Source organism: Vigna angularis, chromosome 8 (assembly GCF_016808095.1).
Source record: "Vigna angularis cultivar LongXiaoDou No.4 chromosome 8, ASM1680809v1, whole genome shotgun sequence".
NCBI classification, from domain to species: Eukaryota; Viridiplantae; Streptophyta; class Magnoliopsida; order Fabales; family Fabaceae; genus Vigna; species Vigna angularis.
This window is the reverse complement of record NC_068977.1, coordinates 4,638,168-4,782,346: the sequence shown is the minus strand read 5'-3', so window position 1 is coordinate 4,782,346 and position 144,179 is coordinate 4,638,168. Positions and strand designations below refer to the sequence as shown.

General features: G+C 31.2%; 8 protein-coding genes and 1 long non-coding RNA gene across 11 annotated transcripts; 3 read left to right on the top strand and 6 right to left on the bottom strand.

The window, feature by feature from the left end:
• Positions 1–9,382: 9,382 nt before the first annotated feature.
• Positions 9,383–11,513, bottom strand: LOC108344768 (uncharacterized protein At3g28850). The gene is made up of 2 exons (XM_052867584.1): positions 9,599–11,513; positions 9,383–9,507 (listed from the first exon to the last, which is right to left on the bottom strand). The coding sequence occupies exon 1, from the start codon at positions 11,009–11,011 to the stop codon at positions 9,704–9,706; it is 1,308 nt and encodes a 435-aa protein (XP_052723544.1). The 5' UTR covers positions 11,012–11,513; the 3' UTR covers positions 9,383–9,507; positions 9,599–9,703.
• Positions 11,514–15,865: 4,352 nt separating this feature from the next.
• Positions 15,866–17,211, bottom strand: LOC128193598 (uncharacterized). Its single transcript, XR_008244944.1, has 3 exons — positions 16,987–17,211; positions 16,727–16,807; positions 15,866–16,646 (listed from the first exon to the last, which is right to left on the bottom strand). It is a non-coding gene; the product is annotated as an uncharacterized LOC128193598 (long non-coding RNA).
• Positions 17,212–42,565: 25,354 nt separating this feature from the next.
• Positions 42,566–45,574, top strand: LOC108343849 (homeobox-leucine zipper protein HAT7). The gene is made up of 3 exons (XM_017582259.2): positions 42,566–43,105; positions 43,616–44,004; positions 45,042–45,574. The coding sequence occupies exons 1-3, from the start codon at positions 42,976–42,978 to the stop codon at positions 45,369–45,371; spliced, it is 849 nt and encodes a 282-aa protein (XP_017437748.1). The 5' UTR covers positions 42,566–42,975; the 3' UTR covers positions 45,372–45,574.
• A 16,210-nt stretch (positions 45,575–61,784) lies between these two features.
• On the bottom strand, positions 61,785–77,989 carry LOC108344548 (serine/threonine-protein kinase PBL34). The gene is made up of 6 exons (XM_052867749.1): positions 77,794–77,989; positions 76,912–77,243; positions 76,432–76,567; positions 63,030–63,166; positions 62,844–62,949; positions 61,785–62,284 (listed from the first exon to the last, which is right to left on the bottom strand). Exons 1-6 carry the CDS (start codon positions 77,987–77,989, stop codon positions 61,785–61,787), a joined length of 1,407 nt encoding a protein of 468 aa, XP_052723709.1.
• Positions 77,990–94,928: 16,939 nt separating this feature from the next.
• Positions 94,929–98,460, top strand: LOC108345092 (probable serine/threonine-protein kinase PBL11). Its single transcript, XM_017583662.2, has 7 exons — positions 94,929–94,987; positions 95,085–95,236; positions 96,157–96,452; positions 96,690–96,825; positions 96,950–97,089; positions 97,564–97,687; positions 97,806–98,460. Exons 2-7 carry the CDS (start codon positions 95,101–95,103, stop codon positions 98,330–98,332), a joined length of 1,359 nt encoding a protein of 452 aa, XP_017439151.1. The 5' UTR covers positions 94,929–94,987; positions 95,085–95,100; the 3' UTR covers positions 98,333–98,460.
• A 4,146-nt stretch (positions 98,461–102,606) lies between these two features.
• Positions 102,607–113,308, top strand: LOC108344550 (probable serine/threonine-protein kinase PBL11). The gene is made up of 6 exons (XM_017582982.2): positions 102,607–102,808; positions 103,303–103,634; positions 104,020–104,155; positions 111,746–111,882; positions 111,972–112,092; positions 112,782–113,308. Exons 1-6 carry the CDS (start codon positions 102,607–102,609, stop codon positions 113,306–113,308), a joined length of 1,455 nt encoding a protein of 484 aa, XP_017438471.2.
• Positions 113,309–121,190: 7,882 nt separating this feature from the next.
• LOC108343902 (uncharacterized) lies at positions 121,191–127,007 on the bottom strand. Of its 3 annotated transcripts, none has more exons than XM_017582340.2 (10): positions 126,464–127,005; positions 125,580–125,746; positions 125,212–125,310; positions 125,038–125,106; positions 124,827–124,967; positions 124,649–124,738; positions 123,788–123,955; positions 122,000–122,075; positions 121,846–121,923; positions 121,191–121,731 (listed from the first exon to the last, which is right to left on the bottom strand). In XM_017582340.2, the coding sequence occupies exons 1-10, from the start codon at positions 126,843–126,845 to the stop codon at positions 121,715–121,717; spliced, it is 1,287 nt and encodes a 428-aa protein (XP_017437829.1). In that variant the 5' UTR covers positions 126,846–127,005; the 3' UTR covers positions 121,191–121,714. The 3 variants fall into 3 exon arrangements, 2 of the variants coding, with proteins under 2 accessions (XP_017437829.1, XP_017437828.1); XR_008245052.1 differs by lacking the exon at positions 121,191–121,731 and adding an exon at positions 122,464–122,529 and having other exon boundaries at positions 121,865–121,923; positions 126,464–127,007; XM_017582339.2 differs by having other exon boundaries at positions 121,191–121,923; positions 126,464–127,002.
• An 876-nt stretch (positions 127,008–127,883) lies between these two features.
• On the bottom strand, positions 127,884–130,906 carry LOC108344944 (uncharacterized). Its single transcript, XM_017583481.2, has 5 exons — positions 130,592–130,906; positions 130,440–130,489; positions 129,338–129,461; positions 129,085–129,192; positions 127,884–128,635 (listed from the first exon to the last, which is right to left on the bottom strand). Exons 1-5 carry the CDS (start codon positions 130,770–130,772, stop codon positions 127,989–127,991), a joined length of 1,110 nt encoding a protein of 369 aa, XP_017438970.1. The 5' UTR covers positions 130,773–130,906; the 3' UTR covers positions 127,884–127,988.
• Positions 130,907–138,508: 7,602 nt separating this feature from the next.
• LOC108345434 (uncharacterized) lies at positions 138,509–140,942 on the bottom strand. Its single transcript, XM_017584032.2, has 4 exons — positions 140,594–140,942; positions 139,074–139,206; positions 138,889–138,938; positions 138,509–138,719 (listed from the first exon to the last, which is right to left on the bottom strand). Exons 1-4 carry the CDS (start codon positions 140,908–140,910, stop codon positions 138,623–138,625), a joined length of 597 nt encoding a protein of 198 aa, XP_017439521.1. The 5' UTR covers positions 140,911–140,942; the 3' UTR covers positions 138,509–138,622.
• Between the last annotated feature and the right edge of the window lie 3,237 nt (positions 140,943–144,179).

Here is a 144,179-nt window from a genome sequence, read left to right as displayed (position 1 = left end):
TTCCAAAAACCAAATTCAAGTTACTTGTAAAATAAAGTATAAGTTAAAAAATCATAAATTTATAAATCAAAATTTAAATTATTATTTAATAGGTTATTTTTTCCATCAATAATTTTTTTTATTATCATTGATTTCGTTTAACAATTAAAAACACAAGAAAAAAAATGAAAGAAAATAATAAAATAATATTTCATAATGATATAATACATGTAATATACAAACAAAAAAAAATCAATATATAAAACAAAAGAATCTGAATATCAAAAAATCATTAAAACAAAACATCATTTGATACAGGTTATAAATAGATTAATAAAGACGGTATTGTTATAGGTTATTTAGTAGATTATTATCTGAATTAGACAAGTATAATTTAGAATCAATACATCACAATCATCTAATTTTAAAAAAAATAAAATACAAGTTACTAAAAATAGATAAATAGTTAATATTCACAAATTAGGTATAATAATAATAAGAATGAAAATATGGTAAATAAATGTGAGTTTCGTCTCCATCCCAAACAAATATAAAAACTTGTTTTATTTTTAGTTTTTCTCCATCAATATCCTTATATATATTGTAAGAATATAGAATATATAATATTAAAATAAATAAGTGTTTTAAAATAATGAGATCAAGTATTGTAAAATTAAAAAAATTTAATAATATAAATAGAATTTCATAAACTCGTTTCATTATCTAAAACATTAATCATTTTTTTAAAACTCTTTCTCTGAGTTCCCTTTCCATCCTTTTTAAGATTTCTTACTCCTCAATCATGTGTTTGACGATCAGAAAGCGTTTAGGAGATCACAACAGTGTAATGTCCATTTTTATCCGATTAGATTTCTTTCTAGAATAAGTAAGTTTCGGCTCCTTTTTCCTTTCGCTCTTAGTCTAACACCATGTTTAGAAATTTCTTCGCATGTGTCATTTTTGTTCTTTTACTAGTTCTTTGATAATCTGAGATCCTAAGAACTCACTCCGACTACAATTTAGTGATTTGTAGGCATTTCTAGAGTTCTTTGTGCTTAAAGCAACTAGTGTAAGTATTTAGAGCTTGATGTTATTTCTAATATTATCATGAGTTAAACCTGATTTGGTGCGTTTCATATTGAGTGGTATTGGTAGTTGGTAATGTTATATGCATATCTTGATGAATATGTGATAGTTGAATGTTGAAAATGATGTATTGATTTATATGTATTGATGAATTGAAGTATGTTGATGTGAGTGAATTTGATATGTTGCTGATTTATCCTTGGTTAGAGTTGGGTTGTGAAGTGGTATGGTGTAGAGGTATGATGTAGCATTGTTGAGTCGAGAACATGTTGTGTTCAGATTTGTTGTGGTATAAAATGGAGGTTGCAACAAGTGAAAAATTGGAATGGTCAAGTGAGGAAAACTAGAATTTAGGGTCCGTTATATGGATATTAGAAACTTGTGTAAGTTATGAGTTAGTAAATAGGTGATCCAAAATAGGGTGGTAGTTATATGTTTGGATGGTTTTAGGTACATTTTTGGAGGTTTGAAGTAGTGAATTTTAGAAGTAGAAGGTCCAAGGCAAAATGGAGAATTTGGGGTTGGATGTTGGGTCATTTTGGACTTGTCCAGATCCCCTAAGTGGTTTATTTATGAGCCAAAACTTGCATAATGGATTTACAATCTACATAGTGGAGATTGGTTGTTTTTTAGTGAAATTTCTTGATTCTTTGAGTTGAATTGAGTTTGGGTTGAGTTACATACTCTTGGGTAGGCCATTGATGGTTTAGAACACAAAGTAGAAGTAGTAGAAGTTGGTAGGAGTAACTAAGATAGGACATGTTAGGATATAGAGGGTGTAAATTCTGCAGAATTGATGTTCTGTAGAATTATGTAGTGGTGTTGGGCGAGCAGATGGCTCGCTGGATGAGTAAGTGAGTGTTTGAGTAGTGGGTTTCAGTGGCTGGGCGAGCTAGCTCGTTGAGCTAGTGGAAGTCACTGTCTCTGCTCTCGTTGGGCGAGTGAAGGGCTCGTTAACGAGTTTTAGGGGTCTTGAGCAGTGAATTTCAGGGGCTGGGAGAGCTCCATCGCTGGGCTGGAGAAGCCTCCAGTTCGGGCTCTGGCTTGGCGAGTAGTTTATGCTCATTAAGTGAGTGGGTTCGAGTTGTTTTGATTATTTTGTTTTCTCTTCTCTTTTGTGTTTGGTTTTAGATGGTGGAATGGTTATGTCTAATGCTTAGTGATATGATTTTAAATAATATGATGATATGAACAGTGTGATTGAACTTAGGAATGGTTTGGAAAAAAATTCTATGGTGAAATTCTTAGTGATGGTTTCAAGTAAATGATGTATTGATCTAGGGACTCACTATTGGAAGTTATCTTGACGCTTCAATGTGGTGAGGAGTAACAGGAGATCCTAGTCTATGGTCTGATGTTCTTTGTCCATACAGATGGGTTAACTTTTGTGCTTTTGTGGTAGCTTGGAGGGGACAGTTGTTTCACCATTATAAGTGCTACACTTGCCATAGTCTGACATTAATACATCTATTCGGATGAGTTACCTATGTCAATAACATGATTAGGATGATTGGTTTGCCTTAACAGGAATGAAATGTGTACTAAAAATTTTAACATGGATTAATTGTTTATTCTTTTATCATTAGTTTACCCTTCATTTGTATTTTTTTTTGTACGTATACGTTGTTTTATGTGACATTGATCAAATGTGAGAAGAGGGAAATATGTTTTAGTTGAGCATGCACTTAGGAGAAATAACGTAGATTGTAAACATTTTAGTTTATGTTTTTCTTTTTTGGTTGTATTAGGAAATCATAACTATAGTAAGACTTTATATATTTTTCTATTTAATAATTGTTCAATTTTATTGACTATTTAATAACCTATATATAATATTTATACTATTTTAAATGAGATGTCACATATATAATTAAAAAAAGTAATATTATAATACAGAAATTATTTATTAAAATGTGATAAGTTTGAAAATATTTAAAGAAATTGATTTATTTGTTATCCAAATGTTATGGAATAAATATTAATATATATGACATATTTTCCCACCAATTTGATTTTTTTTTATTTTTCATGAAGCACCGACTATGCTTTTATGTTTATGCTTTATAGAGATGAAGAAGCTATCTATGATAATTTCTTTAGAACCGAACAATATTCATTGTTGCCGGCCTAGGTTTCATAACAACACCAATGTCAATCATGTCACATCCTTTGTCCCTTTTTTCTCACATTCATTCTTCACACTCACCGCTGGAAAGATATCTATATAATAAATAAACCATCTTTTCTGCATTTTTCTTCTCTTGCTCACGTTACTGTTCTGCTCTTGCTTTGCTTAATTTATGCAAGAATAATAATATTTTAACAATATACTTTTATAATATTTTAATATTATTTATGTTTCATTGATTTAAAATTATTTTATAATTAATAATAATTATCATAAATATTAACCTGAACCAATGAGACACGTATATAATATTAAAAATATTACCAAAATATCTTATTCTTTCTGCAATGTCATTCTCTTTTCTTTCTCCACAACACCAATTGCAATCCATCTCGTTACTTACAAAGACCCCTCTATTTTTTTTTTCTTTTCGTTTTAGATCCAAAATTAATCAAGACAAAAAACTTTAGGTGAACAAGATTATGTTTAAAGATAATTATAATTGTCAAGAATCTATATGCAAATAATAATAAAAAATTTACAAAGTTAATTATATGGATTGTTCGGGTATTTCTAATGTAGTTCATTGTTTAGAATTCAATGGTTAAGCATGGTTGAAATATTATTAAGAAAAAATATTAATAATACACAAAATAGACAAGTTTTTGAATTAGGAGTTAATTAGATCATTGTACCTTCCATAATGGCAATAAAATATTTGAAGGTTTATATAATATTTTCACATGTACTACATCAAGAACAGTCTTTTAACAGCTATAGTTATCAAGCTTTTTCTCTGGAGTAAGAGGACAGGGATTCTTTTCTAAACATAAAGCTGACGAACTATTTTTTATTTTCAATACTAATATTCACTCTCTTTTGTCATGCATTCATTCATTGCTAAACTTCAAAGCTGCCCACATATATTTGGTAGGACCACTCACCCAAACCCAGATCTTATTAAGGGCACTTAGAGGGTCTTTCACCCACACTTTTTGTAATTTTTAAAATAAATAATTTAAAATATTATCATTATTTAAATTTAAGAATTAGTTAATATTAGTCTACTATTTTTTAGATAAATATTTCATTTCTCTTTTTGGAGAAATTTTTTATAGTGTTTTTATTTTATTGAATATTGTAAGACCTTGGAAAATGAACATCGTAACTCATCTGTCAAATCAAAATTAATGCACTAAAACCCTGCTCAGACCATTTAAAACGCACTCCCAAACTCTGCACACTGACGCCAGGTGTCAAGAATGGAACGTTCGAAAATCAGTGGTGGAAGACAGGTGTCCGTATGAGAGTGCGCGTTCGTTTTGCTTGGGAAAGAAAAATGATTTTTCTGAAACACTTCTTCTCACTCTCTGCATGCACCCTTCTTCCTCCTGAAACCTGACTTTTCATTTTTCTCATCCTTCTAGAAAGCTTCCATCTTCTCTCTACTGTAACTCACTACTCTTTTCTCCGATTCACATTCAGAAACCGTAGGATCGTTCCCTGAGTCGTGAGCTTCAATTTGGACCGAACAGTTTCAGAATCTGAAGCTGGTAAGTTTCTTCCCTTAGCTGTTCGTTCTTAGGTTCATGCAAAACCAAGTTTTGGCTGCATGCAAGGGTATAGTCTAAGTATTTCGATTTTCATGTGTTTAGATTAAGTTGGAATTGTTAAGTGATCGTGTGGATAGAAAGCTGTAAGCGGACGAACCAAGATCTTACATATAGAACGTTTCAGTCACGAATCCGGGTAAGGGAAGCTTATTTGATTTAATTTGTATGCTGTGCCTTGTATGAACGTTCGTTTAGGTGGATTGAATGAATATGATGCATGCTGGATGATATGTATGATGATGTTTGAAATGTATAAATGTGAATATGAGTTATCACTATGAAGTATGAATTATTAATGTTGAATTCTGTAAAGTATGTAAATTGATACTTGATATGAAGTTATAAGATATGAACTGTTTTGTTGAAATGTGAGTTGAAAGATAGATGAAAAATCTGAATATGACATTCTCACTATGACAATGTACATTCGTTATTGAACGGTCATTTACCGTTCGATTTTCTAGTAAACAGTTAAAAATGGAATTCTTTCATTTGGAAAGAACTCTAGTCGAGAACGAGTGTCCTCCTGTAAAATACTAGGTTTGAACGATCGGCTCAGCCTAGTGGTATCCGGATGTCTGAAATAAAATAATATTATATTTATACCCCCATACTTTAAAAGAAAAATTTGTAACGCTCGGTCTTATACTTAACGTTCGAAATAAGTAGCGCTCGGTCCTACACCTAGCGTTCGTCCTAAGTAGTGCTCGGTTTTATACCAAGCGCTCGTATTATTATATAATCAACCTTGATAAAATAGCGTTCGTTCAACTGTAATAATATTTTTCCATGTTCGGTCATTTACTGGCATCGGACTTCCGTATGTGAATTATTCCAAAGATAGTTCTCAACATTCTTGGTTATTCTCCTTACATTGGATCTGGTCTAAAATCTCCATAATGGAATTATTCTTTAAGTACCAGTGTGAGCTCAAACGAGTTAGTTCACTTAACTGACTCATGTGGAAATTAACGTTCGTCACAGATTTCCTTAGTTTATTCGGTCCTTTTTATCTACAAGTACTTCTCTTAGTCTTATTCTATTCTGAACAGGAAAATCATTGGTGTCATTCTTATCGTTCGTCCTCGTCCTTCAGAGGGCTGGACGTTCGTTATTTTATGTCCATGTAACTAATGAGGAAAATAATAATAAAGTAAAGGATTATAAAGGGTGAACCTTATATGGAATGAATATACGATTATGGAATTTGAGTGAGCGTTCCGGGGAGGAACGACTCATGTTTTGATTATTGGAATTGGTAAAGTATGACTGTGGTTATGCTAATGCTGGTTGTTCATCCTGATGTTCCGTGAGTACTCGTCCTCACGTAGAGGGGGTAGGTCATGTGTGGGAACGGCAGGAGGTCCTAATCCTTAGGGGTACTTTGGATAGGGCTAACCTCGGGTGGCAGCTGATGTGATTATTCCAGTTACTACATCACCCGGGTGCAAGGACGCCTGTAGCTACGCAGATTCATACAGTCCGGACGGTCCGTCTAGTGATAGATTTCGTATGATTATACATGTTAAACTATATGCTTGTGTGTTGTTTGGAATGTTTAATTTAAATGTTGATGTATGAATTAAATTATATAAGCTTACCCTTCGTTTTTCCTTGTGTTGTCTCTCGTCCTTGTACGTCCGTCCTGTCATTGCAATGATCATCCGTGTGGATGTGAGCAGAAGGCGAGGCATTGCTAGGAGACGTTATTGAAGAAGAAAATCTGGTAGAAGTGGAGGTCAAAGCCGAGCCCTAGAGTGTTCGTTTATTTTAGATATTAGCTGGATTAGTTTTTGTAACGTTCGGTTATTGTTTTGTAAAACCGTTCGTCCCTGACTCTTATTTCTGTAGTATTGTAGTAAATTCTGTACTTAATGCCTTTTGGTTTATGAATTCTAATTTTTAGTGTAAGACTGTATTGTTTTACTGTTAAATGTAATTAATTCTATTATATAGTAATTACTGTATTTTGGGATGTTACAAATATCAAAACTATTTTTTGTCTTTTATTTTATATAAATTTAATTATAAATTGTTTCTGAATGTAGTAAGCTAAATATTGAGCATTATACAGGTACTAATGGTTTGAAGATTAAGATACACATATTACTATATATTCTTCATAAGTTCCCATCTTTGTTTTTTCTTGTTTTTCTTTCCTACACCCTTGTTTCTAAGGCTCTGGCATGTTCCAAAGAAACAAGTTGAATACCATGCTACACTAAAGACTTATTGCGATTTGTTTCCGATACTTGATTTTGTCGTGACCCGATTTGAAAATTTTTTACTTAAATGAATAATAAAATCAACTTTCTTAGGTTATTAATTAACGGTTTTCAATATTAGGTAAGTATCACTTCACTCAATTTCTCATATTTTAATTTCCTCCATCAACACAAAATCATCTAAAACACTCAAATATTACATGACAATCATTAAAAACATATCAAATTCATTATAAACAATCAAATTTTCATCCCCAAAATGCATTAAAGCAACAACATGCAAACCATCAAATTTATCAATGCACACAAAAAACAACTAATTTCCTTTACTTGATTTTACAGCTCACAAGACCTGAACTAGCGAAACTTCTTCCAATTGTAAGATGCTCTATCTATACATAGAAATATCACAAAAATGATCACAACATAACACTATGATCACTAATAAGCAGAAACTCATAGATGACTAAAAAAACACATGCAAGTGAAATAAGACTTACATACAACAAATAACAAAAAAAAAACAAGAAAAAGACTAAAACTCAACTTACACAAATGAAAAAATTAATCGGTCCAAATTGAAGAATTTGCTGTCCAAATTAAAAAATTTATTGCAAGAATCAATTCTATAATCTCGGTTCTTCAATCAAATAAAGCGAAAGAAAGAATTATAAAGAGAAGTAAAGAACTCTAAATAAATAATTTTTAGTATATTTTAAAATAGTAATAAAACTTTTTATATTAAAATCTTTTAATATTAAAATAATATAATCTTATTATTTTTAACCTACTATAAATACTTTTACATTTTACTACAAAGTATAAAATAAAGTGAGAAGTAATCCTAGTAGGCATTAACCATTAGGTAGTGATGAAAACGTTGGTGTTTTCTTTGTAAATCGTACAAGTTCTAATATCCTTGTAGCATTATCATACTGAAAAATTTCCTAAATTTAACGTTGTTCACTTCCTGTCCATTATCCACAACATAAACATATGATCAACATTTCCTTCATTATTATCGTAATGGTCATCCTCCACTAATTTCTAAACTGATTATGATTTGATGGAATGACTATGACAGAGAAACTTACAACCTACTGGGATTTTCTTACCAATTGGCCCCCCATTTTCTGCATGAACACATGATGCATGATTGAAAAAGGAAGCTTAATAGGTTCAAGAAAAAGTTCACTTTTTTTTGGCACAGATCTTTTGTATCATTAGTTGTTCCATGCTGGTTCATCCTTTTCTAAATGGCACAACTAGATTTCCAACTTTTAATTTCATAAATTGATACTTTATTTTTATTTCACATAATCACTCATAATTAAGGCTCAATAAATTCAATTTAATGAATGTGCTTAAATTTGTAATAAGATAAATTTATCCTAACTGTAATATAACTGCAATTCTTATAAAGATTAACTATTTATTCTTATATATGTTAATAATTTATTTCTTTACGATAAAAAATTAAGTGGGGGCACCATCTGTATTATGATTATGGAAAGAAAAAGTGTAGCAACCATTTACAATGTGTTGGTATGATACCAAAGTCAAAATTGGTGAGTTTTCTTGCCTTCTATATTTATGTGCATCCACCTTTGACAGTGTATCTTTTTCTTGCTTGTAAGAAATTCAGTACAAAAGGTATAAATGGCAATAATTTAAAGCAAATGGTTGAGGACAACCATGAGAGAGAGAGAAAAACCGACACCCTTAAATAGGTAGCAAATAACTAGTTAAAGCTGTTACATTTAGAAACTTTCTTTCAACTTTAAAATTATTTATGTGAGGTTGAACGGTTCTGTTGGTTCCAGAAGAAACCGTGTATTTGGTTACTGCAGTCACAGATTCCTTGAGTCCAGAAAAACAACATATTTGACTTACCCACAAAGGTCACCCTAAGAAACTGTCTAATGTTACTGTAGGTTAGACCGGCCGGGTAAGGCATAATGAACCGGTCACAACAACAATTGAACACAACAGTAACTGTACAGAGTTAATGTGTAATCAATATGATAACGATTATTAATAACTTATTAAAACTGATATTAATGAGATAAATTAATTAATCATATTTTAGTAATGTTTACGCTTTTATAATCACATAAAAAAAATTCTGACTTAGGTGTGGGAAAGTATATTCTGCATGTCACTTCCTCAAACTGATTCAGGAATATAAAGAAAAGCATACATTCATCCAAACAGGAGAGTTGAACAGGAGTTATCCTCGTCCCGATCTAGCATAAACATGTAATATTGTTTTGGAAAATGTTTTATTAATAAAAGAAATAAAAAAAAGTGTTTATTAACTCTGCATTTCTTTTGTAAGAAAGGAAATTGTATACACCAAGCCTTTTTTGCTTTCTGAAATGGAAAATGAAGAAAAGTATACAGTATGCAGTAGATTGAACTGGTTCTGCATAATTAGAGCACGTTATTGTTCACTCTTGTATCTCCTTCCTCTTCCCTAATATGATCAACCACACCGAAAAAACCTCACTGTACAAAAGTATAAACAAAATACCACAATACACAACTCAAAAAATTTGTTCAATTACCTGTGTTAAATTAAATGTCATCATGATCATTCTCACTCACATTCATCCTACTCGGCTCAATCTGGATTTTCTTTTCTCTTGTGAATTTGATGCAGAAAGTGGGAACTAGTAGCAGCAGATGGGGCAGCGGATCAGTCCATTTTCATTGCAGTCAGGGCAACGATGAAATCCATACTCACCAACCTCACCATCATCTTCTTCTTCTTCATCATCATAACCTTCATAGTAGATTTTACAACTTCCATAGCAAGTTTCACATGGCACAAACCTTACATCCCCACAAGCCTCACATACTCCCTCATCATCAACATTGTCTTTAATCTTCTCACAACAATCAAGCAATTTCTCAAGTTTTCCATCCTCATGCAGTTGTTGAATGTCTTCTGCTCCACCAACGTAGTTCCTCCCAATAAACACCCTTGGCAATCCTAATCCTCCCTTGCCATATCCATGACCCAATAGCTCTTTGAGCTCCTCCTTGAACCCTGAATGCATCGACACATCTCTCTCATCCACCCTCACACCTAACCCCTTTAGAATTAGCCTCACGTGGCAGGAATCCTCATAAGTCTTTCTCACACCACGCAGGCTAGTGAAATACAACACCACCTTCTCCTTCTTAAATGGTGTAGCCTTCAAATCCACCACAACATCATCATCATTGCTGATCTTCTTCTCTTCCTCAGTAGAAAACGAAAACCCCTTTCTGGCCATGTTCCCTTGCAATGATTCATCTGATGAGGAAACAACAACCACTTGCGGATCATCAAAATTTGAAGCTGCAGCCTTGAGAACTGAACAACCATTTGATCCCTCCTCCTCCTCCTCCTCTTCACTCTTCTGATTGCATATTGATTTGGCTGAATCGTTGCCATTCTTAACGAACCCACAAGGCTTGGGTGGATCATGAACATGGCCTTTGAAATTAACATCAAAAGAGAAACTCTTGAGGTGCTTCGGTGATCTATAAGGGCTTGTGTCTTCAAGGCCTTCCATCAGTTCCCACGTGTTGATAGTCTCTGGCTCACAAGGCGGTGTTGAGATTGGAGTCTTCATAATTGCTTTTGGCAACATTTGCTCAATCATTTCAGACCATGTCTTTTCCTCTCTCTGTCTCTTTCCCTTTTCCTCTTCCTCTTCCTCTTCCTCCTCCTCCTCATTCCGTGGCCTGAAACTGTCACTGTCAATGACCTTGCCACTGGGAAACCTTAAACCATTGCCATGGTTGATGTGAGGCTCCTGGTCCAGAGAACCTAGAGTGGTTGATGTCAATGCCACAACATGGTAACTGTCTCCTTTGCTTTGAGGAGGGTGATGTACATGCACTGAGAAGCTTCTAGGCACAGAGGAATAGTAAGGGCCGTCGCAGTGACAATGTTGACACCCCTTTTGCTTGGAATTAGCACAACCCATAATTGTCACACAAAAACGCAAATCTGAGTTGGTAAATAATCAAACACACAGAAGGCAGAAAAGAAAAAAGATAACTTTGTTTGGGGAATCAAAAACACCCCACAAACAGCCACAAAAGGACTACCACAAACCCAGTCCACTCAAACCAAAAAGAAAAGTGAAAAATGGTAAAATGAAAAATCCTGCACAGAATTTGATGCGAAGGCTCATTCATATACCAGAAATGGAAATCTGAGATAAAGATTTTGAACGGTTAACTACAATTGAATGGAAGAAGAAGAAGAAAAAGAGAAAAAAAGAAGAAGCTCTCACACACACGCAGATGCCAGAATAGAAATGGTGAAGAAAGTGTGATTGAAACAGAAATGAATGGAAAGTCAAACAAAGAGGGCGAGAAATGAATCATTCAACCACCATTCATCATCCCCACACGCTTGCTCTCTCTTTCTAGAGTTTTAGAGAGAGAAAACAGAAACCATAAACTAGATTCTTATGACGTAACTTTTCTGACTAGAGAAGTTTTTAAGTATAGACACAGCACAACAACACAAATCACACAACTCAAACACAAACTGCTGTTTAAGGTATAATAATATTCCACTTCAATGAATCAGATTTTCAGTAATAGATCTTGTTTTAAGAATGTTTAACAAAAATTTACATTTATTCAATGTAAAAAATGAATTATGAACTAGGATGTGATTTCTATTTTTATCAAACATAAGATAATCCATCTTTTATTATTACAAGTGTAAAAAGTAAAGACATAAATATCTTACTCCCTTATGTTATTTCTGTTTTAATTTAACAAAACAACAAGTTAATTTAGTTTTACGGATTAAAACGATTTATAGAATTCAAGTAAAACTATTAGAATTTTTTCGAGAAGATAACTTAATTTAATGGTATTTAATTAAGACATTGAAAGATTAACAAAGTTATATGGTATTCAGTATTGTATAGATTTCAATGACTTATTTTATCGCGTAAATTTTTATGAAATTTTTGTTTCATTTTTTATTTGTATGAATAAATGTTATTTTCATGTGACAATTTCATCTAAATAGGTGGTTTTTCAAATTTGATTTAAACCTTTTCAATTCATAGTAAAATTCAATTTCAAACATTTTCATAATTAGGTAATTGTTTCATGTTATTATTCATATATTTTTCATAATTAATCTTAATCATTGTTATTGTTATTATCTTAGTTAAAACATATATGTGTACGTGTATTCACTTTTTTTACATGTTAAAAAAAGTTATAAAATTATAATTTTATTTACTAAATTTTAAAAAATAATTAAATTAAAAAAAAATCACATAAAATTGATAAACAAATAACAATTAAAGAATTATATATATATATATATATATATATATATATATATATATATATAAACTGAATCCTCTTTATATAATATTATAGGATAGTATAAATAATATTTTATCCCATGTCAAATCTTGTTTATTAATCATTGTTTTATTGATCTGTTTGAATTTGTTTTCAGAAAAATATTTGAAACCAATCCATCATAAGCCACCACGTCAGTGTTGTCAAAAAATTGTTAAAAAAAAGTTGTTAAAAAAGACATTTCCATCATGTTATTATCATGGTGTTTTTTTACTTATTTATTTATTATTGACGAGTTTAATATGATAAATTTTATGAAAAAATAATAGAAAAATATTGTTAGTGATTAATATTTTTATTCTAAAAATAAAGTCGATCAATAAATTTATTAAATGAGATTTTTTTTTTAAATTTTCAAGAAAGAGCAAAAGGATCGGAGTACTTAAAGCGTCAGTACTATAAACTTTTTATTAGATATTTGTATAACAATAATTCAAAAATATCAATAAAAAATATATATAACTATGCCTTTTTATGATAGAACTTATATAACTGTTGCTTATTTAATTTAATTGTCAATTTTATCATTTAAAAATAATTTTCAGTAATTTGTCTATTAAAGTTGTTCTTTTATTACCAAGTTTTAAAGTTGCAGTAAATTACATAAAATTTTAAAAAAACGATAGCAAAATATATAAAAGAGATTTGAGTAATAAAATTTACAAACAACAATAATTGTTTGGTAAACTATATAAAGGAGGACTTAACAATAAATAACAAACTACAATGGAAGCTACTTCCACTCACGTTCTCTTTGTTGTTGTCACGTTATGTTGTATGTGTCATGTTTTTATTTTTCTTTTCTTTTATTTATTTATTTATTTATTTATATAATTATTAAGTTAAGTGAATATAATTCTTTATAAGTATTTTTATATTGGTTTTAATAAATAATTTTACCTTTTATTAAATTAAAAGAATTTTATCACATTTAATAAAAATCATAAAATACAAATTTTACTATTTTCTTTAACAAGAAATAAATATATAACCCATCAACTAAAAATAATCAAATAATTTTTTAAATTTTATATTTACAAATGCTACCAAAAACTACTATACTTACCTAATATATATATATATATATATATATATATATATATATATATATATATATATATATATATATTTTAAATTCAGGTTAAATATGTTTTTCGTCCCTTAAGTATCATACGATTTTGGGTTTAGTCCCTATTCGAAACTTTTGTTCCTTTTAGTCCTCTTAGTTTTGAAACTATTATAATTAGTCCTTAAAATTGATCGGCGTTAACTTTTGTTTGATGTGGCAAACAGCGAGTCCACGTGTAAGGTCATCTTCCTTGTTACTGTGCCACATTACTTTTCTTTTTCTGATAAGTTTTAGACCATACATAGCTTTTCATCATGTTCACGAGCCTCTTTTGTTGCTTTATATTTTTTTCTCATACTCCTCCACCTGATAGTTTCCTTCAGTTTCTTTTACTTGTTTACGCTTTTCTTGCACATTAGATGTCTCTCTTTCCTTCTGACCATGTTTTTGAGCAAATTCTTCCATTCCCGCCAGTTCAAAAAAATCATATTCATCTTTCCATGTTCCAACTTCTGTGCTTCCATCAGATTCTATAGATGATCGGGATTCCATCTAGTTCTTTTCCTCAAACATGCTTACTGCGCTTTTCCCTTCTAAATTTTCCATAGTTTCTGGGGATGTTTACCAATACTTCACTGGGTGTGTTGCTTCCCACTAATAGAAATAGTTCTTTGTTAATTTATCTATTTTCATCAACAACAATTTTCTCTACGTTTCTTCTCTCTAAGCACTTCAAATGATTCTTTCCGAGCTAACTGAATTGGTATCCAACTAAAACTAAAACAAGCCTGCTTCTACAACATAAATTCAATTCAAGCTCGAAAAATAGCACATAAAAATTAAATTAAAAAAATAAATAAAGCAAGAAATATAACCTTGTAAACGATAATGTTACCAACATGATCCGACTCAGCAGCCTCAAACACAGTGACCAAATCCGCAACTCGGTTGAAGTAAATCCCTTCACAGATCTTTTGCAAATTCTCTAACACGGGCTCAAACGCCAAAACCTGAAACCTCATGGCAGAGGCGGCGAAGGTGGCCATACCCACGTTGGCACCAACGTCGACGACCAACCCATCCTTGCCCTTTCTCTTGGCCTTATCGAGCAGGTCCTGAATGGTGACGGAGATGGCGGGCTTGTGAAAGGGCTTCCCTTTGAGCATCCTTACGATGTTCTTGTGAGGCTTGTCGAGGAGGGTTTCAAAATTGGAGAGGGAGAAGAGGAAGGGGTAGCGCAAGCCCTCGACGGTGTTGGCGAAGACGGGATGAGCCTGAGGAGAGGCGGAGCAGTCGAAGGGGGAGACTACTTTCAAGGAGAGGAACCAGAATCAGGTTTGGCCTTCGTGGGTTTTTTTGGACTTGTGATTTTGGGTCTTGCTTTGGATCTGCCGATTAATTGAATCCACCGGCTCCGGTGAAATCATGAATCAGAATAGAAGAACCCTAATATGATTTAGAGAAGAAAAGATACGTGGCAGACACCTAACATAGAAGCTGACATTGCTGACCTCACACGTGGACTCGTTGTTTGCCACATCAAACAAAAGTTAACGTCGTTCAATTTTAAGGACTAATTGTAATAGTTTCAAAACTAAGAGGACTAAAAGGAACAAAAGTTTCGAATAAAGACTAAACCCAAAATCGTGTGATACTTAAGGGACGAAAAACATATTTAACCCTTTAAATTCTAATCAAAACATCCAATATAAATTATTCTTTTCTTGAAAAGTTTATTTAAGCCAAGCCATACACTACACATGCAGGAAAAGATAAGTCAGGTTTTTAAAATTACAAATACACAAGATACTCAATATATAGTATTATTGTTATAAATTCCAACTTAAATCATATACCTTCTGTTTCTATGCAAAATTTACCTCATATATTTTAAATTTTGTATCTTATCATGTACATTCAGTCACATAATAGACACACTCACATGTTAAATTTATTATTTAAAACAATATATTTTCCAAGAATGATACTAAATAAATTTTCACCATCCATCATATACTATAAATATATTCAACTATAAAAGGTTAATAAAAATAGTTATATATAAATTCTTTTAACATTTTAAAATATATTTATTTAAAGTTAAAAAAAAAATACTATATTTGGTCAACTACCACTTTAATAATAGTGATATGTTTAAATTTGTCTAATTACCATTTTGTTTGTCCAGTCATATATATAAGTTTGTTCATTCAAATACATTTTAGTCATAAAAAAAATTAGTAGATTTTCACTTAACTGTATTTCTTCCAACTATTTTATAGTTTTTTAACGATCAAATCTCTAAATTTTACAATTGATTAAATTTCGCTAAACAAATGAAATGATAACTCAACTATTAAAACTCGTGATCTTTCAACTAAATAAATTCATATTAGATGAACATGACGGTCATCCAACAACTTCAAATAAAAAATTGTCTCAAGACCAAATATTCTTTTCTTCTTCCTTTCTTCGATCCTTTGTCTCATTCCTCTTCCAAGTTTCTCACTTTTTCCCACATTCTCAATCCACTCCCTCGTTTTCAATTGGGTTCCATTCCTATTCGAATTTCGTTTATGGGTTCTCCCAATTCAAAGTTCTGCACTTTCCCTTTTTGTAGTGGAATTTCTCGTTCTTGGGGAGTTCAATTCCATTGTCTCTCACTAAAGCTGAAAACTTGGAGAGAAAGTGTCATACTTTTCAATTCAATTTATTTTTTGACAATTGGGTCTGTAATCTTCCTGTGTGGGTAAGCAAGGTTACGAAAATTTGTTCGATCGTGATTTTGGCTACAACTTAAAAGGTTTTTGGAGTTGCTATAATTGGTTGAATCTGTCGCCTTTGTTCATAATTTCTCATAGTACTAAGGATCGTGACGAAACTATAACAGCTGTTGAAAACCTTGAGTGTGAGAATGCGTACTACGACAGAATTTCAATGTTCTGTTCTGAATCTTCGTGGGGTTCAGGTTCACTCCATGGAGGGTTCAAGCATGGAGCAAGAGCTTGATTTGTTTTAGAAGCATGTGATTGAGCGGTTCCTGGAGCTATCTTCTGGTGCCCAAAGCCCAAGTCATCAGAGGGCATAGATATGAATGATTTCCATCACTCCGCGCAATGTTTAAGAAAACAGTCTATGACCATGGTTTTTGGCTGCAACATCAAAATGAGGTTTAAGAAAATATCGAGTCCGAGAACACAAACCAAAACAACGTCATCACACGGTTGCAAACCTAAATCGCTCCCATGAGGATCGGATCAACCGGATCTTCCCATAAACCAATTGAAAGAAAAGTTTTTCAGATACTGCAAAGCTGGAAACAAACGGACAAAAAAAAGGGGAGAAATCGTCAACACATGACCGTGAAAATGAAAAAACTATATATATATATATATATATATATATGTATATATATATATATATATATATATATATATATATATATAAAACAAAAAATGAAAAACTAAAGAGAATAGATCTGAATGAGATTACCGATTAATGGAGGAGTTGGTGTTGTTTTGTTAGAATGTCTGACAGTGGTTTGAGAAAAATAAAAATAATATGATTAGAATGAAAAAGAAGAAGGTGAGGAAGGTTTGAAGTCAGGAGAGGATTTGGAAGAGGAAGAGTGTGAGAGTGATATATATTGTACAGTGATTATGGTGAGTTTTCCGTGAACTTGTTTCCGGAGATGGCGAAGTACGGGAGGTGCTGTGAGGTGCTGACCCTAGAAAGTATTTTATTTAAAACTTAAAATAAAATAAATTCCACCACATGCACCACGTTATAATTAATTGCTTCGTTAGTATGTCATGATACACTAAATTTAACGTCATCCACTAAAATTAACGGACATTATTGATTCATTTTTATGAAAATATAGATCCAATTAAGAATTTTAAGAATACGAGATGATACAAATCCACCAAAATAAGACCTTCGAAGATATTAAACATTGTTTTAAAATAGTGTTTCAGGAGAGAATAGAAGCATCAATAGCAATTTTGGCGCGTGGGGCCGGCTCCCTAGTCAGACAGGAATGCCCGTCCTTACGCGCTATTGCAGTTTTGTTTAGGTGGCTTTTACCACCGTAGACAGATTATCATAAAAAGATGTTACTTTAACTTTTAAATTTATTATTTTCTCTTTAACTTTCATAATGCTTAATCAAAATTTTAACTAATCTTTTCATAATTTTGTTATCCTTCTCATTATTGGGTGTAACATTATCTGGTCAGATTATATTTCTTTTATATGAGTTTACGACCATATATTCCCTACAAGACTTGTGGAATTCTATTTTTGTACTACCACACCAATGTTTCTACTTGTAAATAAAAATTTAAAAAGTGTTATTACCTTTTAAAATCTAAATCCTTTTTAATATTGTAACATCTCAAATTTATACTAAAATTTGTATTGTAACACCTAAAATTCTAGAATATACATGTAACATCCCGATTTTTATAATATTTAATTATTATATGATTCATCACAATTTTCAATAATATAAAACAAATAATTCCAGAAAAAATATATAATTTGTAATTACAATTGTCTAGATATAATATATAATAGCTAAATATATATTTAAAAGATTATTCACTGTAAGAAGATATACTACACAAAATCAAAAGTGTAATATAATATTTATAAAACAAAAGAAAACGACGAAACGTCATACTCTAAGCCTCAGCTCTGCCACCAGTTAACACCTGCTCACTAGAGACATCCTCTTCTGCTGACACCATTAAAGTGATCATTACAAAAGAAAACATAAACACGCATAAACAGACAAAGACATAAGGGTAAACTAATTTACCAAAGAAACATTCATATATAATTAAAAATAATAATTTAAGTAGATACAAGTTATATCAATTTATCCTAAGATATACAACCATGCATTCTAGACTTGACTGTCCAGACCAATATTAATATCAAATCTCGTGAGGTCATGCACTTGTGGTGGTGATGTCCGATTAACTTAGATGCTCTATTGAGCTACCACTCACAAGTTTAGTCCTTGTCACGGTCATAAGAACACTAGGGTCGCTCTTATGACAGGACTTCCTGCTTTTCTTACCACATAATTATCATTCTCTACTTGAGAAAGAATGTTTATTAGATCCAAAGTCTAGACTCCCACATCAATACTCACACTACTGAAACATCACCATAGAATCTCTCCACGACATCCATGGAATTATGCCAATCACAACCACCATGCACATAACCAACAACATACTTATCATCACCATCGTATCATATATGAAATGAATACCAAACACACTCACATTCAAATTACATTCAATGAACATGATCAATCTAATAAAAATCACACATAGGATACAAAATAACCCACTTCAAACAGAACAAGAATTAATAAAACACAAAAATACCAAAGGCCTGAAAACAGGGATGCGTCCAATGCCAGCTTTTGGCACTCAGCACTGCAATTCATGCAAGAACTCTCACCCAACAAGCCTATCTTCTCGCCTAACAAATTATGGGGAAAAGGTCTTAGACTTGTAGTGAAGAAGTGGCGTTCAATGCCCTTAATCACCGCTCAGAAGTGGTATGTTGTTAGAACCACTGAACATCAGAAAACCTAAAGAAAGACTTGGATGACACATGTAATGGAAAATTGCTCACATGCATTGGAAAACATGAAAACTAGAGAAAAAAGTAAAAACTAACTTACTCTTTTGCAAGAACTATTTGGATAGACTTAAGATCTTGTCACAGTGATAACTTTAACATCCTCTAATCTTTAAAACATATGATCCAACAAAAGGAAAACTTAAAGAAAAACAAGAGCTCTAAAGGAAAACTATTTCTAAAGAGATAATGTGGCTTAAAATGATGAAACTTGTTTTATAATGTTTCTTATACTTTGAATATTTTAACATTAAAATATTCAAGTCTCATTACTTAATCCTTACTTAGGATACACTATTAGTTTATCCTTTCTTCTGTGTTTGTCTCTGTATTCTCTTTATTTGTAATTATTATCTTAATGATGTGAATATGTGAACAAATGAGAAATCAGCACTGGATAGCATAGCTGCAGTACAATATAGGTGTGCTATAGTTATATTTATGTTTTTCTTGAAATGCAAAGTCTCATCTCAAATCCTAGAAGATAACCTGCATTAAATGTAGGGAATATTTACTACACCTAGGTATTCTGTATAACGGGTTGATAGCACAGTGGAAGGAAAAAAAAGAAAGGAGGATAGTGAATGAAAGAGACTTGCAGTAAGAGAAAAAGAAAACAAAAGAAGAGAACGTGTAGGAACAATGAACTAGAATAAAAGAAGAGAGAAAGAGGCACAGTTTGCCGGAATAATCGAACAATTTTTAAAACTGCTAAGGTAAGAGGAGGAGATATCTACTATTTCTATGTACATTTTTACTTCTTTTATTTTATTATATGGGGGATGCTCCTAACTTCATCTTAATTCCTTATTTTATGTTATTTTACTGTGTATGGTGTTTCTAATTTCGTTCTATTAAATTATCATATATTAATCCTAAAATATATTCTTCATAAATGGCTGTGTATATTATATGTATTGATATTGATATATTAACAAATAATAAGTATATACTTAGTTGTATATGTTTTTTTTGTTGTTTTTTTTAATTATTTATCGTAGTATGTGTGTTTATATTGTGTAGCAGTAAAATGAAATTTTATATGGTTACTAATATATGTTACGCTGATTGATTGATTGATTTATTTATTTATTAACGATAAATATTAATAGAGGTGATTAAGTTTAAAATAAATTAGTTAGAAGTTTCACCTTGAGAATTTAAATGAGTGAGATTAAGTAGAGATATTCTTGATTTATTGTTATTAGTTATGGTAAAAATTATTTATTCTGGCTAATCACTAAAAAACAATTTATACTGTTATATATATATATATATATATATATTGGTTTTTATATTATATTATTATTACGATTGTCTCATTTTCCTTTGTTATGATTGTGTGTGGAAAACAAAATTTTATAATTTTATTGTAAAAGGCCGCTCTTAATATACCATATTCCTTTCTTGCTGACATTTTTGAAATGTTTTATTTATATTTTTTGAAAAAAGACATGCATCTTTGTTTGTGGTTATAGATACGAAAATTGAAGTAATTTGGTAAGGATTATACTGCATGGATGGAATTGGTTTGCCTTGTTTTTAGATGCATGTAATAATGTTACATTCTAAATTTATCATTGTTAATTTCAAACATAATTCATGAATTGATTTGCCTTGTTTTCCTAACTGTCTCACATGATTGAAAACACGTGGAAATGGCTCTTTCCAGCTTTCTCATCATGTTGTGTTGCCCTAGCTATGGAGGCTCTCCAATAATCATCACTGCACTTGTGTTGGGTTTCACCTTTTCTTTCCTTTTAAATTTTCTTATGTTAATAAATATAGTCTATGTTCTTCTTTTAGGATTCATCTTCTTCTATTCATTCACATCCATCTTCATAACTTTACTTTAAACTTTTTTTCCCTTTGATCTTCCATCCAAGATAACCTCAGCTTTCTTTCGAATATCAATTTCGATTATATATGTAAACTATTTTTTTTAATTGTTAGGGCAATTTGTTTATCAATTAACTAATTAAGAATCATTTTATTAGGTGGAACTTTTAGAATATTTATTGTAACAATTAACAATCTTATCATATGAAGCTTGTTGTACAGAAATAAGAAAATATGTCTACTATTAGTTTTAATTATTCGATTTTGGTCCATCTAATGATGAATTTTAATATTTTGAATGGTTCATAACAAGGATGGACATGGATAGAAGTTGATTCAATGTATTTGAAATTTAAATTCATTTAAACTACATCTAATTGAAGTTTTTTCAATTTAATTTAATTCGATTAAAACTAAATTAAATTTATTCTATTAATTATATTAATTCAACGACATCGATTTAATATGCCTAATTATTAGGTTTATTATATATAGCCAGGACAACTAATCCTTTTGTTTTCACCAAATTTCTTTCAAGACGACTTGAGTGAACCTGTGATTAGAGACGACTTAGGTTAATCTTTGGTCAGGGTTAACTTTGTCGACCTTCAACCTTGATCGAGTCAGCCAAGGTCGACTAAGGTGTTGAAGGGAAAAAGGGCCAAAAACAATAACAACTCAACAAAGAGTAATAACACAATGAAAAGTAAATCCTCCTTCTTGCAATAATCTACGAGAAGCACAAAAAACAAATAGAGCAAATATAGGATTCAAAGTACAAAGAGACACCAACAATTTTTAACGTAGAAAATTCCTCAATGTAAGGGTAAAAACCATGAGTCATCCAGACCAAAAAAAGATCCACTATGATCAATAATAAGGTACAAAATAGTCTCCAATAAAAACACTAATGGTGTTTTCAATCAACCAAGTTAACTGAGTACAAATGCTTTCAAATGAGAACAAAGAAGATGAAACTTTTCCAAAATAGAGTTGTTGATGCGAGACTGTTTTCTCCCAAACTAGACCTTTGATTGATGATCTGAACGGTCAAAATGAAAAACTATACGTCTGGAACCCTTTGTCCAAACATCAGTCTAATCCAACGGAGAACGACTTCACAACGATGAAAACACAAGTGCAGACTTTGTGTTATGCGAGAAAGACTTTTTATCTCTTTCTTTCTCTCTCACTTGATTTTTCTCTTTCTACAAATTACTTTGGTGTGCTCTATTAATCTGATCCCTCCCCAGTAAAGCAAAGTGAGACATAATGGTCCATATCATTTGGGTCTATTCTTCACATGGGAAGGGAACCCAATAATCCAACACATCCTTCGATTGGGGCTGATGTGTGCCAACCTTTGGTTAAGACAGACTTAGGTCGACCTATAGCCTGGGTCGGCTCGAGCCAATGCTCGGTTGGGACCAACAAGGACTAATCTTCAATCTAGATCGACTCTAATTGATCTTCAATTGAAGTCGACTCAAACTTACATTCAACTGATGACCTTCGATGAAGTCAACTTGTGCTAACCTTCAACTTATTTCTCAACCACCTTAGCTTGACTTAGATATAATTTGAGTTTGGATTTTCAAAATCCAAAAACTAATCCAATTTAAATTCAGTCGAAATTCAATTAATGGTTGAAATTTAGGTTTTCAAAATCTAAAATAATATCTCATCTAAATCCAATTAAGTGAATTAGATTAAAATTTTAAAAAATATGAATTTAAATTTATATAGATCCATTTAAGTATACTTAAAACAATACGAATTTTAATCATTATAAATTGAATATTATGATATTTTACCTCCCTTTGTTAATTATCAACACATTTTAAAAATTGATAATTTAGTGTTATCATTAACTTATCTTCCCCCACACATATATATTACATTAATATATAAAATAAAATCATAGAAAATACTAACAAACCAGAAAGAAAGTAACATTGGATTTTTATTTCATAATCAAAATCATTAAAAGGTGGATGATAAGTTAACAATGACACTAAAAATTTTTATACTTCAAACCTGGAGCCAAAATCCAACAATCAAAACTTCATAAATCAAGACCTGTTTTGTTAAAGTATAATAAATTAATTAGCACTGAGAGCCAAATAGTCCACACATCAAATTAGATGAAGTAAAAATACATTCAAACCTAATATTTACATTGATAATCATTTTGATTTCACAAGATTTATATTAACTATTATTTTGCAGTAAAATGTCTTGAGATTTGCACGTGGGAATGTGGGATACCACATTATCTATATGACCATCCATGCTTCATATGATTCAATGTGATTTTTTTTGTTTGAAATAATGTTAGATGTAGCTGTGATTGTCTTGAGCTTGTCTATATAAATGACTGAAAATGTCTATATCCAAAGCATTGGATAAGAGCATACTTTTTCAACATTTCTCCTCTTTTAATAGATTTTTTGTGAATAAGAGCATTGGTTTTATCTAAAATTACCTTATGTACTAGATCTGATATTATCTTTAATCTTAATTATCACTACTCAACAAAAAAAAATTGTCCACACCTGAATTTATAAAAAAAGGAGGAAAACTAAAATGAAGGTCAAAGTTCATTACATGAAGAAAAAACCAAGAATTTGGATTTATATGCAAATATATGTGATTTTTATAAAATATTTCTATGATGAAATGGTTTATATGTGTGCGTGTGTTAGAATAGTGTTGAATGAATATTTTTTTAATACATTTTTTAAATTTGAATATATTTTAATTAGGAGTTAAAGATTTTAGATTTTTTATCGATATTTTTTTCATATACACATATTAAAAAAACTACATTTATGACCACATGTTTAAGTGACCACGTGTTTAACAGATATGGTGAATTATCTCTCATCATATTGATCTTATTATATTTTTCTAGATTATGTAATTTTGCATACAGGAGAGTATTTCATGTTGTGATAATTGGTTAGTGTCACGGTTTAGTATAGTAAAACTAATTGACATTTTAAAACTCTTTAATTTGATAATGTAGAAAAATAAAATATTTTCTACTTTATTCTTAATAATATTTTTAAGTCATAAAATAAAATTTACAATAAAGAATAGTAATTTAAGGAAAAGAAAAATAAATTAAAACATAATGAAAAAAATAAAGGAAATAGAATAGTGGAAAATATATTTGTCAAATTAGTTCATTTTATAGTACTTGATCCTAGCCCATGTAAGCCGAAAAGATTCACAAGATTAAAATTTATTTTATTAAAAATGCTCACATGATAAATATCCACAGAGTTCTATAGTCTGGATCACCCATAGGTCTTCCTTTATATGAGAAAAATATAATAATAAACCACAAATATAAAAATAATTAGATATAAGTAAAGAGTACCATAGATATTATATGAAGACAAAAATAAAATTTAAGTATATACCACACTTAAAAATAATTCTTGCAGAGAGTGTAGGATTGAGTTTTCCTTTAATGTACTCAATCCAATAATAACTCGTCTACTTTTACAAATTGCAGAAAAAAAAAGACTACGAGAGCTGTGTTCAAAATCAATAAATTAGCATGAGACCTAACATGTGCAAATGATTCAGAACATGAAATTCAACCAATAGAATGATACCTGCAAAATTGTATAAAGAAGTATCATTCTTGATAACTTTCAACATCTTCAAAATGTTTAGATTCATCAATGATTCCTTGCCAAAAATATCTTCAATATCTTCATCTATCACAACTAATTGAAATACAACCAAACAATTAGTCTAAAGTTAATAATTTAAGGTAAAGTAATTTTAAAAATAATAACATATATATTGAGAATGGACTTTAAGCCTAACTCAACCTCACAAAATCGACTTATAAGGTGAGGTTTTCACCTCACTTATATATTATATTTTGACCTTATCTCTAGTCGATGTGGGACTTAACTCTAGTCGATGTGGGACTTAACTCTAGTCGATGTGGGACTTAACTCTTAGAATTTTTAGAAAATATATATAGTCAATTTTGAATATAAATTAACATTTGGACATGCTCAGGAAGAATGGAGCTTATATATTTGGAAGTACACACTCACCTTTGCTAAAATCTAACTTTGATGTCATTATAGTAATGGTAAAACTATACATATCTTGACCCATTATAGACAATATAACAAATGTTTTCTCATTATTCTTCTAATATTTGAGCTAATCAAAATCTTCATTGTCTTCATCATCATCCAAAATTGGTTCATTTAAATAAGAATTTATCTCATTTTTGGCAATGATAGATTTTGATTCATTCTGATACATTTTAAATTCCTACAATGCATTACTTATTAATTATCAAAACGAAACTAGGAAAAACAATGAAAACAATAAACACTATGTATAAAATGCTTATCATATGTAAGGACGTTCTATCTAATGGTCTGAGATGAACACCATTCTCAAGTTCAATTTGTGATGTTGGTGAAATAGCTAAATTCACTGGTAAGAAGTATCCAAGGAGGTCAATAAAAATGGTGTGGAATGTAGAACGAATTCCACTAAAGTAGTTAAGGAGGTTTAATTGGAGTCAATATCTGATCAGGATGTTGACAAGGTTGTGAAACAAAATACAGGAAGTAACTTTTGGAAAAAAAAATGTTAGAACATAAAATAGAAATGTCTCAAGACAACAATTTTGCTTATCTAAAGAGTAGTAGAAAGTGTAACACTTCTGGAATTTTGAAAAGATTTAACTATGATGAAGTGAAACGTAAGGTGAATGAAGATACTCAAAATTTTAAGACTTATCAGACCGAGATAAAATGTGCAAGCAAGAGCAACTTAGAAGGTGAACAAGGACATGGAAATAAGCTTTGGATAATAGTGTTTGTGACACATTGGAGCAGGACCACATTTGTGTTGAAATGTATTAACTAAAAAGCACCTAACCCACCTCACTGCACTAGGAGTGGCCAATCTTATTACTTTCTATGTTAGCAAATGCAACGGGTTGAATAGAAACAATAACAATAGCTTTCTTCAATTCCCATTTTCACCAAAATGCAATGCAATTCTTCCAACAATATAACAAAAGTCAATAAAGCATTTACATATTATATTTATATATTGACTAAAATTACGTAAAATAAAAATTTACATATTATATATACAAACATTCATACTTCTATTTCTATAATTAATTTTATTTTAATATTTAAATTATTAGGATTTATTAAACATGTTTTTTATTAACATGAAACGAGAGAGAGAGGATCCAAATTCTTTTAAAAACAAATTAAACTACTTTAGCACAGAGCGGAAATGAAAGCACAATAAGGCCCTTCAGGCCACAGGCCCAAATATGTGTTGGACCCTATGAACTATAGAGAGGACATAAAACCTACATACACTGCACCATGTTCAATATTTGGGCCATTACTATGAAACAAAAACTTGAGGAGTGTTACTCCCTCCACCACCCCATCTTCTTCCTACACTTTCCGAATTTTTTCTAAATTCCAATCTTACTCTTTTTACTTTTATCTTTACCTATTTTACTTTTCATTTTTAAAACTGTAATCTCTTTTCACTTTCACTTTCACTCTTTCTCTCGTCCACAAGCCCCCCATCCCCCCGCCCCCAACATTCACTTTCTCTCTTTCTTTTCGTTTCCACATCTGTTAACCATCCTCCATTCTTGCCTTGGTGCGTTGGTAGTGCGTCATTCGAGACGGTGGGGTTCATGGCGGTGGTGGTTCGATCCGGTGGTAGTTCAATTCGATGGTGGTTTGTGTGTTTGCTCTCCAACATGTTAGTGGTTGTTTCCTATGCTTGTATGCATGGTAGATGATAGATTGTTTGATGCATTTGGTGTTTTGTATGTTCTGTGATGGTGTGCTGTGTTGTTGCTACTGTTCATCCTACATAACTGTGTGTTGAGTTTTTGGCATGAACGGAGGTCACAATGGAAGTCGGATATCTATTTGGCCTTCAACGGATACCGACATCCGTAGATGAATATGGACATCCGGGATATCCCACTTCCATTGTGTCTTTTGGTTCTAATCCACTTACACCACTCACATTACAATTCATAGAGAATGATTATGTATGTGACAGTGTTTCAAGAGCATCTGAAAAGGTATCATTGTCATCATCCTCATCATACTTCACATTGGACCTTCTGTTCTCAACTATTTTTCTCTGTCTTCTCTGTTTTTTTTCTCTTTCTCAGTTTCTACTTTTGCCACACTGACAGTTGAACAACTTGGACTTATTTGAGGACTTGAATTTATTCGCAGCTTTATTTTCCCTTTCTAATGGTTGTTTGGTAGCATTGGTTGAATTTCCTGGAGGAAGCCTTGGGCTTGGAGTGATTGAAGTGGCCTTGGGAGGATGAGGCTCAAATCCACCATTGCCCTTGTGTCTTCCAGGGATATGCTTCCAGGAACTACAATTGGTTTTGTTACCTGATCCAAGATCGTGTCTGATTTGTGGTATGGAAGACTGTGACATTTCTCTAGAATCTTTTTCCTTGCTTCCGTTAAGGACGGTGATGCAGCAGAAGCACGTCTCACATACATGAGAAGGGCATTAATATTCAATTTGGAAAAGTACTAAAACATTCTATTAAGAAAACGTAGTGGTTGAATGTTGATAAAAGTTAAAACTAAAAGTTGGGTAAAAGAGGAATGGAGAGGTGTAAGGAGGAGGGTGTGGTGGTGGAGGGAGTAACTCTCAAACTTGAGCTGCTTGTGAGAGGAAGAGGCCCACTTATTCGTCTGGGTGTCTAAAAACTGGAAATGACAGTTTCTTCCTGCACCCTCACAATTTGTTTTTCCCATTTTCTTCTTTTCAGATTATAAAGTCGTTTTTTGACTTCTAAATTGCGTAATTTGAAAATTAAAAATAACTTCTAAATTATACAATCTAAAATCGTTTTCTCTCTTAAGAAAATATTTTCAGATTATATAATTTGAAAACCAAAAATAATTTTTGAGCTGTGCAATCTAAAAATCAAATAATTTTTGAATTATGTAATTTGAAAGTTATTTTTGTTGTAATTGTACAGAAAAATATTTTTAACTTCCAAAAGAAAAAATAGAAAGAAAAATTATGTAGGTGCAAGACAAATATTATGGAGGTCCATGAAGAAACTATCACTGGAAATTTGTGATGCATGTTGTTTCATAAAATCCATTTTGGAATAAAAAGAGAGTGCGAAAAGATGTTTTACAGGTGGAAAAGAAAAATATAATGAATCAATCTTGTTATATATCTCTACGGCATCCAAATTATATTTCAAAATGCTCAATTTAATTCTTAAAATTCTATTGCATTGTTATATTAATCCCTAAAACTAAGAAAACGTTAAATAAATTCTTGAATTTCATAAGATTTTATTTAAGGGACTAGATTTTTTTCATTTTGGTTCCTAAATATACTTTATTATACAATTTTAGAAAACTGAAATGATAATTTACTCTTTTAAACAATAACATTATTTTTATTCTTTTTAAAATCATATGACGACTGAAATATTTTAAAATATATTAATATCCTAATGCATAAGCTACAAGATTTACCTTTGGGTTCATCAAGTTAGTTCCCGAAAAAAAAATCACAAGAGATGAGTATATAGCTAACAAATTTCACTTGTAACATTTTTTCAGTGTCAAAGAATATAATACTAACTTAACTATAGTTGAATTTAAATGATCCATTAGGAGTTTATTAAAAAAAAGCATATAATAATAACAACTAGGATAAGGTGTTCACAAATAAGATAATTAGTCAATTAAAATCTTAATAAAGTAAATTTCATCTTGAGTTCAAAGTTTAACGTGTGTTATGAATGAGTAATCAATCAAAGAAAAAGTTATTAGGAAAAAAAGTAACTTAAAAAATGAGAGCAATGATAATTTTTCAATAAAATATAAGATTTTATATGTAAGTTATACTTATAATAGTATAAAAAATGAGATATTGTATTGTTTTAAATTTAAAATAAAGATACTATGCCCATTTTTTATTATAATTCGCGTACTATATTTAATTTTCTTCTTCCCCTAACATTCTCTTGCTATATTCACATTTTTCTTCTCTTGCTTTCTCTCTCATTCTAGTTCTTATAATTCCACTACAAAAATTCAAGTAATTAATGATGAAAATAAATTTGTCAATAAGTTTGAATTAATCGACAAAACAATTTGTCTATAATGCATATTTTATTTACCGATGAAAAAAGTTTATCGATAAAATTCTTTGATAAATGTAATATGCATTACGAATAAAAAAATTTGCCAGTAATATATATTTCATTTATTGACATATATTTCATCGATAAAATAAGCGACAAATTTCCTGCTCACTTTTTCTCTCTCTTTGCGAGCCACATTCTTTCTTCCTCTCTTGGGTGAGGTCTTCATCTTCTTTTCTCTTACCTGAGGCAGTCCCCATCTTTTTCCATCTTAGCTCAAACCACTGCAACTACAAGCTTTTTTATGTGCCTCTATCTTCATTGAGCTAGATCGCTGTGTTCGTCGCCACCGACGCATCATGTTTGAGATCTTTCACTCCATCTTCTTCTATAACTCACGCACGGGAGAGACAATGCCTCTATTCTTCTTTTTTCACACAACAACACATCCAGGGAATACCGACACCATGAATCACCGTTATTGTCCACTCTAAGTCCGGCCAAATCCATTCTTTATGATTGCCCTTACAACTGAAGACATAGTCTGCACCATTCGGCACGAACCCTAATGAATTTTCCCCCTTAATTTTATCACAATTTGTAATGAAAGATTTAATTGAATTGAAGATAGACTACCCCTTTTGTTTATAATGTGTTTATTTTTCTGGATTGATAAAAATAAAAGAAAGAAAAAAAGAGCGAAAGAAGAGATGAATCAGATCACGATATTTACCAATGAAATTTATCGACAGATTTTTCCTTCAATAATTTTTATCTTTATTACACTATTAATATTACATTTAAATCTTAATTTTCTAAATACATTACAATTTTTATTTCTCATATTAATCTTAAATTGTAATAAAAAAAATTAACTTATATATTTTAAATTTTAATATTAAATTTACAAGTTATAAAAATATATAAAAATGAAAAAATATACTAAAATTTGGTGCAGCTCCTCTAATAAAAACATAGACTTATGATGTGATTCAAAGGGTTTACCTTGGAAGCCATGACAATGTTTTTTCTTTTGTTGGGAATGAATAAAAGATTGGTGGTTGGTTTGCATTCAAGGACTCAAGTAACATGGCTGGGGAACACTTGGTCTCCAATTAAGATGCCTTTTCTTTTTCCTTTTTTTTTTCTTTCCAAATTCTATCATCTCAAAACCCTAAAATAGAAAACCACTTATTAAATCATTTCCAAAACTTCTCAAATATTAGTACACTGTGATGGAAACTGATCTGTTCCTACACAAACCTAAGTATGTAGCATAGAGAATATTTATAGACCCGAAGAACAAATTACTTTATAAGAACTTTCATCCTACACGCAAAACAATCAAAACCCTAATAACATCTATTATGTCACTCTTTATTTAATACCATATTTTACTACTATCACCTCTTGTTGTTTTGAAAATTTCATCATACGTTTTCTTTTCATGTATTTGTCACTCAAAAGTTTTATTTTATTTTTTGCATATTTTATCGATCTATAATTTTTTTTATTGAAGCAATAATTGTTAAAAAATTAATTTCATATTTGATCACTAAACTATTAACATTTTGTGAATTTTACTACTAAAGAGTGATGACGGGACGATTAATTATTTGTGTTTATTTTAAAAAATTCCTATTTAATAAAATAACTAGATTCGGGTTGTTTAATAAGAAGTCTTCAACTTATTTTCATTAGTAAATGTTATTTATTTTCTAAATTACTATTTTAAAAGCACTTACTTTAAATTTAGATAAATTCACCAACCATGTAAAAAAAATTAAAACAAAAGAACTTGGCTTTGTGACCAACTTTTTTGCAAAACAACATCGTTGATGTTCTGATTTTTTGTTTCGTAACACGTTATCACTTGTTATAAATGTAATGAATAGATAAAGTATGTAAAAATTAAAACAAATGAAAATAAATTAGGCGAGGATGATAAAATTCGCGATTGTAATTTCATAATAAAATTCTTAGTTAAATAAAATAATAATAACACCAAAACAATTTGATTTGTCACCAGGTATTGCAAAACAACATTGTATAATATTTTAATTTTATAAAACTCTTTTACCACATATCATCCCTTCTTTTGTCATAAATTAAAATATTTAATAAAGTATGTGATTTTTTATTAAAAAAAGGTAATAGTAAAAACTGAAAATTCTTTAATGATAAAATTCAAAAATAATAATTAAGTAGTTAAAGACGTATTTTTTTTATAACTAATTCTAAAATCACAGTAAGAGTAGAAAAAGACAATGAAAACGAATATTTATTATCATCCCAAAATATAAAGATATATATGTCTCCAATATCTTTAGCTAGGTAGGTATATATGAAGCAGAAATGAAGCTATAGTTATCATTTTCTTATCATGGAGGTACCTATGAATAATTCTATAAACCCTAGTCTAGGGAAGCATGCTCATATAGGTTAAAGAGATAGAAATAGAAAAACAAAGACTCAAATAATGTGTTAATAATTAGGAAGGCTTTTGAAGGCATCATTTTGTTGGTAGGTTTTCATATTTTAATTATTTTTAATTAAAATCTTTCATAGTATGTGGACTCTTGAGTCATGATGCTTAGCCAAAAAAAATAAAATAAAATGATGTGATTAAAAAGTTAAAAAGAAGAATGGTTTATTAGATTCCCTAATGATAACAAATAGTTTTTGTTTAAGGATGATGTATAATATATATACAATTTGTTCTTAATCATTGTCTTCTGGGGAACAGTGGTAAATTTATAACATAGGAAATTGTGAATGTGTGTTTGATCCCAGATTTCGTGATATATATATATATATATATATATATATATATATATATATATATATATATATATATATATATATATATATATATATATATATATATATATATATATAAACTAATCTAAATATAGTTTTTTCTTTTAAATTTTTTAGAAAAACTTCTAAGATAAAATCATGAAAAATATTCATAATTTAAAACGGATAATATTTTAATTTTATTTATAAAACTATTTTATAAAATAAATTTTATATTTATTATAAATATATATTTTTATTAGCTAATGTACATCTCAAATATAAAATTAAATATTAATAGATAGTTAATATTATAATAAACTAAGAAACAATAAATATTATTAAGATATTTTCAGACAATAATCTGTAAATTTAAGAATAATTATTCTTAATTTTATAATAAAATGTTTGATTTGATATTGATAAGAATATTTAAAATTATGTATATTTGGAAAAATGGATATAATCTGAAAGAGAAATAATATTGAGACAGAAAGAATAATTAAAAGATTAAATGTGGAAAAAGTAGGAAGCATTAAAAATGAAGTATAAAGATCCAGCTCAGCTGTGTTTTTTGTTGAAGTGATTGAAGAAAGAAAAAAAGAAAAAGAAAAAACAGAGAGAGAGAGAGAAGAGAGGGAAGAAACAGAAGCACATGGGAACAGGGGAGCATGTGGAGAAGATTCAGAGCACTTTGATGAATTAATTTTTGGGAGAAAGAGCAACAGGGAATAACATGGTCTCACCCTATTCCAAAGGGGTTGCCCCCAAACTTCCAATAAAGGGATGCAGTTGCAAAGGGACTTTGGTGCTGTAGGACAGCCTAGCTATAGAGGTACACCTGGTGGGCCCCATTCCCACTCATGCCCATTACCTACCCTCCCTTCTTTCTTTTTCACCACCACACAATTCAATCACACCAGCCTAAGCTACCACCTACCAACTTTTCTCTCTTATTACTACTACCTTAACACAATTCTCATATTCTTCTACAACTATTTTCATCACTTCATTCTTCAATATTTTCTAACCATATGGAACAACACTTTTTCATTTCAGTGTAAATACTCTTTCACAATTGATTACAAAAAAGAGTTACTTATAAAGGAATATGTAATCTTCTAAGTGTTTTGTTTTCAATTTCATGAAGTTTGATCTTGGTTTCTAGATTTTCAACTTTTATAATTTTAATTTTTTTTCTCAATTTTACATGCTTTTTAATTTTATATTTTAACCAAATGAATGTGTTAAGTTTAAAATTTATTGAATTTGATAAAAGAAGAAATAGAACATTGTCAATTAAAAAAAAGTCATAATTTTAAAAAATATATTAAATAAACAAAAGTAAATTTTTTTAGTATCATTGAAATAGATACAATGTAAATGTGTTATTATATATCTTCATGCATGAATATTGTTTTGTTTGTTTAGTTGACTTGCACATTTTAATTACATTAAATATGTTGATGTGCAAGGTGAATGAGATGGAGATAATGCATGTTGAAATAAGTTGTTATAATGATATGATATGTGTTATATATTGTTTTTTAAATTAAAATCGCTTAGTGAACTATTATTATCATTTAACTAGTTAGTCATGATTACACTCATCACTTAATATTATTCAAGTGATGCGATGGAGATTCAATATATATAGTACACAGTTCAAACAACAACTTGAGGATTAAACAAGATAGAATGAGACAACTCTCTCTTGTTTGGAGCAAATATCACTCAAGCGAAACAATATCGCTTGAGTGATGAAGTAATAATGGTACATGAGATTTTGAAATGTGAGATAATGAAATTACATGTCAATGCTTAAGCAACTACATGTTCATTCTAAGCGATAATATTTATGATTATGGATCTAGTTGGATGATAGAATGAATATCATTCAAGTGTCGGAATGAGACTTAAGCAATAATAGCTCAAGTGTTAGATGAGTGTTTTAGTGAGCAAGAAGTATACTCATATTCTTCCATCTAGAGTTGTATTGCTTAAACGATATGAGATGCTTAAGTGACAAAGTTTTCCTTAGTTTATGGGAACAAAGTTGCTTAAGTGAGAAAGAGCTCCCTCAAGTGATATATATTGTATGGTGATGATAATATTGATGTTAAATTTGTCAAGATATATGTAATTATCGATGTGGTTGATGTGTTGGGATATATGTGTAAAATGATTATTTTGTATAATATACATTGTGTTTTACATTATATATGATATTTATGACATATCCATTTAAGGGTGTCTTGTCTTGTATGTTTTGTGGAGAAGAAACATCAAACGATATTGTAATTTCAATGATCATAGTATTAACATAAAACTCTAATAAACTTGTAGTTTCCTGCCTCACACCTCTTTGTTGCTTGGTTTAACGATCTCCATGTGTTTGATCTTTTTTCGAGAGAGTTCCTTCTTTCTGTTTTAAGGAAATTAGAAATAATTTTCCTATTTATTCTTCTTTCTTTTATGTTTACATGTAACTTTTACACTCTCAATAATACATCTCAATATTTTCTCCTTTAACCTGTTTACAACATGCCTCTTCTTCTTCATCTTTTTTGCTTCTACATTTTTAAAGCGCTCTTAATACACATGGAGGACAACGTGGGTTTGACATAGTATAAAAGCTCTTCTTTTAAAAGGCTTTATCGTGCCACTCTGATCTATTGTCTTTTTTGTTTCTTTTATTGTTATTCTTTCGTTTTTTTCTTTTCCTTTTCTTTTTGTTCTCATGGTAGATGGATAACTTATCCAAAGTTTTTTGTATCTGTATCCAAATGAAATCCCAACTATTGCTCTTGTTTCTTCTGCTTTGGACACATCCAATTATCCCTTTTGGAGTCATTCCATGCTTACAATAGTGAGCACTAAAACAAAATGGAATTTGTTCTTGGTACAACTCCTCAACTGACCAAAAATGATCCAAAGTTTTACTCTTGGTATAAGTGCAACAACATGGTTGTATCATGGTTGGTTCACTCAGTTTGTCCATCTATTTGACAAAGTATAATTTAGATGAATCAAGGTATTGAGATATAGAGTTATCTAAAGAATCATTTCACCCAAGGAGATTGTTCACATATATCAGATCTTCAAATGGAAGTAGCTACGTTAAATCAGGGTGATTTGTCGATTTCAAACTATTTTACTAAACTTTGGATCATATGGGATGAACTGGACAATTTCAAGCCTAACCTCACATGAAAGAAAAAATGTTCTTGCAACCTCTCTTTGTTTTAGCTCAAAGGAAAGTGAAGGACCAAGCTATGTAGTTTCTACATGGTCTAGATCAATTTAACAACATCAAATCTCATATGTTGTTGCTGGAACCTATGTCATCTGCCATTAAATTTTTTTCCTATGTGCTTTAATAAGAGAGACAATTTGTTAATTGACATATTGCAACCAAAGCTCATGGTAATACACGTTTTTCTCCCACTTATAATAACACATTTCCTAGTAATACTCACAATGTCTTTGGTAGTTCTTCAAATGTTTGTACCTATTGTAATAGATTGGTCACACAAAATCTTCTTGTTACCATAAAAATGGTTTTCTCAATCAAGAAAATAAATCTTACAAAAGACAAAATACTAGAAAAAGTTTATACCTATTGTAATAGAACATATCATATTGTTGATGTTTGCTACAAGAAACATGGGCATCCACCTAACCATAAGTTTTACAATGGCAAGCTAACCCATATTCATAATGTGTCTACATAAGATGACAATCCTTCTACGAAAGATAAAAATTAAAGTGAAAGCATTCGTCTCACTCGACAACAATATCAATTTCTTGCTGATCTTTTCAAGAATACTACCATTGACAATTCTCCGGTTCAAATAAACCAACTTGGTTCTACTGCTGCCCATCAATCCACAGCTGATAATATTAATTTCGTCTTTCAATGTAAAAATTTTAATCAATTATTGATTCAAGGATTATCATTCATATTTATGTGTCTTTGAATGATTTTATGTGTGTGCCACAATTCTATTATAATCTTATGTCTCTAAAAAAATTTCTCCCTTAACTATGATCCCCATTTTCTCTTTTTCTATTGCGTTATACAAGATATGAAAATAAAAGAGAAGATTGGTTTAGTTAAGATGCAGGTTGGCTTATATGTTTTCCATTCCAATAATTATCTTGACAATGATGAACATTATGTTTATACTTCTAATAGCATGAACCTTTGTCACTCTCGTTTAGGCCATCTCTCTAGTGAAAAATTGAGTATTCTACATAATAAAGAAATTTACATTGTTTCTTATCAAAATTATGTTTTTAATGCTTGTCATAAGGCTAAGCAAAGAAACCTTCCCTTCCCTATTAGTGATTCTCGTGTCTTAAACAATTTTGATCTTATTCATATGGACATTTGAGGGCCTTGTAATGTTTCCATAAATGATTTTAAATAATTTCTCGCTATAGTTGGTGATTGCTCCTATTTTACTTGCCTATGCATGACAAGTTTGTTATAAAAAGACACGTTGTTGACTTTATTGCTGAAATTGAAACTCAATTTAGTGTTGTAATCAAAACCATACATATTGATAATGGCCTTGAATGTCTTATGCATGATTTGTATTATAGCAAAGGCATCATACATTAAACAACTTGTGTAAATATCCCCAAACAAAAATGGTATTGTAGAACACAAATATTAGCACATACTTAATGTAACTTTTGCCCTTCTCTTTTAATCGCATCTCCCAAATTATTTTTTGATGTTTTGCAACATAACATGTTGCTTTTCTGATTAATTGCATGCCAACTCCTTTTCTAAATAATGGTTCTCCTCATGAACGTTTATATGGCTATCCTTGTGACCTTTCTTCTTTACATATATTTGGTTATTTTTGTTACGTCAATACTTTTAATCCTCAATGAAAGAAACTTGGCATGAGAGTTGTTTATGTACTTCAAACCTAATAGTAAAGGTTATTTGTATCTCAATTTAAACGACGATAAAATTGATATTTTATGTAATGTTGTTTTTTGTGAAGATCACTTTCCTTATCATGTTTAAAGAAATAATTTACGTGATAATAATTTTCTGTCTTTATCTATATTTAACCATTACAATAATGATTATAATGCTCTTGATTCTTCTCTTCTTGTCATTAATATCATCGAATTACTATTGATGTCACACTAAAACTAACATTGATACAAATACTATTGATTCCAATAATTTAGCCACCATTAATTTTGACCATGTTATTGTTGAAGATGTTTCTGCTATGCAACCAAGGCAATCCATTATATCCTAAAAGGTCCCTACTTACCTTCATGACTTTCAAACCATTAATATTGTGAAATAAACTATCGAAAATTATATGCAATATACTCATATTTCACTTTCATTTAAACATACTAACATGTTTATAACTTCTGCCATCGAGCCACAAAGTTATGCTAAAGACCCTTAGTGGGTAAAGACCATGAATGATGAATTAATCATCCTACAAGCCAACATCACCAGGATTATCACTAACTTGCCCCACTCCTATTGCTCATTCTTTTCACATTTAACAAAATGGTTAACCCCTCAGTTGTTGTTTCCTCCTTTCAAAGACTTATGGGTAGCCTTATATATCTTACAACGATTCCAACTGAGCCACTTGCCTTGATACATGAAAATCCATCAATGGTTTCTCTATATACCTTAGAGACCCCTTTATTTCATAAAAATCCAAGAAACATCAAACCATCTCTTAAAGTTTCACAAAAACTGAATATCACATCCTTTCTTCTACCATATGCGAAATACAATTATTTACATGCTTTATTTAAAATTTAAATAATATTATTAGGGTCAATCATTATATATAAAACAAAGTTTAAAATTATGTGATGATTCTATCCTTAAATAATGTATATAAGAATTAAAAGGAAAAAGTCTATTTAAAATACTATTAATCTTAATTTTAAAATGATGAAACCAAACAAAAACAAATATAATTAAATCTCATATTCTCGTACATATAACTAAAATTATACTCATTTTAAAAAAGGATGGAATAAGCATAGAAGTATGATGATACATATATTTTTTTTATTAATTTACCTAGGTGGGGTGTGATTCTTCGGAGTTAAATTCTCGTAGATACTCTTAGCATTAGAAAAGTAAAAGCACACTATGCTTTCTCCATCAATGGATAAAAGACATATTCTATCACATTCCCTCACAACTCTATACATTCATTCATTTATTCATTCACAATCCTTGTGTGTGAAAAATTATGATATCATGAGTCATCACTACTCATCCCGTAGAACTAGCAAATTCGTGATCTAAAAAAAGATACCCTCAATTTGATTTGATCCCTCAAGATACATATGTTTTGCCCTATCTTATAGCTCTACCTTTAAATTATTGGTATATATATATATCCAAGAAATTAAAGTGGGGTAGATCGTAACGTGATCAAGACCAATTATATCAACTAAACTTATCTTTTTTGTTTTGAGGGTATCTAAATCTTAATTAATATATAATGTTTTTATTTATCGAGCTTATTTGAAGTATATTAATTGGGTTTTCTATCATTATCTTAACATAAATTATTTATCCATTTATAATAGTTTTTCAAATTTATTTTTATGGATATTCTCTTTCCAAAATAATCACATTTGAATTGCTTTTAAGCATAAATATTAACTTAATATATCTTAGGAGATTAAATCCTTTTGCTAACCCTGTCTTTAGTTGTTGTAACAATTATCATAAAGTTAAATTTCAAATAATTCATTTGATTAGTATAGAAATATGCTTGATATTTTCTTTTAGTTTTAAATTTTTTTCTTATTTCTTGTCTTGAAATTTTTTGTTTTACATTTCATATATTGACATGAAAATATCTTATAACAAGTAGTTAAAGAATTCCAGAGATGAAATATAAAATATTCTCCTTTTAAGAGACTCAAAAAATGATTTTTTATTGAAAATTAAAAAAAGCTAAAACCTAAACCAACGTTAACAATTACATCATTTTTTATTCAAAACTTTAAAATAATAAATTAATGACTCTTTCATCTATATATATTTTATGTTTTTATTTGTGTCAAATGTAAAACTTGAACTTCCAACAATACGTACAATCTGAAACCATATTTTTTATTACTCAATGAAAGGATTATGAATTTTTTATTTTTATCTTTACAATCAAATCTATCTTTACCATATGCATACTTGAGAAAATAGCAGTACACGATTGGAGTGAAAATATTCCAAAATCTTAGTCTATGTTTGATAGAAAATGGACAAATATATCCAGCAGATGCCAGACTCACCACTTTAATTAATTTAATTCCTAGTGCAAGTTCCATCATACTTATATATAATAATTTCATCAGAAAAAAAAAATAGTACTTATAATAAAATGACTGCTTGATGAAGTGTGTATTTTCAAAGTATTTTCTATTATAGTTCTCTCCTTGGATTCTGGATTTTCACGTTGCAAAATGCCAGGTTTCCTCGTCACACACATGCATGACCTAACGAGTTAAATTGCCTTAAAATCAAGTGGCTCTTTTTTGGCAAGATTCCAACTTAATTAAAGTTCTCAAATATGTAAGTTGGCATTTTCATCATAACATTCTTTTAACCTTAAAAAATTATTTAATTAATATTTTCATTAATAAAAAAACTGATACATGTGTAAATATATGATATACTTATTTTCAATTAAGATTTTACTTTGAAGAATAAAAAAATTAAAATCAGTAGTGGACCTTCACGTTAACTGAGATGAATCTTGGATGCCAACTTTTTCTACATATATAGAAATTAGTATATAAATTAGAATATTATTTTTAATTTTAATATATTCATCTATGTATTTATAAATAAAATTTTGACACCTTTAACGTATTTTCAAAGATCCTGTTAAAACCAGCAGCTCTATTCTTGTCTCTAATGTAAACTTTTGGTTTCTTTTCTTTTTTTGGAACAAAAATTGATTTGTTTTTCCTTAAATATGTTTTAACATTTATAAAATTATGCATTTTGATTTTGGCCCATAATATTGTTTTATGTGTCTTTATAAAATAAATAAAAAAAATTACTTTTGGTCCTTGTAAAAAGAGTAATTTTAATCCTTTCAAAATTGAAAATTAACATTTTTTATTCATAACTATATCGCATATAGTTCTGAGATTTAAAAAAGTATTTTAAAACTTTAAGCTTTTGACACTGCATTATATTGATGTGAATTATCCGAAATCTTTCAAACTTTTTGCTAAATATAATATGAGTATAATTTTAAACAATAGTATGATATTTTTAAGTTATTTTTTAATTGTGAAACACTTTTTTATTTATTAAAAGTTAAAATTAAAATTCATTAATTTTAATTTCTTTTTTATGACTTCCTGAAATCAAATTCCTCATACCCCAATAATGGATATATGTCAAGAAGAAGCAGGCTACGTCTAGATCTCTCTAAAGAAACCAATTTTTCTTCTCTTTATTGGGATTGTTTATGCTTTTGATGTAGACAGATATTAACTAAACTAGACTTGCATCTCTCCAATTTCTCATTTCCAGTGATTAATAAAAGGCCAAAATTTCCAAATAATATAATAATGTAAATAAAATAAGTTATTTTGTATGGCTCCAGAGCTTCGTTACCGAATCATTGAGTTTGAATTATTTTTTAATTTTTTTTTTTAGTTAAGAAGTAGATTTTATATTCTTTTATTTATAAAATAAAGTTCACATCTATTTATATATTATATTTAGAAATATATGAATTATGTAATTTAAGTGATTATTTAACATATATTTTCACTAGATTTTTTTAGAATTATAAATTAATTATATTTGTAATATATTTGATATATGATTTGTATATACAATTTAAAAATGAGTGTTAAATATATAAGATTATTAGATATTTTTTTATTTTGTTATTATTTTTTATTTATATTTTAGATTTAATATATATTTTTATTATAAATATAATATATTATATATAAAAAAATTAATCTCTCATAAGTAATATTATATTTAACATATCAAAATTATTATTAAAATCTATTATAAGAATTTTATTATTTTTTGATTATATTATTTCATTCGTTATTATATTACTTATTTAATGTTTAATTTTATATTTAAAATGCATGAACTGTATGGAAAAATATTTTAAAAATCTCATATTTATTACATAAAAACTAATTCAAAATATATAAATAAAATATTGATTTATGAAATTAAATTAAGTTTAAAATCTAATTTTTATTTTATATATATATAAACGTATAACTTAATTAGAAGAGAGAGAATTTGGTATGGACCATTAAAATATTATGGAATTGTGTGCTATAGTTAGCATATCTATGAATCTTGCATGTTGAAGGATACAAAATTCAGCAGCCATGTGTATAAAAAATATATATTTTTCATCATTATTATAATTTGGACTATAGCTTTGACAAAACCATTTGTGTTACAGATCACACACATCTATGAATCTTCTGTTCATCTTTATCTTAAATCAGTAGCTACACAGTAAGGTGTGCCTATGTCACATATATAAAATCAATAAACATAAGTGTCAATTTGTATAAATAGTATTTCTAACATATTTTTTAGAAAAGTAGTTTGAATGTAACTATGCTTACAATTTGTGAAAAAATTAACTCAAATAAAGAAAATACTTTAACATGCTATCACTTTATTTTAAATTTTACACAATTATAAATACGTATTTTAATAGTATAATATTTGAGGAATAATTTTATCATTTATAAGGATCTTGCCTGTCTTGAATTGATAGGGTCGTCTTTTACGGAGGATAGTTGTGGCTTCAATCGAAAAAATATCTTTTATAAAAATAATTGTGTATATTTTAAATATAATAACATATTTTATAATAACACATAAATTATTAATATTTTCATATCTTTAAATTTGGTATTAATTTAAAATTTTATACAATTGTATCCGAACCATGATTGAAGCATATTTATATAATTTTTATTGTTTTTTTCTCTCAAATTTAGTCTTCTTTTACTATTTTTCCTTATAAAAATTTGCTCATAAAAAATAAGTAGTGTTTTTTGAGATAGAAAATCATTTGAAAGGTTCAAAGTTTGCTTACATTTTATTTTAGCATTTAGAGATTCTTAATTTTCGATAATATCATGTTACAACAAGATTTATTTTAAACTATAAAAAAACGTATACAATGTTAATATTGAGCTAAATTTGATAACTTTGAGCTAAATTTGATAACTTTGAAATTTAATGTTAACATTCCGTGAAATAAAAATTAAAGAGTCACTTATAATTTAACCTTCATTTCATTCCTTTACAATTTTTACTTTTTTAATAATAATTTACATAAATTAACTATATGAATAACTTTTCATATAAATATATAATAATAATAATAATAATAATAATAAAAGAAACAAGTTCTAATAATGAAATTATTATAATATATAAAGTTTATTTTAATTAATCATAAGAATGTGTACTCTTTATGTAAAACTGTTACTGCATAAATGATATGAATGTAGAGTTTGTATGTGAGTGAATAAATATATATTTAGATATAAAAATGAAGGAAGAGAGAGAAGATGGGTCCATGAAAAGTCTAATATATGAATTTGATGTATACTAGCATTTCATCGTTTGCTTTTACACCTCTTATTATGATGTTTTCTCTCTCTGCTGTCTGTCTCTCAGCCTAAAAATCGCTGTCTTTCGGTCTGCATACCTATCATCATCACCATCCCTCTTTCTGAAAACTCTGTCACCCATGAGAGTGAGAGCCAAACTCCTGTGATCGCCACCACCCTCTTCATCAAACCCTTCTACCAAACACAACAAGCTCAGACAAACACATCAACAAAGAGAGTTTGATGATTCTGGGACTGATTCTGTCACCCTCCTAAAGCCTTGCATGAATGAATGATAATACTACTCACAACATCACAACACCAACAACATCAACACCACAACACCCTGTTCTTCTACCATGGCCTTCCCTCCCTCTCACACCTTCATGTTCCAAACCCATGAAGATCATGACCACCACCAACTCCACCTACGCTCCACCTCTTCCTCCCTCAACGCCTTCCCCTCTTTCCCACCCCATCACTTTCAAGGTAATCACAACAAAACCACATCCTTCCTCTCTACACCTCTAATTCCATCTCAATTCTTGTACTTGTTGATGTATATCAAGGTCATACAAAACCGTTTGTACCTGCAGCGTCAAAGCTTTTCTGTTCTATGTTATTGTATCATGACTGTGATTTCAGCCACATCGACTGTTTTTATCTGTGTATCAAGAATCTTGATGAAACTCTGATAGCTAACACAATTTGAAACCTTGATGTGTATGCATATCAAGTTTTTAAATTGCAGTCGCAGTTTGATTGTGATTCCTGATAAATGTAGCCCATAGAACTACAGTCGCAGTTTCTTTGTGGTTTATAAGATCTTAGAAACTTTGAAATCATGGGTTGTTTTTTAAAATCTTGATCTTCTCGGGTATGTGATTTTTTGAAAGATTATACGGGTCATCTGATAAAAGATAAGTTTTTCCTTTTAGGTAAAGGAAGGCTGTGTTGTTGTTATATGAATATGTGGTGTTGATTCTGTGTGGTGTTTAGGGGGTGGTGCAGGTGCAGGTTTCATGATGAAGCGATCGATGTCGTTTTCAGGCATAGAGAACAAGTGCGATGAAGTGCATGGAGACGACGAGTTGTCAGATGATGGATCTCAGCTAGGAGAGAAGAAGAAGAGGCTGAGTTTGGAGCAGGTGAAGGCACTTGAGAAGAGTTTTGAGTTGGGGAACAAGCTTGAACCTGAGAGAAAAATGCAGCTTGCCAAGGCTTTGGGGCTTCAACCGAGGCAAATCGCTATATGGTTCCAGAATAGGAGAGCAAGGTGGAAGACCAAGCAGCTTGAGAAAGAGTATGAAGTTCTAAAGAAGCAGTTTGAAGCTGTGAAAGCTGATAATGACTCCCTCAAGGCTCAGAATCAGAAACTACATGCAGAGGTAATCAATGGTATCATACGCAGCTTCTGCATCTATTCTTCAGTTTTCAACACAAAAAACTTAGACGCAGTTCTTTTATCTTGCTCTCCCATCAGAATTGGAGTTTCAATTCCAGTAATCTGAAAAACAACTTACACTAAGATTAATCAGATGATATTGGTTGCCGAACTTCAATTCTGATTGAAAAAATACTATCGAAATTACTTAAAGAACTGCATCCAAGTTTTATTATTTTCGATACCATGTTTGTGACTAGTCATTGACTAAGGTTCCTTGGTGGGTCTTGGAGAAATGTGAGCTTGAAGTTTTTGAGATCTTGGAGGGTTATTTTGGTACTCTTTGAGTCCTGATCTTGATTCAGAATATGATTAAACGACCGTGTAATCTTAATAGAGTTTGAAGTGAATCCAAAATCCAATTGTCTGGTGTTGAATTGTTAAAATTGGATTTTGTAAAGAAAGGAATGGAGTTTTGTTCTTTGTCTCGTTTATTCCCACCACAGTTTTATTTTCTAGAGTTTGATTAGCTGAATTTTGTAAAGGTCCTCTTAGCCGTTTCAGTGCGCTTCCTTTTCCCTAAACAATGGATGAAATTGATCTTTTTTTCATGTTTGAAAAAAGAAAGCTAGTCTTTTATGCATACATATGTGTTTTAACTATAAGAGGGTCTTTTGTTCTTTTTACTTTTGAGTTTTGGTTTTTCCCGTTATTTAGTGAGAAATCTCCATTTCACTGATTGTGTTATGATGATCCCACAGACGTTAGGGACTAATTTTAAAGAGATTTTGGTTCCATCATTAACTTGTTTTTGTTGATTGAGTTGATCATTCTCGGGAGGTGTCAGTGTGACAGTGTCAGAACTGAGAACTGCGAATTAACAGTAATGTTTGCTTTCCTTTTTCCATTGAAAAACTCTGTGTTATAACTGTTCCATGTTGCTAGCTATGAAAAAGACAAGGTTGCATTTGATCCTTCACATGGAATCAAAACATGAACACACAGTTTTGGTTTTACACTTTTACTGTGTGGTGTTTGCAGCTACAAACACTGAAAAATAGGGACTGCTGTGAAACCGGAACAGTAATTAGCCACAAGAAAGACACTGAGGGTTCTTGGAGCAATGGAAGCAACAACAGTTCAGAAATCAACTTGGACCTCTCAAGAACACCAGTGATGAACAGTCCTGTGTCTTCTCAGAATGGAAAAAGCCTTCTACCAACTTCCCACAAGCCAACAACCATGACTCAACTCCTCCAAAGCTCATCAAGATCAGATCTCCAAGATGAAAGCTTCTGCAACATGTTCCACAACATTGATGAGCAGCAGAATTTTTGGCCCTGGACCGAGCAGCAGCACCAGTTTCATTAATCGAAAAACTTGATTTTGGATATTATAAATGATTTGAAGTTGAAAGGTTGTGAGAAGTAATTAAGTTCATTAATTAGGCTTAGCTCAACTTTTTTTTTCTCCCTACCAGTTTTTCGGTTTATGCTTATGATGTAGATTGGTGTATAAAGAGTTTGAACACATTTACTTGAGTCATGATCAAGAGAGGTGGTGAACTTTGAATAGTAGAGCATCTTTTTTTCTCTCCCTCTCTCTCTAAATATAACAAAAATTATACTCAAAATCAAAATTATCATCAAAGTTTAAACAAATTTATGTAATTTAATGGATTAATGCAATGATTAATATACGCGCTTACATATTATAAAATCAACTTATTAAAACGAATAAAATTAGTCTCTATTTTAACAGGATAAGAAATGTGACATGAAAAACCATTTAATGTGTCTGTTTCTGAGATATCAGTAGGTGAAAATGAGAGAGAGACGTCTGTGATCTGTTTAAACATTTGATTTCAAACACAATTGTTTATTAATTAGATCTAAATCTGCTTGGTGTTGAAGCTTCTTTCCTATTACATTAAACTTTAGAGTTATGCAGAATAAATATATTTTGTGCTAGGTTTAAACAATATACCATATAGTCTATATGGTTAATATATATATATATATATATATATAGAGAGAGAGAGAGAGAGAGAGAGAGAGATGTACGTGGCCCTAAGTGGATTTGCAGGTCTGGAATGTAGAATGGGGCCACAGATGGAAATAGGATTCTCTGGTGGGATTGTTTAAGCACATAGATAGATACATAGATATGAATATATATATATATATATATATATATATATATATATATATATATATATATATATATATATATATATATAAGTGTATATTTTATTTGATGTTGGTGCTTTGGAATGATGATATCATGGGATGGAAAATTGCATGGAAAAAGGTGTTTGGAGAAAGTTGAGCTAATGAGATAAAGGGCATGGCTGACTTGAGGAGTGAGAAGAGATGAAGTGGTGCAGAGAGTGAGGCATGTCGTTTTATGGGATGAAAGAAAGAGCCAAATCTAGCTGGGACTTTGCAAAGAGTAGTGGGGATGGCCGAAGTAGGATTCTGAACTTGCACACACTCCAACAACGGAGAAAACAAGAAAATCTTCTTACTCTAAACTAAACTTACAACAAATCCATCATCCACTAACCTTTTTCAACCTTATAAAATCAAATTACACCACATCTTAATTCTTCAAATAATTACATAATTGTAATAAGATATATGGCTGGGCTCATAAATGCGTCTCCCCATAAATCTTCTTTTCGATAGATCCAACAATGGTATCAGAATTGATATTTTATTTTGGTGATCAACTCAAACGATATAATAATCCCTTTACTAAAAGTCTTTCTGGTAAAGAATATTTAGACGAATATAAAATAAACGGTGGTATGAAAGACTACTTGTAGTTGTAATTATAATTGGAAATGCTTCCGCTGGAGGGGGAATATACCTATATTAAAGGGACTCATTCTTGAAGGAATATTGTTAAGAATCTAAGTGTGAGTCTAAGTTTCACATTGAATAGAAATAAAAAAATAGAACATTATATAAAGATGAAAAATCCATTAACTCATTATTTTAAGAAAAAAGTGATGTCAATCTTTTATATGATTGAATTCAAATTTCATTAATGTTTACCTCTCTCCGGAAGAAACAATATTTTCATTTATTTATATACTTAACGCAAGATCTTAAAATTTTTTTATCTCCTCAATCAACATGAAAAAAATACACAAAACATTCTCTATTTCTATTTTTCATTCACCTATCTTCCAAAGTTGTTTAAAAGATATCACTGACATTTTTTTTAAGTTCCACTAGATCTGTTAAAAAATGGAAAACGTGTGTAATCGATTTAAAATAATTGATAAAAAAGAATTATTTTAATAATTTATACTACATAAAGATTAGGATTATAATTTGTTATTCGAAGATACCTTGCTTTAAGAAAAATAGATCTTTGCCCATTTTAATCTGACAACCGAAACTACTTCATTCTGAATCCTAAAGAAGATCCCATGTGACCTACTGCCACAACCAAAAGCAAAAGCCTCTCATCTCTTTCTCTCTCTCCTAACTCTACATCCTAAGTTTCTTAGTAGCTGTCTACCAAAAAAAAAACTTCAGCTTTGCTTTCTTAAAAAACATGTACACTACTTAATAAAAACAACTATACATGATTGCAGAACTTATACATAGATTGAATATTTATCATTAAACTATAGAAATTTTAATTTATATTTATAGAGTGTATTCTTTTTAGTAATAATTAATATATATCACCTCAAACTTCATATAGTTCAATTATCATTTAACTTAGTACATAACTTATTGCTACTTTTTCTTGAGTATGGTTTTGATACTATAATGATAAAAACATGTTACAGAAAGTATATATTACTAAAATGTGTAAAATAGATTTTGCATTTCATAAAGCTAAACTGAAAAAGCTAGCCATCAAGTATTAATATTTTCTTAGTCAACTAACCCTAGAATATTGAGTTTTAAAGGTATAGTATGTAACCTTTTTTGTTATTCACTGAATTATTTTATTATTTGGATAAATTTGTTTTAGAACTAGTTACTAATACATGCAATATTATTTCCTTGCGCTATAATAGAATGAAGTACTTATAAAAAAAACGTAATTTTGTTCTTCCTAAAGTGTCCTATTTAAACTGTAGTTACATTATTATTATTGTAGTGTGAGGAAGTGGAAAGAATTTTGCGGACAATGATAAGATCGATTGGTTTTGAAGTGAAAGATGTAATATCCAAGAAAATATTTATTAATATCTACCTTAAAATATTGATACAATAGCTTAACTATTATTTATATGTATAATAGTTTATCAATATTAAAAGCACATTACTAGTACTTTTACCTATGCAACTTTTTCTTTGTATAAAAATTAGAATCAGTTATATCAATTTCAAATAAATATTGTTATCAAAAAGTTCCAACTAGTAAGAAAATAATATGGATAATAGACGTGATAACTTACCATTTTCTTTCTTAAACAATACTATAACTAATTAATGATAATGTCAAAATTGTAATCCAAATTAACATATATCACTACCAATTTATTTATCACATAAGTCAGTATGATTATGAAATTATGCATATACTTAGTCTAATTTTAGTCTTCTAAGAATTTGTTTCAAATATTTTTCAAAAGTAATATAATTATTACATCAATAAGAAATACTATCAAATATAATATATATATATATATATATATATATATATATATTTTGACAATTCAACATAAAGTTAATTTCTACTTCAATTATTAAACAAACAATATAAAAAAACTTATTAACCCACGTCTTTGTATCTTGATTACCGTGTAAGTATAATTCATTTTTAACTTTTGAAATCTTCCCAAAAAAAATATGGACCAGTCTCTTTCTCTTTTCTAAAATTTATTTAGAAAATGAATGACTAAAATGTCAAGATTATACTCTCTTTTTTCACTTGTTCAATTTTATCCATTTAAATTCTTAAAAATCTCATGAAGCGTGTACCGCTGATGACTTATATAATTTAATTCCACTGCAAAGTTGTGAGACCTCACTAAAAACGCATCCAAAATCACTCTGAGTGGACGTCAGGTGTCTAGCGAAGGAAATCTGGAAATCAGAAAGTGGAAAATAGGTGTGGGCAGCGAAGTGGCCGTTCGTCCTTGACGGTGGTAGCAAAGCTTAGTTTTTCAAAACTCACGCCACTCTCATGCAACCTCTCTTCCAATCTGAAACTTCATTTTTCTCCTCCTTCTCTCTAAAAGCTTTTCCTTCTCTCTAAACAACACTCACTTTCTCTTCTCCGATCACCACTCAGGCACCGTTGGAGCACTCCCGGCGTCAAGAGCTTCCAGTTGAACCGATCAGTTTTTGGTTCTGAACTGGTAAGTCACTTTCTCTTTAGAACGTTCGTTCTTCCTACACATGCGAACCCAGATTCTTGGTTGCATGAATAAGTCACTTTGTTCTAAGTATTTCTGTTTTTCTTGTTTGGTTTAGTTTGTAAGGGGTGATCGTCGAACTCTAAGATTTCAGTAGTGAGGAGATATATTTTTGCATTGTTGAACGTTCGGTCACACTTAGAGGTAAGGAAAGCTTATATAATTTAATTGTATGTTCGTTTTTACGTTCGTTGCTAATGAATGCATGTTTGTTGAGTGGCTGAATGTATATGAAGTATGATTGTTGATATGTTTTGACTATATGAAGTATGATTATTTACTATGATATGGATGTTTGATTTTATGAAAATAGATGTTGAGAGATGAATTGATATAAAGAATTCTAGTATGAAATTTCCCTATGAAAGTGTACGTTCGTCACTGAACGGTCCTTGACCGTTCGGTTTTTCTAGTGAACTTGGTTGGAATTGGATTCTTTCATTTGGGAAAAATCCTAGTTGAGGACAAGCGTCTTCGTTTTGTAATACTGTGCATGAGCGTTCGGCCAAGCGTAGTTGTTCCTTGGTATTCGGTTATAAACTTAAGTATATCTATATGTATTTGTATATTTTCGTTTGTTCTTAAACACTACTCAAAATGGTATCTTATTATATTTATCAAGCATTTCTCCTATAAGTTTAGTGTTGCTCGGTCTTACACCAAGCGCTCGTACTGAGTAGTGCTCGGTCTTCCACCAAGCGCTCGTGCTGAGTAAGTGCTCGGTCTTACACCAGGTACTCATTCTCCTTTCTGAAATATATATATATATATATATATATATATATATATATATATATATATATATATATATATATATATATATATATATATATATATATATATAAGAACATTCGTTCAAACTCAATAGGGTTCGCCCTTTTTGGTGTTCGGTCTTTGACTGACATTCTGATTGTTCTTGATGTTTAACTCATTCAAAAGCTAAGTATATTTATTGACGTTCGGTTTATTCACCTGATTCAATTATTTACCCTTATTTGAGGTTTTCACAGTGTCTGTCTTAAATTGGTTTTCAGCCTAGAGTCTTGGTATTCGGCCTAGGTCTATTAGCGTTCGGTCTAACTCGGGAGTCAGTTCATTCAATTGGCTCACCTAGTAAATAAATGTTTGATTCCTAATCGTTCTTGAGAAATATTATGTTAATCACTCCTTTTCTTAAAACCAATGATTTACTCTCTTGGTTTTGATCCGTTTGGAACTAGAGACCTATGGTCTGACTCCAAGCATTCGATCTTGTTCGGGTTTGATGTTTGACGTTCGGTATTTGGTATCCTAAGGGATCTTGGTACGAAGGGTTCCATTGAGATTAATAATAATGAAAGATGAATAAAATATGATATGGATGAAATAGTTTGAATTATGAACAAGTGTTCCGGGGAGGAATAGCTCATGAATGTACATTGAAATTTGGTAAAGTATGAATGTGGGCATGCTAAGCTAGCGGTTCATCCTAATATTCCATGATTACTCGTTTCTCACGTAGAGAAGGGTAAGTCATATGTGGGAATGGCAGGAGGTCCTAGTCCTTATGGTTAATTTGGACAAATAGGACTAACCTCGGGTGGCAGCTGTTGAGGGTATCCTAGTTACTACATCACCCGGGTGCACAAACATCGTAGCTACACATAATTCATACAGTCCGGAAAGTCAGTGTCTATTATTAGACTTTGTATGTAAAAGTGAATGACTTATCATATTTGGGTGAATTGTGTGAAATCTATGTTGATGCTTGAATTGAATTACATAAGCCTACCCTATTTCCTGTCTTGTCTGTTCTTGCACGTTCGGTGTGTGTCTTTCTATTGTAATGATCGTCCGTGTGGATGTGAGCAGAAGGAGAGACATTGCTGGAAGAGGCGCTAGAAGAAGAAAATTTGGTAGAGGTTGACGTTAAGACCGAACAATAGAACCGTTCGGTCATCTTTTGGTCTACTTATGTATGCCGTTCGGTATAGGTCTCCTATAAACCGTTCAGCCTAGTTTCGGTTTTTGTGTAGTCTTATCCCTTGTTACTTTTGTAAGGTCATTCGGCCATAACCGTACGTTCTATTTTCTTAAGACTGAGTTGTAATATTGTTAGATGTGATCATTCTATTTATGGTTTTACACTGTAATTTTTGGGATGTTAAATTAATGGTGTCAGAGTAGTTTTGTTCCTAACGAACATTGTAAGTTATGAGTATACTATGCTTTTTCTGTGTGCTCAACGTTTAGTTTTGTAGTTTCCAACTATTTAACTCAATCTAATGGTTTTCTTTTTCTCTGCTTCTCAGAGAAGAGATGGCTCCTAGACCTCCTCCTCAACCTGTCGATCGGGATGCATCTGATAACACCAGGTTGCTAGAGTCAATGATAGAGACTCTACAACAACAGAACGTTGCTCCAGTACAGCAAAACACGGTCGCTCTACAAAGCTTGGAGGCTGCTAGGGTGAACGCTGAAGTAACCCAAACACAGCCGGACCGTCCACTTCCTCTGGGAATCAACAAACCGAATGGAGTTTGGAGAGTTTTCTCCAACATCGTCCTGCAAAATTCAATGGGAAGTGTCTTCCTGATGAGACCGACCAGTGACTACGTGATATGGAGCGGATCTACAATGCCAAGAGGTGTCCAGATGATAATAGTTTTATTATAAATATGCAAAACTATTTATAATAAAACCATTTAATATTAAAATAATCTAGTCTCACTATTTTTAAACTACCATTACTTCTAAAATACAAAGTTTTAAAAAATGCTTATAAAAAAAATTGTCTAGAAAAACTAATATTAATTTATACATAAATTAATATATTTAAATTATTTTGTATCAAACACTTACCACTCAATTTTTAGATTTATATATAAGTTTAATTTTAGAATATTATGGTAGAAAATACATAACCACTATCACTTCACTGTCATTTGTTATTATCACATCATATTATTATTGTGACAATACAGTGTCACGTAACACAAATTTCTTTTAAAAAAATAAAAAATTCAAAAAACTATAAATGGACACATAACACCGTTTTCAATAAAATATTAATAAAAATAACCTAATTGATGTTAAGAAATTAAAAGACTAACTTAATATTTTTGTACTAAAATAAGAATTAAATGGCTAATTAAACCTTTATTTTATTTTCTTATTTTCCTTTTCTTTGAAAGTAATTATATAGAATTTCCTCCTATTACTTCCTTAATCTGTTGAACAGTTTCATCAAACACTTTTAATTTAACCAACCAGGTTGTAATTTTTGCAGTCTTAAATTCCTAATAATTCATACGGTTTATAAAGTTTCATAGTTAACAGGTTAAGTGATAGAGAAACAGAGCAGAGTTATCCTTGAAAAACTAAAAGGAAGAGTTGATAGGCATTGGTGTAACTATTACGAAGCATGTGAATAAGAAATGTACAAAAATTCAGCATTACAAGGTTGCAGCAACGTATTTAAGAGATTGGGGCCATCTGAACTGACACAAACTGATAGTGAAACCCTTCCATGACAGCATATACAACAATGAGCATTAATGGTTGCGTATCTGATGCATCCATTCACCAACACATGTGGCCATTGCAATGCATGCATGTGTGCCTTTGTCATGCAATAAACATTCAACAGACAAGGTACGAGTGATTACTGAATTGTCTTCCTTAATTTCGATGTTGGTCACCGTTTCTTCTTTCCCACATATCACATTTATTAAGGTGAACTGCGAATCATGTGTTTTGATAGTTACGTACAGCCTTTCTTATCTATATTCTGGTCGAGAGATCCCACACCATCAAACAAGTTTGTTGCATATAAATCAATATAAACTTATGGTATGAATGAACATAAACTTATGGTGTTGATTAGCTTAATTTGAAAAAATAAACATTAAACATTAAACTACATTAAGGTATGAATGAACAACTTAAATGAATATTATTTTGATAAAAAGTTAAAAGAATTAAATAATTCTAACATATTTTTTTTAATTGGTGTGAAATAAGTTATTACTTTTAACTTATATGAGCAACATTGGAATTTGTACATCGACTATATAGACAAGACTAAATTATAATATATAAGTGAGGTGCAAACCTTACCTTCGAAGCCGGTTTTGTGAGGTTGAGTTAGACTTAAAACCACTTTTCAATATGGTATCAGAGTCATGGTCAGAACCTATCCTAATGATATTTCTTGTTTTTTGAGCATTTCTATTTCACTTATTGTCGGACCATTATTGGATTATCTATTTCTACTATCACGTTCGAGATGTCTATATGTCGACATGAATGAGTGTGTTGGAAGTCCTACATCGACTAAAAATAAGACTAAATTATAATATATAAGGGGTGCAAACTTCACCTTCCAAATCGATTTTGTGGAGTTGAATTAGGCTTAAAACCAATTTTGAATAAGATGATTTTTTATAATAATTAATTGATACTTATATAAAAATTACAGTAACAGCCGAATACATATATTTTAATAGTAGGTAATACTGTAAGGTGATTGATTTACAATAACTATATTAAACTACTATTTTTTTTTAATTATAACATTTTATCATTTAGCTGTCTTAAAAATTTAAGAAGTATGTACATAGTAAACTTGAATTCTACTTTAAAACGCAGAGAAAAGTTACTTTATGTATATTAATTATTTAAACTTAATTAGGTTTAAGGAGGAGCCATTGTGATTTTCATCTTTGCTAAGCAATGTGCTTCATGCTTTTATGGATATACTAATGGCAACTGTTATATATAAAACGAAAGCTCTACGTTAAAGAGCTTATATTAACGTGACAAGTGTTAACAGTATCATGGAAGATATTCCAAAAATAAAGTGTAATTGCTTTCTTATTGATTGAAGATTAAAGCATATACATGATTACGAGATCGGTCAACTCCATTATATATAATTAATTGATTCATTATCGTTAATTATTGGTGAGATCTCGTGTTTCTTGCCCAACATTCCCATCCACTCTTTTTCCAAAAGCATGTTTGGCATGGCTAATACCAACCATTAATTAAAATTATTTCTTACAAAATAATCTCTAATTTTCCTAAGATAGATCCAATAAGAATATATAATGGTTGAAATATCATATCAATTAAAAATAAAACATAAAACATATTTACCATATATAAATAGGTGTAATTATCATTTTACTAATTTTATAAAATTAAATTATAAGTTTAAAGTTCATTTTTTCAATATTAATATCATTCAAAGTTTATTACAACAATATTTAATATTTATTAAATCTATTGTATTATTGGTTATCAAGTCATTATCAAATCACCTATAAATCTCATCTTATAAAATAAAGTTTGTAGAATTAAATTATATTTAAAATATATTTTCTTAAAATAATATTTTACAACCGCAAATAACATTTCTACCAATTTTGTTAAGAATTAATTATCACTAAAGAGTCTAACTAATAATTTTTTTTTCTAAATAACATTTTTCTATTTATAATATTAAAAGTTGAAACATTGCTTAATCTTATTGCATTCAATTCAAACCAAAATTATAAAAAATGTTATCTAGATAATTTATCCATTTGATGTTTATGTGTGAACTTATAATCATATTGTAATAAAAAATCTAAAACAAAAATTTCCAAATCATGTGAATGTTCTATGTCATATCTATCTCATATTTATGATTTGCCACCGACAATTTTAATTTTAATTTAATTTCAACATCCCTTAAGAAAGTAGTTTTAAAGTATACTCAAATTTCATCAAACCCTACAATCATATATGGTTGTCACGAAATGTCTCGATATATAAGGTTAAAAATAGAAACTATATGCTATGAAACGTACCTGAGAATATAACTTTATATAAATTTAAAAATGTAAAAAGAAAAAAAAAATGCAAAATATGTTATAACAAGAGATAGTAAAATTGATGAGTGCATGGCTAAAATAACATCGTACATTGTTGATGCTTAAAAATTGTGAAACATTGAGAAATAGTGAGAAATAGTACAAATTAAAAATAGAAAAGGAAAGTTTCTTTTCTTTTTCATATTGGAAAAAAGTAGAATACATCTTTTGACCTTACTTTCTACGGATGGTGACTGAACTTCAATTTTAAGTGGAACCACCTTTTTTCTTTTGGAGAGTAGAGCATAGCTAAAAGAATAATCATTAATATTTTTACACAACTTCATATATTTATATATTATCTCATTTCTGCCTTTTCTTTTCTTCTGCTTCTATATCTCAATAAAGTATAATATGCAAAGCTGTCTCAAATAAATAATATTATGTCATATATATATATATATATATATATATATATATATATATATATATATATATATATATATATATATATATATATATATATATATATATATATATATATATATATATATATATATATATAAATCCATTTAAGTTCCATGTTATTAGGTTGAATCATATGATTTTTTAACTTAGTTATCACTAGTACAGGAGGATATAGCACCGGTTAAAATTGGTTATAGGCACCGGTTCTACAACTGGTGCATAACCAGACGAGGTAAAAAAATATAGGTTTTATGTTTCGGTCATGAACCGAGATAAAAGTGGTAAGATTATGCCCCGAATTTTAGATAACCGAGATCGTAACACTTTTTTTTTTTTTTTTAAATTTAGGTAACCCAGTTCAGTTCAAGCAGGAGGATTTGGTGATCGAGATTCACAAAAATGCAACTGCAGGACCCAGAAGCGCAACCCATAACCCAGAACAACAACCTGCAACCCAAAACAACAACCCAGAACCACCATAACAGCAACCCAAAACCCAAATCGTGCCTCCATGATTCAATCTTCTCCACCCCAACTTGCACACAGAACCCATAAACTCAAAAATCGGAGAAACGAAGATCAAATCACAGAAACTCAAACGGTAGGAGAGAAAACAGAGATGGTGAGGGAGATCGAGGAATTGTCGCTGCCACCGCGTCCTCGCCGTCGCCGCGTCCACCATCCTCGCGGCTGTGCTGGCTGTGTGGGTGCCATCGTCGCGACGGGATCTAGACTCAAGGACGTTGGGGTCGTTGTCGCCTGTCGGAGATCTCGTCCATGGAGTGGGACTCGAGGACGAGGCCGCACTCGGAGCAGAGGATGTCCCCGGTGGCGCGGTTTGGGACGAGGCCGCAGTTGGAGAAGGCGATGTCGCCGGTGGCGCGGTCGGGGACGAGGCCGCAGTCGGAGTAGATGATGCCGCCGATGGAATGGTCGAGAACGAGACTGGACGACGCGAGAAAGCGATGGAGGGAGTGGGAGGGAGGGAGTCAGATATGGAGGAAGAAGGAAAGGAGGGAGAGCGAGGGAGCGAGGGTGGGTTGCAGATCTGGAGGAATAAGGAAATGAAAGTTTACGTTTTTTTGGTTAAGTGTGTGCTGCACATATGACTCGGTTCTCTCTCACCCGAAACAATACATGCATATAGGTCTCGGGTAGAACCTGACCGAGGCATATAGTCCTCAGAAAAAAATGAAAATAAAAATATATAATGACTATATACCTCGGTTTCCGTTTAAACCGAGGCATAAACACTATTTCGTACTAGTTCTGAATGAACCGAAGCCATAGGCTCTGCACAGAATTCAAATTTCAAAGACTGTCAGGGGACATGTGGGCTTTTAGGCTTCGGTCGGTGCTTTAACCGAGGTAATATGACTTATATGCTTTGGTTGATTTTGAACCGAGACATATAAGTTCGCTTAAACTACAAAAATGCCACCGTATTTTAATAGGCTTCGGTTTCACCTAAACCGGTGCCTATAACGCGAGTTTAAAACCAGTTTTTTTACTAGTGTATTGAATCGAAAGTTCTAATCGTATATATTATATGTACAATTTATGTTAATTTTTGAATCATTTGATATGTTTTTTTTTATGTAAATAAAATTTAATGTACCACATTTTTTAAAATTTAAGTATAATATATTTATTATTTGATACTTTCTTTTATTATTACTTAACGAGTTAAATATGTTTTTGGTGTTTTAACTTTGAGTGAAATTTATAATTAGTCTCTCTCCAAAACTTTGACTCAATTTAAGTCTTTAATTTTATAAATGTGTGAATTTAGTTCTTTTAACTAAATTTAATGGTTTTTCAAACATATTTTAGAATAGTATTTGAGTTGCTTACTTGACACATTTTTTTCTTTAATTTTAGAAGAAAACCTCAAATAAATTTAACAATAAAATGACTAAATTCACACTAATATAAAGATAAAGGACTAAATTAATTCAAATTTTCAAAAAAAAACTCATTCCAATTTTCACGGAAAGTTAAAACTCAAAAACATATTTACCCTTGATTAACTTAAAAATAATTGACACAAAAAAAATATTGTTATAATATAAAATTATTATTTAATAATTGGATTAACATAACTTACAATTTTATCTAAATTTATTAATTATATATATATATTCAGATTTTCTCATGAACAAACTATTAGTTGGTCAACATCAATCTTTCGAACTTTCTGATGATGATGAGTCAAATTGTTCGTTAAACTAAGTAATCATAAATTTGAGAAATGTCCACCTATGAAACGGACTTAAATAATCAAGTTAGAAAAAATGTACAAGAGAATACAAATTAAAGTTAGTTTATTTTTTTCCCCTAATGTTATTATATAAGATTATATAGAATTATGTTTTAGTTGGTTATAAATTAATTATTATTCTTATATAATAGTCAGTTTTTCGAGAAAAAAAATCATTCCTTTTTATTTGTCATTTTTAAACTTTCAAGATAGCAGTTTTTCTTTTCATTATATTCTTGTTGTCAATTTTCTTATGGATTGAAAATTGTTTGGAAAAAATAGCAAATATGTATACAAATATGACAAATATCTTAGGTACAATATAGTTACACTATATAAAATTACCTCATCTCATGCTACAATTTTTTTTTAAAAAAAAAAAAGAGAAAAAGAGAGGGAGGAAGTAAAACTTTTTATAGAAAATATGATATACTTTATGGAAATCTTATTCTATGATCTTGTTCTAGAAATCATCATTCAAAACGCATCTCATACATTCCGGAAAATTTGTCCAGAAATTTTATTACAGAAAATTTATTCCAAAATGTATTTTATACATTTTAGAAAGCTTATTTTGAAAATTCTATTATAAAAATCTTATTTAAAAAATCGGGTTCAAGGATATTTCCAGAATATGTAATCTAAAAATTACGTTACAGAAGGGTAAAATGATTATTTTAAAAGTTATGGAAATGCAGTTAAATATTATGGGAGTGCTGGAAGAAAAAGTCACCTTCTACCTTTTATTATAAATAATAGGGTGTTGCTCTCTCCACCACCCCCAAGTGCTCCTGCACCTCCCCACTATTTTCTTTTATTTCAAAAATACTTTACATTTTCTCACTATTTTCTTTTATTCCAAAAATACCCTACACCTCCGCACTATCCTCAATAATCTTTCTCTCTTTGCATTAATGGAGAATTCATATGACTCAGATTTGAACTTGTGATATATTGCAAAATATAAAATTCAGATAAACTTCAATATTAGTGCTTCTACCACTTCCACTTTATAAACTTAAAAGTTAGATGCAAATACAAAATAATAAACATAATAATATTAATAGTAAATAATAATATATTATTATTATTATATACTAACTTTATAATAACGAAATAACTAAATAAATTACAAATCTTTAACAAATAACTTTTCTTTTATATTTTAAGTATTTAATAATATTTTTATATTATTTATCTAATAAATTAAATACTTTATTCAAGTTATTTGAGTCATGTAAATAATATTGAAGTTATTTTACATTTTGCAATATATCACAAGTTCAAAATCTGAGCCATGTAAATGTTCCATTAATGCAGAGAGAGAAAGAGAAATATTATTGAGAATATAAATGTTTCATTAATGCAGAGAGAGAAAGAGAAAGATTGTTGAGGATAGTGGAGAGGTGTAGGGTATTTTTGGAATAAAAGAAAATAGTGGAGAGATGTAGAGTATTTTTGGAATAAATAAAAATAATGAGAAAATGCAGGAGCACTTGGGGTGGTGGAGGGAGCAACGTCCTAAATAATACTCATATTGAATGATAAAGGACCATAGCAAGCCCATAAGCCGAGGCCCAAATCATTAGAAGCGGGATATAAAAATGTCGTTGGGCTTTTGTTATTTCTCACAGGTCTTTTTGTTAAATTCACACTCCATCTGTTCTGTATTTATTCATGTATTTTAGTCTTCAAACTTTACAAAATCAATGAATATTTTTTTTTTCAATTCAATATCGTTAATTATTTTGAGTTTGTTAAATGACATCTTTTACTAAGATAAAAAGCATACCAAATGATGTAAACAACTTAAATGTTTACCTGAACTAATTGAAAAATATGTAACATAATTAGATTAAAATGATTATATTTATTATTTTTTAAAGTTTAAAGATCAAAATCAAATTTTGATATATGAAGAAATTATAATTTTGCATCAAAATTTATGGACTAAAAGCATATTTAATATATATATATATATATATATATATATATATATATATATATATTTAAAAATAAATTGAAACTAGATATTTTTTCTCTAATTAAAAATAAAAAAAAGAAATAAAAGCGGAAATAAACTTCTTATTAGCTTACATATAAAAGTTTTGAGCAAGAGAGATGATAGCTCAAGAAGTTGTGAATAAAAAATGTGTATAGTTCTTCATTTTTCAAAGGGTTATTATCCTAGGTTGTATTGCTAAAATGCTCACTATAGTTTAACCTTTTTCTAGGGTTTCAATATTTAAGGGTTTGAAAATGCTACAACTTCAATATATTACTCATCTAAGTATTACTGAAAACATCTAATTTAATGGAATAAAGTCAGTTTTTTAAAATGAAACTTAATATAATTGAAAACTGTAAAAAAAAATAAAAATGTTAAAGATTTCAAATGTTCCTTAGTCAAATTACTTTCACAAGATTTTCTAATTACATATGTGTTTTATTTATATACATATAGAATGAGGTAGTATTATTTTTGTGAATGAATCGAGTATTCATGGGGTGCAGGAAGCAATTGCCTTAATTTTAAGTTAGGTTTCTGAATTACAGGCTCCGAAAATTGGACCTGTTGGCCTCGTCTGGTTGGGCTGCTGAGTAAAGTTGAGCTTTGCTAAACAAAGACCCAAAGAAATTGAGCACTGTTTGGTCTACTATTTAACTTCACCTATTTGCCAAAATCATTTTCCTTTCCATCCTTTTGCAGATAAATTTTACTAATTAAATTTAATTTTCCCACTTTGACATAATCATGATTAAACACTAATATTTTCTGCTCTCTCTTTATTGTGTTTGTTTCCTTATATTTCTTCATAGCTAGGAGAGTGCCTTGTAATGAAGAAATCGAATGCAAAATAGATGCTCTCTTCGTTATTATACTAACCACCACTATATATATATATATATATATATATATATATATATATATATATATATATATATATATATATATATATATATATATATATATATTATTTTTTTCAATTTATAATTAATATTTTTTATAAACATATTGGCTTTATATAATTTATATTCCTTTTTTTCACTAATTCTTGTTAATGTACATTCGTATACTATTTTTTAGAGTACTTGGAATAATGTATATATGTGTACAATTGTTTTATTTTATTATTTAAATTATTTTTAATTTAATTCATTATTTAAAAATCTCTACATTTAAAGTTTTAATCATCAAATATTTTTTCATTGTTTTTCAATAATTTTATTTTAATATTATTACTTCAATTAGTTACATATATAATTTGTTATTTAAATATCGAATTTTCTACGCATATCGATGTAACTGGGTTAACTAAGGATACTCCTTGCACCCAATTTACTAGTAAATTTGTTCATTTATGCAAAAACAATTCCATGAAAATGAACAATAAAATGGTAGCTTAAATTTAATAAATTTTGAAAAATGTTTAAAAAATAAATAACAGCAGTAGTTGACTAATGTTTTCATCTTTTTGTTTTAAATAAAAATTAAAAAGTTGAAAAAAAATTAGTTTTGAAAATAGTAAACAAAAAATTTGAACTCCTATTTCTTTAAAGACAAATATAAATTTTCCTAACAAATATAATATAGCAATCTTAAAATCTTAAGGGAGGAGAAAAATTCATGAGAACAATTTCCACAACAATCTACCCAAAAGCTCTTTTTGCTTTGTATACTTCTAAATTGCTATAAACTTTAAATTGTTCACCAGAGTATAAACTAGACAATATGGTAATAATTCCACTAAATTTTGGAGAAAAAGGTGGTAAGGTGCAGAGGAATTTAACCCTAGGGTTGAATGAAGAACAAACCCTAGGATTTAACCCTAGGATTTAGACGAAGATGCAAGCGAAGGATTTGGTGGAGTTGGAGGTAGGGGAAGAGGGTAATATTGGTGCTGTGGTGAACCTTGAAAACATCTTAAAGGTGATGAACATCTTCCAAGGGCATACTTGTTAGCACTACCATGGTTGGAAGGGCCTACACCATGTGAGGTTTTGGGACCAATCTCACCAACCATCTCATCATGCAGATACTTCAACTTGTGAACTACTTCACTCATAAGGGGTCTTGCTTTAGGGTCTAGGCGAAGACAGTGAGTAGCTATTCTCATTGTCCTATGAGCACACTTTGTAGGGTATTGCCCTTCAAGTCTAGGATCCATTAAATAATGAAAATTTGCTTTGTTTCTGAGATGAGGTCGCAACCATTCTATCAGGTTTTGTTCCTCTGCTGGCATTGTTTCATCCAAGGCTCTTCTTCCTGTCAGCATTTCAAGCAGAACAATCCCAAAGCTATAAACATTGCTCTCAGAAGTAATGCGTCCTGTGTCATCCACATTCTTATTGTGTCATAAACATTGCTTTCATACACATGAATCCTTTCAAGAATAGTTTAGTCTAAAGTTTCTATATGCCATTCTACTGTGTAAATATGAAAACTTCAGCGAGTAAACATTGTTGAAAGTCTTACATCATTAAAGATAAATTCAATTTATAATGTATAAATAAGTAAAAATCTCATCTTACATATCAATTTTTAAAAGTAAATTGGATTTAAAATCTACGTTTTAACGAGATTGTATCTCTAGTTAACGTAAGATAATAACTATACAAGTCCATGAATACAAAATATCATAAATGAAAAAAAAAACATAGTTAACTATTCCCTTGATAGTTATCACTTTTTAGATGAATAAAAAAAGTTCTTAGCTTTCTCAAAAGAATTAAAAGTAACTAAAGTTATATGTCACAATTTTAATGAAAGAAGTAGATAAAGTTAAAAGTGAGAAAATGTCCAAAACAAAGTAAAAGTCTATGAATTTGGTGAATGAATCAATAAAAGTAATACTTATGGGTATTGCATAGAAGCCATTCAGACTAACCTGTCATGAGATACTCAGGGGCTTCATAGCCTTTTGTTGCTACTACTTTAGTTGGTGCATGAATTTCTGTAGCAAGACCAAAGTCCCAAAGTTTTGCATTGTAGTCCTAAAATAAAATGGTATTAAGGTGTTGGAAAAGTTGTTTAAAATTAACATAGTTGGAGATTGCAAAATTCAAGTTATTACCATATCCAATAGGATCTTAGATGTCTTAAAATCTGGAAATATTACTGGCCTTGAAGCTTCCTCGTGTAAAAATGCAAGGCCATTGGCAGCACCAATTGCAATTTTCATCCTCATAGGCCATGTAAGTCGAAGAGTTCCTGCTCATACATGACAATATATCTTGTTAATTGTATGATATATATCCAGCATATACAATAATCATTAATCCATTTGTTCAGCAAAATAAGTTGAAATTGTACTCAAAATCATATTAAAAGTACAACTTCCATTATGATGAAGGTGAACTCAAATGGGATTGTTCTTATTTTTTCATTCAGCAATAGGATAAAGTAATACCATAGAGATATTATCAAGCCTTTACTTCAATCCCCCAAATGCATTAGAATCTTTATATTGATATATCCCATTAAAATATCAATGCATCTTTCACATTAATACTAATTCAAAACATAGAAATAAATGTACATTTGATTTGAGGAAATTTATCACTTCCCAACTTTAGATTGCACTAATTTGTCTACAAAATTAGAGAAGAGAATAATTATGGGATGATGAGTATGTTTATTGAGTTGGAAGTGAAGGTAATAGTATGGGGAATGTGGGAATATAAAGAGTCCAAGTTGTATTACAAAGTTTTATTTGTAAGTGCATACAAATTTGAGACCGTCAAATATATTATAATTAAAAATATTTTTTTTATTTGTATACTATTTTTATATATAAAAAATTGGAGGGGTCAAAGCCCCCTTAGCTTCCAAAACCTCTACAATTGACCTAAATTACAACTTGTCCTTCAAATTTTTTTGAAATAAAGTCTCAATGATTTTAAACTTTTCTATCAAGTTTTATAGAATTTTAAAACTTGTAATTGTTGAAACATAAGTTGATTCCAAGACCTATATTGTTTACAATATAGAGATAATCAATCAATATTTTCACTAGCTATATTGTTTACAACTTTCCTTTAGCCAAAGTTGCTCTCTTCAACCAATACAATTAGATTATGAAAACAAGTAGCAAATTATAATAAATCACCCCTATCCAAACATAATAGAGGTTATCCACCTCCATCGACATATCAACAATGCATTGAAAAGACCAGAACTCAATCATAGTTTTCTTTTCTAAACTTCAACATATACTCATTTTTCCTTATTTTCAACCGTAACATATACCCAGCCATAGTTGCAATTATTACTGTATAACCCTAAAACTGAACAAGAAAAATGAACCTCTCAAACTCTTATAGGTATATATTAACACTCCATTCCATCTAAATAACTCCCTTGTGTAATTTTGTCCTCAAACTCAATCCATTGTACTATAAAATTCTTCATCTTACTCCTTATGACATGTTTGATACAATGATAATTTTGAGCTCAAAATTGGATTAGTGCACCAATCCGAGAAGTAGAACCAAGCCTTTGGAATGTTGTATGTAATCCACATACAAGCTTTCTATTGTGCTGTGCATAAAAATTCCTATAAGTACACAATAGTATTTTTAAAGATGGTCTCATTTCTTTAATTCCATATATTATATATCATTGTCACCTTTGTCATCACCCATTTCTTATTATATCTTTGGCTAAACTACAAAATAGAGAAATGAAATGAATATTCCTTTGTTAAATTAGCACAACATGATTGAATCTTTATTTATCTACAACTTATCCTATATGTTGTGTAATGAAGTGAACAAAATCGCTATAAAACATTCATAAACACAAACATAATTACAATAATAGAAAAAACCACAAATGATTGATAGAAGATAAACAAAGAAAAAAAAATCAACACTAAAAAGTAACATAATTTAATTAAAGTCTTAACAAAATTCAATCAATGTCCATTATGAAATTCGCTATGAACCAAGGATTATAACTCAAAGTTTTTGTCTCAATGACCCATCGCTCAACTCGCTTTAGAAAGTGTAACATAAATACCTTAACTATCTTTCATGAAACATTTCTACGCAAGTGAAAAGAAACATCTGAACAATGTTTTTCACTACTAAGGACAAATGTCACTAGACAACTACGTTAAACGACATTAGTCTTAGTAAAAGCTAAGAGGCTACATTCTTTACTAAGACTATATTTTTCATTGATGCAAGAAGACACATGCCTTTTATTGGATTAATGAAGTTAGAAGTCATCGAACCTTGACAAAATTTCATCAAACCAATATCTACAAATATCCACCTACGTTTAGACCAAACCTTTTAAGCGAGACTCACTTGCATGCAACTAAGCCCATTACAAGTTTAATCACTAATAAACTAGGTCAAATCCAAGCAATGAAATAACTTGTTCTCTAAAAAGATTTTATAATTACATTATAAGGGTTATAATCATTTGAGACCTTCACAAATCCTTAAGCAATCTCTTCTCTTACAAAGTATAGCCTAACATCAATATTCTTTGTTGTTCCATGGTATACCTGGTTCTTCGTTAATTCTATAGTTTTATTGTTACATTAAACAGTGACAACCTAATCTTATACCCTTATCTCCCTTGTTAGACACAACAACCATAAGACTTCATTCATTGCTTTCATCATGACAATGTACTTTGCTTTAGTGGTTAATAAAGTAACTACCTTATATAGGTTGATTGTCCTACTTATAGTAGTACCATAAGCAGTAAACACATAACCTGTGAAAGAGTTTTTAGTGTCCAAGCTACCATAAGAATTTTTTATTATCAACAACAATAATCCATTGTTAATTTCTAATTTACCGATGGATGTTTCTGATTGATTTTGCATTTAAATTTACCAACAGATACTTCCGTCAAAATGAAATGTGTCTATAAAATTTGTTAGAAAGATCTGTCAATAACTTATCATCACAATTATCGATGGATATTTTTGTCGATAACTTACCATTACAATTACTGACAATCAAATTTTATCGTTAAACTTGTTGACACTTTGGGCAACAAATTTCCTACCCAATCTATTGAATATTTATATTATATTGAGGGGAGATAGATGAGAAAAAGAAGAGGAGAAGAAATAAGATAAGGAAGAGAAGGATGAGGAGGAGGAGGTGGTGGTTAAGGGTTGAGGTATAGGCTAGTGGTTGATGTAGAGGTTGGTGGTTGGCGTAGAGGCTCACCAGTGATGTGTGCTAGTAATGCGTGTTGGTGACGTTAATGATTGTTGGTGATAATGACAATGGTAGCTTGAGTTAGAGAAGGAGGTGAATGAGAGGAAGAAGAGGAAGAGAAAGTGAAGGAAGAGGAAGACAAATAAGAGAAGGATGAGAGCTAATGGGAAAAAAAATACTTGGACTGGTGGTGGTGGCATGACTATCAGTTTGTGGCAAGGAGGAAAAAAATAAACGAAAAAGAAGAGGAAGAAGGAGACCCTACCACACATTTTATCGATGAATATTATTGATAACTACTTACTAATGGGAATTTACTAATGAATTTGAGGGCCCCGGTACTTACCAACACATGTATGTATTCATCGATAAACTTTGCTGATAAATATTTGTCTGTCGGTGGTTTATTGATAAACATAATTTATCAATGAACTTTTGCTATTATTGACAGATATTGGTCGTCGATAGTATGCAATTTTCATGTGTAAGCACTTAATGTAGTCTATGTCAACATAATGTTCTAATTGAACATCTCAAGAACACTGACTAAATTTATTTTCAACTAAAACTGTATGAAATGACCCTTTCAAATATCAAAGCATCCATTTAAAAGTTTGCTAGTGTCTTTCCCAAGATTTGACATAAAATTATTAATAACACTCACAACATAAGCTATTCATTTTTTATTATTTTTTTATTTTTATATTTTATTTTCTTAATGAAATCTTCATGTAATGGTAATGATGCCTAGTATATGCTTATTTGGAACATAGGCTATGTTGGATGAACATAGAACATTACATACATCACAAAACAAACAATTTTTTCATATGGAATACATCCATATAACTTTGTTCCTCTATCATCTTAGGAGACTTTGCATCACTCATCTTGTAATGTGAAGCAAGAAGTGAGTAAACAAACTTCAATTGTGTCATTCCCAACCCTTCAAGTTTTTCATTCCAAACCCTTCTAGTTTGTTATTCCAAACCTGTACAAACTTATTTTAAGTACGTCTCCCAATATATATATACAGACGTTTCAAATTGTATTGCAGCTAATTATCTCAATAACCATAATCTTCATAGTAGCTCTATGATCCTTCATATCAAATTTTCCATCAATCCCAACCTTCACCTTCTCAACCTTAGGCTTAATGTTGTTTGATATTAGAATGTCATCAATATACAACAACAATACCACAAAATGATCTTTTGCTAAAAACTTGTACCAGATACAAACATCACGTGTGCTCCTTTCAAAATCAATTCTTCCATTTGTTCAATATCTTAAGGAATTGTTTCAAACCACACAAGGATCTTTTCAACTTACAAATATAATACTTATTGTTTCCTTCCTCAAATCCTTTCAAAAGACACACATATTACTTATAAGATACCCTTTTACACCTTATGGAAAGCCTAAGAGCATTTAAACGACACACATATTACTTCCCTTGTCTTATGTGAGCATAAGCAACATAACCAAATATTTACAAGTTGTCAAGGTTGGAGGAATACCTTAAGTAGATTTTCTTAGTTTTCATGTTAAGTGTTTTAAGGCACATTTGTTGGAACTCTGACATTTAGCGAAATGCATGTCACTCATTCTACAATGGTCATATTAAGCTTCTTAATTATGTCATTTTGTTTAGAAGTTCTTAATCGAGTTCGGTTCTCGCTATTACATTTTTGAATGCTTTCGAATAGAATTCAAGATTGTTTTAAGCTCCAAATCACTTTATTATCTTACCTATTTTGTTCTCCACTAGACACTTCCAACTTTTGAAATTGTCAAAAGATTCATCCTTAGTGATTTTGGATATAGCCATAACTTTCTTAAGTAGTTGTCTACAATCAATGAGTAGTATGTCGCACTAGGGTATGATCAAGTTATAGACGATCTCTATAGGTTAGGATGAATGTAGTCAATGGTACATTTTGTTCTTTATCTTTCTACACCTTGCAAGGCATACAAGTTCCTTCATCACTAAAATGGATACCTTATAACCATAAATGTTGTCCACTCACCTTTAAACAAATTTGTTTACTTAAATATCCCTTCTTCGCAAGTTCTTTAAGAGATATTAGATTACATTTTAAGCTAGGTATGAGCCTAACTTCTTCAAGCTAGTAGAAGCCTAACTTCTTCTTCAAGAACTCTCTCTATCCATCATCATTTAGAAAAAAACTTGGTGATTCCAACTCTAATTATCTTACAAGACTTGTTATCTCCAGAGAGAATTGAACGCCCTTCAAGTTTTGTAAACTTTTGAAACCATATATGGTTAGGTATCATGTCGAAAGAGCAACTATAATCCGTTACACAATAACAATCATCAATGTTACTTAACACCATATAAGCCTCTGATAATTCATGAATATCTTCATTAAACGTAGATGGTATATTAAAACTAGACTATCTGTCAAGGTTGTTAGCATTCCTTTTTTCTCTTAGGATATAACCTTTTGGTTGATATTTCTTTTTGCAATGAAAACATCTAATATTCAATGCACCTCCACCATTGAGAAACTTGACTTCAACTTTTACTATCTATATTGTTATTGATAAACATTATTCTCCAAGTTACAAGGTTGTCTTAAACACTATACGTGTTACTTTTAAACTTCTAATTAACACCTTGAAGCTCAGAGTCGCCTGCACTTCCTCAACAGAGAGAGAAGGACAAATAGTTTATCTTCCATACAACAGGGGTTTCCTTAAAACGATTATGCGTTTGAGGCAACAAACACAACAATAATAATGAATGATCCGCATAATCAATCTAAAGGTCAATGTTCTCCAAATCAAGAATCAACTTATTGAATTTATCAATTTTTTTTTTCAATTGTCTTTAATCACATTGTGATCTTCCTCTTCCAAATTTGCTTCAATACCTTATTACTGAGGCTAAGAATAATTGCACTATTAGACTTCTTCAGTAATGTTTTCTTCTTCACCACCATGCCTACATTAAAGCTTGATGTTCGAGCTTCAGGAGGCCTTGTTGAATCAGAAGAACACATGTTTGAAAAACCACAATCTAAAATCGTTTAGATTATTACAACACTTGTATGGGTACAATACTTGCTTTGGATTTAGACAATTAACTAAGGATTCCGACATGTACAAATTCTCAAATTTCGTCCATAATTTTGTTTTGATCTTCCCTTCGGGACTTGCCTCAATACCTTATACTTTGTTATTATGGCTAAGAACAATCACACTATAAGATTTCTCCACTAACGTCTTTTTCTCCTTCTTCAAGTCGTGATTCATTTTCTTGAGCTTTGAGGAGGCCTTGTTGAATTAGAAGAACACACATTTGAACAACCACTATCTAAAATTGTTCAAACTATTACAACAGTTATATAAGTACATTATTTGCTTCAGAGGATTTCGACATGTACAAGCTTTCAAGCTTTGTCCATATCTTTGTGTTGATCTTTCCTTTGGAACTTGCTTGAATACCTTATACCGTATTATTGAGGCAAAGAACAGTTGTGCTATGAGACTTTTCCATTAATCACTAGTGTAGAAAAACCTTTCTATACCTGTTAAAAAAAGGTTTTTTATATCGATTCTGGTACCGATATAGAAGAAATGACATAGAAAGTATTAACTTTTTATATCGGTTCCATAACCGGTATAAAGAATGTTACTTTTTATACATTTAGAGGTGCAATTGGTATATAAAAATCTCTCATCAGCCAAAATTATCGGACCTCTTTCTTGCCTCGTTGAAGAAGAAAATTTCAAAGGTTTACTACCACGAAACATCATTGTTGAACCTGCATCGCGCGCCAACAAACATGAGTATCTCTATCGTAACGAATATTGAACTTCCAAGATGCAAAACCACACGTAGCTGCAAATCTTGTCTCTCTCTATTGTAGATCTGAAACCTCGAGCAACCATGAACACCACCACGTGTGTCACCTCAAAAAGAAGAACCAAACCAGAAAACATAAGTTCCTCACAATCTAAGTGAACGACGCCAAAAAACCCAATCGGAGCAACATCTAAACGTCGCCACCATCATCGTGGAAGAGAGAGACTTCCACGACATTATCGTGAACTACCACTGGTGTTGTCACAAAGCACCATTGGTGTTGTTGCAAACCATCACAACACATTCACCAACACACCAACATTACATGTCGTGCCCGTGCTACCGTCACAAATCTAGTGTCGTGAGTATGAGCACCTCGCCATGGAAGAAACAAAAGTCGCACACCTCTAACGCAAACCACCATCGTTCACCACTACGAGGCTAGGAAGAAGAAATTGGTTACGCTAGCGGTTTCACAGAGTTAGGTATAGGAGATTGAGGTTTTTCATACCAATTGTGAGAGTCAAGTTAAGTAGAAAACCCCCTAGAGGAAGAATTGGAAACCACTTTTTGCACGGGTTATCATTAAAACGGGTATAATTTTTTATACCGGTTATAATTAGAATTGATATAAAAAGTTTTCTTATTTATTACAAAAATGACACCGCGTCCACTTTTTGTATCAGTTATAATTATAACCGGTATAGAAAGTTATATTCTTTATTACAAAAATGCCAAAACGCCCACTTTTTGTTTTTATTATAATTACACCCGGTATAAAAAATGTTATTTTATTTACAGTTATGTCATTGTGTCACTTTTTATACTTGGTGGATTATAACTAGTATGAAAAGTCATTATAAAAAATATTCTTTGTACTAGTGAATATTTTATTGTCGTTCTTCACCATGACTATGTCAAACTTTGATTTACTTTTTCAAGCTTCAAGAAGGCCTTGTTGAATCAGAATAACACACATTTGAACAACCATAATTTAATATCGTTGAAGCTATTACAACACTTGTATAAGTATAGTTGCTTCAAATTTAGAGGATTGACTACGATTTTTCAGCATGTACAAGCTTTCGAGCTTCATCCATAATTTTGTTGCAATCTTTGCTTTGAGACTTGCCTCAATACCATATACATTTTTATCGAGGCTAAAAACAATTATGCTATGATACCTCTGTAGTAACATTTTCTTGGCCTTCTCTACCATAACTATGTCAAGCTTTGATTCACTTTCCCAAGCTTTAAAGAGGCCTTGTTGAATTAGCTGAGCACATACTTGAAGAACCACAATCTAAAATTATTAAATTATTACAACACTTATGAGGGTACAATACTTGCTTTAGATTTAGATGATTAATTAGGAATTTTGGTGTTAGCATTTCAAGTGTGAGTCTAAGTCCCATATTAGGTAAACATGAGAAAGTGGAGCACCATATAAAGGTGAAGATCCATTAATTCATTGTCTTAAGGTTGGACTCAGATGTCATTGGTGTTGTATTTTCCTAGTGAACCTCCTCCTTGAAAAACCTAACGAGTGGTATGAGAGCCAATTTCTTAGTATGCTATACGAGAGCAATGACAATGGAAGAAGGGAAGGTGAAGATTGAGAAATTTGATGACATTAACTTTAGGTTTTGAAAGATGGAGATAAAGGACTACCTATATCAGAAGAAGTTGTATCTACCCTTAAAAGGGCAGAAGCCAAACGACATGGAGCAATCAGATTGGAAGTTGTTAGATCGGCAAACACTTGGTGTGATCTGGCTGACATTAGCCAAGAATGTTGTGTTCAAATTTATGAACAAGAAAACAACCGCAGATTTGATGCAGACATTTTCAAATATGTATAAGAAGTCACCTGCAGCCAATAAAGTGTATTTGATTCGCAGACTTGTCAACCTCAAAATAGGTGAAGGTAACTTGGTTACTCATCATATTAGTGAATTTAATACAATTATTGCACAATTGACATCAATGCATATAACTTTTAAGGATGAAATAAAAGCATTAGTTTTATTATCATCTCTTCTGGAAAGTTGGGGTGCAACTGTTACTGTAGTTAGTAATTCTACAAGCAATAAGTTGAAGTTTGATAACATCCGTGACTTGATCTTAAGCGATGATTTTTGGCAGGAGAAGTTTAGTGAAATCTTTCACTTTTGATTCTGGTTCAGCATTGAGTGCTGAAAATAAAAGAAGAAATAGCCACAAAGGTCGTAATCAACGTCAAGGCAGAATAAAAGTTTAGAGGAAGACCACAAACAAAAGTATGAAATGATATCACATGTTGGAATTGTCAAAAAAAGGGTCCCTTTACAAATCAATGTTGGTCTTCAAGGAAGAACAACAACAAAAAGAAATAAGATGATGATTAATAAGAAAATGCATCAACTGATGAAATTGCAGATGCACTATTATCTAATTTAGATAGTTTCGTTGACTCATGGATCATGGACTCAAGTGCATCATTTCATACTACATCTTCCTTAAAACTATTATTTGATTATGTTTATGGAATGTTTGGGAAGGTTTACCTTGCAAATGAAAAATCTCTTGATATTGTGGAAAGAGGTGATATTTACATCAGAATCTCTAATTGAAGTGCGTGGACTTTGTAATGTTAGACATATTCCTGCCTTAAAGAGAAACTTAATATTTATAGGGCAATTGAATGATGAGGTGCATTACACCACTTTTGGAGATGAACATTGGAAGGTAATGAAAGATAATCTTGTTGTTGCTCGTGGAAAGAAGCAAGGATCTCTTTACATGATTGGAGATAAGGATATGATATCAGTTGCAGAAGTGAACAATAGCTCCTCTTTGTGGCATCAAAGGCTTGGGCATATGAGTGATAAATGAAACTCATGATCTCAAAAGGTAAAATACCTAACTTGAAGCATGTTGACGTTGTGACTTGTGAACATTGTATCTTTGGAAAGCGGAAAAAAGGTAGCTTTTCCAAAACAAGTATAATACATATAAAGTTGAAAGATTAGAATTGATGCATACAGATGTTTGGAGGCTAGCTTCAATGGAAATACTTGATGGTTCACAATATTTTGTAACCTTAATTGATGATTCAACAAGATAGGTATGAGTCTACTTTCTTAAGAATAAATCTGAATTTTTTCTCTGTTTAAAAGGTGGAAAAAGGAGGTTGAGATTCAAACAATTTTAAAGGTTAAACGTTTGAAGTTTGGTAATAGTGAAGAATATGATAGTAGTGAATTTAAGGAGTTTTGTTCAGAGAATGGGATCATAATGATCAAGACAGTTCCAAGAATACCAGAACAAAAAGGTGTGGCAGAAATAATGAACGAAACCTTAAATGAGAGAGCAAGATGTATGAGAATCCAGTCAGGACTACCCAAGGTATTTTGAATAGATACAATAAACACAATAACCTATCTTATAAATAGAGGACCATCTGTTCCTCTAGATTATAAGTTACCTGAAGATATATGGTTTGGAAATGAAGTAAGTCTTCCACACTTGAAAGTCTTTGGTTGTGCTTTATATATTATATTGGACTTTAATAGTAGAGATAAATTGGACCCTTAAATAACGGAAAAGAGCATTGGGATGCTATGAAGTGGATATTGAGATATTTGAGGGGCATTTTATGCATTTGTCTTTTAAAAGAAGAAATCTCACTTTACAAGGGTTTTCTAATGCAAACTTGGGAGGAGATCTAGATGGTAGAAAAAGCACAACAGGTTACATTTTTATGTTGGGTGGTACAACTATCAGTTGGAAATCTAAACTTCAAGGAAGAGTCTCCCTCTCAACCACTAAAGTTGAGTATGTAACTATCTTAGAAGCAGTGAAGGAGATGATATGATTGAAGAACCTTCTAAAAGAATTAGGGAAAGAGCAAGATGGACCTTTGTTGTTCTGATAGTCAAAGTGCTATATATTTATTTTTCTAAAAATCCAATTCTTCATTCTAGATGTAAGCACATTGAATTGAAGTATCATTTTATCATAAACTTGATAAATGATGGAGACTTGTCTTTGTTGAAGATTCCAAGTGCAAAAAATTTAGTTTATATGTTGATCAAGACTATCACTACAAATAAGTTAAGGCTTTGTATTACCTTAATTGGCCTTCAAGAATAATTGATGATAAAGAAAACTACATTAGGTGATAATGTAAATCAAGCTCAAAGTGGGAGAATTGTTAGTATTGTAGAGCTTAATTTAGTCCCACATCGCTTAGTATTTTGAGATATTGTTCTCTATTTAGCTATATAAGCAACCCTCTAAAAATATTAAAAGATACAAAAAATAAATATACTTCATAGTGTAGTGTGCACGTAGGTGTGCAATATACTGAACTACGTTAAATTCTTGTGTCATTTATTTTTCTCTCTTCTTTTATTGTCTTGTTCCTTACATTTGGCATATGCAAGCATTCAAGTTGTTTCCGTAATTTTATTGCAATCTTCCTTCGATACTTGCGTCAACACCTTATGACTTGTTGAGGTTAAGAACAATCCTGCTATAAGAGTTCTCTAGTAATGTATTTTTGTCCTTCTCCGCCATGGTTGCATCAAGTCTAGATTTACTTTTTTGGAGTTCCAAGAAAACCTTATTAAACTATAAAAGCACATATTTTTTAATTATCACAATCCAAAATTACTCAAAGTAGTGAATTTCTCAATCACATACTTTGTGTGAAAGTCATAAAGATTGAATTACTTGTTGACTACACCAATTTATTATTGTGGAATGTAATAGAGAATAAATCATTGCAAGACTATTTACCAACATAAATGAAATTATAATAAAAGAGAAGAAGCTGCAAACTAGTAGTAAAGGATAAATGAAGGAAGAAGTAAAAAGAATAAATAATTTACAAAAGTAACATGGTTAAATTGAAGTGCTAACAAACTTCAATTGATATCTATAATAGAACTCACTAATGAACTAAATATCATAACTCGAAGTTTTTCTCACTGAACTCTCACTAAAATCAATTTACAAAAGTATAAGAGTTGAACTTACAACTCTTATTTAGTTTTCAACTATAACTACAATTTCCTATATATAGTAACATAACCACTTTAACTAACTTCTATGAAACATGTTCAAACAAGTGGAGAAAACATGTATTTCCTACTGTTGAATTGAAATGTCAGTAAGACAGCTACTTCAAATAACAACAGTCTTAGTATGAGCTAAAAGACTATCCAACACTTGTACTAAAAGATACATATGTATTATATTGGATTCTTTGATAAAATTAGAGCTAAAAGACCATCCATTCTTCCTTTCCTATAGCCACCTATCATGTAAAAAAAATGTATTTTCTCCATGTGTTGTAATCCATTCTACTGTTTCCTCAAACCAACAACTTGTTTCTCTAAACCCATTCACACTCATTCTTAAATCTTCTCACCACCTTAATTTTATACTTGGAACGATTTAAGTCACGCCACCCTTATACTTTGATTGTAGGACTTCCCTCCATCAGCCTCCATTTTCACTTTACCAACAAAGGTATATTAAATAACTAAATTTTTAATTTCTAGTCTTCCACACATTTTTGTAATATATATTCTCTTCTCCCTTTATAGAAATTTTCTGTGACGTGGCTTATTTTTCTTAATAATCTCTTCTGCCATGTAATAGATTGCCATGAAGAATAAAGGTATTGCACCCAATCTCAATCTAATGTGTGATACTCTTCCATAAATGAATCACTTTTAATAGCATGTGTTTAATACGAAATTAAAGGTAAAAAGAGAAATTGAAATACAGTTAATGTATAATTAATTTGTGTATGTGAAAAAAAGAATATATTTTAGACAGAGGGTTGGAGATATGAATATTTTTTAGATTTCTTTTAGCTCATCCTAGTATTTCCTACTATTGAATCCAAGTTCTAATGAGGTTGTCTAGTTTTATGCTTTATTTTTATATTTCTTTTATAATATATGTATATATATATATATATACATATATATATATATATATATATATATATTAGTTTTTAGATTAAAATAAATAATATGATCCTTTAGTAGTCGTTTTTATTATGTTCTATAAACCTAAGAGCATACCTAGAGGAATTGTAGATGATTAAGGAATATGTATATGTAGGTGGGGTGCTTTGATTTTGGATGAAAGTTGGTCAACTTTTTGAGATTATACAAATCTCACTAGATTTTATGTCTTCCCTTGAATGATAAATACGAAATAACAATAGAAAAAGCTTGTAGTCTTATATGTGAACTTTAGTATCTTGTACATATAATTAATATATATTTTATGTCAAGCAAAAATCAACAATAGAATTTTTTTTTACTAAGGCAATAAAGTAAGATTCGAGTAATAAAAAAATAAAGGGTGAAAATAAAAATGAAATGACATTTCCAAACCATGCAATCACTATTGAAAAACGAACTTAAATAATAATTATTTGGTACATTAGGACATACTGCTGAATAGATGCTTCTCTAAGCTTCCTTGACACATATACTCATGTACTAGTAGTCTTTTGCCATCCTCAATGCAAAAACCTACTATTTTAACCAGATTTAGATGATTGAGTTCACTGAGATAACTAATTTCATCCTGAAAATACATAAAAACAATGAAAATATTTTATTTTTAATAAACATATAAACATTGATGTGATTAATTTATAACATTTTATATAAAATATGAAAAAATTACACATTAACACCTTCTCTACTATATTAAGATTACACATGTTAACATTCACATTGATGCCCTAACCGGATACACACTGTAATATTCTTTTTATAAATAGATTATCAGTGTAATGTGTTTAAGACGATTAAGAAAGGTTAATAATGATGTGTGCAATCTCAAGAAATCACAAGCATGACAAAGTAATTTGGTTAAATAAATAACAAAGAAGATAAATAAATTTAGTTAGGGTTAGCATCACATACTAGCCATTCCTTTTGATCTTGACATTGATTTAAGTTGAGTGCCGTCACTGCAATGGGAATCCCTTTTCCAGGCCTTGCTGCATAGTTTCCATATGGATTAATCCAACCCTTCAACAAAACTCCAAACCCTTTCTCATCATGAAAATTCTCAACCTTAAAAGTTCTTGTTGCCAACATAAGATCTTGAAAAGCGAACCTTCGAAGAAGCAAAGAAGCTTCAAACAGTTCTTGATCCGGAACAGACAATCTTGCATGGCTACTTATTCTTCTGTTGGATGAGGATGTTGGGGAAATTGGTTGCTGTCTATCAACATCATTTGTATCATGTCTTCCTGTTGAATTGGAGGGAAATAGGTTAGAGAAAATTTAGCAAGGAGCTTAAAAACGTACATGAATTAGACACATAAAATTAAGTCTAAGTTTGTAATCTCTTAGAGGATCAAAGAATATCTTGAATTGTCAATTTGTAACTTACATATTTAATATATTCAACTTTATTTCACAAGTAATTTTTTCTTGAGAGATGCATAGATTGGGTTAAACTTATTTCAAGAAATTTTTTCTTGAGAGATGCATAGATTGGGTTAAACTTATTTCAAGAAAGGAATTGATATTTCTAGCTCTATTTTTTCTATATATTGTGAGAATAAAGAATGGTGGACACCCAATGCATAATAACACCTATAGAAAAAGAAAACCATGAATGATATTATTAAGGTGTAGTCAGTTAAGTAAGTGTTTTCATAATTACACCCATCCCATATAGAAATTAAGTAATTCAATTTAAGAGTTTATTAAAATAAGTTCTTTAATTGGAACAAGAAACAAATGTGAACTCTAAGAAGAATGGTGAAAGTATATATTTATATATTATATATATACCATGAATTTGATGGATTTTGTTTGAAGAAGCTTCCCCTTTGGAACTCCAAAGCATGCAACCTAGGAAAATCCTCAATTTCTTCCAAAATCTTGAACCTTCTTCAGTACTACCTCGAACAACATCTTTGTTGTTTCTTCTTCCTTTGGTTTTTCCCCCAATTGAAGAATCAGCCCTAATACAATCAATGCTTCCCATATTTTCAGTTCAGACCCCTGAAAATTCAACATATACAAATTTCAGCACCAATTAATGAAAACATACAAGACACATGGTAATAGAAAACAATGTACACTTTGAAACCTTGTGTGAATTGATCTTAGTATTCTTCGTGCTTATTAAGATATGGGTATTAGAGGGAGAATGGTGAAATAGCGTGTGAAGAATCAATGAGCTTGTTTTACTACAAGTGTTTGAATATTTTCTGTGGGTCAATGTCTACTTTTTTCTAAATAATAATAACAACAGCAAATTTTTGAGATGTTATTTATGGGGTCCATTAGAAAAAAAATTTCGCTATGAAAGTCAACAATTCCACCAATAAAATTTAGTTTAGAAACACAAATAAATAAATTAAAAAAAAATAGAACTCTAGATTCATTTCCTATAACACTAGAATTGACGAGTGAGCTTGACATGTAACCTAACATAAATGAGACCATGTTTAAATGTATTTCAAGTAATTTAAATTCTTATTGTGCTTGATAAGCATTAAAAACAAACATAAAAGTTGACTTTATTATATAATTAACAAATCAATGATATAGTTTTTGTAAAAAAATAATACCCAAGTAAATAAATTAATTATGATTGAATGACAATATATAAAAATATATTACATCATCCATGTGAATATTATTTTTCTATAAATTTTACAGTACATTTATTAAGATTTATTTTTTTATTTATAGAAGTAATAGTGAAAGATATATACAGGTAAGTAAAATTTGACAGAAGTTTAATGAAAGTTTTTGAATGAAAAAAATGATAAAACATAAAAAAAGAAAATTCTCAAAATCACAGCAAATTAGCTCAGTTAATTAGCTCAACATTCAACATTGTAAATGAATTTTTTGTGAATCCTTAGTTCATATTTCCTACAGTTTTCACACAGCAAAGAGAATTTGTAAACACAAGCAATGAAACATAGGAAAAATTGGATGCATTAAAACCAGTTCTAATAAGAAAATCAGACACAGAATACATTACATGGCTAAGAAATGGAATAAAACAACACTGAACTGCTTTATTTCAGAGAAAGGATTGAACCAAGTATGTCATAATAACTCGTTGATATGCAACATGCAGAGAACTTGTTAGCCACTGCTATAATAATCTCAGTTTTTTCTGTTCATCATTTTTTAAGTATGCAAGGTTTTTGAGATATATCCCTAATTTTAAAAAAAAAATAACAAACTAATCACTTAATATAGTAACTGAATATAATTACCATTGACCAGGTGTTATTTTTATATATAACTTACCAATGATTTTAAATACTTAAATATTTTAAATATATGTGGTCAAGACTATAACTTTAACACACGTAGTTCTTTTAATGAAATTTAATTTTATTCATTCCATTTTTGTTCTTTGGTCAACATTCAAAACCTTCTTCAGCTCATAAATAATCACTTTCACGCGTCATTATATATTGTCACATTATTAACTACCTATTTACTTAATTTTTTTATGAACTTTGTAGGGAGGTTTCTTGCTTTTTGTTTTGCTACAGAATTTTTTTAGCATATATATAATATTGGTTATCAGTGTCGTCATTTTGATTTAGGTTCTTTAAATATGTATTCGTATCTTAAGTTTGACACATCTTATTATACTCAATTTAAGATTTATTGTTAATGAATTTTGGTTAAAAGATAATCAGTAGCTTTATAAACTGTTTGCTTTTTTTTTTTATTCCTAAACTGAAAAAAATGTCATTGGGTTTGTGTCCCTGTATATTTTAAAACTATAATAGATTGTCCTATTTTAGGGTTCATAAACTAAATTTGGGAATCTAATTTAAAAAATTTTACAGGATCAAGAGCTTAGTTACCTCCTTACTTTTTAATCTTTTCTGATATATAAAATGAGTTGAACTTTATTTTTTCATTTATCGCATCTGTTATATCATCTGTCTTTCCTTTTAATCTCCAAATACATTTAAAGATGGTAAATAAGCTAAGATATCCATTGATTATTAATGTTTGAGTCCTTAAATTAATAAATTCAAGTTTAAGATTAATTCAGTTATTACTTATATATTAGTTTCATCTTTTCATGATAAAATTTTCTCTCATTTTATTTTTGTCAACAATAATCTATTACCGAGTAAACACACATTAATTATAATATTATTCTTTAAAGTAATAAATATGTATAGTGTTTAATTAATATATGTTAATAATAGAGGAGACAATTACACTTTTTTCACGTAACTAATGTAAGTATTTCATTGTTGTTTTTCTTGTTAGTAAAGAGATTAAGGTTAATAGTGTGACATCCGAACCAAAGAACCTTTAAACATATCATTGGGTTCCCATACCATTCAAAGTACGAGAAAGAAAAAAATATCTTAAGTTATTAGTCAGCCATAATTATGTTCTACAACTTATTAGTCAGCCACAATTATGCAAATTTAATGAGGTCAACCACAGTTCCACAAATCTAATATTAAAAAATATACTATATATTTATATCTTACAGTAAAGATCAAGCACAGGCAAACAAAACTAAGAGTTATCCTCCTAAATTTCCTTCCTTTTGAAACCATATTTGAGTTGTAAGAAGTCATGTTTGAGTTGTAAGAAGTTGCCCCCACATTTCATTGACTTTACAACACCATTCGAATCTCATGGTACGAAGATCTAAAATAATTGTATTAAGTTGAAAATATATCAATATTAGTGTTGGTCAAATTTCGATGTTATCAACTTCGGTTTAGTCGATTCGAATATGATGTAAAAGATTAATTAAAAAAATGTGAAATTAGTTTAAATTTGTTAGTGTTGGTTTACCATACGCTAACTAAAATAAATAAGATTAGCATGAGTTTAGTGATCTCTCCATACCTTAATATTTACCCATAATCACTCAACAATGCAATCATCATAAATGAACAATCTAAAGAATTGACCATGTATTTCGAAAATTTCTTCTTCTACATCCAGACCATAAACCATAAATATAGTTTTCCCCACTAACTAATCAAACATCCTAATCATGTCCAAAGGCCTAGACTTGACCATCAGCATATAGCATGAATGTCGAGTTACGCATGCACTTGTGGTGACCTCTACTCCTCTATTGAGTCATTGCCAATGGGTTTCACCCACACACATAATGTTGGTCTATTTCGCGTCTTAGGTCATACTAGAGCACCTAGACTAGGACTTCCTGCTACTCTCATCACATGCATCACTCATCCATAATTGAAAATTAATGATCATTAAAGTGTCAGGATAACCTCCAAGACTGAGCTTCCTACATTCATACCAACAAAACTTTGATACAACCATTAAGAATTCTCCTCAAAACTCTTATAAACCTTAATTCCATACCTTCACATATTTCAAACCATATCACTGAATATAAGATAACCCATCATACCATTTCAAACCAAACATAAAAAAAAAAGATAGCAAGTAAAATAACAAAGAAGACTCATACCCAATCGCCCAATTCCAGAAACATGGCATCCAACGAGTGTAGGCTCGCCCAACGAGCAACCTTCACTCGTCCAGTAAGAGTAAAAATAGTAAGCTCGAGCTGGCTCGCCTAGCCACTAAAATCCACTGCCAAGCCACTCAAATACATACCTAGCGAGCCACTAGCTCGCCCAACCACTCTGCATAATTCTATAGAACACAAATTCTACAGAATTTGCACCCTCTAAACCTAACAAGACCTATCTTAAGCACTCCTACCAACTTCTACCACTTCCATTTGGTGTTCTAAGCCATCATTGACCTATCCAAGAGTATGTAATCCAACCCAAATCAGGTTCAACTCAATATATCATGAAATTGCCACTAAAAAACAACTAAAACTCTACTTTATCAACCATAATCTAATTTTACCAATTTTATCTCATAACCAAGCAACTTAGGGATCTGAACAAGTCACAAATGACATAAAGGCAAACCCCACACACTTCAACCTACCTGAAACCTTCCAAATCAAAACTCACTCTCCATAACATCTAAAATACACCTATAACATAAAAACACAATCTATTATATACCATACATTTCTAAACCATTTTTATGCTAACTCACCATTCAAATAAGTCCTAAATGACCATGCCATAGAGTCTAAAACATTATTTTTTTCCACTTAGACCAGTTTTTCAAAATTTCACCTATTAAACTTTCATTTTTAAACCAAAATTGACTTACAACCAATCTTAACCTTTCCTTCCCAATATTTCAATCTAGTAGCATCACCAACTTCACAACCATAGAAAATTCACAGTCAAGATCAATTCCAATCAAATTCATTATAGTCTAAAATATCCATCACAACACCAAGTATCAATTAACTATTTTAAAATCATTCAAATCACAATTTATACGAAGACAAATAAAATTTCCAATTTTAACATAACCTAACTACAATCATCACTTAAAATAACATCAAGAGAGGCCATTAGTTTCCTTTACTTTATCAGAAATACTACCAAGCTCTACATTGTGTACTACCCTTGCTTCAAGCTCAAGAGACTCTAGAAACGCTTACAAACCACATAATTGTGATCAAAATGAGTTCTTAAGACCTTTGATCAACAAAAAACTAGAAAAGAGAATCTAACGACACATGCGATAGAACCCCTATGCATGGCCTCAAACAAAGAGTAAAAGGAAAAAGGAGCTCAAACTTACTTGCTCTAGAAAGAAATCTGATTGGATGATAATGGAGATTACGTTGTTATGATCTTCTAGGTTCTTCTTATTTGTCAAACAGATGATCTAGAGTAAGAGATTATAGAGAGAAAGAAAAGAAAACTCAGAAAAAGAGTTCTAAAGAGATGATTAATGTTTTTATATAATGAAACAAAATTATATTTATATTATTAAATTATTTTAAAATTAAAATATTCAGTTTCGTTATTTTAAAATACTTATTAACTCTAATACTTTATTTTCTAGGTTTTTACATAACCAATTCAAAGTATATGATAATTTTCATCAAGGAAATAAGGGTTTATTATTATTCATCAATGTTTTTACTTAGTTTTGTTATATTAGTTTTTTTTCTTTTTCTATGTATGTTATGTAATTTTATCATAAATATGGGATAGTTTCTCATGTTTCTTTTTTTCAATAAAATCATCATGATTTTGTCTAGCATAAACTTATTTAGAAAAAAAAATCTATCATATTATCTTTTGAGTTAAAAAATTTATAATTCTTATTTTATTTGATAGTAAAGACTTAGATACAAACAATAAAATAAATAAAATTTTTGTTCATATAATCAATATAACTTAAATAAATATAAATATTAAAATTAATATTAATATCAACTAAATGTTAATGTTATTTATTTTAGTTTGACAACAATATAAATTAACTAAGAAAATAAAAAATAGCTAGCAGTGTCATAGAGTTAATTTCGTTTCATTAATGTTTATTGTCAAAACCCATTAAAACCCACTAAAAACCCCAAGTAGTGGGAGCCAAGTGTCAAGGAGAGAGTCATAGTTTCAGTTATTGGAAAATAGGTGGCTGTAGGAGAATGGTCGTTCGGTTTTAGTGACGACAGTATTTAATGCCAAATTTCAAATGTCGTGCCACTTCTCTGCATGCTTTCCTTCTTCTCCAAACTGCTGAAACCATTTCCTCCTCCTTCTCTCTAAATCTCCTTCATCTTCTCTCTAAGAAAATCTCATCTTTCTTCTTCTGATCACCTCTCAGGCACCGTTTGAACTCTCTCAACGTCAAGGGCTTTCGTTTAAAACGATCGGGTTGTGGTTATAAGCCGGTGAGTTACTTTTTCCTTAGTACGTTTGTTCTTTTCGCATGCAAACCCATATTTCCGGTTGCCTAAGTGAATCGTATTATTCTGAGTATGTCTCTGGCTTCTGTTTGGTTCAGTTTCTTAAAGTGTGACTGTCGAACGTTAAGGTCTTTGGTAGTGGTGAGCTTTATTCTTCATCTGTGAGCGTTTGGTTACGTTTAGAGGTAAGGGAAGCTTATATAATTTGATTAAGATTCTTGTTTTGAACGTTTGTATATTTGTATGATACTTTGTTTGATTATTTGATGAGTATGAAATATGTGTGTTACTGCATGTTGGATGTGTGGATGGACGATTGATAAATGGTGTGAACTGAGTTGAAATAGGGTTTGATCTTCAAATTGCAGTATTCTGAGTAGATTCTGTGAGTGTGGTCGAGCGTCATTCGTGATCGTTCTATTCTTCATGGAAGTGTATGGTCTTAACTGAATTCTCATGCTTTAGGGATATTGTCTCAGAGTCATTCTGTAATACTCTGCAGAATTATGTAAACTGTAATCGAGAGTCAGTATTGGTCATTCGGTTTTCCTTTGAACGTCCGTCTAAACTAAATTCTTCTTCTGCAGAGAATTTACTTAATGACGATCGTTTTATAATATGGGTTAAATATGTTTTTGATCCCTTAACTTTTAATGAAAATTGGAATTAGTCCATCTTCAAAACTTTGGACTAATTTAGTCCCCAAACTTTAGAAATGTGTGAATTTAGTCTTTTTAACCAAATTTTGTTATTGATGTTTCAAACGCATTTCTCAGTTAACATTGAAGCAAAAATGTGTCAAATGGTATAAACAACTCAAATGCTATCATGAAACGCATTTGAAACATCAAATAAACCTAACAAAATTTAGTTAAAAGGACTAAATTCACACATTTTTAAAGTTTGGGGACTAAATTAGGCCAAAGTTTTGAAGAGGGACTAATTCCAAATTTCACTAAAAGTTAAGAGATCAAAAACATATTTAACCCTTATAATATTAGATATATGTAAATGAGCGTTCGACCTAAGTATAGTTCTCCACTACAAGAAAAAAGTGTATTATATACAGCAAAAATCCGTATATAAGACCCAAAATCCGCATATAATACGTGTTTATATACGGATTACATACGGACAAAAATCCGTATATAATACCGTCGTAGCTAGGTTTATATACGGATAAATCCGTATATAATTTATGTACGGAAATTATGTACGGATTTATCCGTATATAAATTATATACGGATAAATCTGTATATAATTTATGTACGGAAATTATATACGGATTTATCCGTATATAAATTATATACGGATAAATCCGTATATAATTTCTGTATATAAATTATATACGGATAAATCCGTATATCTCAGGAAGTAAATGAGTAACTAAGAACAACAATCTATCCTTATTCACGTTTACTTTACAGTGCCATGACAACTTTAGCCTTTTCATAACGTATTCTTCATTAAGCTCCAAACGATACCAAAAAAAATCAAGAAAGGACATATGCCACGTATTGATTTCTGAACTAATATTACTCCAGTTTTTATCTAAGCTGTCCAATCGGAATATTTTGGTGATGCCTAGTACAATGCTACCATCTCTTCTACCTCAACGAGGCTGGAGTTAGAGTTCTTTAAGAAGGTAAATGCAAGGAGAAAGGGCAATCAATCACACTCGCATGTAAATACGGAAGACTAAAACATAAACAGAGCAATAGTAAAATATATGAAGTTATAGAAAATAGACCTTCAGATTGATCATGAGAGCCAGATGCATCGATCCAATCATAGGATTTAACATGCATTGAGCCATACAACAACTTGCTCAACACTGTCATTCCAGGATGATTATGGAGAGGAATGATAGACGAGGGGGGCATGCAAAAAATTCCTATCTGCAAAAGAGAAAGCAAATAAAACTTCCGTTAGTATTGCTAATATAAGGCCCAAATACATAAAAATCTCTGACAGAGTAAACATGATCTGAAGTTATGAGACTTTACTTACAGAGAAGGAGTCACATTCATGTAAATGCAAATATTTTATAGGTGGCAAGGATTGATGGCTCCCATTACGTTCAAGTGCTGGACCAGGCCAATTCCGAACTAATTGTGCTTCTTGTTCAAGACCTACATCTGACGGCTTGATTCTCTCTGTAGAAATATTATGTAAGGTTAACAATAAAATATCTGTTAGACATGAAAATTATTCGGCTGCAGGATTAAAGTCATCTAATCTAAGAACTAAGATAGGAAACCATAAAGGTATTAGTAGTAATGTGTTAATTCTGTCTGCACTATAAACCACGCAGGCATGTCTCAAGATGAAGGAAAATAATTGAAGATACACACTTTGAACATACAACTTATGACAAATCCCTCTTTTCCTCACGTCAACTTACAACTTCTCTTTAGCTCCTTCCTCGTTAACGTTTGAATTCTAGCAGTAATCATATGATTTCTCACATGACTCAAATAACAAGTTCGGACACCATAGGCCTAGCCATAAACATTTTCTTTGATAGAAATGTTTTTTAATACCCTCTGTACCAACCAACAATATAAGAATGATGTAAACATAGACAAAGAATAAATTAGCTCTCCTTATTCCTTAATTTTGTTAGTTCCAACTATATATGTAGTAACACTTTTGAAGTTCATAGTGATCATATTGACCAAACTCCAGCTTATGCACTGACTTACTTTAATCATGTGACCACAGTTGGCATCAGTGTGTCTAAAATCATCAACAGGTCCAGCATGTGATGCCTTTTTTTTCGAGTCCTCTAGTAAAGTGAATTTCAATTTTGACAACCTTCGTCCAAATCTTCTCTCCAGGCAAATTTGAAACCATTCAATTTCCAGCAAATTATTTGTCCATGTGGAAAATAAATTGGGGGAAGGACAACTTGATTTCAAACCTTGAATCACTTTTTGTTCAACCATCTATTAAATGAAGACTCAGGAATTATGCTTATCTCTCAAAAAAATTTATGTCAACAAGCTTAACATCCAATCCCCCAAAAATCAGACAAGCTATTTTTTTTAGGAAATCATCTTTCAAATTAAAATCAACATAGTCACGGTCACCTTAAGCTTCCTTATCATCTATTAAATCATCTAACAAAGTAAAATCACACAATAAAACAAATCCATCAAATGTGAATTAAACACAAACCCAAGTCTAATGAATTAATACCTGGAAGATGTAGAAGGCAATTGGAGCTCCACCTTATCTCTTCCAACGGGAACAAACCAACCTAGGGTTTCAAAATTCGGGATTTCCAACCTCCAAAGAAACAAGAACAATAATCGGTCAATGTAACATTATAGATACTATGAAAATGAAGCAAATTTGGGTTACTTACCAGATGAAGGTTTCAACTAACCACGGAGGTCGTCCTACAATGTTTGCTGAACGAGATTGTTTCGGCAGGCAACGACGCACAACCACATTTAGGGAAAATGCTTCCAAGCCCTTTAGTGTGTTCGATAGAAGAGCCTTTCACTGCGTTCGACAGAGGAGACTTCAAGTTAGCCTTTGAGAGAGGTTCAACGAGGGAGAAGGTTGCAGTAGCATACAGAATAACGCTCCATGAGGGAGAATAAGCCTAAACGAGGGAGAAGGTTGCAGTGAGTGAGGAAGATTAATGACGAGAACTAGGCATACGTACGAGTGGAGAAGGACGAATAGCTAGGGCTCGAGAAGGGAAGAAACTTGGCTCGAGGGAGGGAGGGAGAAAAGTGATACTTCTATATTATTTAGTTTTATTTTTTAATTATTAATTATCTCCATATCCGTATAAAAAATCAGCGGGTAAATATTTTGTCAACTTACATACGGTCTTACATACAGATTTATCCTTGAAAAAGGTCCCGCTTACACGCGCCAATTTTACCCACCGATATTATATACGGATAATCCATATATAACATTTTACCTCATTATATACGGATTTTTCCGTATGTAAGGCTATTCCACAGATCCGTATATAATATCCGTATATAACATCCCTATTATATACGGATAAAAATCCGTATATAATAATCTGTATATAATTGTCATTCTTCTTGTAGTGCTCGTTTAGGTTTCCTAAACAGTTTAGTTAATGTATACTATACTACTTAAAGTCGTAGATGTTATCGTTATTTTTCATTAAAAAGAAGTGTGGCGCAAGTGTGTGTGTGTGTGTGTGTGTATATATATATATATATATATATATATATATATATATATTCATTCATTCATTTTGTAAGTTTAGTAGTGTTCGGTCTTGGACCAAGCGTTCGGTCTCAGTAGCGCTCGTTCTTGATAAGTACTTGGTCTTGGACCAGCGCTCGTTCAATAGTGTCTGGTTTCTACAGGGCTCAGTCTTAAACTAAGTGCTCGGTCTCGTTTCAGTAATCTATTATTACCGATTTTAGAATAAGACACTACAAGAAAATGGTTAATTACCGAAGGTATATTTTCGACGACCTTTTGGCCTTCGGTAAAATTGATTTATCGAAGGCTTTTGACCGTCGGTATTGGTGCAGTGATTACCGAAGGACTTTAACCTTCGGTATTGGTGTTCGACTTATGAAATTCGAATTTGGGATTTTTCTCTCCCATTCTCCCAAATTTTGTCTTCGTTAAAACTCTCCCGCACTCCCTCGCCTACCTCCCGCGCCACCTAGAGCCGCCTCCGTTCCTACCACCTCATCGTCTGCCTCGGCTCCGCTGACCGCATCGTCGACTCTGTCGACCGCGCCGTCGACTCCGCCCTTGCCGCTGACCTCGGCCTTCGCCTTGTCCACGTCGACACCTCGCGCACCGAGGAGATCGCAGACACCGTCATGGGGCTCTTCCTCGGCCTCCTCCGCCGCACGCACCTCCTCTCCCGCCACGCGCTCTCCGCCTCCGGCTGGCTCGGCTTCGTCCAGCCTCTCTGCTGTGGGATGCGCCGCTGTCGCGGCCTTGTTCTCGGCATTGTCGGAATCTCCGCGTCGGCTAGGTCTTTGGCCACTTGCAGTTTGACCTTCAAAATGAGCGTGCTCTATTTTGATACTCAAGCAGTACGTATTTTTAGTCTTTCCTTCATTGAGTGAAGATCCCTTCTTCAATTGAAATTAAAATAGTAATCGATGTATCAATGCTTTAATTTTGTGATCCACTTGTTGTTTGAGAGACTTGATTCTTAATTGATATTGTAGCATTTGTTTCATGATTCTGAAGCATTTTTTGTTTTTGTGGCACTGTAACTGGTGTGTAACAGTTTGGATATTATGATTAGCATGTGCGTTAACACTATTGAAACTGGTGTGTAACATAATGAATTCAGTTTTTGATAGAATTAGAATAACATGTATGGATTTGTTGTTCAGTCCGTGCAAACAAGCATTTTTGTTACTGGAATAGTGTAGCTGGATGACTTTCTTCACCTCCTAGTCTTGCCAAAGAAATAGGTGGGCTCCCATTGTTTGTCTTCTTCTTCAATTTGCCGTGTACACTCTTCTTTGCTAGACCCGTGAATCTTCTTCTGCTGCTTCTTGCCAAGATATTGCCACTTGCCCACTTCCCACTGCAATCCGTTGCACACCATTCTTCTCTTCCACGGCTGCTTCTCTTTGCTGGACTCCAATGTTTCCACAGTGAAACAAATCTCCACCTTTTGTCTTGTTGAAAAATAAACTGTTCCAGCCCCTCTCGGTTGTTGTATGCTTCTCAACGGTTACTCTTCAAAATAAGTGGCAAGTGGTGGTTGCAGCTGTTCCAACTCCAAGCTGCTGGATTTTGTAAGCTCCATCACCGTGAAAGGGTGGTCACTCTCTTCTTTACTGGACATTGCTTCTTCACAAAGGCTGGACGTGGCTCCTTCATTTCTACGTGGCCCCTCTTGTTATTCCAAATGCTTTGGTTGATGCTTGCCAAGAGAATTGTCATATGGGGCCGTGTAACTTGCTATCTTCCAAATAATAATGTTGTTGAGAAAATCGTGAGGTGCGGTGCAAATGTGGCAGCTTATTTTTTTCACTTGTTAATTGATGAAATCAATGAGTTGCAAGGTGGAATGTAAGCTGGATGTCACTCCAAATCTGCTGCTCCCTTACGTGGCAATTGTCTCCAAATGGTCATGAACTTTTGCCATGCCATTAAGTAAAAACCGTGAGTGGTGGCAAGACCTCTCTTCTCTTCAAGCCTCTTTGGCTTCACTGCTGTTGTGCATCATTCTCTGCTTCACGTGCTTCTAGCCTTGAACTTCTTCCGGCTTCTACAAACTCTAACATGCTGCACCTTGGACTTCTAAAAGAAATTGTAATGTGCTTCTCCCAAGTGTGCAGCCGTGAGCTATCAAGTGGTGACCCCTTCTCTGTTATTCTGTGATGTAAGGCAAGATGCAAGCCAAAATGAATGGAGAAAACCGTGAGCTTCCCTTCATCTGCAACACTCCATTTATTCTCATCCAAGGTGGCTGCTGCTGGAATGCTTCTTCTTCAAACTCAGCTGCTCCAAAATGCTTGAAGCTGCCTCCATTCTAAGCTGCTATCATGGCCATGAGCTTCTTTCTTATGGGTAGTGTTGGACGGACATCAGCTCCTAAAGGGGAAGGAGGTTCCTCCGAGAAAAGCAAGTGTGCCACACTATTTTTCTCCCATAAATCCAAAACAATATTTAAAACAAAGAGGAAGAAAAGGAGTGTGCCCTCTCTTTGTACGTGCTGCCTCCACTAATTGCCAAACTCCTCTTTTAGGTGGCTAGACTTTTCCATGACCCTTGCTGGACATTACCCAGGACTTATCAATCAAAGAATAAAAGTTTATGATGTGTGGAGTGGAAAATCACGTATGGATATAAGCTTTCAATGTGGTCCCCTCCTTTAATTTCAATTGACCTTGTATTTTGTCCTTTTGTGTTGGCTATCTATATTGCCGTGGCTACTCTTCTTATGTGGCTTCAAGTCCATTTGTTTTTTTTTTTCACAAATGAAAACCACGTTCCAGCCAACAAAAATGTGGTTGCCCCAATTTTGTTTAATGTGTTTGGTGCTACATCTTGGAGGTAACCGTGCACTTCTTTCCCATTTTATAATTGATTTCTCTTTTGTAAATAAAAGAATTTGATTGCTAGGTGCCAAACGTTCCATCCTCTAGGCTCTATTCTAAAGAGAAACACATTACTCTTTTCCCCTTCCAACAAAGAAGCAACAAAAGGCTTTGTTCAAAAACTTAAATGGTAAGCTTGTGCATTTTATTTCCAGCCGTGAAAATCATTCAATGAGCCATGTACATTTCCAGCAATATGGTAATTTTCTCCCAATACCTATGACTTCTACTTACATTTATACTTTATGGTTTGCAGGTGTGTGGCACCTTGATCAAAGTCTGCTTCATCATGCCGCTTCAACTTGGATAGTCTTTATTATTAGTTATCGTTTATATTTGCTCTTAGAATTTAAATTTTTTTCCTATGTACTGAGATGTGAAAACTTGTAGTGTTATAGTGTTGTGGCAGCAAGTATCTTATGTAAAAGACTACAAACATATTATGCAATATAATTTGATATCTCCTTTTAAATTATCCTTCTCCAATAGAAATATCAGTGGTTAGTTTGACTTGATGTCATGAAAAATTTCATAAACTGCACCACAATGCAGGAGAGTAATAAAAAATCACATGAAATTAGCACCAAAGCAGATCATAAACTGCACCATAATTGGTTACTGGACAGCAGAAAATTCGCCCTTCGGAAATTACCGAAGGCTTTTGCCCTTCGGAAATTACCGAAGGCTTTTGCCCTTCGGTAATTACCGAGGGCTTTTGGCCCTCGGTAATTACCGAAGGCTTTTGGCCCTCGGTAATTACCGAAGGGCAAAACCCCTCGGTAAATGTTAGCGACAAGGGATTTACCGAGGGCTCTTTGGCCGTCGATAAGCCTTCGGTAATTACCTTTTACCGACGGTTTTGGGCTGTTTCCGAGGGCTTCTGGCCTTCGGTAATGCCCTTCTTTTTTGTAGTGAGAGTCTTCAGCCAAACTCAATAGCGTTCGTTACTTCATAGTTTCTCATCAATTATTAGTATTGGGTGTCAAACAGTGTTGGTCTTTAAAAGGTGTTCGACCTAGAGTCTTAGTACTTGGCCTAGGCTTCGTGGCGTCCGATTTGAACTCTTAAGGGTCTGTTTATTGAAGTGGATAAATTCGTAAATAACGCTCGGTCATGTTAGTTTCTAAGAAGTGTTATTCCAATCGGACTTGTGCTATGATGAGAAAGTGTGATCTTATTTCAGTTGAATATATTGATGATGAAGTATAAGAGAATTTGAAATGTGATGCGAATGAAATAGTTTGGTTATGAAAGAGTATTCCAAGGAGGAATGTCTCAGAAAGTGGATATTGATTGGTAAAGTATGAATGTGGGCAAAGCTTAGCGGGCGTTTATCCTGATATTTCGTGATTACTCATTCTCTCGTAGAAAGGAGTAAGTCATGTGTGGGAATGACAGGAGGTCCTAGTCATAAGGTTAACTTGGACGGAACAGATTAACCTCGGGTAGCAGCTGTTGAGGGTATCCTAGTTACTACATTACCCGAGTGCACAAACGTCGTAGCTACACATGATTCATACAATCCGGACAGTCAGAGTCAAGTGGTCGGTCTTTGCATGCTATGATATATGAATTATGATTTGGTTGTTGTTTGATTTAATCACGAAAATTGTATGTTTTATTGAATCAATTAAATTACATAAGCTTACCCTATTTATCATTTTGTTTGTGTTGTGCGTTCGGTTGTTGTCCTGTTGCAAATCTGTATTGATGTGAGCAGAAGGAGAAGAGTTACTGGAATAAGCATTGGAAGAGGTGGAAGTGAAGGCCGAACCTTAGGAGCGTTCGGTTAATTGTTGGCCTCTTCTTTTGTAGGACTATTCGGTATAAGTTTATTTTGTAAACCGTTCGGTCTAGTTGTAGCCAGTGTGCGGTTTTAATTCTCTGTTATTATGTAAGGCCGTTTGGCCATAATAGTATCTCTTTATGTGTAAAACTGATTTGTAGTATTATTAATATGTGATTATTCTCGTATATGGTTTATACTGTATTTTTGCGATGTTACATTTATCATCAAAAAATTGTATTAATATTAATTAATAATATTAATCTAACCCTAGCACTATTTATTTATTAAAAAAACTTAAAAATAGATAATATAAACTTAGAATTGATGAAGTGAATTCTTGAATCATTTCAAATTCATTTGTTAATATATTTGTATATGGGTTGAGGTAACCAATCATCCTTTTTAATATATTTATTATTGTTGATAAAAAAATTTATTTAAAATAATTTTATATTTTAAAACTTTAAAAAATAAAATTATCCTTTCCACCGCCTTAATGTTTACAAATAATTTAATATTTTATATTCAAGAAATTTTGGCGATTATTATCATTAAAAAATTTCCCATTCTCTACTCTTCTTCCAACAATGTTCTTCTTCACTCAACGTCATCTTATGAAACTGAATTTATGACAATTTTTTTTTTTTTGCATTTGAGAAGCATTAATTGCGTTTTTATGATTCTTTAAGTGTTTCATTCATTATTTCCATTTTCTCAAGTCATCTTTCTACTTTTTCATGCATAACGCACAAAATCTCTTTTGGAAATCAGCGTTTCACTTGAATCAGTCAAAACAAATGCTCTACATATGCTCTCTCTAATATTGTTTAATAATTTTTCATCTAAACTGAGAAAAATGTTTACTTTTTCTTCGTTTAATATAATCCAAATTACATATTTTTTGGTTTTTATTTAAATTTAAATTTATGTGTTATTATAGTTAAAAATTACTTTAATATTGACTAGGAAATTGTTCAAATTTCTGTCTTCCAAATGATCTTGGATAATTTATTAAATTTTCTGCTTAACCGTGTAAACATTTATTAAATTTTCTGGTTTATTTTTCTTGAGCTTTAATATTTTTGACGAGTGTGTATCAGTTGTTTTTAGACTTTTTATTGTACTTTTCTATTATTTAACACTTTATTTGAGCACAGTTTATATATTACTTCCGTTACACTTAAAATTTACGCTAATTAATAAAGTGTAATTTTTATTAATAATAAATGTTGTCTTAAAAATAATATATGTTGGAGAGTTACTTTTATCTTTAAAATGTGTCCTTTTTACCCTCTGAACATCTTAAAATTCCAATTAGGATAATTTATTATTCTCCATATCTCAGAAATAATGGCTGGTATTTAAGTTTTTTCAGATTAAAATTAACAATATTTATTAAAATAATTTTAGTACTAAAGTGAGTCCACCACTTTTCTCAACAAATTCAAGGACTACAAATTATAAAAAAAATTAATATATTTTATTTGGAGACAAATTAGAAAAAATAAATTTCATTTAAATTTGAAAACATCAATCAATTTGACTTCTTTAAAAGACTATAAATAAAACAGGGTTATTTTAAAACCGAAAGAGTGTTATTCAATGCAACAAGTTCATCAGACTTATTTTGATCTTAGCAGAATTATTCCTTTATTATATTTTACTTACTATATATATATATATATATATATATATATATATATATATATATATATATATATATATATTGATCCTAATCGGAGATAAAAGATTGAGAAATATGTAGATATTAATGTCTATAGTAAAAAAGAAAACAGGTAATATTTTCTACTAAAAAATCTTGAAAAAAATTTCTTTCTCTATTCCTTTATAATTTTAACAAAAACTTGTTCCTTTTTACTTATCATTTTTAAAATTTCAAGATAACGTGATTTTCTTTTCAATTATACCCTTATTTTCGTGTTTATTGTTCCTTGAGAACTGTTTGTGTAGAAACAAATTAAAAGAAGTTAAATAAGTAACGTATTTAAAAATGGATTAAAAATAGAACAGTTAGATATTTTCTTTAATTTTGTGGAAAAAAAAAAGAGAGTACCGAGTGGCCCTGAAATAACATGTCAGCATTAAATTCATCGTATATAATTTATTTATTTATTTAATATTATTAATTGGTAATAATAATAATAATAAATGTTTACACATTGACCTATATTAAAAGACGAAACATCCATTGCTAAGTACAGGTTCTATATAAACAAGCATTCCTTGCTCCTCTTTTTTTCACATCTCATATTAAGTTTTGAAGCATCACAAGATAGTTTTACACAAGCATTTCTATATCCAAGGTTTTCCTTTCATTCATCACAAAACCCTAGAATTTTCTCTTCTTCCTTGTCATCTTTAATAATTTTGTGCTAAAATTTGTGTGTGAAATTTTTTAAGGGTCTAAACTGAAAGTATGAAAAACAAAGATGTTGCTCAAGGTGCCATTGAAGAAAGATCAAGGTTTTGGAAGAAATTGAAGACTTTTCTAGGTTGCATGCTTCTCAGCTCAAAAGAGGAAGCAACCTCCAACAAAAGCAAAGATGGTGAAGGTATGTAACTTGTTGAACCATTCTTCTTAAAGTTCTCCCTTTTCCAATCTTTGTCTTCTTATTACATTGTTTTATTTTTGACATTTATTAATTTTATTTCTTTTAGTTTTTTCTCTCTCGTACACCTCTTAAAATCCTCAATATGCAATTGCATCTTTCACCCTTTTTCCTTTTTTTTATCTATCTTTCCGATTCTCATTTTCTTATGTCCATTTACCTTAAATCAAAATCTATTTTAATTAATCAATCATATTAATTTGGATCTAAAACTCACTAGTTCTTATAAAATCGATTCCCTATAAGGTATGGTTTGTGTCTTCACATAAACTATAATTTGATCTTAAATTTTCATCGAATATAAAAATTGATGGGATCCGATAATGAATAGTATATTAATCCAAATATCATTTAAGATAAACTCTTATGACTATATTAAGGTAAAAAAGTTTGAGTTTAATTTAATTTTATAAAATCAGTTCATTAAAATAATATCTTTATGATTGGGATTTTATATCAAGGTCATTGATTTATTGTCATATTTTTAATCCTTTTACATCCTTGAGACGTAGAATATTTGGAGAGAAGAAAAATAAAGTTAAAAATAGAAAATGAATGTAATAGATATGCATGTAGAAAAGGAAAAAAGAAATTTAAAATTACGAAAAAGATCCGGATTATAAATTTTGAAAATTGTTTTATTTTTCATTACATCTTTGGAGAAACCAAAACAAAAGATCGATTGCTTATGTTTATGGAATTAGTTGTTGATAAAATCGAAAAAGGGCTTTTTGTGGTTGAAAAAGAATACATTGTGTATGTTGCAAAATTGAATTAGACTTGTTAACGCGACTGGTTCGTGTAAAATTTTAGGCTGTTGATTGAATTTCTATGATGTTTTTTGTTTTCTATGTAATCAACAGGAAAAAATGTCAGAAGAGACCTTGTTCGGCACAAAAGGGAAAATCCCTCATCCACCAACGAAGGGCAGGAGTTTATTGCAACTTGTTCCAATCTTCGGAGGTTCACTTTTCACGATATTCAGATTGCAACACAGAATTTTGGTTGCAGGAATTTTCTTGGTAGGGGAGGTTTTGGAACTGTGTTCAAAGGTTGGGTTGATGAAAGAGGGAATTCTGCAGCAACACCTGGAACTAGGGTTCCAGTAGCAGTGAAGACTCTTAACCCAAATGGATTTCAAGGTCATAAACAATGGCTTGTATGTGATCATCCTAAACCCTAATTTATAACTTACCATTGCGTTTAATGTTCACCAATATTGTAAGAAAACTACACAGATTTACAATTTGTATCTTTTAAGGACTTGCTGTAAATGTTAACAAGACAAGAGTAATGAACACAACCACATGATACTATTGAAGGTGTACAATTTGATAATTTCTGACTGTGTTTTAGAGTTTAAAAATTGAATCTTTTCACTGTTCTGTGTTTGCAGGCTGAAATTAAATATCTGGGTGAACTCTATCATCCTAATCTAGTGAGATTGGTGGGTTATTGCATGGAGGAAGATAAAAGGGTACTCGTATACGAATACATGTGTCGAGGAAGCTTAGAGAAGTATCTGTTCCAGAGTATGTTGTAATTTTATTGAAATTTTGGTTCTAATATATCAATCAATGCAATTTTTAAGTCATTTTTTAAAATATATGCTAGGGATTTAAAATGGAAATAACAAGAAATATTTTTATGTATCAGGAGGAACTGTGCGACTGCCATGGCGTATCAGGATTAAAATTGCAATGGATACTGCCAATGGTTTGACATTTTTGCACGAGGAAGCTGCACGGGCAGTGATTTTTCGAGATTTCAAGACATCCAATATCCTTTTGGATAAGGTAAATAATTTTAACTTTGCATTCATAAATATTCAAATTTTAAATTTAAATATAAGTGTGTTTATTCAATTATATATATATATATATATATATATATATATATATATATATATTATTAGAGAATTTAAGGGACTAATGTTTAATTATCGACTCTACATTGGGTTACGATTCTAAATCTCTCTCGTAATATCATTAAGATGAATTAACCTATATCCGAAATATTGTTCATTTTGAATTTTATTTATCACAATTTTATCTTTAAAAGGAATTTAGGAAGTAGAAAAAGAAAAAAATATTTCAACCGTCTTATAGGATATAATAGAAACCATAAATATATGTATAAATATATGAGATAATAACAACATCCATTATATAATTATAACCTAATATAGCAGAGTTATTCATATTCTATATATAGTTTAGATTCCACTATCTTAATATCAACATCTGATCGGATTTCATTCACCATTTCAGGACTTGAATGCAAAACTTTCAGACTTTGGGTTTGCAAAAGATGCTCCAGTGGGAGATAAAAATCACGTGTCTACGGAGATTATGGGAACAGAAGGTTACATAGCCCCTGAGTATGTGTTGACAGGTTAGTATATTTTCAAACATCTCAGCAATTTGTTATCAAAATGTTAAGGTACAAAGTATATTAATATGAAGTTTGTAGTATCTTTTGATGGTTGAGATTAAGAATGTTTTTGACACAGGGCATCTTACATCGAAGAGTGACGTTTATAGCTTTGGGATGGTTCTCCTCGAAATGCTGACAGGAAGAAGAGCTGTGGATCAAATGAGGCCTGCAAAAGAGAAACACTTGGTGGATTGGTTGCGTCCTCGCATAAGGAGAAAAGAGAATTTTCATTACGTGATGGATCCTAGATTTGAAGGGCAGTATCCAATCAAAGATGCATATAGGGCAATGAGGTTGGCCGTTCAGTGTCTTCGGCATGATCCAAGTGGAAGACCACTGATGAGTGAAGTGGTTGGTGAGTTGAAGCATTTGCTGGCTCGTGATGATGATGGCATGCATTCTGCTCCCTCAATTTCACCTTCACCTTCTCCTTCACCTTCAATCCCCTCATCCTCACTTGGCAGAATCCATGTCGGTCCCTCCAACCATGCCGCCGGTGCTAACAAGTATGGCCTTAGAACTGCTTCAGAACCGAACGTCCCACGGCGTTTTCAGGCCTCACCACTCGGCCAAGACAGCCCTCTCTTTCCACCTCCATCGTAGTCCTATCCATCTCCTCCTAGGGTTCAACTTTCTTCAAACCCTAATCTTCACTTTCTTGTACATATAACTTTTTTTTTATCATGTTGTCCAATTTCATTTTGTAGTTAATTTAAAGTATAATGTCATTGTCTCACCTCTTTGTTTCCTCTGTTATGAATGATTATAACATTTCGATATTTGTGTACTTTTATCTTTTATTTTTTTTTATCTTATTAGTATATTGTAGAAAATAGTTATGCATGACAACAAGCAATTTAAAATTAATTATATTTCTTAATTTACTAAATTATAATTAAATGAATAATCATGATCTATCCAAAAAAGTGTTACAACAACAGCTTTGAATAATCAATAATAACCTAAGTTGGCATGTATGATAATGGTAACTTTGCAAGGAAACTAGATATTTTAGATGATGCAGCAAAAGAATACTAAAAGAATATTAAAAAACAATTAATTTTAGAGATAAAAATAATTAATCACTGTATTATTAAGTTAAATATCATTTTATAAAGTAAAAATTATTAGCACCTAGTCTCTATGATTAATTTGTAAATTTGAGTCTAAAATTATTTGTAACATTAGTTATTAAGATTTTTGTTACTTATTATTATTGATTCTAAATTAGTCTCTAATTTTAAATTAAAAACTAATATTTTGATAGATAAAACTTTGATAGTTAATGTTAGAGATCAATTTAGATTTTAATTCACAAATAAATTATAATTTTTATTCATAATAAAGACAATTTTAAATATCAATAGCATTTAGTTTATAAAATGATATCTAAATTTGTTAATAAGTGATTAATTATTTTTGGTTTCTATAAAATTGATTAATTATTTTTTTATAGAACTCACAGAATCCTTTAATCATGTGAAATATTCATAACATTCCATAATCAAATCCAAACATCCCACAATTTCAAAATTATTACCAAATAAAAGAAAAAAAAAGTCTGTACGGATATTCTGCACTTTAACTAAGGTTGAGTTCCATAAAGGAAGAGAACAATAATAATAGGTTCTAGAGCTTGAAAGAGGGGAAGAAAGATGGAATAAAAAAATCAAAAGTCTTTTGCTTTTTGGAAAAAGAAAGGAAAGGAATTTTTTAGATTAATTACATCACTTTCTTTTATTTTTAGTTATAAGTTTATTTCAACCCAAACCTCAAGGCCTAGTATCTCTTACTATACTCACCACTTAATATACGATTCGCAATCTGAAGATTAAATACAAATATCCTTTTCTAACAAAATGTAAAACTAGCACACATACATTTTATAAATATAATTAAATAAATAAGAGCTTAAATACTTTACTTTTCAATTTATTTCACATAAGTATATTAACTCAAGAAAAAGTCTTAGCGAAAGTGTCATTTTTCTCTTCTCTTATAAACTCTATATCAATTAAAAGAATTATTCATTTATTATGTAGAAATATTTATTACAATTAATGTGCCTTTTCTCAATAATAAATTTTTTAGCAAAAATAAAATCTGATAAAATTTTATTAGGAAATGTGGAAACTAGACACATAAGATAGTTATTAATTAATTTATTATCAAATTTAAACATGTTTAATAACAAAAGTTAGCCTTATTCATCGTTTAAACAATCAAACCGAAAAACCAGGGCTATTTATTTATATCTTTAGATGTATTAAGAAGATATGAAAAGGAAGGAGATGAAAAAATAAATAAGACAGGTAAGAGATGAAAAAATAAATAAGACAGGTAAGAGATAAAAAAAGAAAAATCATTTCCTACATCAGATCCAGGTGTAGAAAGTACAGAGGAAATAAATTCAAGATTAAGTTATATATGTTTTCTTTTTGTGGGAAGGGGTTATTTTCTTTTAAATATCTTTGTAGCTTTAGAGGTAAAATTGAAATTTTTCTTTATTTCAAACTTTGATAATTTTGGTTCTTAAATTTAATTGTTTTTAAACTATGATATTAATTTTTTTTAGTTTGTGAAATGATATTTTAGATTAATATTAAAGTGGAAAAGTGTGAGATGGTGTCAATAACTTAACTTGAAAGACATTTAATACATCAAAAAATTTAAATGTAATTGGATAAAAAAAATTATATCTATTTATTTTTAAGTTTAAAAATTAAAATATATCAAAATTTGAATCATGAATAAATTTTAATTTTACGTAAAAGTTCACACTAAAAAGCATATTTAATTTTTTTTTTCATAATATACAGTAATATACTTATTGTTGTTTTTCTAATAAAAGGCATATCAAATTAATACACGACTTTTGGTTAAATTCAAGGACAACTTCCTAAATTATTTTGAAAATTTTTAATTAGCACATTAAACAAAAACAAATATGTAATATGTAAGTACTTGATTGTTTTCTTAGTTTAGGAACATATAGTAAAAAATTTCCAAAAACCATTTGATCATTTTTCTACGTGAAAGATACATATTCAAACAACCTAAATCAGAATGACAACATTTTGGAAATTTTTAAGCTCCCCCACAAAAATTCTAAAAAATTAAAAATAAAAACATATACACGTAATAAAATAGGAAAACTTAGTGAACAGTTAATTGTGATATGATGAGGAGGATGTTGACCATTGACCAAACAATAATATGTGAAGAAATTAATTTAAATTTTATTAAAAAATTACATGTGTTACTGTTATAACCTTGACCACATTTATTTTGAATTAATATTTAAGTATATTTAAGATCATTGAAAAATTACATACATAACTAAACACCTGGTCAATGATAATTATAACCAATAATTATAGTAATTAAGTTATTAGTTTCTTAGTTTTTCTTAAAATATTTAGAGATATATCTCCAAACCCTGTGAATTCTGAATCCTTTGCATAATACAAAAATAATGAACACGAAAACGTGGAATGGTTTTTGCAGTTGTTTTCAAAGTTCTCTGCAAAATTGCATCCAACGAGTTATTATGACAGAGAAATGCATGAGTGTTTTTATCAGAAATGGTTCTATCCTTCTTCTGAAATAATGCAGTTCATCAGTGTTGTTTCATTCCATTCCTTAGCCAAGTAATGTATTCTGTCATCTGATTTTTTAAATAGTTTTAGAACACTGTTTTTAATGCATCCAATATTTCTTATATTTTTCTTTCGTTGTTTTATCAATTATGTTAATTGAGATGCTTTTGATAATGGTTTGTAACTTTCATAATCTTTTTTTTTTATCTTAATAAATTCTGCTGTCAAATTTATGAAAATTAATTGTTTTAATAAAAATGGTGTCATTTTTGACATGTTACGTGTAGACCTCACTCAAACTTTTTTAAATTCAAAATCTTTTTCTTCTTAAGCGTCATATTCTTTCCTAAATTTATGAAAGAAATTGTAAGAAATGATTAATATATGTGATTATATTATTTAAAAAATATTATTATGATATGTCTAAAAATCTCACATAATTTAAAAATTACAAAAAATATTATATATTTACTTTCTTTTCTTAATCTACAAGAGAGTTTCTAAAAATAAAATTATGATGGAATAATCACCTTAAAATTGAAACATATAATACTTTTAAAAAATCTTTGTCTACTTGTCATTTTGTCTCATATTTTTTTTTAATTAATTCATCCGAAAAAATATTTAATATTTAAATTAGTATATTGACAATTTATTATGTAATTGCTTAAATTACTTTTATAAATGAATGCTTAATTAATACATTACGGGTTCAAAATCAAAACTTACTCATCTTAATGTTTATGCATGTTAACGTGTTCTCTTTCTCAAATATTCATTGATTACATTGACTATTTTTCTTTTCACATAATCATTTCTCATATTCAATGAGGTTAGTTTCTAACTTGTTTATCAGGTCTAGTAGCTAAACACTAAACACCCTTTCATATCTTTCGTAATAGAAAAAAAAATCAAGTTTTCCATACTTATACTATCACGAATGAGATTAATATATCTATCATATTTAAAATATTTGTGATTAAATTGAATTTTATCATTAGTGTTTGTTGACTTCCATGATGGAAATATTTGTTGATGGACCCACAAATAATCTCTCAAAAATATATTTCACCACCCTATAACATTTATTATTATTTATTAAGCACCTATTAACCATTCTAGCTCTAATGCACATACCTTATTAAGCACTGAAGAATACCAAGATCAGTTTACACAATATTAGTACAAAGTGTGTTGTTAATTACCTGGCATGTCTCTTAGTATTCATCATTAAGAATTTTGTTCTTAAATTTGTATTTGTTGAATGTTTTAGGGAAAATGGGGAGAATTTCTGGTGTTAGGGTTGGTTCTTCAATTGGGGGCAAATCCAAAGGAGGGAGAAAGAACAAAGATGTTGTTCAAAGTAGTAGTGGAGAAGGTTCAAGATTTTGGAAGAAATTGAGAACTTTCCTAGGTTGCATGTTTTGGAGTTCCAAAGGGGAAGATTCCTCCATAAACAAAATCAACCAAGTTGATCATGGTAATATTAATTCTACCTTTTTCACCAATATTTCTTACAATTTACACACCTTTTTCTTAACCAAAATTCTTGTGTTGACTTGTTTGATTTATACATTGGAATTCACTATTAAAAGACTACACATTCTCAAATCATGTTTACCTATCACATTTATATGTATATTATCTTTGGTTTTTAATTTGTATACTAGGTGTCCACCACTCTTTTCTCTCACAATATAAATACAAAAAGTAATTTTGAAAAACCAACTTCAAAAATTCAATTTCTTTCTTAAAATACGTTAAACCAAATCTACATAGATTTTGTGTATATATATGTTAACATAATTACTTGTGAAATAAAATTGAATGTGCATCTTTTATATGTGTAGTATACATGCAAATGGGAAATCAAGATCTTCTTTTATTCTCTCGGGGATTACATGTATTGTGTCTAATTCATGTACATGTTATGTTGCTTATTAACTATGCTTTCACTTCATCCTAAATCAACAGGAAGACATGTTACAAATGATGTTGACAGACAGCAGCCAATTGTCCCAAGATCTTCGTCCAACAGAAGAATAAGTAGCCATGCAAGATTGTCGGTTCCGGATCAAGAACTGTTTGAAGCTTCTTTGCTTCTTCGAAGGTTCGCTTTTCAAGATCTTATGTTGGCAACAAGAACTTTTAAGGTTGAGAATTTTCATGATGAGAAAGGGTTTGGAGTTTTGTTGAAGGGTTGGATTAATCCATATGGAAACTATGCAGCAAGGCCTGGAAAAGGGATTCCCATTGCAGTAAAGGCACTCAACTTAAACGAATGTCAAGATAAAAACGAATGGCTAGTATGTGATGCTAACCCTAACTAAATTTCTTTATCTTGTTTGCTATTTATTTTATTTTAACCATTTTTTTATTTAGAAAAGTAATTACATGGCTTCAATATTTCTCTATATTTGTCATTTTAACACCTTCTAAGTTTTTTATAGTTGTTTTAAACGTTTTACACCCACAACTCCAAAAAGGTACATCATAATGTGTATCCTCTTAAAGAGTTAATGTAATGTTAGATACTCAGAAATAGGGTGCATAATCTTAAGATAATTAGAAAATCTGTTAGTGTGTAATTTGTTTTTTTTACGATATAAAATGCTATAATGCACATTAATTACTATTTATGTTGTTAATTAAAAAAATGATTTTCTCTCTCTCTATTTCATGTATATGCAGGATGAAATTATTTATCTTAGTAAACTCCAACATTTAAATCTGGTTAGACTAGTCGGATTTTGTCTTGAGGATGACAAAAGGCTGCTTGTATACGAGCATATATGTGAAGGAAGTTTAGAGAAGCATCTTTTCAAGAGTATGTTTTAATGTATTTATTTATCCATTATTCATGTTAGTTTTTTAATTGTATTTGTATGCTTTTTAAAATAATTAATTTGTTTTTTCTTTTCATTATTCAATCATAATTTTACGAATAAAAAACTATAAAAAAAAAACAAAAAATTATCCTCCTAAAATAAACTAACCTTATTTGGTGTGATTGTTTTAATGTCACAAAAGTTACAATGTCATGGTGTAACGAAACTTATTTAGTGGTGTGGAAGAAAGCCAAGGTTAAGGAATTGGTTCATTATTTAATTACCAATTGAGTGAAATCCAAGTTTATTTTTTTCTACAATAGCCTATATATTATATTATATACATGGTGCATGTTACCAATCCCTTTTACATAGACCCTATAATCAAGTGATCGAATTTTATATCTGATTAGTATAAGCATCTCTTTGCATCGTATTAGTTTTGTAGATATTTTTGCATTTATTTCTCATGCTTTGCACCCTTAGCGTTGCCTGAGCATAGTGATTTCTCCGCCATGGACGTGAAATCATGTTATTTCATTACTAGAAGGACATAAGCTAGTTAAAGTGGGACAGCGATTAGACCTAAATAGTTATAAGAAAAAAAGTGAAAACATGGTTAGGTATTATCAATTATGTTATCAGCTATAGTATTTATAGTATTTGATCTAGTGGTAAGGATCCAATTCAAAACATCATGTTGGAATAAGACATTATCCAACCAAGTCATGGTTTACTTTCTTCTTTGATTGTGTCAATCAATTAAAGAGTAATGGTAATTTTTCACTTATTAGATAGTCTTAAAAACTATTTTTATCAAGGATAATTTTTCTATAACAATAATAGACAATTAGTTGATGAACATTTTGAAGCCAACTAGTTTCTACATGATTCAGATCTCATCAAATTCTCGTGTTGTCATAAGATAGGTTTAAGACAACATTTTAAACACAACGTCCTCTAGGTTATTCTAATCACATTCTAGTACTTTATGAAGTATTTTAGTGAAAATGAAAACATTTTGGTCTAGGTTTTCTTTAACGAAATTTTAGTTTATATCCTAGGGTTCTCATTTACAACATCTTGAGTTAGTTTTACAAACTCGTCAATCTTAAAATCGCATGGTTTTGGTGTTAGACATGTTGAAGTGAGTACTATGTGTTTGTGATAAGCGATATAACACATGCAAATAATGACTTGTCATGAAAAAAGAAGAAAATAGAGAGAAAAGAGAAGTGTATTAACACAAAACTTGAGAGAGTATATTACAAAGAGAAGGCAGAAAGGAGAATAAATAGAACACATGTAGGGTCATGCATTTGTTAACAGAAAAAATAAAAACAAAGAAAAGCATAACACTTGGTGCTACACAAGTTATGTTAGAATCTGATTTCGCAGCTTCCATTCTTATTATTTTGAGAGCCCTCCTCAAGCTCCGAGTGAATGTTGAGCATACCTAACTTACAATGGATGAAATGAAAGATTGAAGGAGCTAAAGCTTTCGTGAGAATGTCCGCATGTTGTTTCTTTATGCTGATAAGGAGAAGCTTTATGGTTCCACATTAAATCTTCTCTCTTACAACTTGACAATCTATTTCCATGTGTTTCATTCGTTCATGAAATACATGATTTGATGCAATTTGTGCAATAGACTGATTGTCAAAGAATAAGAGCGTTAGTTGAGTGTGTTGAACATGAAGATCTTCTAGAAAATAAGAGCCATTGCAGCTCACACGTTGTAGAAGCAAGAGCTCTATATTTGGCTTTTGAAGAGCTTCTTGAAACAATATTTTGTTTCTTCGATCTCCAACAAATGGGTGAATGACCAAGATAAATTATCTATCCAGTTAAAGATTTTCAAGTTTTGGGACACTCGGTCCAATCTGAATCACTTTGAGTGCAAAGACATGTTGACTTAGGTTGTGAACAACATATGCAATGTTTGGTTGCATATTTGTTAAATATATGAGCTTACCAATAAGTATTTTGAGAGGTGTAGGATCTGGAAGGGGAATTCCCTAGTCTATAGCAGCACATTTGGAGAAATTCATAAGAGTGAAAATGGGTGCAGAAGCAAGCAAGCATACCAATCTTGCAAAGAAGATATAATGTGTATTTGCTTTATGAGATATGAATGCCTTTGTTACTCTGAGCCACCTCAAGACCAAGAAAAAAGGTTAAACCCTCAAGTTTTAAATTTTAAAAGTCTTATCGAGAATCAAAGTGATGTTCTTAATCTCAAAAATATCATTTTCAATTAGTATAATATCATCGACATATATCAAAAAAGCAGTTATGCTTGTTTCAGATTTCTTTATAAAAAGAGTGTGATTACCTTTGGTTTGTATAAATCATTAGATAATAAGAGAGTGGTATGCTTTTCATACCACTAACGACTCGCTTGTCTTAAGACCATATAAAGATTTACGTAGTATACAAACTTGATTTGATTGGGAGAGCTAATACCAGGTGGGAAATCCAAATACACTTCCTTGCTTAATTCCCCCTGAAGAAAAATGTTATTCACGTCCAGTTGTTTCCAATTTCATTTGTTTATAGTAGCTAGAGAGAGAAGAAGTCAGATGGTGGTGAGCTTGGCTACGGGTGAGAAAGTGTCTAGGAAGCCAAGACCTTCCATTTACATGTAACCCTTGGCAACTAGATGTGCTTTGTGCCTATCGATCGTGCCATCAACTTTAAACTTTACCTTATATACGCATATGCAACCTATGACACTCTTGTTAGGTGGCAAATCCATGATAGTCCATGTTTTGTTTCTTTTTAAATCCATTATTTCTTCATTCATAGCTTTGCGCCATTCACTAATATAGAATTGTATATGTTTTAAATAAATCGTGTGTCTAATGTAGACTACACAACATGTATTTATAGCATAATACATATTCAATTATAATAAATACACCGACTTCATTCTAATAGTCCCCCTTAAGCTGGAGCATGTATGTCATATTTACCAAACTTATTACAAATGTCCTCAATCCGATGGCCTTTAAGGGACTTGGTTAATATGTCAGCTAGCTGATTGTTAGAGTTGAAAAAACAATAGGAATGAAAGTAGAAGCCATGGAAAAAAGTATCGGAAATGGGCTAAAAAGAACTACCGGGGTGTGAGGTAGCCGGGATGAAGAACAATTTGTCAGTTTGAAGCACGGTTAGCCAGGTTGGAGCAAAGTTGGTCGGGTGTAAGCACGGTCGACTGGGTTGGAGTAGTGAATGAAGCGTAGTTGTGGATGATTTCTCATACATATTTCACAATGCGAGCATCAAATCTACTGTTGTTTTCTCGTTCATGATGTTGAACACAACATTAATGTCATCTGAATCACACCAAGTGTCTGCCGATCTAACAACTTGTAATCTGACTACTCCATGTCGTCTGGATTCTTCTCGCTTTAGGGTAGATACAAATTTTTTTGCTATAGGTAGTCCTCTATTTTCATCTTCCAAAACTCGAATTCACTGCCATGGAATTTTTTAATCTTCACCTTTCCTTCTTCCAATGTCATTGCTCCTTCTACTTTTGAAGAAAGCTCCTTCTGCTTTTGAAGAAAGCTCTCACTACTTCTCTAGACCAAGATTTCCAAGAACAAGAGAACCAAATCTTGATATCAAATATTTTCTAATGTGGAAGATCAGACAAAGCTGCAACCCTAGAGCATACTAAGAAAATTGGCTCTTGATACCAACTGTTAGGAACAAGACAATAAAAGAGAAGGAGAGAGAAATAAACAACACAAGAGCTTAACATGATTCGACTACAATGTGTATGCCTATGTCCACACTACACTAGGAAGTATGTTTATTTTGGTGCATTTGTAAACCTTACATAAGGTTACTTATATAAAAAAGTGGAGAACATCATCTCACAATACTAAGCAATGTGGGACTAAAATCAAACTACAAAAACTAACAAGACACATGGTCTGTAGCTTCTGAATCCAAAATCCAAATACTACTTTTACCAAGATCATACGCACCACAAAAGTATTACATCGTTGAGTTAGATCAGTGGAAATAGTATGGATCTTGTTAACATGTGACTCTGTGATATACCTTTCTTTTTTACTATTCTACATTAAACTCATGAGAGCTTGATATTGCAACAGAGTTAAACGAACATCTTGCTCTTGATTACTACTATCTTGATTTCCTTCTTGTTTAGCATTTGAAAATTTGATGGAATTAACTTTGCTATTTGAAAACTTATGCCCTGGTGGGAAACCAAGTTTTCTATAACAAATGTTTATTTTATGACCATTTCTTCCAATGAATGCATACCTTTCTACTTGTATTCTTGAAACCTTTACTGTCATAATTCTGTGGAAATCCATTCTTCCTATAACAACTAGCTTCAAGAAGACCAATCTTACCACAAAAGATGCAACTTGGTCTATTATTGACAACATTTATCTTGACTTTAGTTTCATTCAATAGATTGTTTCCCATTGACGTTCTTGTTGGGTGACATAAGAGAAAACCTTGTTGATCGAAGGCATAGGATCTATTTAAAGAACATGTGACTTCATGCTTTTGTATTCTTCGTTCAATCCTCTAAGGAACTACATGACCTGGTATTCTATTTTTCTTTTCATGATCAAAGACATAACGTTGAAGAACAACTGAGATCGAGTCTAAAATTTTCTATTTCATCCCAAATGATTCTAAGTTTTGTAAAGTAATTTGTTACCATGAGATCACCTTGTTTGATGAAAGAGGCCTCCATTTGCAAATTTGAAACTCATATAAGATTTCCTTGGAAATATCCAGCCTTGAGATCCTTCTAGATATCTTTAGCTTTTCTCATCCATAAACTACTCTGGCAAATAGAAGGTGAAACGAAATACACGAGCCAAGACACTACCATGTTGTTACACTGTCTTCAAGCCTAGTAAGTATCCTTGTCCTTTCCTGGTTAGGGGTTGTTCCATCAACAAATTCAAGTTTGTTTTTGGCAATAAGAGCAGTAGTCATAGACCTGCTCCAATAATAATGTTTTTTTATGTCCAAAACCGGTGCTACCAAAGACATAATTGGGCTTTCGTTGGGATGAAGATACAAGAAACTATTAATAAAGATATTGTCATACATTTTTTTACTCATGATGCAAAAACAAAAATAAAACACAAAAGATAAGCAAAAAGGAGAAAAGATTTTCATAAATGTGTAACAGAGCATTCCAAATGAAGTGCTTTGATACCATCTTAGAACTGCATGGTTTTGTGTTAGACATGTTGATTAGTAGGTTATAACTTTAAACATGTTTAGTTGAATAAATAATTTACTCAATTTAAAATGCTTGAGGTTTAGTATAGGTCAATGTTTAGTTGCAAGAACTTATCAAAGCATGTTTCACCGTCACACTTGATATATAACTTCTCATTTACCATGAAAGAGGATTTCCTCTTTCACAAATATTGATCTATATATGCTATTTGATGAACAATCAAAGTCGCTAAATTAAATGCCTTGGGATGTATTTGCATTGTTTCACATTCAAAACCTAAGTTTAATATACAGTACTTGCTTGGTCAAAGTTTGGTATTTATTTCTTTTCACATAAGCTTGATGTTAGAGCAAAAGTCCAACATCCAATTTTGATTAAGTGTTAAGAATAACAAAGTATACAAAATATGGTGATGCTTCATCTGAAAGAAAAAAAATTTAGTCCAATAACAAATCATGTAAGATATAAGTGTCATGTCTGATGGATGATATGAAACTGTGCAGTCATATTTTACGTTTGACATGGCATAATATGTGTTGATAAGCGCATAGAACTAAGCTAACCTCATACCAAAAAAAAAACATAAATGCCTATTTTATATTGTAGGAAATGTCTAGTACTTCCACTTGTCAAAGGGATTCATCAGCAAAGGACAATATTCACATCAGAAGACCTCTTAGATAAATATTTATTGTTTTTCTTCAACAACTCTCAAAGAACTGTCTACTCATATACACTGCACTTTAGTCAAATTCAAGGAAAATAACCTTATCCAAAAAAGAGATAAGTATATCCAACTATTAAAATGTTACATAAATAGCATTTATTGCTACATGGAATGCATTTAATACATCCTTCAATATCAAGCTCATCAAACAAGAAGATGCATTAAAAAATAGTTAAAGTTACTCAAAATCATAAACAATTACAATGACCACTTTCTTTAGAATCTATATAAAACATATCAAAACGAAGAACAGAGAGAAAAACGACGTTTCATAGTATTAAAACACTATTGAAATTTTTTAGCCAACTAAAGCTTCATAAAGGAACGTTCACTTAACAAGCTCTAAGAGAAGAATAAATCTGGTATATGTCAATAAACAATTACCCTCTCTAGCGAGCAACTTAGTGATCTCTCACTCCTCATGCAATCTACTTATCTTAGCTAGTTGGCAAAAGTAATATAGAAGCAACCTACTTATCTTACTTAGTTGAGTCAGTAATAATTTGTTCAAAGAATACTTGAACGAGGTGATACAACAGTGGGTAAGAGATGAAAGAGTATTCAAGTTGATATAGAAGTGACTTCAAATATTTCTCTTAGGAATACCTCTAGAAATCTAAACTCTTAAATAAGAAAAAGGGAAAATAACATTTAATATAATTGAAAGAAGATATGTGGTTTATCAAAAAGGTATAAGTCTTATAAGCCAATAACATTTCTATCTATTGTTCCATTGACTCATACACTCATATACCAATTTGTTAAGAAGTGAACTTTAAACATAATTCAATCTTACAAAAGCCGACTTGTAAAGTGAGTTTTGAACTCACTTACATATTTTAAGTTGACCATATTTTTAGTTGATGTGAAACTTTCAAAACATTCTCCTCATACCAAGACATATGCATCTTAAACGTGAAATTAGACATTAATGGATGATCCAATAACAGTCCAATAATGAATTGAACAATAAACCCCACAAACAACAAACTTTGTTGGAATAAAGTCTAACCCATGGCTTTATAGTGTGTTAAATCTAACTCAACTTTACAAAATTAGCTTGTAAAGTAAGTTTTATACTCACTAGTATACTATAAATTAATCTTATCTTTAGTTAATACATGACTTCTAACACAATTCCCTAATACTTTCCAAAAAAATTTTGCTGCCTTTAGAAAAAACCATAACATCCTCCATGTACAAAACATTTGTAAGAATAGGAATAACTTTAAATAACATCATACCATCAATCCTACCATTGTGAACCACTTTTATTGAGTTTCTACTAAGTACTTTAACAAGAAAAAAGGACATAGGAGAAAGAGATCTCCCCTGCTATAAAAGTAACCCACCAAATTAATATCACTCTAATAAACAATTTACAAAATGAAAGATAATGTAGATCCAAGAATTATTTTATCTTTATAGTATTACCTTATTTTAATATCCTCGTTCAATTAACAAAACAATAATAATTTCATTATATAACTGCACTTTTAATATAATTTCTTTTTATAAAATTTGAACTTATTTTCCATAACATTTAAGTTATTGATTATTGTATATGTTAAGAGATATATTATATATTCACAAGTTATTATTGTCATCTACTAGTAGGCGCTGTACACCTTACATGGCCTACGAGGATGAAAATTGCAATTGGAGCTGCTAATGGCATGTCATTTTTGCATGAGGAAGCTTCAAGACCATTAATATTTGGAGATTTTAAGACATCTAGTATCCTATTGGATAAGGTAACATGACTGTTCCATGACTTACTATTCTAATTTTCAACACACAGATACCCAATTACCTACATCTTAATATCATTTTATTGGATAAGGATTACAACACAAAACTTTGTGACTTTGGTCTTGCAAAAGATGCTTCAATGGGACATGAAATGCGTACAACTAAAATGGTAGGATCAAAAGGCTATGAAGCCCCAGAATATATAATGACAGGTTAGTATACTTAAACATCTCAATTTCAAAGGTTGTTAAGGACTTCCAAAGAAGGGTGTTAAATTTGTTAAATATTGCATATTTAAAAAATAAGAAAGGTAAACAAAAATTTTAGATTAAATATTTCTTAAAAGAAGACATTATTTGAAAGGATAATCATTATTGAAAACAAATCATTGTTGCTAATTTGATATTTCTTACACAGATATTATCACTAAGTCCCTTTAATTTATTCAACTACATATTTCATGTGTAGCACATAATCACAAGCTTTGGGGAAATGACCTATCTAGGATCCTGCTTAATTTTTCTTCATAGTAAACTTATCAAATCAATGTAATAAGATTGCATATTTGTCATTACTCCAACGTAAATCTAGAGTTTTTGGTGCTTAAAACTAGGTTTTGGTTCAATAATTGTATAATTTCTCAGCTTTCTTGCTAAATGGAAAAATATATAGATGACTTTACTTCTTTAATGAAAACTCATTCAACTATTTGTTCAAAGATTAACTATACCAAAACCTCCAAATTTATTAGGATACAATAGAATTTCTCATCTTCTTATCTCATTGTTTCACTATTGACATAAACATGGTAATAATGTGTGCATGATTTAAGATTCAATGTTGTATATAGTGCAAGTTTCTACTCGATTTGCTGTTAACATTAATAGTGTTGCTGACACAGGACTCCTTACTCCAAAGAGCAATGTTTATAGCTTTGGACTGGTTCTACTTGAACTATTGACAGGAAGAAGAGTTATAGATAAAACAATGCCTATAGAAGAGCAAAACTTGATAGAATGGTTAGGGCCTCGTCTTGGGAACAAAGCAAACTTCCATTATTTGATGGATCCTAGACTTGAAGGCCAATATCCAACAAAATTTGCTCATAAGACAATGAAATTAGCTATTCATTGTCTTCGCCTTGACCCAAAAACAAGACCCCTTATGAGTGAAGTACTTCATGAGTTAAAATCTTTGCATGATGACATGCTTGGATCCTCAACCTCCCATGGAAGAAGGCATAAAGGTCCATCCAACCATGTTAGTCCTAACAAGTATGGTGTTGGAATATGTCCATCATCAAATTTTCCAAGGTGCTTCCAAGCCATGCCAGAATGTCAAGACTATCCTTTACCTCTACCTCCATCTCCATCAAATCCAAGAGTTAGATCTTCCTCAAATCCTAGTTTGGAAATTTATTCAACCTAGTGTTAGTTTCTTGTGTACATAACTATTAGGAATTGATTATTTTAGTTCCATGTTGTAGCAAACAAAACTAAATTTAGATAGCAATTCAAAGAACACAGTAAAAAAAGTATTACTAAATTGTTATATATACATGATCTCGCCCTTTATTTATGCATAAATGCTACCATCTTTAACATATTTGTTATTAAAGTTTGTTTTCAAAAACTGATCACAAGAACACTTCAAAGTATTTGTCTCCTTAGCACATTTATGCTTTTTAAAAGTTTGTCTTTCAAACACTTTAAGAAAACAAAAATAAGGAGTGATGATTCATTACTCATCTATTTTTGTTTTTTAACTAACCTTTTATGATAAAAAGTTTATTTTATATGATAAAAAGTTATAAGCTAAAAAAAGTTCTAATTTTTTTACACAAGTAATTTACTTGGAAATTATTCTTACCACGTTTATGCTTACTTAAAAATAATTTACTGAAATACATTTTTAAATCTTCAACGCAGCAAAACTTAAAATTATACGCTTCAAAACTTGAAATTTTGAGAACACCTAAACTCACGAAATCGTAAAACTCAGTCATTTATCATCATCCCCTTTCATAAAAACCGAAAGTGTATAAGGCTATGAGGCCAGGATGATTATACTGTAAGATGAATTTATATAGTCACCAACAAAGTTTTGGCTACTTTTGTGTGATAATAATGGATAATAATAAAGATTGACAAAAATCAGCTTGGATGATATCATTGTAGCCTTATTCAAATTCTATTAAGCTTGGATGGTATGTAATAAACGAAGGTTGACAAGAATATGCATTTCTAATTCTGTCCGGTTTGAATTCATGTTGTTTAATTTTTATTTTGATATTTAGTCTAACTTAGTTCAATATAATTAATTAAATCGCACAAATAATAAAATAAAAAGTGTAAATATTATTTTTCAAGACTCGTATTTATTTAAAAAAAACTATGATATTTAAGATTAAGAACTTCGAAAAAATAAAAAATATTGATTTTTAATAAAAAAATTATAAATTTTAAAAAGCAATTAAATTAATGAAATTAAATATGCGGTAAAGACTTTAGGAAGTTAGATTTCATGTTCCAATTCAATGTAAAAACACTAAACAATATAATTCCAATTTCTATTCTAACAATTACACTAAAAGTTAACAAGTCCTAATTTCTTAGAGATAAGTCTAAACTTTACTACTAATTAAAAACACTAATTTCTTAAATGTTTTTACTAAAAGTTCACATTAAATTCAAATGTTTAAATTGACTCATTGATAAAACTCTATGTCTAGAGACAAAATCTATTAGTTATTCTATCTTAATCAAGGTTCTAAATTATTTTCTAATAATTAGATATTAATAAATAGGCTATCAATAATCATGCAATTAATAGCAAGAATAAAACATAAGAATTGTGAAAAAAAAAATATTGAATAGCAAAAATCACAAAAACAAAATATATATTACATTCAATCCCAATAAAGGAGTTAATTACTCCTATACATTTTGAACACTAGAAAAAGGGATAAATGATGAAGATAATGGTGATGATAAGTGACTCCAACCTCCAAATATAAGTTTTTATCACAACATGTTGAAATAAATTCGATCATTTTGTTAAATATAAGTTTTAATTTCTTTTAACATTCATAGTGTATTAGGTGATATAATACTAGCTTTTAATGTTTTCACTTTTACAATTATCATTTCACCTATACACTATGGTAATTGAAATTTAATTTAATTTCTATATGTTTTGAGTTTTATTTATGTTTTCTATAATTAGAAACTTATCAAATTGATTTAATTTGTTAATTATTTCGTAATATTGAATAAATAGTATTTTAATAGTTTATATGACATTATATTTTTATATTAACATTATATAAAAAAATTTGTTAATTATATTAACGTTATATCAAAAGATTGTTGTCTTTAAGCAATGGCCTCTACTTAAAACTCCACGGTTGGAAAACTGTGGCCAAATCATTTCCTAGACTTAAGGCCATGGATTTTTTACTTTAGGTAACACTTTTCAGTTGTTGTTTAAACTAAAAAGTGGTGTAGGTGATATGTCAAGTTTCACCATTATTGTTAGCTGTTTTACTTTAACAAAAATAATTTTTCTTTAGTTTTTAACTTAGTCTCCCTTTTTATTTTTATTTTTTAAGTAATTGGATATTGATATTCAAATATACTTTTAATTTCATTACTTTTTTGTCTAACAATTGAATGGGAAGCATGATGATCAAACCAAACATGAGAGGAATCCATGAGAGTGTAAAAGAAAGGTCAAATATGGGAATTCCAAAAGAGAACTTGCATTGGGTGCCACTTAACTCTCGCTCAGAACCATGAAACCAACGAGGAAATGTTTTTTTCCATAGCCGAGCACCACTTATAAAGATATATCAAATAATAGTATAACAAACTTTCTTGAATAAGGTTGGAACATATTCATTGTTGACTAAAAGGAGATGGAGACATTACATAACTCAAATGAAGAGTCCATATTCAAGCTAGAATGCACATGCAATAGGAGAAAGCCATAGATGGTTCAAGGTACGGAAGCAAGTAAGAATGGGAGGAGAAGATTAACATTTTGTTCACTTGAATGGATTTGAGAGAGAGTAATTGAGGGGATTTGAGAGGATTTGAAGATAAATTTTTTTATTGTTTATTTGAGTGAATTTGGAAGTAAATGAGACTGGATTTGGAAGTAAATTTTTTTAATCTGTCACGTCAATCAAATCTTATACTAATTCTCACAAACTTTACTTCCAAATTCACTCTCACTTACCTCCAAATCCACTCAAATAAACAACAAAAAATTTTATTTTCAAATCCTCTCAAATCTCCTCAATCACTCTCCCCAAATCCATTCAAGTGAACAAGGCCTAAGTGATGGTTGATTGGAGAAGCTCTCAAGTGAGGTTAGGGCAAAGAAATAGGCTAGAAAAAGTCACTAAGGGAAACTCTAGTTTATCTTAATTCACAAAAGTAAAGTCTAGTGTAATCTCAATAGAGTAACTTTACTGCATCAATGAATTTTACATGGTCTAAACTCCATTATTTATTATTTATAGGAGAAAAGAAGAGCAAGGTGTCTCTAAAAATGGGAGGGAAAAGTGGTTTAAAATTTGAATTCGAAGCTAAAAATAGTGCACTCAAGAAGTGTTACATCCCACCTAAGCAAGTCATTTTTTCCTAGCCAAGTGATTCCTAAGGAGAAGCTTGGTCTCCAAGTTTGGAGTCAATTAGGGTAGAAAACCCTAATTCTATGTGTCACACTCCTAGGCCTAATTCAGGGTCATTTCTTCTTGGTCCAAAAACAACTTAAAGGTTCACTAGCCCATCCTGACCCAAAGAAAACCCTATGAGTGTGTGGATTCATGAATTCATGAATAGATCTTATGATTTTAGCATACATAGTTTGGATTTTAGACTGATATTTAAGCATACATAGTTAGGATTTTAGGCTTAAATTTAAGCAATTCATGAATACATTTTTGAAAAGCAACCAATAAAGTTAGGAGGTTTTTTTTTTAAGAGAAAAAAAGTTTATAAGCTCATGTATATAGGGTCAAACCAGTTAAAGATCATTAAGTATTTTGACACAATTCTGCAGGATGCCAAGATAGTATAAGATTCACTTTAGGTTACATTTTCATACTAGCTGGTGGTGTTGTTTATTGGCCTGATACCAAGCAAACCCTTGTAGCATCCTATCAGGCATCAAATCAAGGTATATATGGCTGGCTTTTGTCACATGGTTGCATATTATGAAAGGAATTAAAAGACTGCTTAAGTTAAACTATGACATTAAACCAGTTGTTAAAGAAAGAGTACAGAGTGGATGGATTTCTATAAAACACTTAGGGATAAAGTCCTTGGTGGTATATCATCTTAATAAGACTCTTACACCTAAGGTCTTTCATGAGCATATTGTTCATATGGGTGTCTCATAGTTTGAGGAATCTTTGATTCAGTAGGAGTTGGTCAATTTTGTGTGTTTATATTTTATGTTTAGTTTTCATGTATGCATACATTCTGGTTTATTATTTAGAAATTGCACTTTATATATTAAGGTTATTTTATTGATCTTATTAAGATAAAGTAAGAACTAGTTGAAAATAGACGTGTACAACCACCTTCACGTAATTTTCATGCTACATATTTCATGATGAATCCATGTCATTTGGTTATGTCAACATTACTGATCATTGTAGGCTTGATTGTGATTGGTGCAATGAAAACTATTTTGGTTCTACATGCGGATATAATCAATGGACGAGACCTTTAGATACACTTAAAGTATATAATGACAATTTTGAGCTCATTAAGTCTAACACATTTTTAAGGATTTATATATATATATATATATATATATATATAACAAATCATTAAATCTGTTAGGACCATTGTATTTTATTAACCAATTATAAAGTGATTTAATTAATTAAATGTGGCTAAGGGCATATATGTCATGAAATGTTTATTATGTAGAGACCAGTAATAATTTTAATTTGTTGAGAAGGTAAAATTAAAATGATTGAAACTTTAGAAAAGCAACTAATAGAGGTTAAATAAAGGAATCATGATTCCCATTTATGAGCACGCTCATTAATGCTTATTTCTTTCTCTCTATCTGGAGAGAAAACTAAGAAAGAAACTAAGATGTTCTATGGAGAAAAGATCATCCAAATCATTTTGTTCCAGTTCTTTAATTGTTCTCAATGGTCAATCCTTTAGATACACTTTTGTTTTTTGTTCTAAAAGGAATTAGGAACTGTTAGGCCTTGGAGAGTTTATGAGAGGAAAAGGGTGAGGAATAATACCTAACTGTTATCTAACAGAATAACAGCTAAGAGGGCGGGAACAGGGTCTATATAAGGACCCTGTATTTGTTTCTGAAAGGGGAGTTAGTGACTTGTATGTAGTTGACCGGTCTTAGAACCTGGTGAAGGAGGTTAAGCTCCTGGGTCCATTGTATTCTTGATTTGTTGGTGTGAATGCAATTCTATTCTTTCTCATTCTATTCTGTTCTGTGTTGGTGAAAGTGAGTGAGAGTTAGAGAGCTCGTTAGGGATTTCATCTTGAATACCTAACAAAGTGGTCCGACCTGCCGGATCAGATCGGAGGAAAGCGCGAGTGATGGAGGGAAGAATGGTCAAGGTTGAGGGGAAGATGGAGCACCTGGAGTTGGCGGTCGACGGTTTGAAGGCAGAGACGGCAGCGAATCGCTAAGAATCGATCGCGATGCGCAAAGACATTCAAGAATTGTTACGGTTGATGGGAAAACGTAACATCCAAGGGGAATCAGGCTCGGATGAAATTCAGGATTCAGTGAACCATAATGGAGGGAACTGGCGCGGGAACGAAGGAGGGGGAAAAGAGGGAGAACATCAGACAACGACTTTAATTGGAGACGACGGGTGGAGTTACCCATATTCGAAGGACCTGATCCTCTGTATTGGATTAACAGAGCGGAGAAGTTCTTTGAGATTCAGAAGGTAGCGGAAGCGGAGAAAGTCGAATTGGCTCATATCAGCATGGAGGGAAGCGCTGCTTACTAGTTCAAGTTCTGGAAAGACAAGGCAACTGATCGAACCTGGGAGGGGTTGAAGGAAGCATTGCTAATCCGATTCGAGAGTCGCCACCGTGGGGGAATTTACGAAAGAATGGCGGCGATTAGGCAGACCACTACCGTGGAGGAGTACATGAAAGAATTCGAAGCATTGGCGGGGCAGACAAAGGAGTTTTCCGATAACCAATTGTTAGGTTATTTCATTGCGGGGTTACGCGAGGAGCTGCGGTGTCAGATGAGACCACATGATTCCCGCGATTTGATGACGGCGATGAAGATTGCGCGTGACGTAGAGGAAGCTCTTCGCGGTCTAGGGTTGATGGGATGGACAGCAGCGAAGACTACCCCCGCGTGGGGACGACCGTCTGGAGGAGGAGCGGTGGTGACGAGGACGGAGCAACCAAGGGGTAGCATGGTTCGAGCGACACCGATAGAGAGTGTGGGATCGGTGAAGCGCGACACGGCGCCAGGGAGTGAACCCGTGAGGAGCGGAGGTTACGGCAGCGAGGACAGTCGGAACCAGAGCTCAAGAAATTTGCCGTATCCTGAGTACTTGAAGCGCCGGGAGGAGGGTAGATGTTTTCGTTGTGGGGGGCCTTTTAGTCCCGGGCACCAATGTCCTGAGAAGAGCTTGAGGGTGGTGCTGTTGGCCGAGGACGAAGAAGGAGATGAAGGAGAGACAGGGGCGGAGACAGAACCGCCATGCATGGAGTTGTCGGCTTTCTCAGTCGGAGGGCTGACTCAACCAAAAACCTTGAAGCTGCAGGGGAGAGTGGGAGAGAGAAAGGTGCTGATACTAGTGGACAGTGGCGCGAGCCACAACTTCGTTAGTCAAGAATTGGTGAGGGAGCTGAAACTCGAGCAGGAAGACACATCCCCATATCACGTCATTTTGGGGGATGGTCAACGGAAGAAGACGCGGGGGTGTTGTCCGAGAGTGGTGGTTTGCATGGGGGACGTCGAGATCACGGAGAAATTTTATTTGTTCGAACGGGGGGGCATAGACATGATTCTCGGAGTGGAGTGGTTGGCTAAGTTGGGTGAGATCACGGTAGACTGGGGAAAATCCACCATGTCGTTCTGGCAAGGGGAGAAGAAACGCACCATAACCGGAGACCCGAGGTTGGAGAGGAGGGTGATAGAACCCGAACAACTGATGAAACTCAGCGAGGTTTGGAGTATGGAGGGCAAAGAGGCAAGTTGGGAGACTGAGGAAGAAAGTGAGTTGACGAGAGAACAAAAGGAGGATATGAAGAAACTTTTGGAACAGTACGTGGGGGTATTCCAGGAATTTCCAGGACTGCCACCTAATAAAATGGCGAAACATCAAATTGTTTTAAAAGAAGGGGCCGATCCTGTAAATGTGCATCCTTATCGTTACCCACATGTCATGAAATCGGAGATCGAGCGACAGATGGAGGCGGTGACGACGGCCCCAGTTCTTGCGCTGCCAGATTTCACACAGCAGTTTCAAGTGGAGTGTGACGCCTCGGGGGTGGGTATCGGGACTGTATTGACACAGAGAAAAAGACCCATCGCTTCCACTTGGGAAGATCGTGTGATGATGCAAGAACAGTTCCCAGAATTCAACCTTGGGGACAAGGTTGATTTTCAAGGGGGGAGTAATGTTAGGCCTTGGAGAGTTTATGAGAGGAAAAGGGTGAGGAATAATACCTAACTGTTATCTAACAGAATAACAGCTAAGAGGGCGGGAACAGGGTCTATATAAAGACCCTGTATTTGTTTCTGAAAGGGGAGTTAGTGACTTGTATGTAGTTGACCGGTCTTAGAACCTGGTGAAGGAGGTTAAGCTCCTGGGTACATTGTATTCTTGATTTGTTGGTGTGAATGCAATTCTATTCTTTCTCATTCTATTTTGTTCTGTGTTGGTGAAAGTGAGTGAGAGTTAGAGAGCTCGTTAGGGATTTCATCTTGAATACCTAACAGGAACTGTTTTATTTTGTAAAGGTTTAATGCCTATTATTTTTTTATCAGTGATTCATAAACCAACACTTATGTGTTAAATCACATAACTACAATTGACAATCCCAACAATCAAAACATAAAAAATGTATGTCACAAACCTACTATCAAAGTTTTAATACGATCAAACAGTGATCAAAGTGAGAACCACAAATTTACCAATGTAACTCAAACTAATGCCAACCAATTTCATTTCTTCTTTTTCTCTTCCAGATGTGAAAATTAACCCTCTCTCTTGACCTAGAAAATAACTCTGCATTTAGGTTAAGTAAAACAAAATGGACTTGACTAATTTAAAAAATTTAGACGAAAAGTTGGGACTTCAACCCATAAATTACTTCTATTACAAATTTATATACATGCTATAAGAAAAGAGAACAAGTGAGAAACTTATGCAGGCAGCATAACAAAACCTGAGTTACCTGCCTCAAGATGTAGGTGCTGACGCAAAAGTGTTCAATTGGGGGGACTATATTAAGTGTCCAATAATGCCAAAATCAGAGATGACACCTCAATTTTAAAATTTTGAAGAAAATGTCTGCAACATCTTTGATTTAGATGAACCCAATGCAAACTATGAGTTCATAGGCCCCTAAAAACATTTGAAAGAAGGAAATGGAGAGCTAGTTCCATCCAAGATGCATTTAGAGCTCAATCATGATGGTGAAGTTAACAAACACTTGGTGATTACATCAGCAGTTCTGTGAGTGACTGCTTTTGTGCAATCATGTTAACCCTTTGGCCCAACCTAACTCCATAACTCAAATGTCATGTGTAGAGCAAAATATAAGCTGCTCGTTTCCATGTCTCTGGCCAGATCATAATCTACTCTACCATCATAACTGCAGGGAGAACAAAGGTTCACAATTTGAATGAGTACTACAACTTGAATACATTATTACTAGTTCATTTCTCAACTATAAATTCTTGAATTTCTATTCCTGTATGCCGAGCACCTCCTTGTATTCTCAAAAGAATTTCATCTCCAACTTTGAGTGAGGTCACTGGAATGGCTGTTTTTGACAGTGTATTTCCTGAATAGACAAAATACACAACACTTTAAGAAAATCAGCAAAATAACAGAAAATATGAAAAAAATCATTGAATCACCTTGTGGGGGACAAACCAATGCAACTGTTTCTGCATTTTGTAAAAGGATGCTGATAGTTTGATTATCTGATTCTATCTGAAATGAAACAATTATTATTGCCAGATCAGAATTTTGGATAGGTCTCAAGCAAACAGCAATAGAAGGACCTGTAATAGTGATAACTTATGAGATGTTCACACGACAAAACAAAACTTTAGTTCTTTACTTCCACACAATATGTTCATCCTTTACTATACAATATTGCTGCAAAGTGAAGACATCGACAAGGCTAATACCCCTTCAACAAACAAGTAGAAGAAGTAGATATTCTATTCAACCAGTTACTGTGTATTGCATTTATTCTGGCATAAATTATCATTTTCTAAGTTCTGAAACCCTGTAAAACAACTTTTGATGCTGTACTCTGAATTTTATGTTTAATAACCAGGAAGTCTAATTTTGGGGAGAAAACTAGTTGTTGTACCATGATAAAATTTCCGACCAATTTATTTATGCTTCAGGTTCAAAACAGCAGTTCAATCTTCAGCTCCTGAATTGCATACAATGATCTATCAGATATGATAAAGTTATGGTTATATAAATTAAACGTTTTGAAAAATGTGATCAGCATTACATGCAGCATTCAAATTTGAAATTCAATCTTAATGTACAGTCATTAAAATTTTTTTGGTATTCTTTGTTGATGGCATATCTTAGAGTGTGACAAATGTTAGAAGTCCAACAATAAGTGTTAGTAGCGTCACAAATATATATATATATATATATATATATTGAATAAATCATATTGAATAAATCATATGTATTATTGTAGATATAAAGTAGAGCATGCAATTACTTTCCACTTTCCTCCCATTATTCAACAAATTAAGCATATTTCCTTCTTTTCCTTTTCAGTTTATTTAATTTCTTACCCGTGCGTTTTGTGTCAGTAGAGGTATTAAGATTAGTTACCAAACAATGTTTTGTTTTTTCAGGTACATCTCTATGGTGTTTTTCTTAGTCATGTACAGTTGGGATTAACAAAGGGTTAGTTGCCGGAGTGATGATGTTGTGGTTTTGAATATAATTAAGGGTAAAATAGAAAAATGAATTATGGTTTCCCTAATGATGATGAGATTATGAAATAATACTTTATGACAATTGGTTTCATTGCAAGTGCTAAATAAGGGGAAATTTGAGAACTCTCAAAGCTAATTTAAAACTATTTAAAATAAGATAACCATATAAATTCAGGTTATTATAAACCCTAAACCCTATAAAACTTGGTTTAACCCAAACTTCCATTAAAATTTGTTTTAAACCACTCTATATCTATCTGGTTTTGTATCAAAAACACTAACTTGTTTACTGACTGATAAATGAGTGGTTTTGCAATTTTATCTTATCCAGTAACACTCTTAGATCCAGTTGAGGAGGACAAGGGGAAAATGAAATGGAAGAGAGAGCAAAAGAAAAACTAAAGTTGGATCAGGAAAAAGACCAACTTTGAAATTGTTGTTTAAGAATCAATTTTGTCTAAGAATCAGAATTCATGAGAAATGTTGTTCAAAAAAACTAACCCATTACACTTTAGTATCCAGTTTATAGGAGTTTACATAAACCCCTAAGGACAAGCTGTAATCTCAGTGTATTATAAACTGCTACATCTTTAAGAATATACTGTTTTAGATTAACTTGACATATTCCACAGAAAATACACTATAGCACACTCGTTAAAGAAATCAAGCAAAATATATAAAAGAAACACTTTTCAATATATTTTTTTTTTCAATAATGCATTCACAAACCTTTGCCTCCACTAGGATTAGTGGTCTACTTTCTATCTTTACACGCCCAACAATAGCAATTCGTTGGTGACCCTGCTGATCAACAACAATAACTTCTTTTCCCGACTTCAATTCTGACAGGTAGGATGTTCTGTTTCCTGGAACAGCAACATAGGCATGCACTGGTCCCTGTTATGATAAGTAATTTGTTAGAAAGGGTTCATAGAGCTTATGTAGACAGCATGACTAACATTTTAACTGAAAACTCCAAGACACTGTGAATAAAAAAAGTAATAAAAACAAATACTGCAAAAGTCATATTTTCAGCTTCAGGAATGTAAATAAGCCGAATTAACCTAGCAAAGGGAGACATGCAAGGTTAGACAGATTTCAGCTATAAAGTGCCTAGTTTACTGACTCTGCAACATGAGCAGACAATACTTATAGCCCATGTAAATTTAATTCAACATTCATGACAAATAATGGGAAACAATTATCATGAGGAATGTACTGCCTTAATAAAAGCTTGGTCAAAGTCTGCTTTGAAAGTAAAACAATCCTAATTCAGCAATAATATAGGTTTCCCTATTAAAATAAATTCTTACACACAATAGCAATAAATATATTTTAGTCATTATAGATGCTGTCAGATCTTTAAAATTACATGAAGCTAATGATTAACTTTTATATACAAACATAGAAAATCCACATGAAAGTTGAGTGTTACTCACATAACACCATAACTGAACCTTTTTCCCAAAAGGGATTTGATTGCTAGTCTCACAGTCAACCCATTGAATTATGATGAAAAGAGAGGTGATTTTATCAAATAAGATCAAAGGCAATGAATATATTAAGTTCAAACTTGTGTGCACAACTTACTGCATTCACCCGGAAAGGCCTACTTGCAATGTAATTTGACTCCAAGCATTCTGAGTGAACAAGAAATAATCCTCTCGCAAAAGATCCAACCTGTTGCAAATATTTGAACAATAAGAATGGAAGCTTCACTGATTAGCCAAGAAATAACTTAAATGTTGCAGAGGAAACTGATACATACCAGAAGTCCTTCACCAGGTCTCATGAGACTGCAGAGATCTACACAAACACGATCCCCCATTCCAGCCACTTGAATATGTGTCACAGTGGCTTCAGTCAAGCTCAATAGATTGCTTTCTTCAATTCTTCTGTCAAAATATGCCTGAAAGTTTCCAGCTGTAATAAGAGGTCAAGCCTAATTACTGAAGAAGTCTAATCTACGTACAGAATACCTTTAGCTCAAGAACAGCTTCAACATCTTCAATTTTCATAACTATGCCATCTAAACCATGTTCAAGCGCCTGTAAAATCCAAGTGATGTAACTGTCAGAAGAGAATTACGCCTAAGAAAAAAAGTACTACTATATACGGCGTAAAGTTTACTTCATTTGTCTTCTTGTGTATACCTCAAGAAACACCTGAGCTTCAGATGTATTATTAGATATGGCAAACACGGTCTTTTGGCTTCTTTGAAATGCAGCTATTATATTTTCAGCAGGTATTACCTGAGAAAATGTAAACAAAGAAAAGTATTGAAAATGAGAATGTAAATGATTGAAAATAAACTATATTACACTTTTAAAAGACAGTGGATTTTGTTTCAGCAATAGACGTCAGACATGATCAAACCAGGAAAAAAAATGGTTTTTGAGGTGATGCTGTGGAAGTCATAGAGTTAAAGTTGTTATAAAAACCATAGACAAAATCATTCATGGATAACAAGTGTGCAAAACTATTCCATTATACTAGTTATAGCAAGCTACAACGAAAATACCTGCCAATCTAGTAAATTAACTACAATGCTCTCTGCCTGTTCATCCTCTGGTCTAAGTCCCTCTAGCTCCTCTGGGTTTGAAACGTCAAAAATTGTGGCTACCCTTTTATTCTGTTCATCCAAAACCTCTCCCTCATTAACAAAAAGTGGGCATATTACTGCAATTGCTGTACCCATCAAGACCAAAATTCCAAACTCGTAAAATTACACATGGTAGTAGTATAATATACCGATTCACCAATAATACAAACTCTACTTTCCTCAGAGCCAGAAAATGTATTGTGTACAAAACAATTATGGTCATCTTATCTTATTTATGGTTAGCATAACACTAAAGGGATTTCATTTTGACCTTTTATAATACTTTCAGCACAAAACATTTTCCCACTATCATGTATTAACAAATTGAAGCTCACCAGAATGCATTCTTCAATCATGGTCCACATTCATTTTATATTCACAGCTGAGAGCTTAACACAACTCTCCTCCTTTACCAGCATTAAGACCAGCTATGAAAAGGGAGAGAGGAAGACCAAGAAAGAATCACATTGGATAAAGTTGTTTAGGGGGACCTCATATAAAACAATATCTCTGAAAATCTTATCTTTGACGGAGCAGAATAGCCCAGTGCGATTCATGAAACCAACCGCATCTAATAGCATAAGGCTTGTGTTCTATGTTCTGTTTGCATCCTGAACCATTAATTGTCTCATGTACGGAAAGATTGCTAGCTTCTATAATTATCATTTTCAAAGTCATTCATAGTGATTGATTCCCAATTGATTGAGATTGTAAATGTTTTTGCATTTGCAGTCAATCCAAATTAAATTATGCCGAAAAAACACAAATGGGTGATAGAATTTCCTTCCGAATGAAGAACTTACAAGACCATTCTTGAGCAAGTTGCCGATGGTGTGATGGGAAAACAAAAGTATTCCATCCTCTCTCTACTGCCGCAGTCATTACCTGCTTGTTCGTGGTCCATATCCACACTCTCTTGGATCGTTTACCAGTCTCATCCCACGATGTCCGAGAAGGAGAAGAAGAAGATGGCATTGAGAAACAAGGACTATTACGCCTATGCCGCAAAAGGGTCTTTCCACAATGAAGAGAATTAAAGTTGGAACAAAGGTTTGTGGCTCGAATGTTTCCAGAGTCTGTGGACAACCAAGAACATTGGAGGAAAGTGGTTGGTGAAACGGAGAAAGATGAAGAAGGTGCAATTGAAGAGAAGTGAGAGATGCAAATATGCGACAGCAGTGCCATCCTATGTTGTCGTTGATGAAGTCTGCAACGGCAACCAGGGAGTGACCGTGTGCAACCTCATCTTCTTGAGTCACGTGGCATCTCTTTCTGGTGTTCCAAGTCACGTGATACCGGCCTCACTGGAAAAGGCCAGTGATCAATTGATATCAAAATGGCTTTTTCTCTCTGCAACCATTTTTCCTATAATGTAAAAGAAAAATTAAATAGTCCAAAAATGATTTTTAAAATTCTTTTGAATTAGGAAGTCTTTATAGCATTTCAAAACATTATAAATGTAAATTTTCAAATAATTATGTAGTTAAAATTACAAAAAAAAAAATATTGTATAATGGAGTTAAATATGTTTTTAATTTATAAATTTAATGTAAAATTAAAATGTTTCAAATTTTTTATTAGATTTGATTCCTAAATTTTAAAAAATAAATAGATATTATCTTTTTAATCTAATTATTTTAACTTTTTTGACATGTCAACTAATATTTCATATGCTTGAAATATTTATATCATTCGATAAATTTTAACTTAAATATGTCTAATATATAAAACAAAATAATAAAATCAAAATTAAAGAAATTATATCCCTTCTGTTTTAAAATTTGAAAACAAAAAATGTATGACATATTCAATCCTTTATAATTTAGAAAAAAAAATTCTGTAGTAGTATTTCAAATTTTTCAATCCAAAATAATATTTTTGAATTTCCTACTAGGTATTTGCATATCATCCCTAAATTTGTTTTGATAAATACATCAAATCTATTTACAACTCGAAATTGTGTGCAAATTAACTTCAAATTCATAATTTGCAGGTTAGGTTTAGACACATCTGTTCTGATGGGAACTACCAGCAGTATATATAGTTTACTGAGTCTGATAGCATTTTTGGTACTACATCACATAGGCCATAGGGGCTTGAATTTTATCAATTTCTGACAACCAACAAGGCATTCACATAGACATTTTGTTTCTATCTGTGCTCTTTCAGAAATAAATGCATTCTATAGGATATATGATTACTGAAAAGGGTAAATACAATAGATGCAGAAAATTGAAACATTTCATTATTCAGTTTAATAGAACAGGAATCATGCTACACTGATACCAACAAGCACATAAAAAAGTGGCAGAGAGCACAGAATTCCATTTAGAAATGTGAAAAGGCATGTGGAATTTTGGTGGAAAATTTGAGCAACAAGACATGTTTGTAAGGCTTTTGAGGAGTGACAATGGTTGATGGAAAATTAGGGTGATTGACAGAATCAGGGAATGCTTGGCTCTCCAAACACAGTGCTGAACGTGGCTGATAAACAAAACCCCCTTTTCCCTTTTCATTCTTGACAAAATTAGCAGTGTAGAACTGCAAACCAGGAGCATTTGTGAAGAGTTTCATCACTCTCCCTGACTTCTTATCAACCACTATGGCACCAAGCTTTGTCTTTTTGCCTTTTGCACCATCAAGCACATAGTTCGTGTTATAGCCATTGGTCTTTGCCAATTGGTTGATCCTTTCCCCAACAGTGTGTGGTTCAAGGAAGTCATATGGGGTGCCCTTCACAGAGGCAAATTTTCCTGTGGGAATGAGATTATCATCGAAAAGGGTCACTTGAGATCCAAATATCTGAACCACTTCATTAAGAATATTGCCACTGTTGTGGTTCCCTAGGTTCCAGTATGCATGGTTCAACAGATTCACAGGTGTAGCCTTGTTCAGTGCTTTTGCTTTCATGATTATACTCAGTGAGTTTTTCCCAAGAATGTAGCTCACAGTTACTAGCAGGTCCCCAGGAAATCCTGCAACACAAATACTGAATTATGCAGATTCACTTCTCCAACAGACTAAATTACACTTTTTGATTCTTCATTTTTCATTTCACGTAGGAAATGTACGAAGTTCCAAGTCAATCAGAGACAAAATAAGGTTAAATTATAACATATAATTGGACGTAAATCTCATCTTACAAGCTGGTTTTGTGGGATTAAGTTAGGTTTAAAACCACCTTCTAATATGATATCAGAGTTATCGTTGGAGTCTATCTTAAGATCTATGTGAGTATTTTATTCCACCTATCATATCATCCATTAATTCTACTCTCACGTTCGAGACGTCTATTCAAAAGATTCAGCTGATGATTTTAGTTCAAAATTCTAATATTATGTTAAAAAGTAAATTTTAAATTAATTTAACTTTACTTAAATTAGTTTTTTCTATGTTTGAAAGAAACAAAGTTAATAGCAGTTACCTCCTTCACCATCAAAACTGAGGTAGCTGAAGGTGATTCTTGGTTTGTCTCCATCTTTTATATACTTTTTCACATCCCAAAGAACATCACTGAATGCTTTGGGTCCAGCTATAAGTAAGATCGGTGAGAGAGAATGAGTCAGTCTTTCTGTATGAGAAAATTAGCACTTCAAATTGTGTTGAATGATATTGCAGCAGCATAGACCATAAACTATGGAAAAGTTGTGTTGAATTGTATCTATGGTAAAACATACAATGAAGTGTGTTGTTTCCTTCATTAGCAACTAATTTGTAATGGATTCCATTCAGAGTGAACTGAGCTCCTCCAATTCTGTTACCAATCCTGCCAACTGTAGCTCCAAAATATGATGAATCATTCTGCAAAATGTTTTTGCAATTTTAATCACAGATAATGTTTTTTTTTACCTCTTTCATTTTTACACTTAGTTACTTTATAAAATAAGAGAAGTTCATTGTTTTTTATAAAGAAAATGAAAGAGATACAAACTTTGAAAAGTCATTTTCATTGAAATTTTAAATTAGTTTATATGTATAGAATATTCATTTCGTGTTGCATGCTTCACATTAAAAAAAAAAAGAAACTTTTTATTCAATAAAATATACCAACATGATATGGATCTATTTCAGACGCATAAAACTACATTTATCACTTTTACAAATAAACTTAAATTTTATATATCACAAAGTCATTAATTGCTGACTTTTTGTCCTCCTTTTATATTTATCTTCTGTCATCACATTTATGATATGTTAAATTAATTTGAAGTGAACTTTTTATGCAGAAAATTCAAATTCTAATGTTGTCACTTAAGTGTGTACAGAACAGAGCAAATTCTTTTTACATGCCATTAAACATCCCAGAAACTATTAGAAGACAAAATATATAAAAAGTTAATTGACTTCTTTACCTGAATTAAAATTAATTTATGTAAAAATTAAAAATGAAAACATTAAAATCAACTATATAAAAAAGTTTTTATAAATTAATTTTATTTATATAAATGTTAAAATTCATTTATCATCTTATTCTTTTGTATTAATAAACTTGAAAAAAATGTATTTTTAATCTACATTCCTGTTAAAGAGCATTAGAGAAAGAAAATAAACTCTTAAAATCAAAGGTAAGTCTAATTAATCTATTTTATCTTTATACCCAACTAAAAGAAATTACTAATGTGTTATGACTTAGACTATGACACACTTTTACAGTCATATCATGCCGTATAAGAATAAAATAGTTCTAAGAGAAAGAGAGAGTAAAAAATAAGAAATGATAGTATTAAATGAATGCAAAAAATTGATGTGTATTAAAAAAATATGTTTTCTATGACTTACGGTGTATGCCATGGGAGAATCATATCCAAGAACAATATCACCCAGCACTCCTTCATGGGGAAAGAAAACATAATGAATGTCTTGAAATGTATAAAAGAAGATAAGCAATTGATGAAAAGGTTTGAACTCTAAGAAAATGGAAGTATATGTACCATTTTTATCAGGAAGTATGACAGACACAAGTGTTGCACCCCAGTTGGTGACCTTTATAGAAAGATCACCTTTCTTCAGCTCAAACAACCTAATATGATCCTTCTTCTTCTCATGAGAGCCATGGACAAAACCAGAAGCAGCTAAGAACAGAACACACGACAACACAAAGATCTTGGTCATTGTATTATGGTACCAAGCATTTAAGGAAACTCTCAGAATGCTGTTTTATGGAATTATAGAGCTAGCAAGAGGTGAAGAGAAAACAGAGAAACTGCAAAAGTGAATGCTAAAAAGTTAATGGTTTGTGATACTTAAAAGAAGATTGAAAGGAGATCTAATAATATATGGAGTCAAGTTGACTTGTAAACGCTGCTTAGTTGTCATCATGTGATGTACTACCAATTCAATCAATCTAAATAATTCTAAAACATTTTAGCATTTAATTTAGGATTTTTAAAAGTATTACCTTTTATTTTAATATATGGTCTTTTAAGTAGAGGCAGAAAATTCTATATAATTCGAAAATATACATTTTACAAAAGAAAAAATGTGTTGGGTCTTTTTATAAAGTATTTTATAATTTTTTTATGAAATCTTAATTTTTTTTTTCAATGAATACGTGTTTTTCTTTGTAAAGAATAAAAAAAATTAAACATCAATGGAAGTAACTTTGGTACATTAATAATAGTATTTTAAAAACTCAACAAAACTGACTAAAATAATTATTTTTATTGACTGTCATGTTTTTGTTAGGCATTAAGAAGGGAGTGATATATTTACAAACTAAAATGAAAATGTATTTTTAAAACACTTGAAGAAAATCCCACAAAACATTAGAGACATATTTTACTCTCTTTTTTTGTATTAGTTCACTGTTGTTAATCCGACAAATTTTTACATTCAGTGAGATTAAATATAAATTATTCGTAAATAAATTTTTCATATGATGAATAGACAAACGTAAGATGTTTATTTCAATAAAATAAGTTTGTTTAAGTGATGATTTAATAGTCTAAGTCACACAAAATATTAATAAATTTTAATTTTAATTAAATAACTTGTTTGCATGATTTATTGATTAAAGAATTAATAAATGTAAATTATAAATATCTTTTTATCTAAATATATATTAGATCTATGAAGAAAAACAATTGAAGCAGAATTTAAAATAAAAGCATGGAGCCTACATATGCAAAAGCCGCCGGCGGCTCTCATTGATTGGCCGCAAATTATTATTATAATTAATTTCTGACATTATCCGATAAGCATATTAATTAACACTGATTATATTATATGTTAATAAGAAAATTATTAGCAAAAAGTTACTGTCTGATATTTGGATCTTTAGTCAAAATTGTAATTCCATTTCCATCTTAAACATTGAAATGGAAGCCAAAATTGTATTATTATAAATAGATTTCAATCTCATAAATTTATCAGTAAATATACTAATATGATTATTAATCACATTATTTTATTCATTCACTTTAATAAGTTAATTATCTTTTTTTACCTAAATCTTATCATGGCCTTTGTATGTAATTTCCACCGTTCACCCTGAATAAAATTAAAATTTTGAAACATTGAGATTTATTAATTATACTAAACATGTCCATATAAGGTAAAAGCTTTTACTAAAATGTGTGTACTTTTACTATAATTTATGCAACACTGTAAGAGAATAGATAGACTTTATTGCTATATCAGATTGATTATGGAATAAAATTGATCATAGAAATTAGAATTAAAAAAACATAAATATAAAATCATATTTGCAGTGTTTCATAATTAAGTTTCTCTAAAAGCTTTTATAAATATCTCTTTTTTCTAGTCATTAGATTATGAGTTATATTAAATATTTTATATTATGTAAATCCATCAAGAAAAAAAACTATTCCAAAAATGTATCTAGTCGTATTAGTTATCATCACTAGCTCCTGAAACATTTTCTGTTCACATCAAAATAACGATCATTACAAAGAAAATGAAAATACACAACCACAAACAAAAGAAAATAAGATAATGATAACATAATCATGCATAAATAGTTTATAAATTTATATCTAAATCAACCAAACATAATATTTAATGATCTAGTAATCGTACCATTCATAGATACTTAAGCAAAAATATAATATTATATTTGATATTTTGATTTATATATTGACTCAAACTCTAAAAGTCATGCACTTGTCGTCCAATAAAATTGAAATCCTTAAAATTTCAAGTGTTGCAAACCAATAATAATATTTGGTTTCTCCTCTTCATGATAGATAAACTCTATGTAGCTTAAAAGAAAATAGATCATCAACCTTAGAACTAACTATAAAAACTTAACACAACATACAAAATAATATATAATATATGTCATCCCTTTCATATGATATAACCTCGTCATTCATAACACTTATCCAAAATATAATATAATTGTTGGGATACAAACAAAGTCTCATATCGGTTAAAAGAAGAGACAAATATGGGTTTATATACACATAGATACCTCCATTGATAAGAGACTTTTTGGAGTGGTACCAAAAGTAAATCCGTGAGAGCTTGGCCCAAAACAGACAATATGAGAAAAATTCTTCTTATAAAAATTATGATGGAGAAACTTGAAAAAAATATAATTTTTAAATTTCATATTAATCTAAATTAAGGAGGAATTCCAAGAATAATAAAAAATTAATTATTTATAAAATATATTCTTTCTTAAATAAATATTTTTGTATTTATTTTCTTAAATTACATAGAATATGATTTGTTAAAAGATAAAATAATTTGAATAATGATATGTTATAATTTATCCTATGGGAGAATCATATACAATAACAATATCACCCAACATTATGTCTTTTTATAATAAATATGATTTGTATAATAAAAAAAGAAAAACACATGTACTCATTTGATATAATTTTTATTAATAAAAAAAGAAAGAAATTTATTTGACATGATTTTTATAATAAATATGATTTTTTTAATAATAAAAAATTCATTTGACATGATTTTTATAATAATTTTTTTTTATAAAAATGTATTAAAGTATATTTTTTCAATTCATATATTACACTTTTCACGAGCCCTCTTCTCTCTCTTCCTCCATTTTTATATATAAATATATATTTATACATTCACATGCAAACTCTACCTTCGTACCAATTAACAATTTATATTATATATTTATATGATAGGTTAAACTCATTTGGAGGTCCATATTTTTGTGGATTTGTCTTAGTTATATCCCGTCTTTTAAGTTTTTCCAATTAGGTCCTTAATATTGAAAAATTAAATTAATTGGGCCCTTCCGTTAAATCAACTTAACGGGGTTAAATTTTTGCTTACCCGTGAGGTTGACGTGGATAATTTTGGATACGTGGCGTGCATAGACCTTTATATCTGGGTTTTTTATTTCTACGTGGCATTTTCTTAAATAATGAATTTAAAAATTGGGGTTTTTATTAAGGATTATAAAATTAGGGTTAATTGAAAATTGAATTGGGATTATAATTGGGAAGAGAAAATCTGAAGCTGAGTGTTTCACAAGCAGAGGTGAAGTCCTTAGGGCATTGGAGCTTCGTGATTGGAGTAAGGGTTGCTATTTGGACATGAATCATGAAGTCCTTGAACGTGTTTCGCAAGCAGTTGGTGTGGATTTTCGTGGGAGGTTAGTATGTGTACTATAGATAGGTATCAAATTAATATTCGGTGCTTTTTGTTGTTATTTGGCCATGCTTTTTTGAATGTGGGGTTGGGGTTGATTGTAGTGTGATTGTATGCATATTGCGGTTGTGGTCCCGCATGTCCCCCATAGTTAAAGTTCCTTGTCTGCTGTCATTATCAGTTGTTCAATGTTTTAATATTTGGTGTTTTTTGTCGTTTTACATTTATTTATAGGTGTAGAATATTCTTGATTTTGTTGTTTGTGATGGAGGGTGATATAGAGGTTGTTATTCACCATGGGGGAACTTGGTGAATGAAGGGTGCCTGAAGTATGAAGGGGAAAGTGATATTATGCATTTTGACCCTGACTTGTGGAGTTACTTTGTTGTGGTGAGTGTAGTAAAAGCACTTGGATATGATGGATTTAAGGATTTGTGGTTTTCTGTTGGATGTGGTCCTGTATTAGATGGTAAGCTAGAAGCCTTGTGTGATGATGTAGGAGCTATGCATATGGCCAGATTAGCTATGTTAAATGGTCAGGTTCATTTATATGTTGTGCACACTGTGTCTGAACCTGATGTCATTTAAATGATTGAATATAATGTTCATGAATAAGGTGAGGAAGTTGCACTTGAGATGCATGAGGGTGGTGTCACAGAATAGTTGGATGAGGGGGTAGGTGGTCATGTTGGTCAGGGTGACATAATAGAAGTTGATGTTGAGGGTGAGGGGGACAGAATAGAAGTTGATGTTGAGGGTGAGGGAATACAAGATGATGAGGCTCATGATGAGAGGAAAGAACCAAATAATGTTCAGGAGACAATAGAAGTTGATGTTGAGGGTGAGGGAATACAAGATGATGAGGCTCATGAGGAGAGGACAGAACCAAATAATGTTCAGGAGACAATAGTAGTTGATGTTGAGGGTGAGGGGGACAGAATAGAAGTTGATGTTGAGGGTGAGGGAATACAAGATGATGAGGCTCATGATGAGAGGAAAGAACCAAATAAGGTTCAGGAGACAATAGAAGTTGATGTTGAGGGTGAGGGAATACAAGATGATGAGGCTCATGAGGAGAGGACAGAACCAAATAATGTTCAAGAGACAATAGTAGTTGATGTTAAGGGTGAGGGGGACATAATAGAAGTTGATGTTGAGGGTGAGGGAATACAAGATGATGACGCTCATGATGAGAGGATAGAACCAAATAATGATGAGAGTCCAGAAGCAAATGATGTTGAGGGTGAGACAAGGGAAGTTGATGAACCACATGATGAGAGGACAAAAGTAAATGACGGTGAGGCTAACATAACAGAAGTAGAAGAAGAGTTGGAGGACATAAAAGAACAAGTCTGTGAATGGAGTACATCAGATGATGATAATGGTGAAGTGAATAGTATGGATGGTTTAGTAGACATAAACATCCAGTGTGACTTCAGAGAAAATGATAGTTCTGGTAATATGGAGGTTGATTGTAGTGTTCTTTGTGAGTCAGATTTGGAAGAACATGACATTAGTGATAGCAATTTATTCAATGATGAATGGGAATCTGAGGAGTTAACTTCTCCTGATATCAGTGATGAAGAAAGTGATGTTGAAGAGGGATATGGAAATTTTATTACATTCACTATGCCAAAAAAGATGGTTGATTTCAACTGGGAGGTGGGAACATTTTTTGGACACAAAAAAAGACATATTGGATGCCATCAAAACCTACGCACTAGAGAATGGAAAAAATCTAAAGTTTATTTAAAATGATAAAAAAAGAATAAGGCTTAAGTGTGTGGGAGCAAAAGGAGAATGTCCATGGATGACTTATTTTGGTTACATGGAGGCAATAGATACATGACAGTTGAGGACTGTGGTGGATCGACACACATGCAGTAGGGAACATAAGTTAGGACTATTCAATGCAAAATGGCTAAGTAAAAAATTGGAAAAAACAGTAAAAGAGAATCCTAATGTTAAGGGTGTTGACATTAGAGATAAAATAAGTAGGAAATGGAACATAGCAATAAGTAAAAATATGGCTTACAAGGCGAAAGCCTATGCTTCAGACCAAGTGAAAGGGTCTTTCACTATGCAATATAATAGAATTTATGATTACGCTCATGAGCTATTAGCAAGAAACCCAGGGTCCACTATCAAGGTCAAAGTTGAGGACTATGATGGAAAGCGAATATTTGAAAGGTTCTACGCATGCCTCAAGGCATGCAAAGATAGCTTTGTCTCATGCAGGTCAATCATTAACCTTGATGGAGCCTTTTTGAAAGGTAGACATCGTGGTGAGTTGTTAACTGTTGTTGCTCGAGATGCAAACGGTCAAATGATGCCACTAGCATATGCCATAGTAGAGGTCGAGAACAAGGAGACTTGGACATGGTTTACGGAGCTACTCATTGAAGACCTAGGTGGACCTGAGTTGTGTTCTTCACTTACATTGTTATCAGATCAACATAAGGTAAATTGCATTATTGGTTTTTGTGTTTTATCTTATAAATATCATCATACTTATTGCTGACTCATTCATAGGGACTCTTACTAGTTGTACAAGATCTACTTCCTGGAATTGCACACAGATTTTGTGTAAGGCATTTATATGCCAATTTCAAGAAGAAATTCCCTGGAAAGAATTTTAAGAAGTTGATGTGGAGGGCAGCAACGACAACCCACCCACGGAAATGGGAGAATGAGATGAGAAGTATAAGAGAGGTCAACGAAGATGCGTTTCGCCACTTGATATCTATTCCTCCAAGGTATTCCACTGTCCATCTTTAAATTTCTTTTACTGTCTGTTAGGAAGCTAAAAGTATGACTTATTTTAAATACTAATTGTATGACTTATTTCTACATTCAAGGTTTTGGTCCAGATCAAGGTTCACAAGCACAACTCAATGTGATACCTTAGTAAATAACATGTCAGAAGCCTTTAATAGTGTTTTGGTTCAGACGAGGAGAAAACCAATTATTACAATGTTGGAGGAAATCAGACTTTACATCATGAAGAGATGGGCTACTAATAGGAAAAGGGTAAAGTCATTTAAGTCATCAATTTGTCCAAAAATATTCAGTAGACTACAAAAGGAGGCCCTACTAACACAGTACTGGATTCCCAGGTATTCACAAATTTTTTTCTTTTTTTTTTCAATAGCTGCTCTACATTACTAATGTTGCCTAATGTTCACAGCTAGTCTGCACAAAATCTATTTGAAGTCAGACATGTGTCCCAAATTGGGGACAAGTATGTGGTGAACATAGATGAATATTCATGTTCCTGCAGAAAATGGAGCATCAGTGGAATACCTTGTGTTCATGCATTGACAGCAATGAGGTTTCTGAACCTCAATGAAGAGGACTACATACTTGTATGCTTTCTCACTTCATCGTATGAAGAAATATACTCCTCTATTATCTATCCTATTAATGGAAACAACCTGTGGAAGATAACATAACATCCATATGTCATGCCTCCATCAAAAAGAAAGATGTTTGGTCGTCCTAAGAAGAAAAGGAGGTTAGAGCAGTGAGAGTTGAAGAAAAATAGCACCAGGACGAGCAAAGGTGGATTGGTTAAGAGATGTAGCAAGTGTAGGGAAGTGGGTCACAACAAAACGCGTTGTCCCAAGAGAAACGAACAAGATGTTTTGCAGTCACAAGGAGAAGAACCCACTTCATTGGCTTATGGTGCACGACATGGAGAAGAACCATCATCAGAGTTGAAACAATGTTTTAAGTTTTATGAAAGGAAATGTAATAGATAGATCAAACTTTGATGTAATCCATTACAACACTCTTTTAGAAACAATGCTTTAGCTTTCAGTATTCTATACTTGGTATTTGTATGAACAATGGATGACTACATACTTATTTCGTATTATGAATGGCAAATTTCATTGCAGCCTTTTACTTGTGAATGACGCATTTCATTGGAACATATTAGTTGTGAATGACAGATTTGATTGGAACATTTTAGCTCTCAATGGCAGATTTGATTAGACCATTTTAGTTGTAAATGGTACATTTGATTGGAACATTTTAGTGATGAAAAATGTCATATGTGAAACCTCCAGAATTGATTATAGGCAAGCCTACATTTTATGCAGATTTGAAACCTACATTTAATTTGTGTTTAATGTCAAACCTGAATAAAGTACATCAGCCAGTCACATGTTACATTGGTTCATTATAGGCAAGCAGTACAAACAAGAATAATGTTCACTACAAATCTTGATTTCATTCAACATTGAACATCTTCATTTCATTAAACATTAAAAATCTCCAACTATTACATATGCAATCAACATAACAAAACGAATACATTAAACTGCCGTACATTACACCTATACATACACACACATTACACCTATACATTACACCTCACATTTTGTGGAAGAATCAGCTTTTTCATGCATTTGAGGACACCAATCTAATGCCCATACAGAGCCTCCAACATTCATCACAAAATCTCTGCTCCAACAAAACTTGAGGTGTTAGCCAAATTAAATAATATAGGGCTAAAACGCTTAAATTTATCAGCAAGTTCAAACATAATTGTTATTAATTAATAGAAACATGGCCTATAATAACATAGTCAAGACAATGAATAAAACAACAAAAATATATGTCTTATTCATACCTGCATTCTTGAGATATGACCTCCCCAGGTTGCTCCGTTTGCATATCTTGCTAATAAAAAAAAGGATATGATAATGAGTTGGAAGTCTAGTTAGTAGTGATGAATAAAAAGGTAAATGTCATAAGATATGCGTTGCCAAAATTGGCCAGGAAACAAACAAGGTATACAATATAAAGTAAACATACCTCAGGAACCGAGGCAGAAGAAAACGGGGGCAAATTTATGGCACTGACATCTTTTCCCTTAAAACAATCAGAACTCTCGAGTCCATACACAAATTTAATGCTTTTTGATGGATATTTAAAATCTCTCCATTCTCTGCACATTTAACATCAACAAAAAAAAATTAGAGGCTTATTTTGGAAACTTCTAAAAGCTAGGACATCGGGCAGTTTTCAAAAACAAGGCTTTTGGTAACTACTAATATTATTCTTTACAATGGCTCTCAAATTAACAGTGCAAAAGGTTTTTTCTTTTGCATTACTATCCAACCACAAACTGTCATATATGCTAAATTTGTTGAATTTCACAATAACTATCTTAAAGGTCATACTAACAATGGTTTGAGATTGGATGACCATGCATAAAATTTTACCCATTAAACTCTTCTCTGCAGTTCTCAAAAAAAAACATTTCAAAGATAGTGGATACAAGATAAATAATTTGCAACTACACATTCAAGTAACGGGAAAATAATTTTAATGAATAATTAACAAGTAAATAATCAAATGGAATATAACTGAGGCAGGAGAACTAACAAAATGAATGGAGAAAATTATCACCAGTAGTCAAAAGACATGAGGGTGACTTTAAGTTAAAAAAACAGAAAAACTCATTGATGGCAATTTGCCTAAGCCTCGTGTGGGAGAAACTAACCATCAAATTTGGAACAGATGCAATAAACTTTTGTGTCATGGATATTACATTCCTTCGAGCCTTCCATTGAAACTTCCAGTAAAGTATAGAAAGATCTTAAAAATCGATATTACAAAGATGACATGTTGTATTTCTACTAATTTGAAAGGAATTTGACAAGAATTAGAAAATTTACTGCACTTTTCAAATTTATTGATATTGCAATCTGATTCCCACTATTAGATCCTATAGGAAGAATGACTATGTAACAAGGTTCCTTAAAGGCTGTAAATGAGGAGTATTCACTTGTCAGTAACCTCCAAATATTCAAAGAACTTCTAATGCAAAATTACGCTGTTGGAGATGAAATAGAAGAGAATTTGAAGTCAGTCAAGTCATTCAGGCAGAAAGAAAACATGAAAAGTTCTTCAAAGCAGACTTTTACACCTCAAAACATAAAATCATTTTGGAAGTGTTGCAACAATATGCTATGAATCATAACCTCAACCACATTGTGACTCAGCCAACTGATAAATCAGATACAATTTGTACTATTGCCATTGCAAAATGAGATGATTTCAATAATTGGATACTCCGTTGAAGGGTTTACAGACCATGTTTGTCATTCCATGTCAGAAGATGGAAAAGTATCTGTTCTTACATTTGTCCTCTTTTCTTCACAAGATGGAAAAATTACAATATTAATTCACATAGTAAGAAACAGAATAACATTATGGACTCCTCGTATACATACACAACCACTAGGAGGATGACATCATATTGCACCTAATTTATAAACATAATATTGAATGCAACAGAATTTCTCCCAACAAATTTGTTTTGTTTGTACCTTAAGAAAGTGACTGAGGAAGACATTCTTTGAATCTCCATCTGGTCAGTAGCAGCAATGTCATCTTCTTGCCCACAGAGTCTGATAATGGTATCCATGTCTCTGAAGAAATTTTCAACCGAAAAATCGAACAGAGCAATCCTAACACCATTGACAGCAGTAACATCAGCACCATTGTTTTCAGTTGCAGAATTTGCTGCTGATTTTTTCACAGCAACTCTCTCTGTGGCTTGCTTCGCCTTCTTCTTCCTGTTCTTTTCCTTCTCATTGCAATCCATTAGCTGGGCAATGTAAGCATTCTTCTCTCTGTCTTCCATTCCACTGTGAAGAATAATTGTAAATTTTTTTTAGAAACCTGGGTTCGAAACCTAAACCACAAGAAGGACCCAATTTATTTATATAAAAAATGTATTTTCCTATATAAATTATTTGATGATAATTTTCCTATATAGCCCTTTTACATAGTACGAACACATCTAATATATTCAAAGATTATTCACTTAGCAAAAACAACCCTTGCGTCAAATATAACTTTAGCAATTAAAGTCTATACTCATACATTCCATCACGCACTCCAAATTTATCACACAGAACTGTCGTTTACCGATAAATCACTTGCACACAGCGATAACATATATCAGACCGCATATTAAGCACGCACCACATCACTTGTGTTCTATAATTTGTCATAACACATACCATATCAATTTCTAGTAACTATACAGCAGCCCAGCATCCACATATTTACAGTGTTACATATTGAAAATACTCATTACTACATTAACAAAGTCAAACAGATTTCCCAATCCCCTACAACGTTTCATTAGTCCAAAAACCTTGTATATTTACAACCAAATTAGTCGAGTATAATGCCTTTCACATTCTACATCATTAAATATTCTTATTCAACCCATGATTCACTACTAACAGTACTTAAAACAGTTTAACAACATATGCAACAGTTTCACACAGTCAAGGATTTCATACAAGATAAGCATCCAATTACACCGGTATAGGCACATAGCATTCACTCCTACTCACTTATTTTCATACAATACCATGTCCCTATGTTAATTTCCCTTTTGGAATCCCAGTACTCATGCTCAACTTAAACACTTGTTCCTTTTTTTTTTCTCGTTACAGCTATATAAACTTATTGAGAATGTCTAACAGTATTGCACATCTGAACCACTTTACCATTCAAACATATATTTATACAAACCTATAAACACATAGAATAACTCATGCACCCAATTAACCTTTTCTAGAAAATTGCCAAACATAGCGGTTCACATCATTCATTACGCTATGTCTACACATACAACGTCCATTTTTATTTGTAAAATTCCCGTAGTATTATACCCACCCTTTTCCAGGAATTCATCAAAATCATAGTTTATAGATCCAAAGTCTCATATCAGCCCTATGAAATAGCCACTAAACCAAAAGAATATATTATATTGAAACATTTGAATGCAGCTTTTATATATATATATATATATATATATATATATATATATATATATATATATATATATATATATATATATATATATATATATATATATATATATATATATATATATATATATATATATTTATTGGAAGTCCTACGTCGACTAGATAAGGCCAATTTAGAGTATATAGATAGGTGCAAACCTCATCTTACAAGTTGGTTTTGTGGGGTTGAATTAAACTAAAAGTCCACTTCTTAACATGGTATTAGAGCCTTCTTGTAAATATTTCTTGAGGGTTTGAAAGATCTCTCTCACTCTCATTCTATATATAAATATTTTTTGAGGGTTTGAAAGATCTCTCTCACTCTCATTCTATATATAAGAAAGATTTTATACAAAGTACATGATAACCCGTCATTTAATCATAGTACCTTCCAGAATAACAATCCATTTGCATACATACATTTTTCTTCCAGCACCCTTACCCATTACTTTTTAATTTTGAATTAGCAAGTACCTAAATCCAACTTTCATAACAGTATCAACCAATAGAAAATTAACCTAAAATAAATAATATCAACACCCAATTTCGTCGGATAAGTAAATAAATAAATAAAAAAATAAAAGAATAATAATTAATAGTGGATAAAAAAGATAAAATAATAACTTTAATACCAAACACAATATTTTTGAAATGTTAGTTTAATATGGTAATAATTTGAATTAATATTATACTAATAATTATAAAACAATAATTAAAATAGTATATTAATATAATTTGTTGCATCAGTTGCTTTTAAAGAGAGGAAAATATGATTTTCTGACAATAATGATAATCAATGTTTTGAATATTATTTAATTTATTTTCTGTAAGACCATTTCTTCCCCTATTTTGTTTTATTGCCATTTAATTCACAATTAAAGCAAGATTGCCATAATATTATGTCGCAACCAGAAATCGCGACGGGACAACTCTCCGAAGAAAAAACGAAACAAAAGCTTTTGAAAAAGAGATTTGGAGTCGCCACCATAATTTATTCTGGAAAACTACAGAAAAACCATAGAATGATAAGGCATGGTCTACGAAAATGAGATTCTAAGTTCGGGAGTCGGTTACGTGTAGGAAAGGTATTAACACCCTACAACGCCTGTCCTAAGGCAGTACCTTTAACTAAATACGCGAATATGATGTGGTTTTCAAAATATTCAAACTATCCCCTAAAATAAAACTCTAAACAAACAAAATATATTTTTTAGTTTTTTTGGGCCCGACAAGGATGGACCTTGCTCGGGCCCAAAATTTTGTTTGAAACTGTTTGAAAATTTTGTTTGAAAATTGTTTGAGAGATTTGTTTGAGAAATGATTATAGATAAATTTGGATTTTTGGGAGAGTGAACCTGACAAGGACTAGCCTTGCTCCTACGTATCTCCACTTGTGATGGAGAATCAAGGATCACGTAGTTCTGTCAGAAAGATTGTTTGTTGTTTGAAATTGTAGATATTTTTAGTTTTTGTAAATTTCATATTTTTTTGTAATTTTATTTAAGAAAGAGAAAAGGTTTTTAGCACAAGGACGATGCGTGCGATCACACATGTGCCTAGACCTTTAAAACATATTTTTGTAATTTTTATTTAAGAAAGAGAAAAGGTGTTTAGCACAAGGACCATGCGTGCGATCACACATGTGCCTAAACCTTTGAAACATATTTTTGTAATTTTATTATAAAGAGAAAAGGTTTTTAACATAAGGACGATGCGTGCGATCACACATGTGCCTAAACCTTTAAAGCATATTTTTGTAATTTTACTTAAGAAAGAGAAAAGGTTTTTAGCACAAGGACGATGTGTGCGATCACACATGTGCCTAAACCTTTGAAACATATTTTTGTAATTTTATTATAAAGAGAAAAGGTTTTTAGTACATGCGTGCGATTACACATGTGCCTAAACCTTTAAAATATTTTTATTTTATAGAAGAGAAGAAGAAAAGGTTTTAGCACAAGGACGATGCATGCGATCACACATGTGCTTAACCTTTAAAACATATTTTTTGTAATTTTGTATTGTTCTTTTATTTTTAATTAATTTTTTATTTTTATATATTTTTTTTTTGATAAAATAAACAAAC

Excerpts from the sequence above, each read along its gene's own strand:
- LOC108344944 (XM_017583481.2), bottom strand. The coding sequence starts at position 130,772 with ATGACCAAGATCTTTGTGTTGTCGTGTGTTCTGTTCTTAGCTGCTTCT. Across the intron at positions 129,462-130,439 it reads ATTCTCCCATGGCATACACC|AATGATTCATCATATTTTGG; the intron begins GTAAGTCATAGA and ends AACATTTTGCAG. Across the intron at positions 129,193-129,337 it reads AGGAAACAACACACTTCATT|CTGGACCCAAAGCATTCAGT; the intron begins GTATGTTTTACC and ends TCTTACTTATAG.
- LOC108343902 (XM_017582339.2), bottom strand. The coding sequence starts at position 126,845 with ATGGCACTGCTGTCGCATATTTGCATCTCTCACTTCTCTTCAATTGCA. Across the intron at positions 125,311-125,579 it reads TTAATTTACTAGATTGGCAG|GTAATACCTGCTGAAAATAT; the intron begins GTATTTTCGTTG and ends ACATTTTCTCAG. Across the intron at positions 122,076-123,787 it reads TAATCCTAGTGGAGGCAAAG|ATAGAATCAGATAATCAAAC; the intron begins GTTTGTGAATGC and ends GTTTCATTTCAG.
- LOC108344548 (XM_052867749.1), bottom strand. The coding sequence starts at position 77,989 with ATGGGAAGCATTGATTGTATTAGGGCTGATTCTTCAATTGGGGGAAAA. Across the intron at positions 76,568-76,911 it reads AAGATCAAAAGGAATGGCTA|GATGAAATTAGTTATCTCAG; the intron begins GTATGTGATGCT and ends ATGTATTTTCAG. Across the intron at positions 63,167-76,431 it reads AGAGAAGCATCTATTCAGCA|GAACTCTTCGACTTACATGG; the intron begins GTATGTCCTAAT and ends ATGTATGAGCAG.
- LOC108343849 (XM_017582259.2), top strand. The coding sequence starts at position 42,976 with ATGGCCTTCCCTCCCTCTCACACCTTCATGTTCCAAACCCATGAAGAT. Across the intron at positions 43,106-43,615 it reads CCCACCCCATCACTTTCAAG|GGGGTGGTGCAGGTGCAGGT; the intron begins GTAATCACAACA and ends TGTGGTGTTTAG. Across the intron at positions 44,005-45,041 it reads ATCAGAAACTACATGCAGAG|CTACAAACACTGAAAAATAG; the intron begins GTAATCAATGGT and ends TGGTGTTTGCAG.
- LOC108344550 (XM_017582982.2), top strand. The coding sequence starts at position 102,607 with ATGGGGAGAATTTCTGGTGTTAGGGTTGGTTCTTCAATTGGGGGCAAA. Across the intron at positions 104,156-111,745 it reads AGAGAAGCATCTTTTCAAGA|GCGCTGTACACCTTACATGG; the intron begins GTATGTTTTAAT and ends ATCTACTAGTAG. Across the intron at positions 111,883-111,971 it reads CTAGTATCCTATTGGATAAG|GATTACAACACAAAACTTTG; the intron begins GTAACATGACTG and ends TTATTGGATAAG.
- LOC108344768 (XM_052867584.1), bottom strand. The coding sequence starts at position 11,011 with ATGGGTTGTGCTAATTCCAAGCAAAAGGGGTGTCAACATTGTCACTGC.
- LOC108345092 (XM_017583662.2), top strand. The coding sequence starts at position 95,101 with ATGAAAAACAAAGATGTTGCTCAAGGTGCCATTGAAGAAAGATCAAGG. Across the intron at positions 96,453-96,689 it reads AAGGTCATAAACAATGGCTT|GCTGAAATTAAATATCTGGG; the intron begins GTATGTGATCAT and ends CTGTGTTTGCAG. Across the intron at positions 97,688-97,805 it reads CCCTGAGTATGTGTTGACAG|GGCATCTTACATCGAAGAGT; the intron begins GTTAGTATATTT and ends TTTTTGACACAG.
- LOC108345434 (XM_017584032.2), bottom strand. The coding sequence starts at position 140,910 with ATGGAAGACAGAGAGAAGAATGCTTACATTGCCCAGCTAATGGATTGC. Across the intron at positions 138,939-139,073 it reads CTTCTGCCTCGGTTCCTGAG|CAAGATATGCAAACGGAGCA; the intron begins GTATGTTTACTT and ends TTTTTTTATTAG. Across the intron at positions 138,720-138,888 it reads GTCATATCTCAAGAATGCAG|AGATTTTGTGATGAATGTTG; the intron begins GTATGAATAAGA and ends TTGTTGGAGCAG.